The sequence below is a fragment of the Carassius carassius genome, chromosome 20, assembly GCF_963082965.1.
Source record: "Carassius carassius chromosome 20, fCarCar2.1, whole genome shotgun sequence".
Taxonomy (NCBI): Eukaryota; Metazoa; Chordata; class Actinopteri; order Cypriniformes; family Cyprinidae; genus Carassius; species Carassius carassius.
The window spans coordinates 30,827,933-30,972,111 of record NC_081774.1 but is presented as its reverse complement, the minus strand read 5'-3'; the positions used below and the strand labels follow the sequence as shown (position 1 = coordinate 30,972,111).

The 144,179-nt window shown below is 37.2% G+C and overlaps 3 protein-coding genes across 3 annotated transcripts in view; 2 read left to right on the top strand and 1 right to left on the bottom strand.

Annotated features, from left to right (window-relative positions):
- Positions 1 to 13,183, top strand: part of tmie (transmembrane inner ear) — a 14,416-nt gene extending 1,233 nt beyond the window's left edge. Inside the window, exons 2-4 of the mRNA XM_059501018.1 lie at positions 7,505 to 7,622; positions 8,270 to 8,419; positions 13,071 to 13,183. Coding sequence (XP_059357001.1) covers positions 7,505 to 7,622; positions 8,270 to 8,419; positions 13,071 to 13,183 — 381 coding nt within the window. The remainder of the gene's footprint in view (positions 1 to 7,504; positions 7,623 to 8,269; positions 8,420 to 13,070) is intronic.
- Positions 13,184 to 33,036: 19,853 nt separating this feature from the next.
- pth1r (parathyroid hormone 1 receptor) lies at positions 33,037 to 112,841 on the bottom strand. Its single transcript, XM_059500986.1, has 13 exons — positions 112,135 to 112,841; positions 69,467 to 69,569; positions 57,835 to 57,945; positions 55,627 to 55,751; positions 50,178 to 50,272; positions 40,894 to 41,080; positions 37,177 to 37,330; positions 36,379 to 36,439; positions 36,060 to 36,126; positions 35,667 to 35,761; positions 34,899 to 35,040; positions 34,764 to 34,805; positions 33,037 to 34,187 (listed from the first exon to the last, which is right to left on the bottom strand). The coding sequence occupies exons 1-13, from the start codon at positions 112,207 to 112,209 to the stop codon at positions 33,834 to 33,836; spliced, it is 1,611 nt and encodes a 536-aa protein (XP_059356969.1). The 5' UTR covers positions 112,210 to 112,841; the 3' UTR covers positions 33,037 to 33,833.
- A 14,836-nt stretch (positions 112,842 to 127,677) lies between these two features.
- Positions 127,678 to 132,017, top strand: myl13 (myosin, light chain 13). Its single transcript, XM_059502511.1, has 7 exons — positions 127,678 to 127,856; positions 129,842 to 129,869; positions 130,818 to 130,967; positions 131,087 to 131,260; positions 131,527 to 131,604; positions 131,699 to 131,731; positions 131,923 to 132,017. Exons 1-6 carry the CDS (start codon positions 127,755 to 127,757, stop codon positions 131,725 to 131,727), a joined length of 561 nt encoding a protein of 186 aa, XP_059358494.1. The 5' UTR covers positions 127,678 to 127,754; the 3' UTR covers positions 131,728 to 131,731; positions 131,923 to 132,017.
- The last annotated feature ends 12,162 nt before the right edge of the window (positions 132,018 to 144,179 follow it).

The window sequence follows — 144,179 nt, the reverse complement described above, 5'->3', positions numbered from 1 at the left end:
GAAGACACCTGGTGCCACACTCTTATCAACTAATTAACTCAAAACACCTGCAGAGCCTTTAAATGGTCTCTCAGTCTAGTTCTGTAGGATACACAATCATGGGGAAGACTGCTGACTTGACAGTTGTCCAGAAGACAACCACTGGCACATTGCACAAGGAGGGCAAGACACAAAAGGTAATTGCAAAAGAGACTGGCTGTTCGGAGAGCTCTTGAGTCCAAGCACATTAATAGAGAGGTGAAGGGAAGGAAAAGATGTGGTAGAAACAAGTGTACAAGCAATAGGGATAACAACACCCTGGAGAGGATTGTGAAACAAAACCCATTTAAAAATGTGGGGGAGATTCACAAAGAGTGGACTGCAGCTGGAGTCAGTGCTTCAAGAACCACTACACACAGACGTATGCAAGACATGGGTTTCAGCTGTCGCATGCCTTGTGTCAAGCCATTCTTGAACAACAGACAGTGTCAGAAACGTCTCGCTTCATAAAGGACTGCACTGCTGCTGAGTGGTCCAAAGTTATTTTCTCTGATGAAAGTAAATTTTGCATTTCCTTTTGATATCAGGGTCCCAGAGTCTGGAGGAAGAGAGGAGAGGCACACAATCCACGTTGCTTGAGGTCCAGTGTAAAGTTTCCACAGTCAGTGATGGTTTGGGGTCCATGTCATCTGCTGGTGTTGGTCCACTGTGTTTTCTGAGGTCGAAGGTCAACACAGCCGTATACCAGGAAGTTTTAGAGCACTTCATGCTTCCTGCTGCTGACCAACTTTATGGAGATGCAGATTTCATTTTCCAACAGGACTTGGCACCTGCACACAGTGCCAAAGCTACCAGTACCTGGTTTAAGGACCATGGTATCCCTGTTCTTGATTGGCCAGCAAACTCGCCTGACCTTAATCCCACAGAAAATCTATGGGGTATTGGGAAGAGGAAGATGTGATATGCCAGACCCAAGAATGCAGAAGAGCTGAAGGCCACTATCAGAGCAACCTGGGCTCTCATAACACCTGAGCAGTGCCACAGACTGATCGACTCCATGCCACGCCGCATTGCTGCAGTAATTCAGGCAAAAGGAGCCCCAACTAAGTATTGAGTGCTTTACATGCTCATACTTTTCATGTTCATACTTTTCAGTTGGCCAAGATTTCTAAAAATCCTTTCTTTGTATTGGTCTTAAGTAATATTCTAATTTTCTGAGATACTGAATTTGGGATTTTCCTTAGTTGTCAGTTATAATAATCAAATTTAAAAGAAATAAACATTTTAAATATATCAGTCTGTATGTAATGAATGAATATAAAATACAAGTTCACTTTTTGAATGGAATTAGTGAAATAAATGAACTTTTTGATGATATTCTAATTATATGACCAGCACCTGTATATTAACTTTAAGTAACTTTACAACTCTGTCAACTAGCAGCCATTAGAGTGTTAATAAACTGTTATGGAAGGGTTAGTAGAATAAGTTCACATAAGTTACTTATAGTCAGTTGAATGTGTGTTGGGGAACATCAAAATAAAGTGTTAGCAGGGATGGACTGGGAGTGAAAAATGCCCCTGGATTTTCTCCCAAATAGGCCCACCAAAACTACAAACAGTCACTACTATCTCACAATATTACAGCTATTCTGTCACATTTATGGTGACCCTGCTGACAAAAACAACAGAAACCATCACAGAAATTTGAATGATCTCCACTATAAATACCACTACAAACCATCAACTTTTAACCATTAAAACAACATTTAGTGTGTTTTTTGGGACATATTAAATTATGATTTAATGGTTTTAACAAAAGCCACCAACAGAAGATGATCAATTAACAGTAGAGACCAACAGGCACCATTATAGTTTCCATTAAAACCAATACAATTCCATTATAACCATTACAAATTATGTTTTTTTTCTTCAGCAGGGGACTGAAATAAATGTATTATTGTATGAACTAAAATACTTTAAATCTATAGAAAAATAAAAAAGAGCAGAATGCAAAATGTATAATATGACAATAAGCATAACCTAGAATCAAGAAACCTGAAACAACAAAAATGTTCAGTTTGAGTATTTTCATCTCTCTCTCTCTCTCTCTCTCTCTCTCTGTAAGACTTATCATCTTAAAGGTGATTTAATTGACTCTTTTCTAACTCAATAGGCCAATCTCTCAGATGTAACTCATTGTAGAATCGCAGTTGACATCAATATCACCCCAACAAATAAACATCTCAATTTCGTTGTCTGTAAATTTGCAACAAACAAATGTACAGAGGTCCTATTTTTTATTACAGAACATTCTCAAAACAACACAAGAGTACAGTTATAAAGGGCTTATTAGAAATGAATGAATACATAAATAAATAGTTAGCTTTAAAGACCTTTTAAGTTCACATTTAGAAATATGTAGCAAAAATAGCAGACATGAAAAAGCAATTTCGTTCTCTGCCAGCAGGTGTCACTTTCGGAACTGCAGAAATATAGGCTAGCAGTTTCCCCGGTAACCGCAGAACAAAGCAGCGCTCCTGACTTTGAAACTTGTTTATTCAGTTTATTCAGTGAAATCATAGCATTTTGAAGTTTAATCTAAATAATAATCTATATTGTAATTTTTGTCTTGCTGTCTGTAATAATTAAGATTTTTGTATAATTGTAGAGTTTACATGGTCTTAAATTTAAACAATGTAACTGAAGACTTTTAAGGACCCGCAGAAACCCTAAGAACATAGTTAGTGTAAACATTTCTGTCATGCATTTGGCAAAAAGCTTTTGTTGACAATGAGTTTAACCTTTGAAATTTGAGGAAAAAGCAACTCTGGCATCTCTGTTGTCAAAAATAGATTGCATTAGCCCCTTTTGTTGGCCGTTTGTTCTCCAGAACATCCAGATGGCCAGTCCACTCCTGAGTGTTAGCAGACATTATTAAGTGCACGGTCTACTTTAACAGTACCTTGACAAGGCCTCTTAAAATGCCACTTCTTGTGTTAAACAACGTATAAACAAATGTGTCCATCTGACAAATATGTATAGACTAACAAATAGAAAACTGCAGGTGAACCACAAGACATGTTAACTGCCTCTGCCATTACAACATCATGCAAATACAACATCGGTTGTTCTTAAAGTTGCTGGTAAGCACTTAGGAGATATTTACATTCATAACTGATAATACTACAGGGTTCTTTTTAGTTGACTTTGACAGCAGGTGTCAGACGTACCGTTTTCCTACTCCACTGCTAATTAAACACTCATTAAAGGGTCAATTATCCAGGTGCTTCCAATTTTCTCTGCTGGTACACCGTTTAACTTCAACATAAAACAGCTTAAGGAATACAATTATCGTTCGGGTACATTTGATGTTCCGGTGGACTTAGCAGGCAATTGAGTCAAATTGAAAAACAGGATAACGTTCATTTATATTTATAGACACATAAAAAATGCCATGATCATAGAGATTTGTTCTCATCTGCAGCGAATATGTGTATTACCAGACACACAATTATATCAGTCATGTTGTGTTAGATCATGTCATGCTAGAAGAACAAGTGCTAAACATGAGAAAATAACAATGAATTCTCTGTTTTTATTGTCTTCATGCAATACACTATACATGAATCTAAGTGTAATGCATTGTATACAGTGCACATGATGGATGAGCAGACAGTGTTTGATATGTTCGGTTGCTGTTTGTCTATAGAGTTGTTAAGGATGGTACATCAAATATGAGTCAATGTTATTTCTCTAGAGGACAGAAGAGAAGGGACATGATGAAGTACATTACAAAGAAATATATCAATATGTGATCTACTGCCAGCTGAACTCTCAAAACAGTCTGTGCCACTCACAATAACGATTGCATCTCATGATTGATTGGCTGTCAGCAACACTGAAAAACCCCAACAAATCCTTACATCTAACAGGTCATGCTTTTCTGCCTAAATGCTGAAATTTTACAGTATTTTTTTGGTTGTTTTCAAAAACTATATTTATTTTTTTCACTTACAAACCAAAAACAGAAGGACTGTATATACCAGTTAAGATGAATTTTTTGCTTCACAAATAAAAACCCAAATTCACAATTACTGGCAAGTTTAGAGTAGATGCCAAATTAAACTACATAAATACTTGTTAGGATAAGATGTGTAAGATAGCAAATTGCTACTTCTCTTGAACACAGATGTAAAAAAAAAAAAAAAAACGAATAAAAAGGTTAATTTAAACAAATCTATTGAATAATTATATTCTTAATAATTCCAGGGTTTGAAATTATACTAAATTAGATTTCAGCCAAATCTTTATCATTCAACACAACATATATGATAGCTAACCACCAACGTTTAATGTAAATTCATAGTCTATAAATATTGTGACATCATTGCAATTAAAATACATGCATAGTTTACTGTGCAAGAGACTAAATTCTTTGTAAAAGAAAAACTGTGGAAACTTCTCCATTATATATATATATATAGAGAGAGAGAGAGAGAGAGAGAGAGAGAGAGAATATGTTACTGTAAAATACCTTTTCGATGTTTCTCGTTGACTGGAACTATGCTGTTTGGTTTTAGCTGAAAGTATTTAATACTGAATCAAAATAAAATGTACTAAATTTATCAATGTAGAGGCCATGAACCTCTGATTAACCGAAAGGACTTGGTTAGCCATATAGGGAGTAGTATAAGGCATTTCTAATTCTCAGCAGGAACGGGCTCAGTACAAATCCCTGAGGTACTCTGCTCTGCTGATATTACACAGTGTGTGAAATAAAAAGGATTTTCCCTCATTTTCTGGTTGAGATATTGATCTATCGATCAGACATTTAAATCTATGCTCCGGGGCTTATTCTTTGTACAGTATATACATGCACATTGTATCCACAAAGCATCTATTTAGCTTGCATACATGTGAAGTAAACTGGAGAAACACAGATGCCAAGCTATGAATATCTGAATGAACTTTCAGCACACTGGCTATTGATGTGCCATAGCAGGCGACCATGTTAAAATCTCAGGGTTTATTGAATAAGACTGAAACATCAATAGTAATTCACTTTTAGCTGAAGGGACATCTGCTATCTTCAGCCTCACTGATGGAAATGTTACCCTTTATCTAGCAAAAATATCAATGCTAATGCTAATCAGTCAATACTAAATACTAATGGTATAAGTCAATACTAATTAGTGTTTTTTTTTGTTTGTTTGTTTGTTTTCTTTTGCTAAGGCAAACATCACTACTGCTTTTGGTGACACACAGGGTTAGAGATTTGAACAAACACTTCACGCTACATTAAAAAAAATTGGCTTTATTGATTTCGTTCAGCAAGTAATCAGCCAGCAACGTTTTTGAAAAATGGAGCACAACAGAGCACAACAGTCGGGTGGCAGAAATGAAAAATGCTGCTTATTTTCTTCATAGGGAAATATATATTTAACAATAACTTTGTAAAACTTTAAAGACAGACCTATGCTGTGAGCTCTGAGGCTGTTAATAGATGATACATGCTTTTGTTGAAGCCACCAGTTTGCGTTATTTCAACTTATGTTTTAGTATAGGGACCCATTCTCACCATTAACTAGTTACTTATTAGTACGCCTATTATTAACATATTGGCTGATTATTAGCACTTATAAAGCACATGTTCTGCATGATCATGCTTTTTTGTGCATAAAATAAAAGTATATAATGATTTGATTCATCTTCTTGCTGTTTGGTTTTGATACATGACTTAATAACACTTTTTAAATATCCATTGAAAAAAAAACAAAAAAACACCAAAATTATGGAACCAGCAGGACTCAAAAAGTGAGCAGGCAGTCATTCTCTCTATAGAATTGTGTGTGCACTGTGCAAACGCTGGATACAATACAGGTGTCAGAACATTCACCATGTACATCACTATATTCATGTTATACTTTCCACCTTCTCAAACCTAAATCTGTTTATGGGTGCACTATACAGTACTTGTTATATGCATGTGTCAAAAGGGCATGAAACTCCTTGGCAGATTTGGTACATCTCAACATACAAGACCATCATCCAGCACCGATCATCATCTGCTTGTAACCACCAGAACTAGTAGGATCTGGTCTCCAAGATGTCTTGAGGTGACAGACTGGAAGATATATTTTAAATCACAAAGACAGCCATTGTATAACCAACCACATGAATTTTGAAGTGGACAATACAGTTCCCATGAAGACAATGCACCGCTTCCTTCAGTCAAAAGCTTTGTATTAAGGACCTTAGTTTTATCAACAGGGCAATTATGACCTTCAGGCCTGAGGACTGGGGACAAGTGAAATTACGTTTGTCTGCAGGTATAATAGTTTAGGAGTGCAGATTCAAATCAGATAAGGAGTGATAACCTGTGTGGAAGAACGTGGACAACACATCAACATGTCAAAACTGACCGAACCCTGAATCCAAACTTCCACCAATGCTTTGTACTGTGTGACATAAATACTGAATTATTTAAACGAAAGTAACACATTTTCATCTTAAAGCTACTGTCTGTCACACATGAAGCCTGCAGGTCTCCTGAACCTGTCAATGCTGGAGTTAAGTATTCAAAAGTTTAGAATGACTTATGTTTTTGTTTTTTTTAAAGGACCTGATAATGATAATGATCACATGATTGATCTGTAATCGATCAGTAAAACATTTCAAATGCTATAAATGCATGTTTTTGTTTACTGTTCTGCAAACTTGCAGCAAAGACAGCTGTGCAGACAGCAAGTTTGTTGAAATATTTCAAATTTTCTGATAATAAGAGAGATTTCCTGAGCACTTAATTTGCATAATGATTTTTAAGGATAATGAAACAGCATTTTCTGCTGGAATAATTTCAAGTGCATAGTGTATTTTTAGAAAAGCAAATGCTACATTTCTGAACAGAATAATAATCATAAATCCCCATTATCTTAGGGATTTCAAACTTGTTAAAAAAATAAAAATTGTTAGATTAAATCTTCAAGTTGTATATTTTTCAGTGCTCAGAATCTGACTGATTTACAATAAGATACATCCCATAAAACCTCGAGATATTCTTTCTGATATCTTATCCATAAAGACAAATATTCCACGAAACCCCATGATTAAATGATTAAAAAACAATATAAAACATATAAAAATGGAAAACAGATTAAAAAACACTTTGTCTTTTTTTTTTGACCTGAAACTACACACAAACAGGTTGCTACTGAAACATATCCAATGATCCTTCCAAATGCATCTGGATGCTAGCTTAGAATCTCTCTCCTTTTATTTTTATTTTGCCACTTGCTTCCACTTTCCCCATCTTTATGCCTAAAAATGTACTGCAAGCAATTTACAGTTTCAAACATTTCTTCCTCTCTCCTTTCCACTGTGATCATCATGTGAAAGTGGTAGTTTCAAATCTTACTGTGGTTCTTAATCACCGCTACTGTCGTCATTTCAGTGGTGCAATTACCTGGATATTGCAAGAGATGCAGAAATAAAAAACATAAACATTTTTTCTTTTATCCCTGTAGCTTCTGCCAACAGACCCTCCAAAAAAGCCAGATCCAGTCACTTCAGAAACTGTGGTGTTTTGGGGTCTTCGATTATGGCAGGTTGTAGGCATTTTCTCCATGTTCATCCTAGCAATTAGTAAGTGTCTAAAAGAAAAATCCATCATTTACTATAACTGTTTTTCACTCTATTATTTCCATATTCTTTCTTTCATGCTTGGAACACAAAAGGTATATTTAGCCACTATTTTTATTATAATAAAAGTGAGCACCTGGGCTGTGGAGCTCCAAAGTGACAAAAAGAGCACTTTAACTTCAGAAGACTTGGGATGTAGCACACAATTTTATAGACTATGTTTTAAAACTTTAATGAAACCTATGCAGTATTATTTCTGAAGCTCAAAAACTCCATTCACTGTAACTGCACGGAAAAGAGCAACCAGTATATTATTCAGAATCCCTCTTTTTGTGTTCCGCAGAAGAAATAGCTCACGTTATTTATAAAGATTATTATTGACATGAGTGTGAAAAAGTGAAGACTGAATTTTCCTTTGTGGGTGACCTCTTTAAAATGCTAAGCTATGCCTATATTTGCATTCAGAATTCACTTGAATAGATGTCAAAACAAACACTTAATTAGTTACACATAGTGAATAACATTAAGCTATTTAATGAAATTCCCCTAGAGCAAAATATCAATTACAGAACAAACAGATGTGAGATGCTGCCTGCTGTGGAGGACAACTCTCTTTCAAATATTTCACAGCTTTCTTCCTCATTTCACAGTAATAACACTGTGCTGCATCTTCAAATGTCGAATTCCACGAACGAAAAAAGAGATAGAGGCTCGGAACGTACAAAGACAAGCAGCGAAAACATATGCCAACACACTGGAGACGGTGCCCCCCCTCAACGAACTCACGGAGGTGCCGGGAGGTAAGTGATAAACAGCCTACTTTCAGATAATACAAATCTGATCATGTTATTGTCTGATTTGTGATCATCTTCTTTGATTTTGTCTGTTATTTTGGTCTTTTAAGTTCACATTATCCCATAGTGTAAAATTCCAAGTACAATAAACTATTTATTTTACGTAAATTAACTAATACAGACATGCAGTACACTGATGTGAATAGTTAATTAACATATACAGACAAATTAATATTCTAAAAAATTGCAAAAATGATTAAAGATTTTTGGAAGCTATTTTCAGCTAAATGGTTGAAAATTCATAAAAACAATTAATAGTAATAAGATCTAATGGTTGATTACTTTTGAACAATAGGTGGCGCTGTTATCAAATTTCTGTTGTGAGTCAATGTAAGTGACACATAAAGTTTGGTGTAAATATGTCAAAGCTTTGCAGAGATACAGCCTTAGATGTACTGTGGCATCGTGCCATCAGATTCGTTGGTGTGGTAACTGAAAACCGTTTTGCTTGGTCTGAAGATGATCTGGTTTGATTTTCACAAAAATTGGAGCAATGGTCTATGAGGATTTAAAAAAAAGTAGTTAAACATAATAACATCTAAATTGCAAGTTCAGCCAATTATGGCATAATTGTCATTGATGCTTTCAACATGACACAAAGAATCTATCAAGACTAGTTTCATGACAATAGGCAAAACTAATCAAAAGTGATTAGCATTTTTTAAAATGTCATTATAATTCTTGCCCCAAATGTTTTGAGTACCTTCAGCGTATTGTGCTAAATAGACATGCCGACTTTTGCAACAATGTGTTCATAAAATATAGCATTTCATAACAAAATTCAAAGTGGCTGATTCCCAAAATGGCCAATATTGGGGATCTTGGGTATGGATGACCTCTGTATGCTGCACTAAATCTAAAATGATCAGTTTTGATTTTTGGCCAAACTGTTCAGAAGTTATAATCAAAAATGTCAATTAAGGATATGCCGGTAGAAAATTTTCATGTTGTGATTAATTGCTAATGCTTTTATCATGGTAAACGGTATTATCATGATATTGAAATTTCATGAAAAAAAGTGTCGTCATAATACAGTTGTCAGACTCTGTGACCTATTTTTTGTCCTCATGTTGATTATTAATTTGATTCCAGGTGTTTCTCCTTAATCCCTCGTTATTAAAAGCCCTAGTCCTTTCAGTTAGTGTTTGTCCGGTATTAAATGTCAACCATTGTGTCTACATGTGTGATCTTGGCTGTGTTCCTCATTGTGTTATAAAATAAACCCCTTGATGTTAATCTTCCTGGTCTCTGCTACAGTAGGCCAGTCGTAATCTTTGTTAAAAATGCAAGTATTAGTTCATGTTCGCTCATTAAATAACAGTTGCAACTTTCGATTTTAACATTGTGTTATTAAATATTGGAATACCTAAGATTAATGAATGTTCAGAATATTTGGTTCATTGGCAGTTTATGTTAACTAATGAAGCCCTAATGTAGAGTGTGACCGAACAATAAAAAATCAAAACACTTTCAAACAATACCAAGGGCATGTTGTAGTCCAGATTAAAATGTTAAAAAGTTTGAAAATAAATATTAAAGTATTTGGTGCTGTGATGAACATCATATTCAAGTTTTATTTGTATAGCGCTTTTTACAATACAAATCGTTACAAAGCAACTTTACAGAAAATTATGTTTCTACAATATTTAGTAGTAGCTAGTAGTTTGTGCACGTTTGACAGGATTTTAGAAAAAGAAAAATAATAATAATAATACAAGACGTGGTCAGCTAGATGATGAACTATCAATATTATTAATTAATAGTAATTATATGATGCAGTCACACATGTAGCAATAATTGTTAGTTCTGTTTGTTGATTCAAGGTTAGGATCATCTGGGGTCCTCTGAGGGTCAGCATCATCTCTTCTCAGGTGTTCTGGATCCAGACTGGAGCTTGTGTAAATCCTAGTTACCACGGGATGTAAATCCTGTGGCAAAACATAGAAACAAAATAGAGACATCATTAGCATAGCTGCTGATCCAACAAAGTAAAATTAGTTTAACCCAAGCTAAAGAATAAAAATGCAGATGCAACTACACTCACAATTTAAGAGATACATTATTCGAATGCTTGGCGAAAGAGATGCGTTTTTAATCTAGATTTAAACAGAGAGTGTGTGTCTGAACCCCGAACATTATCAGGAAGGCTATTCCAGAGTTTGGGAGCCAAATGTGAAAAAGCTCTACCTCCTTTAGTGGACTTTGCAATCCTAGGAACTACCAAAAGTCCAGCGTTTTGTGACCTTAGGGAGCGTGATGGGTTGTAGCGTGGTAGAAGGCTAGTTAGGTACGCAGGAGCTAAACCATTTAGGGCCTTATAGGTAAGTAATGATAATTTGTAACTGATACGGAACTTAATAGGTAGCCAGTGCAGAGACTGTAAAATTGGGGTAATATGATCATATTTTCTTGACCTGGTAAGGACTCTAGCTTCTGCATTTTGGAGTACCTGTAGCTTGTTTATTGACGAAGCAGGACAACCACCTAGAAGTGCATTACAATAGTCCAGTCTAGAGGTCATGAAAGCATGAACTAGCTTTTCTGCATCAGAATCAGATAACATGTTTCGTAGCTTGGCAATGTTTCTAAGATGGAAGAATGCAGTTTTTGTAACATTGGAAATATGATTTTCAAAAGACAAATTGCTGTCCAATATAACACCCAGATTTCTGACTGTAGAGGAAGTAACAGTACATCCGTCTAGCTGCAGATTGTAATCTACAAGATTCTGTGTGGTGTTTTTTGGTCCAATAATTAATATCTCTGTCTTATCCGAATTTAATTGGAGAAAATTATTTGTCATCCAATCTTTTACATTTTTAACACACTCTGTTAGCTTAGATAATTGGGAAGTTTCATCTGGTCTCGTTGAGATATATAGCTGAGTATCATCAGCATAACAGTGGAAGCTAATTCCATATTTTCTAATAATATTACCAAGGGGCAACATGTATATTGAAAATAGAAGGGGACCTAGGACGGATCCTTGTGGCACTCCATATTTTACTGATGATAAATGAGATGACACCCCATTTAAGTAAACAAAATGGTAGCGATCGGACAGGTAGGATCTAAACCATCTTAGAGCCTGCCCTTGAATACCTGTATAGTTTTGTAATCGATCTATGAGTATGTCATGATCTATGGTGTCGAACGCAGCACTAAGATCAAGTAAGACTAGAAATGAGATGCAGCCTTGATCTGACGCAAGAAGCAGGTCATTTGTAATTTTAACAAGTGCAGTTTCTGTGCTATGGTGGGGCCTAAACCTGACTGAAATTCTTCATAGCAAATACAAATATCTGAATTGCTGTTTAAGTAAGTTAAACATTTTTCAGAAACCGAAAGTAGTGCAGTTGCTTTGTTTCCAGGGTTTCTGGGATAACGGCTGCATTTCTGCAGTTTGAGTGTGAAAGTGTCTCTCAAGCGCTCTGCCATGTGCTTGCATGCTTGTTTACATCAAAGTGTGCATGCGTCTATCACATTGCAAGCGGTGTTGTGCATTTTGACCAGTTGATGGGAAAATAATTCCTTAAAATGCATCCCAAATTCTGAATAATTTGAAATACAGTATATAATTAATCACGGTATTTAGAAGTGCACACGATAACAATATTGTGCATATTCATTACTGTGATATATCGTATTACAGAATACTGGTACATGTCTAATGTCAGTTTTTCCATATCACCCTACCACTAGGTGGCGCTGTGCCAAAACTGTGCAAGTTAGGTCATGGTTATTATGACGCAAACCAAGATTGGTCTGAATATGCTGAAGCAATGAGGAGATATAGCCTCACATCCGTTTTGGCAAGCTCTTCATCACATTTATTCATGTGTTTTGGTTTACACAAAAATTAGACAAACGCTTAGTTGAAGGTCAAAAATAAGTTTTTCATGATGGAAAATTACTTTCAGTGCTTTAAGAAAATTTGTCGTCGTAACATTTTATTAAAAAAAAAAAATGTCTAATTCTATGGAAAAAAATGACTGCCTTGTACGCACGTTCTGATTTTGCTGAGTTAGATGTGTTCCTAGGTCAACATATTTTGATATCCCTACACCTAAACCTAACCTTAACCATGAGTAATCCCTAAAATCAGAGGAAATGATAGATGAATGACACTGATGTACAAGCACCACACAGTGATTTTAAGCGTAAACTTCCCAAAATCTATAAACAGGTTCTTCAAATCTGATCGTTTAATCACAATGTTGTTCCAGTGACAACAAAGATGTTGTCCCAGGATCATGTCTCACTTGGTAAAATCAGGTTCTGCACCTTGTACTGACCCTTTGGTAGAAAAACAATAAAAACAAACATCTTGCTGGTGTATATTATAGTTGTCACAGTTGGATCACTGGCCAATCAACTCCTTATTTCAGAATACCTGAGCTGTTTTTTTTCTTTTGTTTTTTTCTATACAAGCTTCTCACATTCACTTTTTCTTCCATATTTTTCTGCATTTCATTTCAAATCCATTCTTTCAGCCTATGTATCTGATGTCATCTGCATTTTCCCAGTGCTAATTCTCTTTCCCTTTGCTCATCTGTATTATTTTCCCTCTTTTCACGTCTCTTGTGTGTTTGCTCAGCTCTTGAGGAAGCGTCTGCTCTGCAGACAGTCTCTGATCAGGTACAGCCTCGCGGTAGTGGACAACTTCCTGTGGTCAGGGAAGAAGATGAACCCAGCGGTCCAGTCACTTAGAGAGAAGCGCTCAAGCTCTCCTCTCCTCTTCTTTCTGCCTGCCTGTCCTCAGCTTGCACTCCTGGAGGCCTTAGTGTAGAAAAGACCCTCAAGACTATTTATGATCGACCTGGTGAAATATGCTGCTTGCAGTGTCTTTGAGTTTGTTTTGCCTGTGATTAGAATCTGTTGTCAGTAAGTGTAAGTGAAATATGCAATTGTTAATGTAAGCAAATCTTTACAAAATTAAGCATTAGGTGAATCTTAGAAAATATTAAGTAATCAATGCGTAAAAAGCACATATCTTTGCATTTTCCTACTCTGACTCTGTTTTTTTAAAGTCAACCTGGAATCAGAATTGAACCTATTTACTTTCCTAACACACATTGCTGTTTTATTGTGCATGATTCGTTGATGTACAGTTTGGGATGTTTGAGGACCATTCTCTCACAACTTAGATATTAGTCTGGCCCTGGAGAAGACAATGCAAAATTAACTTTGTTGGATATATCGCCAGTTTTGGGAAAGTTTGGCACAATCAAGTTATATCCAAAGTTCTGTCATAAAACTGTAGATGGCACAATCTGATAGGACTAACACAATCTGACATAATGACATCATCACCTGGCGTAGCTGATTGGTTCTTTTTGTATAAACACCCAATGAGCTTGCAGCTCAACATCCAAATACTTAACTAGAGTTTGCTGTAGCTGTTGCAGTGCACTTCAGAAACCCTTCACCTTCCCCAGCTCCACATGTATAGATCTGCAAACTTTATGTATGTTATATATGGGGGTTATTTCATATATGTTATATGTGCAGCAGCAGTATTTCTTACATACTCACATCTGCATTTTGTGGATGTACTGGCAGAAGCAAATCAATGTAGCAGATCTATTTCTCTCAGAACAATCACATTAGCATTGTGATTATCATACCAAACCCTCAGAGAGTTGTCATGATAGAATTTGTTCAAAGCAGCTTTACAGTAATAAATAGGAAATAAAATATATTTGTCAATGCTGTAAAGTTCAGCAATTATGAACTGATTTCAATTGTAAAGCAGAAAATAGTGTCATTGTTGCACACACAGAACAGGATGATTGTTTTCTGCTGGCACATTTTATTTTCTTGTCACTGCACTTAAATCTGCAGCAGATCACATATTGAGCTGTAATAAGAGAAGCAGTCCTTGACATTCTCTATACAGCCACTAAAGTGCAGCATAATAATACTTAAAGCATAACCCACTTATTAAAAAAAAGACAAATAAACTCATGAATTAACTTGACATTCAGAAAGTTAACATTTGAGGTATTATTGAGATACACTTTTGCAGACTGAAACCATATAAGAAAATAAGAGTTAGTCTTGCTTGTATCACTAGGCAGCTTTGTAACAGCTCATAATATCTGAGAACATCACCAGTAAATAATATTAATAAGTGTCAGTCCCGTTTTCAGCAAAAATTACACTATTAATCACAGTTTTAATTGCACTATATTTTGAATGACACACTTTTTCTGAAAATGCCTTTTGAGTCATTGTTTATAAAACAAGCACATATTGTTTTCCAGACACAGAAATGGGTTGTGAATTCTGTTTCATGTTGACTTTACATAATCCTGTGGGTCACACTTTATTTTAAGGTCCAATTCTCACTATTACTAACTATTAACCTTGACCTTTGCCTCCATAAACTCTTAATTTGCTGCTTATTAATAGTTAGTAAGGTGGTTGGTAGGTTTAGGTATTGGGTAGGGTTAAGAAGATATGGTCATGCAGAATATGTGCTCTGTACAGGTGCAGCTCAATAAATTAAAATGTCGTGGAACAGTTAATTTATTTCAGTAATTCAATTCAAATTGTGAAACTTGTGTATTAAATAAATTCAATGCACACAGATTGAAATAGTTTAAGTCTTGGGTTCTTTTAATTGTGATGATTTTGGCTCACATTTAACAAAAAGTCACCAATTCACTATCTCAACAAATAAGAATACTCCATAAGACCAAAAAATAAAAAAATAAAAATAAAAAAACATTTTTAGTGAATATTTGGCCTTCTGGAAAGTATGTTCATTTACTGTACATGTACTCAAGGGGCCTCCTTTTGCTTTAATTACTGCTTTAATTCAGCGTGGCATGGAGGTGATCAGTTTGTGACACTGCTGAGGTGTTATGGAAGCCCAGGTTTCTTTGACAGTGGCCTTCAGCTCATCTGCATTTTCTGGTCTCTTGTTTCTCATTTTCCTCTTGACAATAGTCCATCGATTCTCTCTGGGGTTCAGGTCTGGTGAGTTTGCTGGACAGTCAAGCACACCAACACCATGGTCATTTAACCAACTTTTGGTGCTTTTGGCAGTGTGGGCAGGTGTCAAATCCTGCTGGAAAATGAAATCAGCATCTTCAAAAAGCTGGTCAGCAGAAAGAAGCATGGAGTGCTCTAAGATTTCTTGGTAAACAGGTGCAGTGACTTTGGTTTTCAAAAAACACAATGGACCAACACCAGCAGATGACATTGCACATTGCATCACCGACTGTGGAAACTTAACACTGGACTTCAAGCAACTTGGGCCATGCGCTTCTACACCCTTCCTCCAGACTCTAGGACCTTGGTTTCCAAATGAAATACAAAACTTGCTCTCCTCTTAAAAGAGGACTTTGGACCACTGGTCAACAGTCCAGTTCTTCTTCTCCGTAGCCCAGGTAAGACACCTTGGACATTGTCTGTGGTTCAGGAGTGGCTTAATAAGAGGAATACGACAACTGTAGCCAAATTCCTTGACAAATCTGTGCCCCAACCTCAGTCCATTCCTTGTGAAGTTCACTCAAATTCTTGAATCAACTTTTCTTGACAATCCTCATAAGGCTGCAGTTCTCTTGGTTGTGCATCTTTTTCTTCCACACTTTTTCCTTCCACTCAACTTTCTGTTAACATGCTTGGATACAGCACTCTGTGAACAGCCAGCTTCTTTGACAATGTATGTTTGTGTCTTACCCTCCTTGTGAAGGGTGTCAATGATTGTCTTCTGAATCAGCAGTCTTTCCCATGATTGTGTAGCCTAGTGAACCAAACTGAGAGACCATGTTGAAGGCTCAGGAGACCTTTGCAGGTGTTTTGAGTTGATTAGCTGATTGGCATGTCAGCATATTCCAATTTGTTGAGATCTTGAATTGGTGGGTTCATAGGCGGAGCGTGTGTAAGCTTAGCCTTCCCCTGGCCACGGGGTCTTTGGGCAAAAATGCCAATAATTTGGACAAAAATGCCCCTGCACAAACAAATAAAAACTATTATGTCTGTTGCTAACAAATTGTTGCACCATGTTGCACCTTATTTAATTTTAGGTGTTTTTACGGTGTTGCACATTATAACCAATCACACATGATTCTGTTGAGCTTAGAGGTGCAATGGCCAATCAGATACGTTCAGATGAGTCATCGCTGAAACTCGTCTGCTTTGTTGAATGGGCGCACGTTCAATGACTGAGAATCAGTCTGAGAATTCTCTCATCATAAACAACGAAGCGCAGATGTAGGCCTACGTACAATGTAAGTAAGGGATTCATTTATCAGTGTATACAGTTTCAGTGATTATAACAATACTTTTTTTTGGCATGTGAGTGCGATAGATCAAGGTTAGTGATAATGTCATTTCTGTACATAATTTATTTGCCAATGGAATAACCTTGGAAAGAAAACGTCATCAATTTCTGATGTTTTAATTAAATTGTATCACATTAAATGCAAATTCAGTCCCATTAAACATATTTTATTAGCCTATACAAGACACCCATGTCTGGTTCTTGCCTAAAAAGACAGGTTTATGATGTTTGTAGTTAATAGATTTGGCTTCTTTTAGCCTTACCCTGGAGTTGGTTCACCCTCCACCTATGGGTGGGTTTTTTGTTAAATGTGAGCCAAAGTCATCACAATTAAAAGAACTAAAGACTTAAACTTCTTTCAGTCTGTGTGCATTGAATTGATTTAATACACAATTTTCACAATTTGAGTTGAATTACTGAAATAAATGAACTTTTCCATGACATTCTAATTTATTGAGATGCACCTGTAAATACCAATAAACAGGCAATATGCTAATAATATGAATGTTAATAAGAAACTTGTTGATAGTTAGAATTGGTCTCTTAACTTAACTGTTACTATTCTGTGTCTATCTATGCCTTTTTTCCTGAATAAATAATTTACCTCTATCTACTGTATCTTTCTGACAAAGTTGGTTTATAGTGAGTATTGAAGTCTCCTATTTAAAAATAAATAAATAAATACACAGTTATGCTTATTGAGATGTTCAGCTGTATGGCTCTATGCTGTGTGTATCATGAGAGCTCTGAATGATCTGTGAGACTAATTTTCCTTAAATTATTATGTGTTACAAACACGCCAGGTTCCACCTCCACTCATTCACAATGCACGCCCTCACCTGAGTACTGAGCACATCCACCTGACCCTCATCATTACCTTATCACCTCGGCACCATAAATACCACACACACGCACTCAATCAGCGTCCGGTTTCATTCGCGACAAGGTCTTACCTGTATGCTAACTCAAAGGACTAACTCTTCTTCTACTTACCTCTCTCCAGCGATTCTCCGAAGATCAAGATCCCCAGTGTGCGTGTGTGTGGTTCACCTCCCTCCTCTGACGTCTACACCCAGCTCTCACGGATCCACACATCACTCCCCCCAACACTACCTGCTCCTCTGCTTGTGTCTATTAATAAACCCTTCTGTCTGTTACTCCTCAGCCTCCTGAGTGATCTGTAACAGAAGACCGGACCAACACCGCTAGGCACAAGCATGAGCTTCACGGACCCCTTTCAAGATCTGGTCGATGCACTCCGAAGAACACTCATGGCTACACCAGCATCTCCAACAAATTTGTAATTTCTCAACTGCAAGGTAAAGCACTACTGTGGGCAAATTCAATATGGACTCAAAATAACCCAGTTATCCAGTCTTATTCCAGCTTCATCGACCATTTCCGAGAAGTTTTTGGCAGACCAGCTTGGGACTCTTCCATTGGTGAGAAGTTGTATAATCTCAAACAGGGAAAAATGTCTGTCAATAAATATGCCCTTCAGTTTAGAACTCTAACGGCCTCTAGTGGATGCAACGAACAGGCTTTACTGACTACCTACCGTCAGGGATTGGAACCTCGAGTGCGGTTGCATCTCGCTGCATACGAGGACATCATCGGGCTTGAACGATTCATCCAGCTGTCCATCCGCTTCGCCACCCGTATGCAGTCGTGCTTAGAAGAGCACCAGGGCCAGGCGTATTCCTCTATGCCACTCTGCCGACCAGAGGCCTTCAGCTCCCCAGAACCAGCCAGCGAACCCATGTTAGTGGACTCATATCGTCTCTCTATGGCTGAAAGACAAAGACGGCTGGCCCAGAATCTGTGCCTCTACTGTGCAGCCCTGGGGCATGCCATCGTTGTATGCCCCGTCCGTCCTCCTCGTCCCATGGTGAGTGCCATTCTCCCTTCAAGATACCAAATGAAACCACTCACCACTGTTGTGACACTTACTGCCGCTGACATATCTCTTCCAGTTTCCGCCCTCGATTCTGGGTCAGCCGGCAACTTAATCTCCGGTGCCCTCTGCCGTCAGCTCAAGCTCGCTACCATGGCAATGCCATCAGCCTACCAAGTACACACTATCACCGACAAACCGTTAAGCAGAAGATGCGTGCATCATAGTGTGGGTCCCATTTCCCTCCAAACCGGACTACTCCATCATGAGGAAATCCATCTGCTGGTTCTGGAGGAATCCACCGCTGACATAATTCTAGGGCGCCCGTGGTTGGAGCAGCACAATCCTGTAATCTCCTGGAAGACGGGTGAAGTCCTGAAGTGGGGCGACGCCTGTTTCAAGAGCTGCATCTCAGGTTGTCCAGTTCTGACCACACCTTCCCCTGAACCTCTTCCAGTTTGTTCCACTTCAATAGAGAGCTTCAATAGAGATTCCAAGCTGCCTCCACACCGGCCGTGGGACTGTGCCATCGATCTGCTGCCGGGTGAACCAGTGCCTAAAGGAAGGATATACCCCCTATCCATTCCGGAGGAGAAGGCCATGGAGGAATACATCAAGGGTTATATTCGTCCATCTACCTCCCCTGCTGCTTCGAGTTTCTTCTTTGTGGACAAAAAGGACGGAGGTTTAAGACCATGCATTGATTATCGGGCTCTCAACAATATCACTGTCAAGTTCAGGTACCCACTTCCCCTCGTCCCAGCTGCCTTGGAACATCTCCGTGGTGCCACTGTTTTCACCAAGTTGGACCTCCGCAGGGCCTATAACCTCATCCGGATACGAGAGGGGGACGAGTGGAAGACAGCCTTCATAACCCCTACTGGCAACTATGAATACTGCGTGATGCCGTATGGAATTGTTAATGCCCCCTCCGTCTTCTAGGAATTCATCCACAAGGTGCTCCGGGAGTTCCTCCACAAGTTCGTCCTCGTCTACATAGATGATATCCTCATATACTCCCGGAGCCTGGCAGAACATCAACGCCACGTTGCGGAGGTCCTGCAACGTCTGAGGGCCTTTCAACTGTCAACCGAAAAGTGCTCTTTCCATCAGCCCTCAGTGCAGTTCCTTGGATACAACATCAGCAGCAGTGGCATCTGGATGGACGAGGGGAAGGTAAATGCCATCAGAGATTGGCCCACTCCTACCACCATCAAAGAGTTACAACGGTTCCTTGGCTTTGCCAACTTCTATAGACGGTTTATCCAAAACTTCAGTACCATCACCAGCCCTCTCACCAGTCTCCTCCGTAACAAACCCAAATCTCTCTCCTGGACTCCTGCCGCCACAGAGGCCTTCCACACCCTCAAAGAGGCCTTTACGACCGGCCCACTCCTGTTTCATCCCGACCCCGACCGACCCTTCGTCGTGGAAGTCGACGCCTCAACCCGCCGGAGTGGGAGCGATCCTTTCTCAGCAGCAGGGGAATCCCAGTCGCCTCCACCCATGCGCCTTCTTCTCCCGGAAACTCAACCCGGCGGAGGTCAACTATAATATCGGCAACCGGGAGTTGTTGGCCATCAAGTTGGCCTTAGAAGAATGGAGGCATTGGTTGGAGGGAGCCAAACACCCCTTTCTGGTCCTCACAGATCATAAAAACCTGGAGTATCTTCGAGTGGCCAAAAGATTAAATCCAAGACAAGCCCGCTGGGCGTTATTTATCACCCGCTTCCACTTTACCATCTCATATCGCCCAGGGGTGAAAAACGTAAAGGCTGACGCCCTGTCCTGGTGTCACGCCCCCGAAGAGAATCTCGAAGAACCAGAAACCATTCTTCCAGAAAGGGTCATCATCTCTCCTATTACCTGGTCCACTGAGACCCTTCCTCCTACCGATCCTACTACGAACACCCCGCTGGGTTGCCCACCGGGACATCAATATATTCCCAGGACACGGTGCACTCCACTCATTCACTCCTCACACATCTCTTGGCACTGGTCACCTGGGGGTCAATGAAACCCTCTCGTTGCTTAAGATCGCTTCTGGTGGCCCAACATGGCCTCGGATGTCAGGAGGTAGGTGAACGGATGCACAAGCTGTGCCATATCCAAGAGTCCTCGCCATCTTCCATCAGGCAAGCTCCATCCTCTGCCCGTTCCCAATCGCCCGTGGTGACACCTAGGGGTGGCTTTCATCACGATTTTCCTCCTTCAGATAATAATACCTGCATTCTTGTCATAGTGGATAGATTTTCTATATCCTGTCGTGTTCTCCCCCTGAAGGGTCTGCCCACGGCCATGAAAACGGCCGAGCTGTTATTTAACCAGGTCTTCAGGTACTTCGGCATCCCAGAGGATATCGTCTCGGACCGAGGTCCCCAGTTCATCTCCCGGGTATGGAAGGCTTTCCACTCACTCCTAGGTGTGGCCATCAGCCTGTCCTCCGGATACCATCTCCAGTCGAATGGGCAGACGGAGAGGAAGGTCCAGGAGATTGGACGTTTCCTCTGTACCTTCTGTCACGGCCACCAGAACTCCTGGAACCAGTTCCTTGGGTGGGCCGAACAAAATTCCCTTCGTCAACCTACCACCGGATTCACTCCATTCCAGTGTGTCCTCGGCTACCATCCTCCACTCTTCCCCTGGTCAGGTGAACCCTCGGATGTCCCAACTACTGGTTCCGGGAGAGCAAGAGGGTCTGGGACGTGGCACACCACCAACTCCAGCGGGCATTATGCAGACGCAGAACGACAGCCGACCTTCGCCTATCTGAGGCCCCAACGTACCAACCCAGTCAGAACACCCGGGACATCTGCCTGCGCCTGCCCTGCCGCAAGATTAATCCGGTCACTTACAAACTCTAATTACCCCCTGAGTACTGGATTCACCCCACCTTCCATGTGTCTCTCCTCAAACCTCACCATCCTTCTGTCTCTCCCTCCACAGAACCTGGCGAAACCGAAGCCCCCCCTCCACTCCTCCTAGACGACGGCACGGCCTGTGAAGTTAGTGACATCCTGGACTCCTGGCGGCGTGGTGGACAACTGGAATATCTAGTGGACTGGGAAGGATACGGTCCAGAGGAACGTTCCTGGGTCCCACGCAACGATATCCTGGATCCTAACTTACTCAACACCTTCCACTCCAATCATCCTGACCGACCAGCTCCCAGGGGAAGAGGACATCCACCACGTCGTCGGGGTCCTCGGCCCTCAGGAGCGGGCCGTGGGGAGGGGGGTACTGTTACAAACACGCCAGGTTCCACCTCCACTCATTCACAACGCACGCCCTCACCTGAGTACTGAGCACATCCACCTGACCCTCATCATTACCTTATCACCTCGGCACCATAAATACCACACACACGCACTCAATCAGCGTCCGGTCTCGTTCGCGACAAGGTCTTATCCGTATGCTAACTCAAAGGACTAACTCTTCCTCTACTTACCCCTCTCCAGCGATTTTCCGAAGATCAAGATCCCCAGTGTGCGTGTGTGTGGTTCACTTCCCTCCTCTGACGTCTTCACCCAGCTCTCACGGATCCACTCATCACTCCACCCAACACTACCTGCTCCTCTACTTGTGTCTATTAATAAACCCTTCTGTCTGTTACTCCTCAGCCTCCCGAGTGATCTGTAACATTATGTGCATATTATTATATGCAAATTCTGTATTTCTGGTGACTGAACCAGCAATGACAATCATTCATGAATTAATCATTCTTGTAATTTGGTTCTTTCTTTCCAGTGAATTGGCCAAACAGATTGCAAAACAGGATTATCTGAGGTGGTTCAGTGAGTAAAACTAATAGTGAACCAGCACTGGATGAAGTGGATATTTTACAAACTATTACAAACTGTACTGCTGTAGATGTGAATAAGTGATTTTGTAACCCCCTTTTTCCCCCCACTGTGAACATGCACTAGATGTACGTCTTTAATCATTTTGTTGCTTTTTGCCTTTTTTGAGTGGATACAATTTTTTGGATCAGACGCCAAACATTTTTTACATAAATGTGCATATGTGAATGCTTGGCTAATGCAATGCAACACATTTTATTTTCTTAGTACATACAATACTACTTAATATACTACAATAGCTAGCTATAAACTTGTCAACAGTTTAATATTCTCATCATGCTTATTCAACTTCTCTGCCATGAGAGAATGCTAATACTCTCTACAGTCCTTTGTTGAGTCCTTTGTTGAATGGAACATACTTGTACAAAAATTAACTTGTGCTGTTATGAATTATAAAGTTCTAAGTGCTAAAAGCCTATATATATACGTATTTGCTAAAAAATATTTTGAGTTTTTAGGATACTTAACTACAGACTTGGAAATCCACAAAACTTCAAATGGGGTCTTTCACATCTGAAGAAAAAATAAAATAAAAGCCCTCCTCAAACATAGCACACAATTTTTGCATTGGTCCACTGTGGTACTGTCACATTATGAATCGCCTTTCAAAAATAAGAATATTTGTAGCCTTATTATTTCAACAGGATCATAGTTGATAAAGCATTCTTTGACAGACTGTAAATACACAATGATTTTTAACAGCGCAACAGGTCTCCAAAAACTGCAATATGCATGAGATGGAACTCAACATTGACGTTCCATGTGCGCACATGAATGAGGTGTGGAGAACTGTACGCACACACAGTGCCAAGGATAACGCAGTATGCTTGAAACAAACAGACCCACTGAGCTTCGCACTTACCCACACGAACCCTGACTTAATTATATTCATCATTAAAGCTAAAGACATTCTAATGGAACTCTCCCAGATACCACGGAGACCATTTAGCACAGGAAGAGCACCTCATCAGGCGCCGTACGAATGCCTGCTCCTTATGTTCATGGATGGAATACATCACACAACTTGTGGCTTGGTACTGTGGACACGTGCATTTTTCACAGGCAGCTATGCAAATAATGTCAGTGGGTTTCCACTGCGGCTACATTTGGATTAATTAGGTCACCCATAAAAAATGTGATTTGAATATCATTCAGAGAGGAGTGTCCTGATTGTGCGGTTTGTGTTCAGAGTATGCCTTGGTGCTTATAATGCACAAGGGTATATGTGTGATCAAAACCTCCGTTTACACTCTTCACAGTTGTTTGTTTGTAAAAATCAAAACAACAACAATAGCAAACACATATTTACTGTTAATTAAATTTGTTGCTTGATAGTAAGTAAAGTAGTTGTTGTAGTTGTTTTTAGGTAATGTAGAGTTATGTAAATATGGTCATGCAGAATAAGGCATTAATGTGTGCTAATAAACAGCCAATATACTTGTTATATTCATGCTAATTAGCACCTAGTTAATAGTAAATAGTGTTCCCTAATCTAAAGTGTATTCACAGAGCATCATGAAAAAAGCCTCTCCTAATGCAAAAAATTTGGAGAAACCAAAAATTACATTTTTGAAATTTGGTTTAAATATTTCCACTAATTCGTTTAATTGATTAGGGACAATAGAATTAGCCTTGATTATATTCTATTTCCCTAAATGCGGTCTCCCTGCCTGGTTGGTCTTGTGCCCTTGTTTTGTCTGGTCCTGTGTAGTTCCCTGTTCTTGTCTCGCTCCTTGTTTTAGTAATTTGTTTGTTTTTGCCTTTTTGCTTTTTTTGTAAAATTTATTTAGTTTTCTAGTCCTGATTCTTGGTTTTGTTTGCTATTCTCTAAGTTGGTTAAATTGGTAATAATTCCTTGCTTATTTTGTTACTTTACTCTTTATTAGTTAATTGGTTATTTTCCCTTGTCTTGGGGTTAATTTGTGTTTTTGTGGAGTTTTGTCATGTCTAGTCTTGTGTTAGAGTTCCTGACCTGTCCCGGTGTGTCCTGCCCTGGTTCTACCTGCCTGGTACTTGGTCTGCTTCAGAGGTGGTGGTCTACAAGTGTCCGAGCTCTGCTCTATGGTGCCTTGTGTGGTCTTCTCCATCAGCCTGGTCTTGTCGCCCCCTTTCTGAGGAAATCCAAAACTCAAACCCTGAGGTAATCCTCAGTGCATCTTCTTGAGGTGAATTATGTCTTATTCCTCTCAGAGCAAAGCAAACTGTAAAATGAACAGTCTCACTGCTTTGTTTTCTGTATGAGCATTTACAAGCTGTGAGCTTCACGTGGAACATTATAATCTCAATAGCGCGTTCAGCATGTGGGCGTGGTTGCATTAGATATAATGAAGGGAGACGTGAAAAACGGACATCACATTGTTTTCATAAAAGTAGACATGTCAAGCTTTCTATAGATATATCTCTCATGTCTCTTCGTTGAGTATTCACTGAGTTACAGTTCATTTTAATGACGCGTTTCTAAATGAAGATCAGCGCAGACCAAGGCCGCAGACAGTGCACCTTGTTTCTTATCTTTATTTTATAAATGCACAAAGTTTTTTTGTTATTATGTCTGTATACAAATAAAAGTAGATCCTTTACAGATTTGATTGATGTATTGCTCTTATCTGTACGATCAAAATTGAAAGTGTAATTTAAGTTATTTTCAGGGTTATCAGGAGAAGATGCCTCAACATGCATATACGCGAGGATCGACTCCAGAGGCTTAAAGAAAATCTCGGTTACATACTTAACCCTCGTTCCCTGATGGAAGGAATGGAGATGTTATGTCGATGATTAGGTTAATACTCTGGTGAGGGTACCCTCCGGTGTCCATCGGAGAGAGTCACAGAGGTCTTATTCATGACAGAGCCCCATCCCCTGCGAAGGGCTCCGGATGCGAGGGGCAGTCCGACGGCGCGGCCTTCCACGAGGACGAGGTGCGGGTTGAGTTGGATGAGCTTGATGAAACTCAAGAGTGAGTGTGGGCCCCAGGATATCATGGGCGTTCACTCAGGACCGTTCCTCTGGGCCATATCCTTCCCAATCGACCAGATACTACAGCTCTCGTCCTCTGCGTTGGGAATTCAGAATCTCTTTGACCGGGTACACCTCATCGCCATCCACGGTTAGGCAGAAGCACTTGGACACCAGCTGGATTGAAACTGTGATCCCGGGGTGCCCTGAGCTTGGGGAATTGTGTACCAGATGCAACACCAATTGTCGAAGATCAGCTTGCATGTAATTTTGGTCGTTGGGGCAGTTTGGCAGTGGTTGATAGTTGACCTGAGCTTCAGTGATCCCGGTGATAATGTCCCATTGAACTGGTGCAACATTCAGAGTTGGCGTGATAACGGCTTTGTCGGTGCTTCTCAGAGAAGGTGACGAGTCAAGCAATCGGGATAATGCATCCACTTTACAGTTCTTGGACCCTGGTCGGTAGGTGACTTTAAAGTTGAAGCGTGAAAAGAATAGTGACCATCAGGCTTGCCTTGGGTTAAGTCGTTTGGCAGAGCGAATATATTCCAGGTTGCGGTGATCGTTGAGTACAAGGAAAGGAACTTTAGTGCCTTCTAGCCAATGCCTCCATTCCTCAAAGGTCGTTTTCATTGCCAGCAATTCTCGATAACCCACGTCATAGTTTCTTTCGGCTGCGTTCAGTTTACGTGAATAATAGGCAAAGGGGAATAGCTTGGGAGGATTGCCCTGACATTGTGACAAGATGGCTCCGATCCCAAAATGGATAAAGCACCTGTAGAAATTGGCAAAGCCCAGAAACCATTGCAATTCCTTTACAGTCTTTGGTTGTGGCCAGTTTAATACAGCCTGAACCTTGTTATCATCCATGGCAGCCCCCTCAGCACTGATGATGTAGCCCAGGAAGGACACTTGTGTCTGATGGAACTCACATTTCTCCATTTTTGCATACAGCCGGTGCTCCATTTGACGTTGCAGGACTGCTCGAACATGTTGAACATGCGTTTCTAGGGAATCATACCTGGGGGTATGGACAGACAGACGAGGTGAGAGAAAAGAAGATGGAAGGATGAGGAGAGACAGAAACTAGAGAGGGAAAGAAAAATATATATATTGTTCCAGTTCCCAGACACACTGCCACTCTTCCCTCCACAAGCTGGGTCAATTTCTACGGTGCCTGGCGGTGGCACTGGATAGCGCTGGCGCCAGATTGCTCCACCATGCTCGATGGCACCGCAGATTCTTCTGGAGCATGTCCCTCCTTTCTCCCGGGTCTCGGCACCAATGTAACACTGTAATGTTTGTAGTCTTGGAATAAAGGAGGCCGGAACCGGCAAACATTTAAATAAAAGTTTAATAAATAGATCGCGCATAAATAGAACCAAAACACAAAATAATATCCAGACCTGGTCCTCTCTCGTCCAACACTGGTGACACTCTTCCTTTTATCCTTCTGGAGCTCCTCCGTGGGACTCGAGACCGGTGTCGCCCATTCTCATTAACTCCACCGGCCTTGCGCCATTCTCGTCACAGTAACTATATCCAACTAAATTATTATTATTTTTATTATTAATTTGATATAATAATCATTACATGATCCAAAAACTTCAGACTACTTCATAACTGTGGAGTTTTTGAAAGTCAACACTGTTTGGATTTGTGTTTACATTTAGAATGAAAAAAAATGTAATAGTTCAGTAGTAAAAATGTTTTATTTTAGTTGGTGTTTCTCACTTGTCAGGCTTGTTCTTGGTATCTAGGCAGTAGATGGTTGTCACGAAACTGTGCATTAATATCAGTTCGAAAACATCTAAGCTTGCAGGACTGTTTGCAAAAGTATTTCATTATCCATGTTTACCTTCCACACTTTTAATGAATTACCCAGAGCATGACCGGTTTCAGGCCCAGAACCGCTGTAAGAACTAAGAAGCAGAGACAAAGAGTCGTCTCAGTAATTCTACAAGACCGGCCTCACTCACACTCCTTACTAACCCTGAGATTCAATCTCTGACCTCTCAGCTCCGATGCCAAATCATTAACCTCACAGATGTCTGCCCCACGCAGGTTAGACGTTATTTTATAGTAAATGGAAGATATAGGAGCCATGGAATCCATTTAGGTTGTGCAAAATGTTTTCAACAGAAAAACTGTGGTTGTATGAAAATGTGTTAAGAGTAAGCATGTAAGAACCATTATTATATTATTGGACACCTGCACTTTTTTTTACTAAAATGTTTTCCCAAATCATTTATATGCCCCTTGGTAAGTAAAGTATAAAATAATAAATTGTGAATGTTCAGCAAAACTTGCAGTAAAGTGAACATCCTTAGCTATGAATATTAGAAGATAACAGCAGCCGTACTGAAAGGTCTTGGTGCGTTTTGAAGAATAAAGTACATAATGATAAACAAGACTACACTTTAATCACTAAAAATGAATAACATTTCTCCAATCGTTTGACAATTACTTATCATGTAATATTTACTTTGTTTGCAGTGAGACACAAAAGTTTTTTCTGACATGCTGTGACTGACAATAGAACCATAAAATACACCAAAAACTCAACACAATTACTAAAACAATACATTTTATTTGTGTGCTGTAATCCAAATCTTCAGAATCCATACTAACAAACCCAAATCCAAGCCTTTATTCAATGAGACCAGGCTGGTAGGACAGCATAGGGATATGAATAGACAAACATTTCTTGCTCTTATGCCTTCTACAGATGATATAAATACATTTAGATCACTTAACTTAATGATTGCTACGGATGTGAAGCGACTTAACCAGTATAAGAACAAATGTTTTGAACCAATCCCTGCCTTTAATTATATCTAACAATGTGCAATTTTTGGAGAAGAACAATGACACTTTAAGATGACTTCGGTTTTTAGCTGTGATGAGTAAAGTACTCATTACACAGAATTTGACACTGCTGCATTTTTACCTGTTCTAGTACAACACAAGCAAACCACATAGTTTTTCTGTTATGACCATAGTTACATGTTATTACCTCGTTCACTTCGTTCAGGCCTGTTTCTTTTCTATTGATCCAATCGTGGTTTCCATGTCCATAAATGCCGAAACAAACTGAAGAAAGAAAACACCATCTTCTGAAACAAACGCTCCAAACAGACCAGGCGTGAAAAAGACTTCCCGTTCACTTTGAAACAGAACCCCTCTGTTATTCTTTAGGACCGAAAAGATGACCTCAGGTGTACAACATCTGTTAATTTATACAAAAACAAATAATACAGTACTTTTTCCACCACTGCCATTTCTTTTTTTTTTTGACATTTTAGTTTTAGCTGAAATCATATTTAATTTTCATGAAAATAACAATGACAACAATAAAAATAAAATATGGTCTTCTCCCCACAATGTGGTGTAAATAATTAAGAATCATCAGGAATAAATTATGCAAATAACACTGTCTACACAGTATAGAGCTGTAATATTTTCCATTCTTTTCAATGTGCTTTCATGCTCAGATATGTTTTATCTTTTAAGACATGAACTGTGGGATTTATTGTTTTGTTCTGGGTGACTGTTGTGCTAATAGCTGCTGAATGAATGGAAAATCCCTCTCAACTGCAAATGACACAGTTTTCATATGCGATGACACGTCGCATTGCATTTCTACACCTTCGTGACAGACAGAATGGACATTTTAAAAACGAATGTAAGCTTTCAAATGGCTGTTGCACTGTGTTTGGAAATATATGAAAAATTTTTTAGAAACACTTTGAAACCAACATGTTTAAATGTGATAAACTCCTGCATATAAACTGCATATTAAAATGTACAGTATTTCACTCATTTGTTGAGTTACTTTAGCTCAAGTTTTGGCATGGACATCCTTTTATTGTCTAACATGTGGATTCTATCATGTTTGGTCCAATTATAAATGCATGCTATTAAACATTACAAAAATATTATTCTTTTGAAAGCAGCATGTGTGTCTCACAGAGCTCGTACACGTCCTGATATCAATCATCTGGTAAGAATGGCCCCTCGGAGCAGGAATGCGCTGGGATTGTGTGCATAGCGTGAACGTGCGGGAGGGAAAATATTACAGTTGGAACATTTCCCCATAAAAATGGTTGATGGAATTCAGAGCAGCTACAGAATGATTCATACAATCTCAAGCCTCTCAAACCAAATCTCTGTAGGCGAGAAAAAGGCTTTGTTAAAATCTGAAAATGCACTTACGGAATCATCACACTTTTGTAATATAGATCAATGTTAGCAGATAGTATAAAAGGCTGAAGAAAGCTAATTGTATGTTTTGAAAATGATGTAAGTGCTATAAAATCATCCTTTTGTTGCTCTGGGTTTCACTTGTGTATTTCTGATAAGGCCAGAAACACAATCTATTTATGCACTTTAAAAGAAAAACATACCGTTGTCACAGTGTCTGGGTTGTGTCCCTGGGTTTCCACTAGATGTCCCCCTTTCTCACGGTGTCTGTCACCTTATCACTTCCTGTTCCCTTATTTGGTCACCTTCCTCCTTGTTAGTAATTGATTGTTCCCCACCTGTCTCCTGTTCCCTCATTATCCTTCTGTGTATTTATACCCGGTCTGTCTGAGTCTGTGTTACGGAGTCCTTGTTTAATGTAATGTTAATTCATGTCCGTCAGTTCTTGCCCTTGCCCTTGCCCTTGCCCTTGCCCTTGCCCTTGCCCTTGCCCTTGCCCTTGCCCTTGCCCTTGCCCTTGCCCTTGCCCTCGCCCTTGCCCTCTTGTTTGGTTTCTGTTACGTCTGGTGATACAAGAAACACGTAGAGATCCAAGTGCAGGTATGTGACTTTATTAAAGGGCAAATCCAAAGGGTAAACAGTCCAGGCATGAGTCGAAACCAAAAACATCCATCCAAACATAGGGCAAGGGCAAGGGCAAGGGCAAGGGCAAGGGCAAGGGCAAGGGCAAGAACTGACGGACATGAATTAACATTACATTAAACAAGGACTCCGTAACACAGACTCAGACAGACCGGGTATAAATACACAGAAGGATAATGAGGGAACAGGAGACAGGTGGGGAACAATCAATTACTAACAAGGAGGAAGGTGACCAAATAAGGGAACAGGAAGTGATAAGGTGACAGACACCGTGAGAAAGGGGGACATCTAGTGGAAACCCAGGGACACAACCCAGACACTGTGACAACCGTAGGTAAACCTCCTATTAAAAAAAAATTATATATATATCTTTTTTTTAGCTAATTTATATTCAAAATAAAAATGGCAAACCTCTTCCAAGTTGTATCAGAAAAATGTGACTGGTATACAGTAGTGTAACATTGCTTCACTCACAAGTAATGTAAGATTTTTACATTGTAGGACAATAAAGGTCAGTTCTCATCATTAACTATGACTTTTGCCTCATTGAACTCCTAATTTGCTGCTTTTTAGTTAGTAATTAGTAATGCAGTTGTTAAATGTAGATATGGGGTGGGTAAAGGGAAATTAGTACTTATAGTCAATATAACATGCATGCTAATAAGCAACTAGTTAATAGTGAGAACTGGTCGTTAAACTAAAGCGTTCCCATATTTCATGAGATATACCAGTACTGTTGACAGAATCCTGATCTTTCTTTCTGTCTTCTTTGGGTTAGCGGCTAAGGTTGAGGAGAAGGAGGAGGTGCCAACCGTTGCGGGCAAGGTTGATGCTGAGAAGGGAAAGAAGAAAGAAAAAGAAGGCAAAAAGGAAGGCAAGGGTGCAAAAGAAGGAAAAGAAGGGAAAGGAGAAGAGGAGGAAACCACAAAGAAGAAAGGAGAAAAGGGGGAGAAAGGAGCAGCGAAGAAAGAGGTATCGGATGGAGGGAAAGGTAAAAAGGGAGGTGGAGAGAAAGGAGGAGAAAAAGGAGAAGAAAAAGGAGGGAAAGGAGGCGGAGCCAAGGGCGGTGCCAAGAAGCCTGTAAAGAAGTGAACGTTTAGTCACCTCAACGGTGTGTGCTAAACGTTCATTAGCCATTTTTTATTTTTTTTTAAGAAAATTTATAAAAGCACATTTACAGCATATTTATTTTATTGTAAATTGTAAATATTGACAATAAATGATTATCTCTTAATTATACATTTTCATTTATTATTCACACGATACACATGATCAACACTAAAATATACAACACTGGTGTACATAGAAAAGTTAGTTTGCATTAACGTGACAAACATCGACAACAACAGAAATTTACATTTTTGCAGAAAGAATATACATTTTTGGGTAAAATATTTTTTGTTGCAATGTGTCAAAAAAAGGACATGAAGAATGATGGGATGCAATAAAAATATGCACACGAGTAAAGCAGAGATATTCAAAGCAGTAAAATAAGGTCAATTTCTTGATCTGTCATGAATCCTCAATATCATTCAAGCAGTTCTTTTCAAATCAATCCCTGTTAATATCTGAAACCAACAGTCTCAAATGTTATTGAGTAGCAAGGCATAAAAAGTGCAAAAATAGATGCCATTTTATAAATAATACAACTGAAAATAATAGATTACATTTAATGGTAAAACATGTTGTCATTTTAATCTGTCCTCAAATTCAAGTTCAGATGGTTGTTACGTAAAGAAAAGCAGAATGTATATATTTTATTAAAGTTTATTTTGTTGAGTAATGGTTTGAATTTATTGAATAGCAAACATTAATTGCTTGAAATATGAAAAAAAAATGTATATATCAGCATATAAAATCATAACCTGCATTACATTTCTGTCTTTCCATATCAGTATTACATTCTAAAACATATGCAGAAGAACGTTTAGCTCGTAACTGTGTGGACATTTTCGTGTAGTCTGTAAACACAATATTGACATATATACATGGAGTAACAAAAAGCAGCATTATATTACACATAACAGACCATGAGCCTCTAAACCTACAATGCTGACTTCAGTTTGTTCTTCCTTATGGCTTTAAAAAAATGATTTCCAGCTTCTCATTTACAGTAATGCATGAAACATGTAATGTAATGTGAGGCAGTGGAGTGAAGCATGAGCAGGTTTAATTAAAGCCTTTTCAGGATGGAGTGTAGATGTGAAAAATATGACAGCCATTCATTATACGATAATGAGGATAATGTATATGTATAGGGGTTATCAGTGAACTGCTCTTATGATGCCTTTAATGGAGATTCACAGTTCCCTGAAAACTCTTACAGTACAGAGCATAATGATGCTGTTAATTGATTTAGACAGAATGAGAGGCGTATTTCATTCACTTGAAATATGTAATCTATAAAGGAAATGAAAGGTATACTGGCTGCTACCAAAGGATATTTTGTAAGGCAGTATAATCATTTTCTTTAATACGTTATTTAAAACAACATCGGTATGAAAATATTTGAATCATTCCTGTTGAATGTGTTATATAATGCAATAGTGCTGTTACTGTAGGGTTAAACATGTGAATGCACACTTCACTTTAAGTACTAAAGGTCTGCTGATGAATAACTCATCCTGCACTGTCTGTGCGTCAGATATGAATGACGTCTCATATCACCTTGTTATTAAGAATAATGGCTCATGCATGATCAGACAATGTGAATGGTCTCAGTGATAAAATGGAAACAGTATTATAAACTATGCTAAACCGCAATGGTTAAGGCAGCCAAAAACGATCCTGAAAAGAAAAAAACGTGGACAGAATTTTTCTTTAATGCCTAGTATAGTATGTGTTGGTCCTAATAACAAAAATCTTGGACGTTTCACCACTGGCAACAATCACGTCATCATCACTGGCAATAATGCAAGCTTGTACTGTAGAAGTCTACACAGATTCTGAGGGAATTCACTCATGAAGAAAAAAGACAGTCTGGCAAGATTTGGCAAATCTACTGATTAAACACATGGATAAACAAGACACAGCCGCTCAAGACTTAAAGACATATAAATATGACATTCTACCAACACAAACCTGCTATCATAATACAAAGAGTGTCCCTACTGGCAGTCGCATCTGTAAGTAACATTATAATAGTGCTGATCAAAAACATCTTTGAAATATGAGTCTCTTATTTACAATTCACGGTCCACAGTGCCATATATTTCATATGACTTGACCCTGAAGCAAACTCACTGTTGCACAATGCATTCACCACAATTTTTGAAGCCAAAATCTGTTCTCATTCTCCGAATGCTGCTGGTGAAGGTGGCCTGGTGCCTGTTGTAGCTTCCAGTCTTGCAAGAACATTGTGGCTCATTTTAAAGACACGGATCATATCTGGTCCATTCGGCTCGACTGTACATCTTAAATGGACTCACAACCCTAATTGTGAGGAAATCCTGAGAAACAAAGGACTATCTAATCCTTCGACATTTTTCTTGGTCTTTATTAAGGTTTGTGAAGTCACATGACTGTTTCTCTTTCCTCCTCCACCACCGGGATGGTTTTTTCCACTTGGAAGCTCTTTGAAGGTTCTTCCTCTTGTGTATGGAGCTCGTGTCCCGAGGACGGGATTGAGTTCTCAGAGACCGAGCCGTTCTTCACGTATCCCGGGAGGTTTCGGTGGCCGTTGAGGGAGACGGGCCCCAGGCGGGTGGTGAGGTGCAGGGCCAGAGGGCCCCGTGCGGTCACATTAGTGACACTGGTGTGAGACACCATGGGTCCATAGCTGTACGTGTTACTGCCACTCCGGGCTTTTCTCTTGAAGTCCAGAGCGAGCGTCCTCCGACTCCAGGACTTCTTGATTTCTGCTTGGACCTAAAGTGTGATAAGAATGAGAGCATTTGTGACGCTGGAGCACAAAACTAGCCATTAAGATATATAAATGAATGAATAAATAAGCTTTCCATTGCTGTATGGTTTGTTATGATTATTTGACCGCGATACAACTATTTGAAAATCTGGAATCTGAGGGAGCAAAAAAAATCGAAATACTGAGAAAATCATTTTTTAAAGTTGTCCAAATGAATTCTTAGCAATGCATACTACTAATCAAAAATTAAGTTTTCATATATTTATGATAGGAAATGTATAAAATATCTTCATGGAACATGATCTTTTGGAATAAAAGAAAAATGGATAATTTCGAGCCATACAATGTATTGTGGTCTATTGTTACAAATACTGTATACCCCAGAGACTTCAGACTGGTTTGGTGCTCCAGGCTCACATGTGTGAATAAAACAAGCAGCTGGGAAGTAACTGATTACATGTAATCTGGATTATGCAAACAGATACTAAAAATAATTAGATTCCATTTTAAAATACTCAGAATCAGATTACAGTTGCTTTTTATTGATTACATATTCACACAATTGCAATAAATTCTCTTACCTCTCCATTGCAGAAGCAATATATAATTGCAACGAAGAATCCCTGGAAAATAGTGCATACAGTAATTATACAAGTAATAATCAAATATTTTGGTGTCTTTTGTACAATTTTAATTGTCTTTTTTTGAAATATTACCTGGAATGAGTTAAAGAGCATTTCATAATGCATCTGGATTTGCCACGGCACCCCAGACACTTCTGTGTAGGGCATTGCCATGAACACAATGTAGTGAACCCCAAACAGCGGCATGAGGACCAGCGTCGATTTTAACAGCTTTCTGTGGCATAAGGCAAAAGAAAACAAAAAGATGAACAACCAAAGGATTTGTTTGGCGTCAATAGGATTATTTTATATTATTTAATTTTTTTTAAGTGTTTGACACTTTTATTTAAGTGAGGATCATTAATCTGTTAAAAAAAGAAAAGATTTATATATCAAATTTACATTTACATTACATTCAGTCAAATGAGGACAGTGGAAGCAATCAAAATCAACAAAAGAGCAATGATACCCAAGTAGTATAACAAGTCTCAGTTAGCTTAAACACAGTACATGTAGCAAGGACTTTTAAATAATAAAATAAATAAAAAGAACACAGATAGAATAGAAAATGAAATAAAGGTTATTCTTCAGCGAATCTTGAGGGGGAAAAAAGGTTATGGTTTCCACTTCAGCAAATTACATTGATTTCTTAAGGATCATTTAACATTGATATCATTATTTACTTTTAAATATAAGACAATAAATTAAAAAATATATACAATAAATAAAAAATAATTTGAACAGAAATCAGCCATTTTAAATAGTAATATTACTACTCTATACTGTATTACATACTGTATTTTTGAACAAATAAAAGCAGCCATGATAAACAACAACAAAAACAAAATAAATAATTCTTACCTATACTGTTGTCTGGTGTCACATCTTCCTGCGTTTGTTTCTCTAAGTTTTGTTGCCAAGACTCTAATTATATTCAGGAACAACAAAAAATTGACCTTTGGGGGGAAAAGTATATACACTAATTTAATAGATCATAATTGAGACATATAACTAACAGACACATGAAATAACTGCATTCACAATAAAAGACCTGATAGACAAATAAATATAATATTTGCAATTTACTTGAGACACATGTGAAAGCTCAACAGAACTTTGTCAAATGTGTACACAGATGACAGAGTTTACACTTCTCATGACTTTAAAATATAAAAACATTTTTCATAAATAGAATTATGCCTAAATAATGCTTACTTATGAATTTCTTTTTCATTTTTATTTATGGAAACTTACAACAATTGCTGTCAGAATAGGAATCTGCACTATCCATTTCAGGTTTCCTGCGCTTAAATCCCAGCATCTGTAGATAATAAACCAGATCAGTCACTTTTAGAAAGCTCAAACCAGACATCCTATTAATATGTAATAGATAGTGTACAAAAGATACTGTGTTTTACTTAGAGTCTAGAGTCTTATGCAAAAGTCCTGCACATGCATATATTATTTACCACATAGAGAATATTTGATTTGTTCAACAAGCTGAATTAATATTGCATTCCTGTATAAATGTACACATGCTAATATTGGCAAACGATTTCAAACAAACACTTACTCAGTGTCAGCAAGAGTGGCTCTCACGCTAGCCCAGATGGTCACAAACATCGCAGGAACACCTGTTTAATGAAACCGGTTTAGTAAAACCTTTAGTCACCTTTACTTTCAAACTGCTACTTACAGAAGAACCCTCAGGGCTTTTTTTCTGTATAATCTTCTGTGATTATTGCAAGTAATTAAACTAATAAATCATTTTATTTGTTATTGTATTGTAAACAACAACAACAAAAATAATAATAATATTTTTTTATAATATTGTATTGCATTGTTGGGTTGGTGGTGGTGAAAATTCTGGCAAACCATTTACATACATCTGAAGTACTGTCCATGCAGAAAAAAAGGTCTATAGTTGAGCCTTTGCTCTGCAACACTGGTATTAGCAACAGAGAAGTGGCTTAGCTCCACAGCATCCACATTGTATGCGCTGTGCATGTCCAACTTTTCCGCACAGTGTGTACAATGCAGGAGCAGTGGAGTCCAAAGTATATCCACAAAAGCAGACACATTTGCTGCTGTCTCCAAAAGATATAGCACATGCCACTGTGCTGCACTGGAAACAGTTAGCAATACCTCAAAATGACTGTTGCTGTTCTTCAAGAGTAAAATGAAAAATCTGTTTGTTACACAAATTGATAGCCCAGTTGATAGCCTATTTCAAATCAACTGGAGAAGATGTCAGGAGAAAGCTTGAATGAAATCTTTTGGATGATTTGGTGTCTGTAGACAGAAGCAGAATAGTTATGCCCTAGTGAGGTGTATTGGACATGAGTCTACATGAAGAAGACTGTTTACTCACCCCAGCCAATCAGAGTAAAGCCCCAAAGGTACTTCCTGTCTGAGAAGAAGGTCATGAAGATAAGGCTGTGCAGGTACAGGCCTTCCACCAGAATCCAGTAATAATTAGTCGCCAAGAAGTACAAGAAGAGAGTCACAGCCACCTTACAGCCAATCTTGAAGGATAAAGTAAAATCGATTCAGCACATATTGATTAAAAGCATGTGTTCCTATTTCACCTTCATTTGGTTTTGAGATACAATCTATGTGTAACTCGACTCCTTTAAAAGTTGAAATGCACAAGGATAATGTGCAGGATGAAGGATCATTTAAAACAAGTTTCGAAAGATAATGTGAGGGGTTACCTGTGAGATGAGGAAACAAGATGTGGTGTTATGGGAAACTACCTTTCTCCAAAAATCCTGCAGCCTTATTGAATCACACCAGTGTCTTGGACTGGCCAGTGGCATTCAAGCATGCCAAATGGAAGCAGCTCTCACCCTATATAAAGCTGCCCAAAATCCTCAGAATTGACTGAGGAATAACTGGCAGGTTACATTTACACTACTAGGCATCACCAGGAAAGCAAAGAGAAAGGCAAAGTCACAAAAAGCACCTAAATGGCTTTGTATCAATGGTGCAGAAATGTAGGCAATGTTGCTGGGACACAGTGCGGGGTCTCGGCCGGGTCGTCTGGGCAAGGTTGCATGATGTTAAAAACCCGAAACACCCAGTGACCCCAAGGTACATTACTGATGATGTGTCCCAGCACATTTGCATGATGTATCTTTCACCAGTGCTTATTAATATTATACAAAGCAACATTAGATTACTGGTGCCAAATAAGCACCACATAAGGCAATGAAAGTAGCCTGTTGCACAATGCAACACCTAACTGTTGAGGCAGATCAGATTGCATTATAAACCCATTGCCTGTTGGGAAAGTGCTATAATAGGCCTCACACAGGGAACAAAAATGTTAATGAGTTTATGTCGCACTTTAGTTAAGGTGAGTGTGTCAGATACCCTTTACCTTGAAGAAACAGCAAAGGAATTTCACCTTAAAAGAACAATAAGAAATCCATGACATGCTGTGTGAGTTTGTGTAAGTGTAAGAAGAGGAGGAATGCCCTTTTTGGTTTTTTATTGCACATGGACAATCCTGAAGAGTCATAACACATCAGTCTACCTCGCCATTCTGAAATGAGGAGGGATAAGAAAACGCAAGCCCTGAACATTTAAGAGCCGGCTCATGCAGAACATCGACAAGAACAACTCCTCTTAGCACACCAGGTGAGAAGCAGTACTGTTTATCAGGTTTTTCAATTGGACAGAGTCCACACATCTTTGGATAAGATAGACAGCTGGCTCAGGCTCTTTTTGAAAGTCTGGGGCAAAGCTAACAGATGTCTTTGCTGGTTGGTGAGAACACAAAGAGTCTGATCGAGGTGAGAGGTCAAGCTGTATTCCTTTGGTATAACATGCCACATTGCAAAGTTTTTTTGCTGCTGGGAATCTCTGTGTAAATCCTGCTATAGTCACTGATCACATTTAGGAGCATTTAAAAGCACAGCTTTCACAGTCTTTTAAATTTAACCACAGATAGCAGTCAGAGAAAATGAGTCTCCTCATTGTGTGGCCGATAGGCTCCGTTGTCATCTTTGTCACCTGCAACACTAATGCTCCGGTTTGTAGTCATTCTTGTCCATGTCTTTTGTCATATCCCAGCAGACAGCGCCGTCCAACATTGTAAAAGCAGGACACAAATCCAATACAGCTTTTTGTCAGCTCTTTGTGCACCTACAGGGAGAATGGAGCAGGTCTCTGTGAGGTGGCTTTGTGGTGGTGGCCAGACCATAGATGGCTATGAACAGATTCGGCCTGAACAGAGCACTCAAGGCCAAGCTTGTCGATTTTTGTGTCGGATTCTTGACCCCTCCAGTTCACTCTGATAAGGAAGGGGGGATTCCTCTGCCATGCTGGACAATCTTTCTTTGTCAGGTTGCCAGTGACATGACATCCTCCCCTATCACCCAATCTGCCAAATGTGACCAAATCACAATCTCCTAAGCAGGGGTGGAGATCAGCTCGAGTGAAAATAATTGGGTAGGATGCAAAATTCAGGAGTAAGGAGCACAAGATACCTGAGCTGATGTGAGCTCTTCACTTAAACCCTCTTGCTCTACTTCATGGCTCGACTGCTCTTCCTCCGCAGTTCACGAAAACAGGAAAATGAAGGCAGTGGGACAACCTATGAAGGCAGTGGGACAACCTATGAAGCATCTTTCATAACAAGAGCAAGCTTAGAGAGCAGCATCCTGAGAATCATTTTCCTTACAGTGAGGGCAGCCTGTCACATCAAAAGTGGCTTCAGTGTGGAATCTCCCAGGGGAGAAAAGACAGCTCTCATGCCCTTACATTAGGGCCACTCAAGGATAGACATTTGAAACAATGCATCCACGAGTGAATGTATCTGTACTCTTCCTCAATGGATCACAGAAGGATAATGACTGGATCACTGGAATTTTGTTTCCTGCAGAAGGTGTATATATTCCAGGGCTTCTTGTCTTCCGGTTGAACAATGTCAGAATGAGAAAGATGCTGAGGTTTTGGTGTTAGTACCGCTTTATATTCAAGATAAGAGAGCTTTTTTATATAAAGTATAAAAGTATAAGTACTCTTTAAGTATAAAGAGGCGAAGAAATGCTATTTCTCTAAAGCCCCTGGTGCAACATTTCCAATGGACACAACATAGTGAGATATATCAAAGTAAAAAGTACTAAAACAAATTGTAAACAATTAATGGTCACACTTTAGTTTGGGGATCAGTTCTCACTATTAACAAATTATTAACTATGACATTTGCCTCATTAAACTCCTCATTCGCTGCTTATAAATAGTTTATGTACTACTGGGTAGGATTAAAGGATCTATAATATGATCATGCAGAATAAGGCATTAAAATGTGCTTTATTTGTTCCTGTAGCTCAATTGATAGGTAAAAATTGATAGCCTGAAAGCACTGTAAGTCGCTGCTAAATGCATAAATTTAATTTAATTTAAATTTAATTAGTACTAATAAACAACGATATGCTAGCAATATGCATGCTATAAGAGACTGAATAATAGTGAGAACTGGAACCTAAACTAGTTTTACCCAATTCTAAGTTTTACCCAATTAACATGAGTAAAATAAAATATCAAGCCAACCATTGATGTGCAAGATAGCATTAAAATATTTATTAAAATATTTGGCACGCTCCAATCCCATAGGCCAGTGTGAGACATTGGTTTGGTTTAATAGGGCATCAGTATTTATGGAAAATTGTATTTCCCTATAGCATCAGCTACTGATACAGTGCTGTGTGAACCTCAATCAAAAAGGAACTGGGTTGCTGCTGGATGACTCTCTATTATATCGTAGTCTCTTTATTTGGCTTGGGAACCATATTCATGCCAAATGAGAATATCCACAATCTTTCCTGTTACTAGGTATTGAGTAACTATCATAGTTACTATAATAGTCTTAATTATAATGTTTAATTAAAAAGGAAGTTAATTTAATTCACATAAAACTTAATTGAAACCCCTGTTTCCTGGTTACGCACAAAATTACAGTCAACAACAAATGGCTTCAGAGGATAACGAGGCTCCCAAACTACTACTACTATGGCAACAACACAATGTGAGATTCCTCTGTTATGGACTTCACTGATAGATGTATGTGTGCTGCACTTACAAACTTGGTTTTGTTGGCAGGAGGTGCTTCTGTGATGGATTTGAGATCTTCCACAGTAATGCTCTCCATTTCCTGCAGAGCAGCACCAGAGTACAACACCACGTCTTTCACAAATATACTAATGGCCCTCAGCATGAACGATACAAACAGGTGCATGTGGATGTAGTTTCGGGTGCAGTGCAGCCGCCTGAAACATAAAAGATAAAAAGAGAAATCAGGTCAAACAAGGGTTATTTTGTAATTAGCTGTAAATAGTGTGAGGTATCAAGGTACATGAAATCACATACCAGAATGTTGCAGATTAATGTACCAGTAGAATAACAGATACTCGGAGCTATGTGTATGTGTGTGTATGTGTGTTTAGTTGCTCTCCAGTGCCCTTTCACAGAGGCTAGAAGAACAATACTAAACTTAATTAGAGCCAGATGAGTCTGCCGCTGAATGTAACACATTCTTTGGATTTAAAAGGTTCAGAAAGCACAAATGTTGAAAATGTAGGACTCAAAACGTAAGCTATAAAAACAAAATTGCAAGCATGTGTTTCCCAAATTCCCTTCGGTTTGTCTAGATTCTCTCAAACTAGTTTGACCGGAGCAAGTCTATTAAGTAAAATATCCTCCAGATTTGATGCAGTCCTCTGAAAGAAATTAGGTTGAATCCCGATCTCATGAAAAATCATAAATATTTGTGAGTAATATTTACTTTACAAGTAAATCTTCACCAAATGTAAATATATTTGTGCATGCATATTATATAGTTTGCCACTCCACCTCTCCACAGCACTCCACCTCTGGCTAAAGCTAACCACATAACAATAATATAAAAAGTTATAATATAATGCACAGTTCACATATAATGTAAATATGCACAGTGACAAATGTTTTAGATATATTATACTACTCTATGGATATTCCCAACTCAATTCAGTATTTGATCCTGTATGTTTCAATGCTTATGCTAAATGCATATTGTATGTTTATTCATGTCATGCCATCGGAGCTAATGTCATAAGGCACTTTTTTCTCAAAAGGATACAGTATTGATGTCAACTAAAAGACTACATGTCTGCATTAAAATGCCCCTTTCATTCCACACCGATAGCAAACAAGATCCATTCATGCGAATCACTGATCAATTTGTGCTGTAAGAGAACAATTTCAAAAATGGTCAAAAATAATTGTGGGTGTTTGCTTTGGTCCAACATCAGACAATCACCACAGATTGTGTGTGATAATTTAAAGATAGCATGGAATCAAAATGAATTGTCTATATTATTATGATTGTTGGTATGATTTACTGAGTAGTTGCTAGTTGTTGAAATATACTGTATTGATGATAACAATGATATTTACATATTCATATCATGCTAACACTACAGATATGACAATTTTGTAAACAATCAATATTTTTTTAACAGGATGTCCAGATCAAAAGTAAGTGCAAAATCATGAAATACTAAAAGCTAAATTGAAATGACAAAAGTGTCTGGTGTCATAGGGCACACATTACACATTACAATGTTCAGGACATTTCCATGTCTTTTTAGGATTTAGCTTACATGGCTTTTGAAATCAAATGTTTGAAATCAAATGATTTGACAAGGTTTTCAACTCTGTACTAGAGTGTATTTAGGTGGTTTGGTAACTCTTTAGATTACAACTATTAACCTGTTGCTTATTAGCATCCAAATTACTAGCATATATTGGCTGTTTATTAGTACTTATAGCACTTTTTAATGTGTTATTCTACATGATCCCTTAAATCTAGCCCATACCTAAACACATCTATAACAACATATACCTTATTTATTAGCAATAAACAGGAAATTAGGAGTTTATTGAGGGAAAATACAGCTAATAGTGAATATGTGCTCCCTGATCTTAAGTGTTACTGAGAGTTCTAAAGGATAAATTAGATTAATAAAACTTGGTTTCAAATTAGGGATAGTAAAAAATAAAATAAAAAAAAAGGCCAGACAAAAAAAAAAAAGCCCCAAAAAAAGTAAACCAAGGCCACAACCATGTCCAATTTGTTTGATAAAATCTGTTATTTGAATGCCCAGTGTGTAGACAATGCTAAAAGCTTCTTATCTCATCATATTCAGATAGGAACTACACAAATCACGTTGATACCATATTTTCCATATTTTCAATTCAAAGCGTTGAATAGTGCGCATCACACGATTTTACTGACAGTTGTCAGTTTTTTGTCATAAAACAGTTGTCAAACATTAGATGTTTTACTACTTCCATCTTCCCTCAAATTCTTTCACACTTAAAACTGGCACTTTGCTCCGGAAGTCGCGCTCTGCTTCTGTGAAACGTAAACCCGACTACTTTAATTTGAGTGGCCATCCTAATCACTTTGACATTGATGAGCATTTTTAAATCAAATTGTTAAAGTTAAATAAAAGTTAAATAAAATGGAACTTTTAAACCTTTTTGTCATCGTAACTGAACTATATAAGTGTCATTTTCTTTTGTGATCAGTAGCCATTCCTTTTTTTTTTTTTTTTGTTTATAATAATAATAATAATAATAATAAAGTGACAAAAATCTACAAATGTGCAAAATGCACACTTCAGGTGTGCAGTCCGGTCTCTGTTTCTGTTTTTTTTTTCAGGCAGGCATGCTGAAATATGCAACCTTTGGGGTTTATTTTTGTTATTCCTCTCACTCCTCTGGAGAGGTTTAGAGCAGCTGTGTGGAATCGCTTGCCTCTTCATCAGTAGACTAACTGCTGTTTAACCACCGTCCCATTGGGAACTATTGATCGGGAAGCTCCGGAGAGCTGATCCGTGTAGATCCTGGCTTCTCGAAGCGTGCCTCAAACACTGGAGCTAATGTTTGAGAGTCCCCGTGCTGCATGGCTGATGTCCTGGAGCCCAAGCACCTGAGACCATACTACTGACACTGTGAGCGCAGAGCATGGAAACGCTGGCAGCCGATCAGCAGCGGCCCAGACGAGCCCTTATTAAAGTCATTTTCCTGACCTGCATTTCCTGGTGCCCAGGCAATGGGCTGGCTCTTAAAAACACAGAGCACTGGAGCCGAGTCAAGCTAATATGGTACCTGTCAGCAGCTCGTTCGGCACACGACCCGACCCTTTATTTGAATAAGCCCGCTGGATAAATAACGAAGGGAACCTCTTTGCATTAATTAGCAATGAAAATGGAACGATTGAACGCAAAAGTAATAAATGCACTCATATGTCTTAATATTGAAAAAGAGCCAGTACACATGCTGGGCGAACTATTAGAGAAGCATTCATTTGATGGCGTTCATTTGGACAACCGATCGCTTCAGTCAAGTCAAAACACAACGTTTTAATGAAATTTCTAAATGTAAAAACTTTCAGCACACTTGCAAAAACATTAACTCCTGAACCATTGTGCCATTCAAAGCCATGCATAGATCAGATGTGACAGTTTAGGTAAAATTTGGTATACAGCAAATAAAGTATAAATTTGCAAACTATATATATATTAAAAAAAAAAAAATATATATATATATATATATTCTTCTAAAATTAGCATTTTTCTCTATGTTTAGGTTCAGTTTTTTCACTTTAATGGAAATGCAAATAACCTATTCATTGCCATTAAAAAAGTAAAATTACTGACCCTGCACAACGCTCATTTTAGAAGAAAATTTCAAAGGGCTCTTAGAGGCTTTTGCATCTGAACTCTTCTTATACTTTGTATTAATGCCATTAGCAATTAATGTCTGACAACTGTTTTACTACTGGTTTACTTCTGTGTGTCAGTTACATTGACAACTCATTATTTGTACATACTGTAACATAAATGTATTAACAATGTAGGGACAAAAATAATAAACTATGAATTAACTGTAATAAACTAGTAGCTTTCTAATGATTTAGAAGTGCTTTGTTACTATAAACCTATTAAGTATTACTAAAATGGGGGTTACAAATGATTTACACTTGTTCTGCTCATGTCTCATGACCATAAAAGCACACATCAACTCAACATAAAATAAAAAGAAAAGAAAAAAGACTCAAAGTCATTTAGTTTATTGTAAATCATTTCTCCATCAAACCAGCATGTAAACATCAGCTGCTAGCAGACATTCAGCTGGAGTCTGTGATAAATGCATCTACATGAACAAAGTCTGCATGTGTATATCATAAAACTTGCATCAAGTAAATAAATCTAGTCAACAAAATGGGGCATGTATATTGTATTTAGTTTGTAGCCTAAGAACCCTGATTAAGACCAATTTCACACTTCTATTGTGTTTAAGCAATTTCTTTGTATTTATTGACAGAGTGCAATGTTTATGCAGCAAATGCTTTGGAGGAAAAGCAACTGCAAAATGCATTTTGGTGCTGGACTTTGGTGCTGGAATTTGCAAGACAAAAGTGAAAACAGCAGGATTTAAACTTGCAACTGCAAGTAAAAACGTCTTGGTTACGTATGTAACCCTCGTTCCCTGAAGGAGGGAACGGAGACGTTACGAATGGGATCTCGCCCGAGAGCCCAATCACCTTTGAGTGGTACAAAACGAGCCAATGGTACACAAAGTACCTTGGTCTGCGGGATTTGCATCGCGAGCTCCGCCCCGCAGAGCGGGTATATAAGGAGCAACGCGAGCAACTCGCATTCAAGTCTCCGCTGAGGAGCCGAGCCAGTGACCCGGCCGTTCAGCGGAACAGCAATGTGGCAAGGGGATGTAACGTCTCTGTTTCCTCCTTCAGGGAACAAGGGTTACATACGTAACCAAGACGTTCCCTTTCAGTCGGTCACGTTCGACGTTACGAATGGTGTCCCTTACAAAATGCCACATGGCTTTCTTCCAGCGACCCGTGTGAGTGTTAGCACCCTGTCATGAGGCCAGCACGAGTGAGGGCCCATAACTTAAACAGAATACACTGGGTAGCATATTCCAGCTGGACGTATGCTAGCAGGCTGCCTGCCCGTCGGAGGACTTACAGAAGGCAGGTATCCCGCAGGGTGGAAGTTTCAACGACAGAGCTGGCAAGGGGCTTGCCAAGGGAAAGACACATGCTGTGGAGAGACTTAATGTGGACATACACACGTGGGATTGCCCAGAAAGGGGAATCACAACACATGGAGGCACCTAGTCCCACACCGGGCTGACCCTGGAGGAACCCAGGGTTCTGACTGAGGTACTCACCTGAGGGGAATAGCGCAAGCATCCAGTCCGGGGAGTGGAATGGCGCAGCAAGCGGATTGACACCGAGCAGGTCCTTACTGGCCCGAAGGGGCGAGTACCCGGGAGGACACGGGCTCTACACAGAGATTATAAAATCTTGCGAATGTGTTACGTGTCGCCCAGCCCGCAGCTCTACAGATGTCTGTTAGCGTGGCGCCATGCGCCAGCGCCCAGGAGGAAGCTACACTCCTAGTTGAGTGAGCTCTCACCCCTGGGGGGCATGGCAGGTCTTGACCCTGATAAGCCAGGACAATAGCATCCACTATCCAGTGGGATAACCTCTGCTTGGAGACAGCCTTTCCCTTCTGCAGGCCTCCGTAACAGACAAAGAGCTGGTCTGAGGTCCTAAGGCACTGAGTTCTGTCCACGTAGTTGCTGAGCGCACGTACTGGACAGAGCAGCGCCAGGGCTGGGTCTGCCTCCTCCAGGGGCAGCGCTTGCAAGTTCACCACCTGACCCCTAAAAGGAGTGGTGGGGACTTTGGGCATGTACCCAGGCCGGGGTCTCAAGATAACGTGAGAGTTAGCCGGCCAGAATTCCAGGCACGCTTCGTCAACTGAAAATGCCTGCAGGTCCCCGACCCTCTTCACCGAAGCCAAAGCCGTCAGGAGCGCAGTTTTCAAAGATAAAAACTTTAGCTCAACTGAGAGCATGGGTTCGAAGGGAGCCCTCTGCAGTGCCGATAGATCCACTGCGAGGTCCCAAGAGGGGACTTGCTGAGGGCGAGGCGGATTGAGCCTCCTTGCTCCTCTCAGGAACCTGATGATCAGATCGTGCCTCCCCAGAGACTTACCTTCAACAGGGTCATGGTGAGCCGAAATGGCGGCCACATAGACCTTGAGGGTGGAAGGAGACAGCCTTCGTTCCAACCCCTCCTGAAGAAAGGAAAGCACTGTCCCAATCGGACATTCCCAGGGGTCCTCACGCCGTGAAGAACACCAAGTGATGAAGAGGTTCCACTTCAAAGCATAGGCGTGTCTGGTGGACATGGCTCTAGCTGAAGTGATGGTAGCTACCACCTGTGGTGGCAAGGTACCTAAACCTTCCGTGACCCGTCCAGGACCCACACATGTAGGTTCCACAGATCAGGACGTGGGTGCCAGAGGGTGCCCCGTCTCTGAGAAAGAAGGTCGTTTCTCAGAGGAATTGGCCAGGGAGGGGCTGTCGCAAGGAGTACAAGTTCGGGGAACCAGGTCCGGCCGGGCCAAAAAGGCGCAACCATGAGGACCTGCTTCTCGTCCTCCCTGATCTTGCACAACGTCAGTGCAAGAAGGCTCACTGGGGGAAACGCATACTTGCGCAGGCCAGCTGTGTGCCAGGGCCTCCGTGCCGAGAGTGCCCTCAGTCAGGGAGAAAAAGCCGCGCGAACATGGCGGCCGAGTCTATTTCCATACTGAGAAAAGAGATCCTCTGCACAGGGGAGAGCTTGCTCTTTTCCCAGTTGACCTGAAGACCCAGTCGGGCAAGGTGTCTGAGCACCAGATCCCTGTGCTCGCACAACCACTCTCGAGAGTGAGCTAGGATCAGCCAGTCGTCGAGGTAGTTGAGAATACGGACACCTTGTTCCCTGAGAGGAGCCAGGGCTCCCTCCGCGACCTTCGTAAAGACGCAGGGAGACAGGGCCAAACCGAATGGGAGAACCTTGTACTGATATGCCTGCCCCTCGAAAGCAAACCGAAGAAACAGTCTGTGTCGAGGAAGAATGGAGACATGAAAGTACGCTTCCTTCAGGTCGATCACTGCAAACCAATCCATCGGACAAATGCATGCAAAAATGCGCTTGGGCGTTAGCATCTTGAACGGGAGTCTGTGCAGAGCTCGGTTCAAGGCACGCAATTCCAGGATTGGCCGTAACCCACCTGTCTTCTTGGGTACTATGAAGTAAGGGCTGTAAAAGCCGGACTTCATGTCAGCTGGAGGCACCGGCTCTATCGCGCCCTTTGCCAGCAGGCCTTGACAGGGGCATCTTTGCCCACCATCGTCGCATGGACACCCCGAAACCTGGGGGGACGCCAGACGAACTGAATCGCGTAGCTGAGCCTGAGTGTCCGGATGAGCCAGCGGGAAGGCCTGGGGAGCTCTAGCCAGGCTCCCAGGAACAGAACCAGCGGGGTCAAGGGGACTACAGGCGTACCCACAGTGGGGCAGCGTGGTGGAGCAGACAGCCCCGGCATGGGAGGCATAGCGTCCCTTAGCGGGGGCGGAGTGCGGGCACTCGTCTGACTCCAAGTAGCAAAGAGGGCATGAGAAGGCGAAGCGTTCTTGAGGCCGGCTTTGCATGGAAACTGGCAAGGGGAGAGGAGAACAAGAGCGGCGAGGAAGCACGTCGCCATCTGTCGTTCGTGGCCTCTTGGGACACGGATGTAGATGAAACATCTCTTTTAGTGAAGGTTTGGGTACCACCGGCCGCAGGGCCAGTGGCAGAACAAAAAGAAAATGAGAACAAAGGATTCTCCCCCGGCCCTCCTCCGGGGGAAGGAGTGGTCCTGCTACCATCTCCTGATGAGCTGACGTCTCCAACTCCGGGTCGCCTGTCTCAGGAATGCCACTTGGCCTGGTGTTTGGCAGGCTTAGGGGCAGAGACGGGTTGCGCCGCCCTTCTGCGGCCATCTCCTCGCTGCGGCCGGTGTGAAGGCTGCTGCTGTGGACGAGCGGGAGTGGACTCAGACTGCTTCTGGGCAGCAGAGAACTGCTGGGCAAAGCTCTCTACCGTGTCGCCGAAGAGGCCATCCTGGGAGACCGGGGAGTTGAGGAGCTGAGCCCGATCAGACTCCCTCATGTCTGCCAGGTTCAGCCATAGGTGGCACTCCTGGACCACCAAAGTGGACATCACCTGACCCAAGGAGCGCGCAGTGACCTTCGTCGCCCGGAGAGCGAAGTCGGTAGCAGTGCGCGCCTCTTGCAAAACCCCTGGGTCAGCACTGCCCTCGTGCAGCTGCTGGAGCAGCTTGGCCTTATAGACCTGAAGTGAGGCCATGGCATGCAGGGCAGAAGCGGCCTGGCCCCCAGCTCTGTAAGCCTTGGCCACAAGCGTGGATGAGAACTTACAGGCCTTGGAGGGCAGCTTGGGACCGCCACGCCAAGCGTGGCCGTCACGAGGAGCGATGTATCGACGGCACCCAGAAACACACAGGCGAAATGACATCTTTAAAAAGATGCAAATCGGCCCGTATCTCTTTTGTGAAAGAAATTTGCTCTTTCAGAGGTGTTGAAGCACTCAGGGGAATGCTGGAGCTGTCCCAGGAAACCCAGACGAACCGCTGAATCGTGCCGTCACACCAACACCAGTGACTCTGGTGCTTGTAGCACTCCGGTGAAAGCAGCACACGATGTGCTCGGCTCCAAAGCGAAAGCTTGAATACGAGTTGCTCGCGTTGCTCCTTATATACCCGCTCTGCGGGGCGGAGCTCGCGATGCAAATCCCGTAGACCAAGGTACTTTGTGTACCATTGGCTCGTTTTGTACCACTCGAAGGTGATTGGGCTCTCGGGCGAGATCCCATTCGTAATGTTGAAAGTGACCGAGTGAAAGGGAAGTCTGAATTTTGGGGGTATACAATCAAAGCTGTGAGAATAATTATGGAATACAAACTTACAATTACGAGAAACATAGTCAGAATTGCAAGATGTAAATGCTAAATTTTGACTTTTTCTCACTATTTTGAGTTTATATCTTGTGTTTCTGACTTTTGTCATGCATTTGCGAGTTTATATATCGCAATTCTGATTTTGTCTATGGCTAACTGTTTAACAAACTGACAAGAATTTCTGCAAAATAGTTCTGTTGTTCAGCAGGAACAATAATAGTGTTAAAGCTGCGAAAGCTGACATGCTGTTTGCTAATTTTATGCAAGAACTATGTGAATCTAAGAGAGAGAGAAAAAAAATGTAAAACATCGAGTAAAAGGCAGTGCCAGAATATTTGATGCATAGACGTCGTTTGATGTGCCATTTTTGTCCAAACAATACAATTTTTGCACAACTCCCAGACTGAGGAAAATGCCCTTAAAATTGCTTTTTTCAATTCTTCATTGTGAAGGGCTTTGTCAATTCTTTCTGCGAAAACAAGAAGGAGGCCTTTTCTTACCGAAAGTATCCTAGGATGACTGTTGCCACCATAAGTGATCCCAGAGAGATGGAGTAGCCCACGGTATAGATCAGGTAAAGTCTGTCAAAAACCTCCTGAGAATAAAGACAAAAATAAGAAAGTGAGAACAAGAGCTAGCAAATAACAGAATGGAAAACAGCTGAAGGTCTTGGTGTTCAAGCAAGAATATCAGAATTGGCATATAAAACAGACAATCATAGTATAAACAAATCATATATTGAACATGTATTAGGTTAAATAACAACAAACAAAATTGCTGCAGTTAGCATTTACATTTAGTCATTTAGCAGATGCTTTTACCCAAAGCGAATTATAAATGAGGACAAAGCACTCAAAAAAAAAAGAGAAGAAAAATTGCAATGATATGAAAGTGCTATGAAAACGCATTACATGTAGCAAGTTTTTTGTAATTATTTTTTATATAATTCCTTTTTTTTGCTTTTGTTAATTGTATAATTAATAAAAAACAAAACAGAGAATACAAAAAGATTAGAAAAGCAAGTGTTAGTTTATATGTATATATATATATATATATATATATATATATATATATATATATATACAGTATATATATATATATATATATATATATATATATACATATATACATATATACATATATATATATATATGTAAGAGAACCTTTTAATTAATTCTTAATCTCAATACAATATATTATGACCTTGTCTGAAACAATCCCAGTTACTTTATGCTTCCTGCTATTTACACCACATGTTTCTGTTTGGGCTTAAACTCAAAGCTGAAGCATTTGCATCTTTTGGCGTGCAAACACAAGCAGAGCTGCTGAAGGAATTACCTATCCAATCTCTGCCTTTGGCGTTTTTTTTTTTTTTTGCCAGAAGTGCAACTGTTTATTTGGAGAGCAAGCTGACACCCGGTGGCCTCTTGCAAAAACTGTTTGTCTGGAAGTTCAGAGACTCGACAAAAGCTGAGCGGTGAGCGGCCATGCTTTCAACTGCGATTACTTCAGGCTGTAGGCAGCCGAGCAAGTTCACATCGCAACCGCACTAAGTGAGCGAGCTGGATCAGTGGTGTGCATTAGAGGAGAGCAATCTGGAGCTGATAGAACAAGAGATTTGCCAGCTGTTAACATTTAGCATGAGATGCGATGGCCAAACCCAGCGCTTAGTTAGTGCTGTTGAGTCGTTGCACTCCAAAGCATTTCATTTGCTCGGATGAATTTCTCATTAACTGCAGAAGTGGCTCTTGAGACTTGGGAAGCAAAAAGGCATGACCTCAAAATATAGATTCCTACATTCACCCAACCATGTTACAGATCAAAGGAAAGTATCTTCCAAAAAAGTGGCAAATAAAAAACTGGAAACCACAATTGATTATTTGAACAAATAAATTTTGTGCGCAGAGCAATCACGGATCTGGAAATCGAATCTGGAAAGCCTTTGTGACAGAATTGTGAATAAATTGATCCAGAACTAATGATCGTAAAGGGACAGCTTGCTCAGACCTGAATGATGGATGAATAAATGAGATGTTAGCAATGATGCGTAACAGTAAATGTCAGAACTGAATTAGAGCAAATTACCTTAATGATCCACTTAATCAGGAAATTCACATAATACAGAGAAATTACTCATTTTGATCTATTCATGTCAAATTGTGGAACTAAAGATGAGTGGTATGACCATAAAATATGCAATATTTTAGACTTCATTACCCTGTGGTGGATATATCAGAGCTATCACAGAGTAAATCAGTCATTAATCTAAAATTAACTGTGAGAGCAAAATGAAATATACAATACAGACCATGATGTGACCCAAACCAGACAAAACATATATATATATATATATATATATATATATAATATAAAATATATTTCAAAATTTAATTGCAAAAAAGGCACAAAATGTCCTCTGAATGGGTTTTTGTCTTACCTTTATATAATGTGATTTAACAAAATAATTTTTCCTGAAAGAATCAGCCATTTGAATGAATTAGTTGAATGAATGGCTCACTCAATACTGCCGTCACTTACAGGTGGTATTAATTTCATATCTAGAGTATCATTTACATTTAGCAGTGTAAATGCATTCATGCCACCTCTGAGTCTGAAGGGCCTGTGCAAACATACCTAATGCAACTTCAGATGCAGCTTCTGAAAACAATATTATAGCCACATTGCAGCCTTAAAGGTTTGTCTGATGTAACATCTGTTCAGTGAATTTAACATGTTGCCATAACAGAACGTAACCCATAGGATGCTGCATAATAATGCAACAGGAACATGTCAGTGGCCACAACGTCAGAAGCCCTAGAGAATCACACTGATTCATTAGCTGATGGTGTTGAAGAGACACCATAACAAGACATTTATGAAGTTAAATCCTGTCAGATTTTCTGCTTTACACAGTACATGAAGCCAAGCAGCTACAGAAAGTATCTACACAGTAATCCAGACGTTTTCTATTACAAGTTTTTGGTGAACTACATTGATTATCCTGATTCCATTGATTAAATTCAGCCTTGTGAAGTGGAATAGTTTTTCACTGAGGCTTTAGCTGATGTGCATTCCTCATCTAAATGATAAATAGTTCAGTTCAGCCCACAGCTCAGCCTTTTGCCCGTTGACACCAAAATGAAAAGCACACAGATGACAGAAACAAATCTAAACAAAACTAAACAAACAAAAACTTTAGTGTTAACATTGATGACTAATGAATTGTGTTCATAATGTGGTTTGTCTTTTAAAGGAATATGAAAGAAAGTCTTCTCATGTTGTTCCAAGTCTGCATGTCTTCTGATGACACGACAGCTTTGAGTAAGGACCAAATCAAAATTTAAACACTGATGGGGGAATTTATTAATCAGTTGCTACTCTTTTTCACATGAATGCCAACAGGAATACCTGCATCGTATTCACAAAACACTTGCAGTCCAGTTTAGCATGCACAATGCTGAAAATCTACTGCGTCTCAGTTTTTAAATGAAGTCACTGATATTCTACTGCGTGCACACACACGTTCTATGTAAATTATGTTAATTTAGCATTGTTTCTTACAGTGTTGAGTACTCGAGACTCAGACTTGGTCTTGAACTCGGTCTCGAGACCGTATTTTAATGGTCTTGGTCTTGTCATGGACTTGTGTGCATTTTGACTCGGTTTTGACTCGGACTCGAACATATTAGGAATCTGACTTATTCCCGAGTCCACTAGAGTCTCAATCAAAATATTTCATGATTATTACTGTATGTTAATATTTCTTTAAATTGATGAATGATTGACACGTTCAATGATTGGTGATTTTCTTGTGGCATGAGATGTTAGTGTAATGTTAGTGCAGAGGCAGCAGGACTCATGAACTTAACACATTATCTTTTTAAAACGTCTGTTACATCTATTATTCAGTTTGCATATAAGAGCCACAAAGAATTTGTGTGCAGTAAGACTCTAAAAAAGAAACATTCTGTGATATGTGGCCTTTTTACACTTAACTGATAATATTTTAAACCTATCTACAGTGTAGATGCCATGTTATATTTGATATACTGTTTGAGTATGGTGCCAATTGTATTGTTTCCACCAAACATTTGACATACTCTTGAAGATTTCTTTAGGTCTTGTCTCAGACCCAATCTCTCTGGTCTCGGTCTTGACTTGGACTCGAATGAGCTGGTCTCGTCTACAACACTGGTTTCTTATTTACAAAAATAATCTGGCACAATTTGCATTGTGCAGTTATTGCTTAAAGAGGCTGTAGGTTATACATTAAAAAAATATGTTTGCTGCTTGTTCAATGTACTTAATTAAAATGAGCTAAAGCAACACAATTGCTGAACGTTTGTCAACTTAATTGTATTGCGTTAAATCCATGTACAATATATGTGAAACTCAAGTTTACTTCATCCACTTATGCTGTGACTATGACTCATTTTTGCTGCATTAACAGAAACTGGAAATTAGATGTTTAGTTTACAGTAGTTTACTCTTTTTACATCATTAAACATTAAACACTACATGCTTCTCAGTTTATGCAAAAATATCAACTTGAATATACCAGAAACTATAGTGAAGGAATATAACATTTTTACATAAAGGCATTGTGCTACAAATATACTATTATTTAGTAGAATGTATGTGATACTGCTACTACTTTTGAAAAAACTAATAAAACTTTTTAAAGAAATAAATCACAATATTTCTTTCATGTTTTAATTTTAATAGCAAATCCCCTTTATTTACCAAAAAATAAAATGTGTTTAAATTTCATTAATTAAAAGACAAATTAAATTTGGGTGAAACTTGTTTACAGTTTTTTATAATTATATAACTTGTAGAAAAACTTTAAACACAATTGTAAATAAGAATAAAGAATGGCATTGGTTTTATTTTTAGTGATAAAAAGTGTCTGTATTATTACAAGTTTTGCTTTGGTACCGAAATTGGTACCGAGAACTGTGGATCTTCACTGGAATCGGTACCGAATACTGAAATTTTTGTACCATGACAACACTAATCCTTAATATGGAACTGTAACTACTTATTAAATAATCAATATGATTAATTAAACATGTGACCACAAAACCAGTCATAAGGGTCAATTTTTCAAAATTGAGATGTATACATATTATTTCATTGCTGTATGGTTTGTTAGGATAGGACAATATTTGGCCGAGATACAACTATTTGAAAATCTGGAATCTGAGGGTACAAAAAAATCGAAATATCGAGAAAATCACATTTAAAGTTGTCCAGATTAAGTTCTAAGTGATGCATATTACAGATCAAAAATTATGTTTTAATTTTTATATTTATAGTAGGACACTTAAAAAATATCTTCATGGAACATGATCTTTACCTAATATCCTAATGATTTCTGGCATAAAAGAAAAATCAATAATTTTGACACATTCAATGTATTTTGGCTATTTCTACAAATATACCCCAGAGACTTAAGACTGCGTTTGTGCTCCAGGGTCACATATTATTATTACTGTATCAGCTCAAGTAAATTTCCTAGATTCCAGTTTATTTAAGTCTATATATGAAGTGAAGTAAGAAGTTATTTGTCACTGCAGTAATATTAGCACAGCTACTCTTTATTGAGTGAAACAACACAAGTAATGGTAGCCCAGTGTTGTAGAGAAAGGATATTTCAAACACACATCAATTTAGTTATTGTCCAGGTACATTTCTATGCACTGCATCCATTTATATGTTTGAAGTTGCCTTCATAATTCCTTAGTGAATCGGGCACAAAACCAGTTCAGTCAGAATGTGCAAGAAAACACTTAGTAGACACCATGAGAAATACAATGAGGCATGTTCTGAATGAATCAGCAAACAATCAGAATATTCAGTTTTGGATGATGGTATCGAATTTACATATTCAAAATGCTTGTGGGTGACTTCCGTTGATAACAGCAACTGTAAGGTGTAAGGTCTTACCCTCTCATCGTCCGGGTCATAATGGGAGAGGAATTTGGCGCACTCGCTGTAATTAGCCCAGGTTTTGTTGTTATTTGATGCCATCTCCCAGGTCCCATTGATGTCACAGCGCCGGTACGCATGTCCTGTGGATACAGCACAACACATACATTAACAAAAGCATCCTTCATTTAGGAAATCCATGTATTGATTTCTCAATCAGACTGACAGCATTGAGCCACAGCGTATGAAATTATCAATGTATACCACTATTAGCATCAAACAGTGCTACAAATATGGATTGAATTATTGATAAAAAAATATTGAAAAAACACCACTGAGGACAGATTTGAGTAAGATGCCCAAGTTAGTGTTTTCATGTGTAGGTCTCTAGTGTAATTAATGGATCTCTAAAGCTCTGTTGCAAACACTGTTTAACAAGGAAGCTTGCTGTTTGGAAGCAATTTGATTCATCTGTTAGAGAACCTCACCTATTGCAATAGAGTGTTACATTATTGTGTTAATTCAAGAATTAACAAAATACAACATAAAACATATAAATGTAAACATTAGAAAACATACAGTAACACTTTATATAAGGACCAATTCTCCCTATTAACTAGATGATTATTAGCATGCATATTACTAGCATATTGGCTGTTTATAAGTACTTGTAAAATACATATTAATGCCTTATTCTGCATGACCATATTTTAGATCCCTTAATCCACCCCATAACTAAGTTTAACAACTACTTTAATAACTGACAATAAGCAGCAAATTAGCAGTTTATTAGGTGTATTATGCTATAGTGAGAATTGGTCCCTGAATTCTACCCATATCTTATACTGCAATTGTGAAAATATCAAAGTGATGAATATGAGTGTTGTAAATAAATGTTCAAATCAGATTCTGAATCATTCTTCAGATTTTGGATATGACTCCAATAGGAAAATAGGAAATAGGAAAAACATAGTTTATCAGAAAATAAATGAGCGAGTGGGTGAACTTACCCACAGCTCTATTGTTTCTTTCCAGATAGCTGTCTGATTGCATAACATCCATTATATGTAATGTGTTTCTTCCAACACTGATTACTGCTGTGGAATAGCACCACCCTACGCAGTTACAATCTGTAAAGCTACAGTAGCACTGTTTGTATCTACCCAGGCTCATTGTAAATACATGCCTCTACCTACATTTCTGTGAATCTCAAAAACTTACCTGTACATACTAACTTTTGTAGTTTCCAGCTGAAGTGAACACTGGAGGCAGTAAAACTCCAACCACTTTTATTTCTTTTTACTCAAAGTATGTTTTACAGGGCCAGAATATTGAATAAGTTTACCTAATTTGCACAATTCCTTGCACAATATTTTGCTATGACTTCAAAACAATTTTAACAGGCTGTGAGATTTGAAAATTAATCGTTTTAGAAGGTAGCATCACATATACAGCTTTATATACAGTATATGCATTTTCTAATGCAGTATGTTTCAATGGTAGCTCATGTGATACAGTGTGGCACTTGTGAGGTCAAGCGCTTTGAACCCTGTTAAATGATGGTTCGACAAAACAGCTCAAATGTGCATATAAGGAATTAAAATGACAGGGTTGCATCAGCAAAATGTATGCCTGTACCAATGCAACAAATTGAAAAAATTCAAATTCAAAAATTCAAATTGAATACGCGTTTTAGCACCACTCACTGGACATTTAAATTTTAATTTGCTGCTAAACATGCAGTAAGGTACAAACCCTCTGTGTTGCAGAAACGTTGCCTAAAGTACGTATTTCCAATGAGCCTGGGTTGGTTTGTATTGTTTTCTCCCTTGGATTATTTGCTCATGGTTACATGTCACTTTGGCATCTGCTGAATGAATAAATGTAAATGTAATGAAGTTAGGAACAGCACTGCTAGTGCTCAGTTCACTGTCCAGGTCCACAATACATCTGCTTTGTGGAAACACACCCTGTTTTTGTTATGAATACAAGTCAAGCATGTAAAAATGTATGGAAATATTCCAAAATGTTTGTCTGAAAGATGAGACAACAACTTGGAGCGCCAACAATGATGAACTGAGGAGAAAAGCACCGATTTTGGAGGTGGCAATAAACTGTTGTTTATACCAAATATGTGCAGGCTGGAAGTTGTCCATTATTGTCAAGAGAGCGCCGTGTGCATTAGACACGTACCAGTTAGCCACAGGTCAGTGGCTGCAAGCTCACCTTTGTGGTTGAAGTCATATATGTACTCTGGGCAGGCAGTGGACACCATCCTTCCAGGAAGTCCCTCGGGCCAGCAAACGATGCCATCCCACTCCGGCATGCAGTAACCCTCTATAACACAAAGCAGGATTGACATTTAGATAGAGCAAACACTACCACTCCAGAACCTAAACCACCCACCCACTCCAGCAAAACATGAATACCCTCCTCTACAATCTGTGGACAGAGTCAGAGGATACAGTGTAGTTGACAGAAGGCTTTTCTGTCACTTGGACACATTTAGCTGAGTGACAGTGCTACAATCTCTACTGGTCTATCGGCTCGATATACTCAGACAGAACAGAAATTGACAATCACTAGCTTTCACAGCATTTTGTTTGCCTTTTACATGCATGTTTCTATTGTAGTTGAAAGCCAACATGAAATAGCATTAATAAACATTGTTACAGTTATAACATTTTACGGCAAAAGGACATATTTTTATGAAATGTTTTAATTGTGCACAAACACAAACAAAAAGGGCTTTGTGTTGACTTTAAAGACAGCGTCAACAGAATTTTCAATAATCCAATTACAAGTCAAGATGCACACTGTTTCCACCTTGCATTTCAAATGCATCTCCTGTGACTTCTGTTTGTATCCTTGAGACACTCCAGTCTAATTCAGTCAGACCTGACATTACTTTTTCAAGTAAGGAGAGTTTGACACACAAATACTATGGAGTGTACAAACCCATGTTACATTGATCATGAGTCATTAGAAAATGAATGAATGGAAATGAATGCAGGGGTAACCAGTGTATTTCTGCTTGTTCAAAAGTGCCACCTACTGTCAGAGCAGTGGGTCTTTACGTTGAAGTTTTAAAGGAGATCCATCCATTTAAACTGTTCAAATCTGAGGACTAAAAACAGGGTAGAAAATGACATTTATTTCTATGATGGCAGTTTTTAATGTACAGTGCAAGCATTATACGTGCTCCTCAAAAAACATAAAAATACAGCTCATGGACCTTTTAAATATCTTTTTTTTTTTTACTCAGAAATATTACAAATTCAAAGTAAAAGCCTACAGTTCTATGTTGGACAACTAATTCAAGTTAATAATATTAACTTTGAGTTAGCACTGTAAAATTAATGACAGATTGTGCATGATTACATATAAAGTCTTCAGCCTTATTTCGACACCCCTTACAATTATTTATTTCTATACTTTATGTAATTATAATTTTATTGGATTGCACTTTAGTGTGACAATAATTTCTATTACACGTGTGACACCATCTTTAAAACTTCAGCGTATGCAGCAAAATCTCTTTCAATTGCTTAAACAACTAAAACACATTGCAAACATTTATCATACCTTTTATTTATTTGTTTCATGACGTACTATAACTTGTTATAACACCAAAAGCACAAAGCAGATTATATTCCTGCACTAGTAACAATGGTTCATGTCATTCAACACTCTGAAAATGAAATAGTGTAGGAACAAAAGAATGAAGCTAAGATTTAGGCCACCTACATTATATTAAAGTCTTTTCTTGAATATAAGTATGAATAATGGCCACTTTTGATTTAAAAAAGTCTAAATAAAGATCTGGAAATACATTAATGACAATATACAATATCTCAAAGTTTTGAATGAGTCTGAATAAAGGTCTCAATGATTGTAGCTAACACATTTATATGCACTTCTAAATGATTTTCGATATTAGCTGTTCTCTGCTGAGCGAATCATCAGTACAACCCTCCCTTCTATTCAAGAACTGTACTTATCCAGAGTGAGCAAAAGGGCTGTTAAAATCACTCTGGACCCCTCACACCAAGCACACTCCCTCTTTGAACTGTTGCCATCTGGTCGACGCTACAGAGCACTGAGCACCAGAACGACCAGACACAGGAACAGTTTCTTGCCTCAGGCAATTCATCTAATGAACACTTGATAATAACTGTGGAACATGCTACACTATTTATATTTATATACACATACACTTATTTATCTAACACACATACTTAGTTTACACTTACATTTTTGCAAATAATATACCTGTACATACATAACTGCTTATTGTAATATACCTGACTTACAATTGACAATTTGTATATTGTCATTCCTTACCTACTTATTTTTTTATTTTTTATTCTTTTATTATGTGTTTTTTTGTTCTGTCGCTGTCATTCTGTTGCACTGTGGAGCTCCTGTCACGAAAACAAATTCCTCGTATGTGTAAACATACTGGCAATAAAGCTACTTCTGATTTTTTTTGTGCGCAGGCTCCTCTTGTCTGGCCTCCTTGTTTCCCTTTGCCATGCCCATTTGTTTAGTACTTATCTAGTCCTCATTTGGTTAATTTTCACCTGTTCCTTGTGTTATTTCCTTCCTATACATTATTTTCCTGATTGTTTATTGCCACACATTTTGTGTTGCATCCTTTGTGTCCCTTACCGTACTCTATTGCTTTTTAGTTGTCTAGCTTTGTCCAGTTATTGTGACCTCTCGCTGTTTGTGTTCTAGCCATCAACTGAGTTAGCCCAGTGGATTCTGCCAGCTTGTTTATCCCAGCCTTTGGGGTGCTCCACAGGTTCTGACCCCTGGATTTGCTTGTATGGATTGGCTACTTATTTACGACCCCTCTCTGTCATTGACAAGTCCTGCTTCCGTCCCTAAAGTTTCCTCACCACCTGACTTTCAACTGCTCTGCCTGCCTGATTATCGACCTGTCTGATGTCAACAGTTCTCTGTCTGGACTTATCACCTGGTTTCGATTCTCATTTGGCTCTCACTCTCGTACAGTTATTTATTTTATGACATCTTTCTGAATAGTTCAGTGTTGTAATGAGTCTGCCAATATTAATGCATTTGATCTTGGCATAATATATTTGTTTTGCATGCTACTGCTGCAGCTGATTATTGCGGTTGCAGAGCACGTTTTGAGACTTGCTAATGCCGATACATACATTCTCCTGTGAGCATATAATACATTTAATATCCTGTAGCACATCTAGATAAGTGGAGCTGGGGGAGGGATTATGTTTCAGAAAACACAGAATCAAACCATTTAACTGTTCAGTAGCAATTGCTGCAGATGCAACTACGAATATAAACAGGCAGAACATATCCAGTCAAAATTCTGGATACTTTCTGAAATTTTCCGAAGATTTCTACATTTTTCCTAAAGTTTCTACAAATTCCTGGCAATTTTCCAGAAATGTACTAGAAATCTTTCCCTTTGCAACAATAGATTCAACAGATACCAATCAGCTCATGCCATGTATTAAATTATGTGACAGCTATCAGATTACGTGTTAAAGACTTATCAGTCTGTGCAATCTAGAGTTTCAAGACTGTTATAGATAATACTAATACTAATAATAGAGAATTTAATACATACTGTATTAGCTTTTTCATAACTTACATGAAATCATCATTAGCACATCTACACAGGTGGAGCTGGGGGAGGTGGAGGGATTTTGATGCAGAAAACATTGAATCAAAACATTTAATTGCTGAGCAGGAAGGTCATTGGCTGCAGATGCAACAGACCCCAATCAGCTGGTGCCATGTAGTAAATGATGTGATAGCTATCATATAGCATGTAAAGCACCTATCAGCCTGCTCCATCTGGAGTTGGTGGCAGAGGAGGGTTTCTGATAGTGTGCTGCAATACTTGCTTATAGCAAACACGAAACCAAACCATTTAGCTGTTGTGCATCATGCTCATTGGCTGCAGATGCAACAGAGACCAATTATCTTGTGCCATGTAGTAAATGAGAGCTAGTAGGCTCTAAAGAATGTAAAGGATCACCCTGCACTATCTAGAGTTTAATGACTCAACTAGATAGTTCTATCATGACAGCTATAATGGATGTGACGATGGTAACGTATCTGCTTGTGGAGGTATAGAATATTGATGCTACTTTTGTAAGTACAAAGACTTACCAATAAAAACAAGCAGATCAACTGCCAAGACATATCTACAGCCATTGCTCTGACAAGCAATGAGAACGGCATACACGCTAGATATGTGTGATTCGTAGCATGGTTTAATGATACACTCATTGAAAACAAACAAAAAAAATTGTACAAATCTGTTTTTGGGTGAACAATCCCTTTAAGGACCTTACAGCCTACGCCATCTCATTGCTCTGTTTCATGCACTGTACAGTTTCATGACAGAACTAGTTATTTATACCAAGTAAAGTTTGGTTGAGAATTATCTCACTCTTTGGTCCTCTCTCCCCACAGAAATGCCTTTTTGTTTTTTTCCACATTTTCTTGGCAACGCAAGTATTTCTGGCTTTGCTTTCCATCGCTGTTATTGAAACCAGCTGCCCCTAACTTGCCACAAATAACTAGTTAAGGATAAATCTCGGCGTATGGCTTTCCTGCAGATTCATTATTTTCCTATGCCTGTAATTAAAGACTTTGAGAGGGAAAATCAAAGCATATGATGGAGCTCTTTTCATATGCCCGGAGACCAGCTTGTCAGTTTTTTGCGAATGTAATTAAAGGAGAGTTTCAGACAACAGGCCTGTTTCGAAGGACGCTTGTCCTGGAGGGAGTGTGCCATGTGTGTTTCACATTCCCAAAATAACAATAGCCAAAAAAATAAGTTTGTATCTTATATATAGAGCATTAAGCCGCAGACCGCCTCCAATAGCCCAGTGGTTTCAGATATAACTCCACACAGAAACATCACATATACAATTTCCCGAAATCCAAGGTTACGATGAAGCTATCATCGTATCTGATGAGGCTGTGGTTATTGATGATGTCATTTGGGGTTTCTGAATAATATTTGTCTTCTCGCCCCCTTCTCGCATGAGATTTGGGCCTGGCCCGAATTGTGCCGGCGTTTTGATATATGAAAGCTTTTATAGCAATCTGGTGGTGTTATTTTACACCCAACCGCAAAGTTTGAGCGTCAGGCTATTTTCAAACACAGGCCAGAGAGTCTCAGGGCTTGTGGAAGCCACATCCCTGCACTGTGCGACCCATGCTGAAACCTCAGTGTCTCACTCAATGAGAACCTTGTTCATGCCCCGCCATGGAGACTTGGTCTTAACCGAAGCACAAATGTGCAATAATAACAAATAAGAGCTGTGCAGTGCAGCGAACTCTGAGGCCAGGCCTTGACTTGAGGTTGAGCTCTGCCACCTCCAGCCTGGACTAGAATAGATAAACCGACTCAGCTAACTATTTGCTGAGCAAACTATTTCAGATACGCACAACGATGCGATGGTTTAATAATAGTTGGCTCGAAGGTTAGTGGAGAATGCCACATGAATTGCACATAAAGCATCAAGGGTGGTCTCACAAAGACATGGTCAGGGGCAAGGCAAAGCTATTGCTGAATCAATCCTCATGGCTTTTCCTCGCTCAGCAAGACAGAGGGATGTAGCGGGCTAGCCATTTCCTTTTGATGACGAACTCTTGAAAATAGACTTGTTTTTACTGCCACTCCTGTAGGAAATCTCCTTAATGTGCTATGACATGCAATTATTGTACTTGGGCCAGAAACGTCTTTGGCAATTCCTCACAAAAGCAAGAGAACACTGAGCATTGCTGTGATGGCGGTGACAGTGACGAGTGCTTAGTGCATCATTTGAGAAAACATGGGAAGGGAAATTCAATTCTGTTCTCCGTGCTAAACGCTGTTACAATCCCAGATGCTACAAGAATTTATAACACTGTTTGGAAAATAAAACGCACACAATGATATGACCTGCTTTAAAAGACCTTAGGAGGAAAATGGGTAACACTTTAGTATATGGACCAATTCTCACTATTAACTAGTTGCTTATTATCATGTCTATTATTATTTCCATATTGGCTGGTTATTATTACTTATAAATAACATACACATATAGTGCATGACCATATTCTTCATCCCTAATCCTTAAAATCCCTAAAACTTTGCATAATAAATTTTAGACCATGCGCCAGGTGCGCTGAGCATTTTCGCCACAATTCTTTATTTTATATTTGCAATTAATAATATATATATATATATATATATATATATATATATATATATATATATATATATATATATATATATATATATATAAACATACTTATAAATAAAAAAATACTTTTGGTAGCCAGTTTTAGGTTTTTCACTCAACCTCAAAAACAAGTGTCATATAATTCTCTGGACTCACTAGGTCAATATTGTTTAAAATGTTGAACTTTATTATTTGGATGGCTATAACAGGGTCTTTTAAAAATAAATCAAATATGGGTGTGACCAAGTTTACCCAAATGCCTATAATTCTTAAATTGTTAAATAATACATAGTATCTTTTTAAACATCATAAAGCATCTTAACTCTGCCAATCGCTGCTTGCTTCTTCTTTCTTTAATTTTTAGAAATTAAATTAATCGATCCAGATACAAAGAAAACTAAAAGTGTTACATAATCGGCCCAAATACAAAATGCATTGCAACCATTAGCAGTCACATCTGGTCTCAGTACTTCAGAAACAGCAAAATGACATCAGGCACGCTCTGTCTCAGAGGTTACACGCTTAGCCTAATTTCAATAGACGTTCTATGATCAGAAAGACGTGTGCACCCTTCCAAAAGGGGTCAGAAAACAGCCACCAGAAAGAGCGCAGAGTCATCAGGTAAAGCGGTCAGATCTGACTCAGCCACCCAACACAGGGCCGAGAGCAAAGACCAGATCACAGGAAATCTCACCCAAGATCCCGCACAGATAACATCCCTTCACATTACTGGGGTGCTTTGAACAGATTTGATAAAACATCATTTTCTTTTTTTTCATGATGATTTTTACATGTATTTGTAGTATTCTGAAGATGTCAATGGTGACAACAACCACAACAATAACCATTTACTATTTACAACTTAACTTTATAAATACATAAATTACATCATAAAATATCATCTATTTTCTTTTCTTTATCATTGACATTTATTTATTCATTAATTTATTCTTATTTTATATGTTCTATATATGTACACATTATATATTGTTAACTGTATATATATGTAGAATATCTCACAAGTATTAAAAGACTGCGAAACATCTTTGCACGACATATTTTCTGTTTCTTCGTAGGTTTATTTTTGAATTTGGTGTTTCCTTGTTTCCTTTTGTTGTCTTCAGTCATGTTTTTTTCTCTTTGTTTTAATTATATATATATATATATATATATATATATATATATATATATATATATATATATACCATGATTTAAAATTTGACATATGCTTTTACTTTGCTGCATGAAACTTAAAGGAATGTGTAAAGGAATTTGTTTCTACATTCTCTGGGTCTGAACACAGTTATTGAATATCCTGACCAAACAAAAGTATTTCTAAGAAAATATGTAAAAAAAAAAAAAAAAAAAAAAAAAACGAAAAACAATACACATTTATTTGTATTAATCCAAATGAATCCAATATTTCAGATTCTACAATTTTGTTTATATATACCCTAATTCACACATTTGTTTACAGCTGCATTACATGTATTCCAAATAAAACTTGATCATATGATAAAATGATCCTATAATATTTTACTCCTTCGCTCATGCACCTCTAAGATGTTCATTCACTTCAGTATAGACTGTCCTCAAGTAAACTATTTAATAATCTCCAATGGAGTCTGAGATTAGATTCAAAATCTAACGGGCATAACCAGAATATTTTAGATCTTTGAAGAGTATAAAACAGAATCGTTATGACTGAATTACAGTAAACAGGAGCTGTTTAAGCCCATTTCTTAATACAAATGCAATATATGCTAGTGGTCTCGGACTTCTGGACCCCACTGTTTATTATAATTATCCCTGTCTGTTATTCATCATTTCATATTTCTGAACGAATCCTCAAACCAAAGTAAATGAGACTTTGGAAATGAGTGTAAAGCACAGCTGTCCATCTGTCGGGAGGCATTAGGTGTGACCGAGCTCAGACGAGCTAACATTGACTGCGTCTGAGTGAGACCAGATCTCTGCTCAACATCAGCATCCAGCTGCACTGAGATGAGTGGCTGCTTATAGGAGACATAAGAGCATCTCATCATAACCTTCTGCTGCTGGATTAACTCAAGACTAAGATCTGTTGAGAACAACACTGAGCTGGACTGCTGTTACTGCATAAACACAGTCGTGGCCAAATCAATCTTCACTTCCATTTCTTTTTCATTGAAATGAACCAGCTACTAACATGTGTCTGAATTTAAACCAGGTTCTCACATTTTTGACTAATGAATTTGATTTTTGAATTAGTGGTGAATACTGGTTAAGTAGCAGTGTGGAGTGCAATGCATTCCAGTTATTTAATTACTTTTCCCTTGAAACAGTAAACTAAGGTATTACTTTTTATTATTCTGTAATTTAATCAGTTACTTCTGATGTAATTGCATTAACGAACTGTATAGACTATAACATTTGTATATAAAACAATAATGGATTTAACATCAAAATGTAATCAAAATCTAATGTGAATGTTTGTCTTTAAGTAACTTTTGCCCATTAAATACTCTGGTCAGTTTAATTAAGTATTTATGCAATTTATATTAATAATTTGAAATAATTAAAAGAGCAGTTTTGTTGATATGGGGTTTAGAACGAAACTGGTAATAAGTAATGCAAAACTTTTTTAGAGAAAGTAATTTTCTTTTTTGTAACTTAAGAGTGTAAGTGAGAGAGCTTACACAAATAATTAAACAATATCCAGCTGATGATGAAATGTTTTACCAAAATGTTCAGTGACACTTTATTCTAAGGACCAGTTCTCATTATTAACAAGTTGTTTATTGGCATATTGTCTGTTTATTAGTACTTATGAAGCACATATTATTGCTTTAATTTGCATGACCATATTCTAGATCACTTAATACTACACCAAGCTTAACATCTACCTTGCTAACTATTAATAAGCAGCACATTTATATTGATGCAAATGTTGTTAATAGTGAGAACTGGATGAATTAAATCACTTGGTAAACTTTGCAATAAGGTCTCAATTGTAATTATTAGTAACTCTCTAACAGCACTGATTAATCTTTGTTAAGGTTAGTTATTAAAAAAGTGCTTATGTTCATGTCAGTTCTCTGTTAACAAATACAACTTTTGATCTTAAAAATGTATTAATGCTAATCTTAACATTACCTAAGAATAACAAATGCTGTAGGTTTTAGTAAATAATGTTAAGAAATTGAACTGCAAACATTAAACATGATTCATTAGTAAATTAGTGATTTTTTTAAATTATCATTTTTATCATCCAAGCTGATTTGCGATGGGAAAAAAGAAAGCCCTGTAGTCTGCAGCATGTCCTCATAGCATCTGCTCACAATAATTTAATCTGTCTAGGACAAACACAAAAGCCTAAAAATAAAATAATGGCTAGTAGTTACAGTCTGGCAAAAAACATTATTACTTTTGAAAAAAACTGAAATCGTAAGCATATGTTAAACCATTTTATATAAATATGAAAACATGAAATGCAGAAGGTGATACTCTAATTTGAATTCGAAATCCTTAAACACGCATAATTATTTTAAGCACAGGATGTCTTGCAAATGTCTTGGAAACGTCCTCTTTCTGTGTGACTAATGTGCCGCAGCTTATGTCATGTTATGTCATGAAAACTCAAACACATATTCCCATTGTGTGAGAACCGACTCCTGAGAGTCTGACATCCAGACTCCTCAGCATTCACTCCAGTTCGGACATAAACATCCTTAACTGTTTCATGCTGTGAGACAGAAGTGACTTAACACGAGTAAAATAAGCCTGTGATGAGAAGAAAATAATACAGCAGTCTGGCTTTGACAATAGGCCGCCAAAACGTTATTTCAAATGTGTTTGAGACGGGGCACCACAGTGAAAGGAAACTGAGGTTACCATAAAAATGAAAGCCTTTCACACTCTCTATTCCCAGATCTCTATTTAGCATGGCAAATCACATAAAAGGGATTACACACAACTGCGCTATGCTATTTTCCAGGCTACATTTAGCAGTTCTTTTCTAATGTCGCAATACCAACATATCTTTCAGACACCACGACATCAGGTCATTAAGTAGGGATATGACACACAAAAACACTTTGATTAAATTATATATATAAATGTATCACTGGTAACAGTTTCTGATCTTTTTTTATAAATCATTAACAAACATTGTTTAATATGTTTGTAGATGTTCACTAATGAACATATTAAACATTATATAAAGAAGAAAGAATATAAATGCTCTTAACTTATGCTCTACTCAAATAATTAAATAATTAAAGTACTAAATAATTAACAGCAAACGTCTATAAACTATGAATAGATTTGACTAGACTGGGGACTGCAAAAGCCTGAACAGATAATTAATAAATGATTTGTAAAGTAGTAGAAAAATGCAAATTTGTCAACTTTACAGACTCTGGTTATGAGATAATGAATCATATCAGTGTTTAAAATGGACAAGATTTTCACAACAAAATGTGCATTAGATGATATATAAATTATTTTTTAATAAGTTTAAACCACTGGTTTAATGGCGTTTTAATGTGTGCAAATGCACGTTAATAAAGAAGCTGTTAATACATCTGTTAAAATTATTTGTAGATTTTTAAAAACCGTATGATCATAAATTGAATTTTAAAAGCATTTTAATTTCCATTAACTAATGATCTGTTATTCATTATGTTCAGCGTGTTCATTAGTAAACATTTACAAGCATATTATTTCACAGTTGTGGCTATTTAAATATATATAGATCTATTCATCTATCAAATATAGTTTCTTAATAATTTCTATTTTAAAAGGGCATACTAATTTATGAATTAAACGTTTAACAAAAAGATTATTAACAATTTACATTTACATGAACTAATGATTTGTTAATATCAAGCACAATATCTCATATTTGTAGTTAACTGAATATCAACTAATGTAAATTTAGTTTGAGAAATAGTTTATTATTATATTATGTAATATCACCACTATATAAGCTATTTGATTTTGTAAGGGAAGTGAACAAGAAGGAAAAAAACATGAAGCTGCATTAAGCAAAGCACTTATTTTTTCTTGGACATCACATCATTTAACACGTCACTTTTGGTTAGGAAGACTCGAGGATGGCAAATTCCCAGTGAACTTATGTTTTTGTTCTTGCAGCACAATGGCAATAAAGATTTTGAAGTGAAACTGAAATAGTTTTGACAGGTTTTGGTACAGAATACTTTTCTGTGTGAATTTTTAAAGCAGGACGTTGACAGACAGCTGCCTATCTTGGTAAACATCTTAAAAAGCGGCGTGTCAGGTCAGTGTAATAGAAACTAATGAATTCTGTTGGCTTTGGCTCTGTCTGATGAAGTGTTGCTCAGAGATACAATTCAATCAATGCAAGTTCATTTTAGCATCATCCTGACTGTGTGTGTCTCGACGTCGGCAGCCTGACCCCAGATCACATCCCTACAGACACACATTTATCGACTGCTGCGTTTATCAAATATGTCAGTTCAGCTTTGCTAAACTGACCTGAGGGTGAGTATAACTGCACTATATATAGTGCTCAGTGACAGCAGATATCTACGTTTGCCGTCCTGGAGATATGTTACTCTCAGTTTTGTTTATTTTTTAATAATAAGATATTTCTGACTTACCAGTGATTTTATGTTTGGACTTGATGGCTCGTTCACATTTTCGTTTTGCGTTGAACAGAAGATTGATTTGTTCTTCTTTAGTGAGGACATCATCAGCATCAACCTGTACAGACACACAAAATATATCATTTAATATATTTCAGAGTTGATTATCATGCGTATAATTTACCCTTATGTGGGAATATTGGCTAATATTTACCTTAAAACACTCAATGTAATAATTCATTGACAAATGCTCTGAATAATTACAGTTTATGAACTATCAAAATAACTCATCCTTATTTCTAACTCATATTTTATGTGAGGTTATAAAAAAAATCATTTGAAATTATGTAGATTAACTAGAATATTTGGTAACAATTTACTTAAAGTCAATATGAATAATGCATTTTAAAGGTGTGTGATGTAATGCATTACATCATTTCATACATAACTGTGACCAAAGGCATTAGAATATTTGAAAGTTTGTTAGTCATGTGTTTCAATGCATCATACTTCCTAAAAGTGTAAAAATAAACAGAGAAGTATAATAATTGTGTATAATTCACGAGATCATAAAATGCATTATAAGATTTATAAATAAACAGAAAAACATTGTTAAAGGGATTTTTTTTATTGTCTTAGCTCTACACTGAAGCTGAATATATATACTTAAGATTTACTTAAGTTTTAACTGCAATTTCTGAATGCCTGACTGGAAATGTGCTGGGGATATTTGTGGACACTTGATGGATAGCTGGGAAGTGTGTGTCACCATACTCTTAAAATGAATTATAATTTCAATAACTGCATCAGAAACTTCAGAATGATACGGAAAAAATCAGTTTGGACCATGATGGATACAGCAGCCCCCCAAAACGTATTTGGACACCTAAGGCAGGCTTAAAAATGTATGAATATCCTCGCATTAGATAACAAATAGAAAGATAGCACAAGCACATTTTTCAAGAATTGATATATTATCTAAAATAAAGATAAATGTATTGTGATGCTTTGCGGTTGTCTGATGCTAGCGGAAAATGTCAAAGTGATATATTACGGTAAACCTGTTCAATCTCTGCTAGGACTTTTGTGTGAACTTAAGGGTAACTGACTACACACACTCAAAAAAATAAAAATTCACTGTTACATTAGTTGATTAATAAAAGTAATTGAAGAATTATAAAAGAATTATTTTTAAATGTATAATAGTTTAAAATTCTTAGCGTCCCCGTGACTCTGTAAAGGTTTAGAAAACGGATGGATGGATTATTAAGTCCGGTTTCATAGCAGATGCTTTCTGAGGTCACTCTATGCACTTATTTGTAGTGTACATTTTCTGAGAGATGTGAAAGATATTTTGTTCTCTGTGATGAACAAATCCCACAGCAGTCTTATACAAAATAAATCCAGCTATTTTGATCTTTTTTTAATATCAGTGCACAGTCCTTGCTAACAAAAGCTTTGCCAAGTAAACAAAAAGAACAATGCACAACATCTCTATAGTTTATGCACTTCATATCCCAGTTGGGATTTGGTAACAGAATGTGCTATAATATATTCTTACATCCACTCTGTCACAAAAGTGCAAAGTTCACTTTTAAAAATTAAAGTTGGTGATTATTAGAATTATATTAGATCCTTTACTGAGTGCCTAGACAAGAGCTAAATAAGATTTACAGTGGTGTTTGAGGTGAGTAGCAGACATGATTCATCCGCACTGAGATGTGATGCCAGCACAGGTGTGACTTGAATTTGGCTTATTTTCTCTAAAATGTCTTCTACTGTTACAGCATGCAATTCAGTGGGAAAACTGGAATTATCAAAGATACCCCAGTTGGTGGAAAGTAACTAGATGGAAGTTATTGATTTTTGATTTTCCGCTGCATTACAGTAATATTTAGACGTTGACCATCAGAGCTTATAGAAAACTAATGCTACACTAATGACTCCACATTTCACAAAGTGAACTTAAAAGCAGCCTGTCTGTACCAATAAATGGCCAAAAATTAAAACAGATTTGCTTAAGGGCGTTTTTTATTTTTTTTTATTTTTATTATTTATTTATTTTTTTTTACAGATTTTTGTTTTACATTTTTGTTTGGATTCCCTAGACACAGACACGTGGATTTTGGTAAATCTGTAAAAGTCATTTTGTAGACTTTTGGACTGATTAACATAGCCCCGCATGTGAACTGTAGAAAAATATATGTATCGTTGCCACAAATTATTAAGATGAATTCCCTGAAATCCATGTCAACATTGTATATATTTGCTTTAATTACCTCAAAACAAGGGAACAAATGAGTAAAACATGGCTACAATTGACTTAAACGATTAAGCAAATTATTATTCTTAATGTGTAGCCAAAAACTGTGAAATTAATTAAATAAATTACAAACCCGATTCTAAAAAAGTTGGGACACTGTACAAATTGTGAATAAAAACAGAATGCAATGATGTGAAAGTTTCAAATTTCAATATTTTATTCAGAATACAACATACAGTAGATGACATATAAAATGTTTAAACTGAGAAAATTTTAAATTTCGTGGCATCAACACATCTCAAAAAAGTTGGGACAAGGCCATGTTTACCACTGTGTGGCATCCCCTCTTCTTTTTATAACAGTCTGCAAACGTCTGGGGACTGAGGAGACGAGGTGCTCAAGTTTAGGAATAGGAATGTTGTCCCATTCTTGTCTAATACAGGCTTCTAGTTGCTCAGCTGTCTTAGGTCTTCTTTGTCACATCTTCCTCTTTATGATGAGACAAATGTTTTCTATGGGTGAAAGATCTGGACTTCAGACTGGCCATTTCATGACCCGGATCCTTCTTCTACGCAGCCATGATGTTGTAATTGATGCAGTATGTGGTCAGGCATTGTCATGTTGGAAAATGCAAGGTCTTCCTTGAAAGAGACGATGTCTGGATGGGAGCATGTGTTGTTCTAGAACTTGGATTTACCTTTCAGCATTGATGGTGTCTTTCCAGATGTGTAAGCTGCCCATGCCACACGCACTCATGCAACCCCATACCTTTAGAGATGCAGGCTTCTGAACTGAGCGCTGATAACAACTTGGGTTGTCCTTGTCCTCTTTAGTCCGGATGACATGGCGTCCCAGTTTTCCAAAAAGAACTTCACAATTTGATTCGTCTGTCCACAGAACAGTTTGCCACAGTCCATTTTATAAATGAGCCTTGGCTTCTTTTATTGACCTATAGAGTTTTAGCCGGCTACGGCGAATGGCACGGTGGATTGTGTTCACCGACAATGTTTTCTGGAAGTATTCCTGAGCCCATGTTGTGATTTCCATTACAGTATCATTCCTGTATTTGATGCAGTGCCGTCTAAGAGCCGAAGATCACCGGCATCCAGTATGGTTTTCCAGCCTTGACCCTTACGCACAGAGATTGTTCCAGATTCTCTGAATCTTTGGATGATATTATGCACTGTAGATGATGATAACTTCAAACTCTTTGCAATTTTTCTCTGAGAAACTCCTTTCTGATATTGCTCCACTATTTTTCGCTGCAGCATTGGGGGAATTGGTGATCCTCTGCCCATCTTGACTTCTGAGAGACACTGCCACTGCTCTTTTTATACCCAATCATGTTGCCAATTGACCTAATAAGTAGCAAATTGGTCCTCCAGCTGTTCCTTATATGTACATTTAACTTATCCGGCCTCTTATTGCTATCTATCCCAACTTTTTTGGAATGTGTAGCTCTCGTGAAATCCAAAATCAGCCAATATTTGGCATGACATTTTAAAATGTCTCACTTTCAACATTTTATATGTTATCTATATTCTATTGTGAATAAAATTTAAAGAAAGAAAAAAAATAAAGTTTATGAGATTTGTAAACTATTACATTCCTTTTTTACTCACAATTTGTACAGTGTCCCAACTTTTTTGGAATAGGGTTTGTAAAACTTAGAAGCACTATTCATTTTATACCTACAATAATAGCGGATCTTAATTATCAAATGCAAACATATTATGGTAATGCTTTTATAGATGTGAAAATAGATTTTGAATACAGCTTCCAAAGCTAAAATAAATATTGGTAATGCTTTAGATTAGGGAACACATATTCACTATAAGCGCGGAGGAGTTTTTTCCCTCAAACTCCTAATCTCCTGTTTATTGATAGTACTTTATTGTATTGATAGGTACTCATGCAAAATAAGATATTTATGAAATAATGTGTGGTTTGCAAACAATAATAAACAGCCAATATGCTTGTAATATGCATGCTAATATGCAACTTGTTAATAGTAGGGCAGTCAGTAAATAAATGTTTTTACCAAATTATTTACATGGTGCAGTGATTAATTAATCGAAATTAATCGCAAGCTAAATTTGGCTGTGAAAATACCAACAAAAGATTATTTAAAAATATAATTGTTAAATGAGAAAGTATCTAGTAAAAATTACAAATATTAACTTTAGAAATAAATATTTAATTTGATTCAACATAAAATGTTTTATACATAAATGTTTAGTCTACAACGGCATAACAGACTATAGAACATAAAAAATAAATATATTCTCAGTATTTTCTCACTTCTCATTCTCAGTTTTTGCAATGCAATTAAAGTCACTGGTAACCAAAACACATTTGTTGGAATTCTTCAAAATACCTTCTTTAATGTTGCGCAAAAGTAAGTCGCGTTAACTTAAACTGACAGCCCTAGTTAATAGTGAAAGGTGTTTAGCGTGAATAGCCTATTATTTTTGTCTTTTTAAAGCTGCATTTAAACTCCATTTGGCTCAAATACATGAGTGGGACCGTCTGTTTGAACAGAATGACGCCTCTGAACATTTCCAATCAAGATCTGAGCTGAGAGACTTCACCACAGCCATAATTAGACGATGTTTTTCCTGAACAAGCTACGATTATGGGAGAACCACCTATTTAAAATCATCATCATTTACCCAAACCAAAAAAATGTGCTATTTATAGATGACAAATGGCCACATCAGGCCCTTAGATATTATAGTATGCTGCTTTGCAAAGCTTGTTAATAATGTCAGTCAACGCTTGTAAGATCAAATGAATATTTCTTATGTTGACACTGAGAAAATGAACCCTGCATTTGATTGTCAACACTGATTACGTCCAGCTGAGCTCCAGTTACTGTTTAGATTGCAGTACATTGATTTCCTTTGAGGGAAAGTGTCAGTGCCTGCACTGCCTTGATAGACCTGCATGGCTGGAGTTTCTTTCTTTGCATGTTTTCACTGGTTCTGTTTAACATAGCATTCTACACAGTACATGTGACGTGTGCACAGTATGCTAATTTTCTGCATGCACAGAATGAATGGATAACTTTCTCAGTTTGCTGTAATGTGGAATATGGAATAAACGTTTTATTAAAGCAATAAGCCACGTGAAACCGTGATTTACATTGAATTTATAACAGCTAAGGGTATAAGAGCTAATACTTCAAAGGTATGGTATATCATTTTTTGGATGATACAGTATTTTCTTTTATATACACATACAGTTTGAGTGGAGAAGCAAGTCATTCTTTGGCTGATTTCTCCTGAAAAAAGTCTAAACACTGAGGCTTTGTGGAGCTATCAAAACATTGATGTACCCGACACAGCGAAACTGCCTCAACCAACGCTGTTTATTCAGTGAATTGTAACTGCTACTTCATTGCATTGCAAGCATTCGTATATGTAGTTATTTTTGCCATTCCAAAATACAAAAATTACGCACATTTAAAAAAAAAAAAATTTTTATCAGTAATGTCAGACCATGATTACTGTCTGTATCCGGATCAATATTTAGATTGCAGTTTGAAGAAATCCAAATGTTGCTCTTATTTGCTCTGTGTATCCTGAATTGGGGCATTATTTGCACATGATGTTTGATATTCATTAAGAAATATAGTTAGAAGGTGCATGAGTGACATTCTTACATGTCTTTAAGACATTAATCATGGTGGATAAATATGAAAATCTGAAAGTTTGAGATGCATGCAGTAGCACTAATTTAGGCCTTAGGTCAACATTTTCTTTTTTTGTCTGAAAACATTTACCTTTCACAGTACACGACAGTCAACATTTTATACTTATATAAGCACAGTAGCCAGACAGGGTTTCATTAAATTAAATCACAATATTTTCCAAATGGCCAGGCCAAAATCCCAAATTAATGACATGAATATCATGTCTTTTATCTTATGACGGAATGGTTGAGTGACTCTCGACTCTACTGTGCACTGTTTGGATATTATAATGAGACCACCGTCTACCAGGTTTTTTATTTAATTTTTTTATTTAAAAAAGGTAGAAAAATCAGAGAAGATCATTTTTTTTTATCTGTATCCTTGGATAAGAAAAGAGGACAGGGATGGAATGTTTTTAAATTTCTGAAGGTCCATTTTCATAAAATGTCATAGACTGAGGGTTAAAACAAGATTAGACTGGGCAATATTGGTATTGTATGGCCATTAAAGGAATAGTTTTGCCAAAAAGGAAAATTATGTCATTTATTACCCTAGTAAAAAATAAATATACTCAAATGTACAGTATTTAAAATACAATTATTTCATGCTAATTATACTACAAATGAATTTATGTACTTTAAAAAATACAAGGGAATTGTACTTTTAGTATACTAAACTGGTATACAGTACTAAAAGAGTGCTATATTGGAACAGCCAATTTTGTGCTTAATGCACTTTACTTGTATAGAAGTCATGCTGAATCCAAGATATACTGAAGTGAAACTACTGCAAGTATACTTCAGGTACACTTTAATCATCTTGTATTTAAAGATTGATATTATTCAAAGATCATACAATCCTCATCAATAGTGACATTAAAACACATTTAAGGCTTAATATTAAGAAATGCATTGCATTGTGCACAAGTACTCCAAATAGATTAATTATAATTTTTATATCAGTAAGTCTTGAGCGATATGTAAGTAAATATGATAATAGTTTTGAACTATATTTAGTATGAAATTAATGTATTTTAAATGTTTTACTTTTTTAATAGGGTAACCCTCATGTTGTTCCAAACCAGAGGTGGGTAGTAACGAGTTACATTTACTTCGTTACATTTACTTGAGTAATTTTTTGGGGTAACGAATACTTTTCGGAGTATATTTAAAGATGGGTACTTTATACTCTTACTTGAGTAAATTTTGGGGGAAAAATCTGTACTTTTACTTCGTTACTGTGGGCGACGCTCCTCTTGTAAATTTATCTTAATGCAATAAATGTTATAAATGCTTCAGTTTATTCCAAACACGCCGTCTACTTTTCTCTGGGCAATGAGCGATGCCCATTCGCGAATGATTCATTCTTTTGAGTCAATTCTGTTCAAAGGCTTGATCAAACCAATTGGCAAATGAGTGAATTGGTTCATGAATCAGTTTGAATGAGTCGTTCAGTTCCCTGCTGCACCGTACGCGCTGAGCATCTGAAGTGGTTCACTCAGAGTTGTAACGTTTAAGAGCAGAAAGAGCGTTGAAAACGTGGCTGGAACTGCACTGAATTGAAATCTGCGAGTCATATTATCAGCTGCTAAATTCAGATCTGTGATTGCTTGCTGGCGCTGAGCATGAGATAGATGTGTTTTTACAGCGCTGTGCATTATAACAAATCACACATGATTCTTTTGAGCTTATTAAAGCATTGGCCAATCAGAGGTGTTCCGATGAGTCATCGCTAAAATGCCGGTGCTTCCTTCACTCGCTGTAATGTAAGCGAGATGAAATGTAATTTTAAAAGTATTTCAGGGGAGAATGTAGTTGTTTAAAACTCAAATCTGTGGTTTATTTATAAAGACAGCGCCTATTTAAAAATGTGTTTCGCCGATCTCAGAGACGGTGAACTCCACGCGAACAGCGGGACCTCAGTGATCATCTATCCGCCGAGAAGCAGCCTCTCCTCGGCTAGACCTTCTGATGTGTGCCGCTGGCTCTGATGTCTCTTTAGTGGTTAAACATAACATATAATTCATTTTGGGTAAATCTAACAGGTTATCTTTGGTCTGTATTCACTTTTTAGTAGTTTTAATAGTTGTTTAATGATTTTAATGGAACCGGAACCAGAACCAGAACCAGAACCGTTAGGCAGAAACGGAACAGGAAAATTTCTAACAATACCCAACCTTACTAGTTGTAATCTACCTTACTGGTAAATCTATTAGAGAACTAGTAAAATATGAAGAGGTCTATTAAAATATGTCTAGATATCTCATTATAACAGCAGAAAGAGCTGTCCAAGCTGAATGCAAAAGAAAAAAACATCACATGATGTTCTAAAGAAGGGTAGGAAAATCTAGGTTCATCAAAAATGTTAAATTGCTTCAATAACCTTAAAGGGTCTTATTATGCTTTTTCACCTTTTCAACTTCCATGAATGTGTAATGTTGCTGTTTGAGCATAAAAAAGATCTGCAAGGTAACAAAGCTCAAGATCCACTCTAAAACAAGATTTTCTCTTTAAGAGAAAACTCTTTTCAAGAATTACAACAAACAGCGGTGTCTCAATCACAAAACACATGGTCAGCTAACCACTTCACTTCATCATAACGGTAACTAAACAGTGTGTTTGAGACAGACTGGGAAGTGAGGTGCTGCAACAATGTCAAACATGTAAAATTAGATTTTGGAAAAATTCAAGAATGCAAACGCAGTACGAGTGAATTATCGATAGACCTATTCTAGTGCAACCCAAGAAACATATCAAGGCTTTGAAATAGGGTGTTATAAGACACCTTTAAAGAAAAAATATATAGCCCATAATGTTATCTATTTCTAAAAAAAACAGGACATTTATCTGCAAGAAAACAAATTCGGAGCAGGACTTGATTATATTCATCAAGGAACTGATTGGATTGAAAAAAAAAAGTGGGCGTCACATATCAGAACAGAGCCAGATGTTTTGAAGAAGGTCTTGTAAATGCTCAAAGTAGGCCATCGCCCCTACTGGTGGATGCTGTAACTACACCATCACCAGACAACAGACAGTCGACAGTAAGGGGATCAGTAAAGAAACCATCGTCCAACAGTAGTTTCACCAGCTTCCTCCTTTCTCCTTAAGTAGCACAGACAGACTAGACATGCATGTGAATCATCCAAAATAAATAGTAGTCAGCCAACCAAAATTGTCTGCTTCACAGTGGCAATCATAGTCTCTTTCACAGCATCCACATTCACATTTTTCCAGGCTGGGGATTTATGACGCCTAAATCTCTGACCCCATTGAGTGGCAGCATCTGTAACCGTAATATTCTATCCATCAATATTTTCTCTTTTCTCAAGTATGGAGGTAAAGGGAAGTCATATTTTGGGCCCTGAAAGAGTGTACAGAGGAAAGACATGTATGGCTATGCACAGTAAACAACCACAAATGGAACAACATTTTGCCACAAGCAAACACGGATAGACACAACTTGTTTGGTGTTCTAGATGGGGGAATATAGAATATTCCAGAATCCAATCCAAACAGCTGAGGATAGAAGACCAAGATATAAATTTGCTCAGTATTGACATAACGTTATGCAGAAGTTAGTGAGAAACTGGATAAAACTAACTCTTAATAGCAACTGAATGATTTTATTCAATCACAGGTTTTAATGAATAGTGAAGATACCTGAAATGTAGATCTAACTTTTTTTTATTATTGAATATTTTGAATTATTGAATATTTTATTACATTTAGAAAATAATATCACTAGTAACAAATTATTATTTTTTTACTCCACAAATCTAAAACATTGATGTGTCTACAGATCCCTCTAACAAGTACACACATAATATATATATATATATATATAAAATAAATGACATTTTGGGGGAGTAAGAATAAAACTTTTGAAAAGAGGTTTCAAATCTTAGAAAATTGTACATTATATGGATGTTATCATATCTGTGTAAATAAAAGAAAAAAAAACATGAATTTGTGAAAAGAGTGACGCTGTGTGCATACATTTTACTTGTTCAGTCCACAGGTATGTGCACAGGTAAATAGTGTTTCAGTAAAATTTAGTATAGGGTCCAATTCACACTAATAAGTAGTTGCTTATTAGCATGTCTATTATTAACATATTGGCTGTTTATTAGTGCTTATAAAGTACATATAATGCATGACATCCATAATCCTACCCAATACCCTAAACTTAAGAATTACCTTATAAACTATTAATAAACAGCAAATAATGAGTTAATTGAGGCGAAAGTCATAGTTAGTGGTTAGTTAATAGTGAGAATTGGACCCTAAAATAAAGTGTGACCAGTATTTCTTTACAAAATGGCATCGCCACCTATGGACCTGGCATAATACTGCGTTTTTGGTTGTTTTCACAGATCTGTATGAATGAGGATCATTTTGATAAAGATGTCGCCTGTGCATGAAACTTTTCAAAAACGCAAAGGAAAAACATTTTCCATTTTCAGTACTGTACATTGTTGTTGTGGAAACATACCTTAAATCTCACAAATTAGTTGTTGACAGTATGTTGTGTCATCTATTATCAAGAGAAAAAATTAAGGTTTCTTTCCTATCTTACCTTAATCATAGACATAATATTGATTTTGAAACAAGTCACTATATATATATATATATATATATATATATATATATATATTAAGCAAGCTAAAATGCCATGGTTGCTTAAGCAAATGTGGTTTTATCTCGAATGTGGTTTATTTTATCAACTAACATCTTTATATGTTGTTTATCAGTACTTATAATGCACATATTCTGCATGACCATATTCTACATCTCTAATCCTACCCAATAATTAAACTTAACAACTACCATACTAACTATTACTAAGCAGCAAATAAAGAGTTTCTTGTGGTAAAAGTCATAGTTAATGGTTTGTTAATTTTGAGAATTGCACCTTAAAAACATTCCTAACTTGCTGCATATTAATAGTTAGTAAGGTAGCTGTTAAGTTTAGGTTTGGGATGGATTAGGGGTTCTAATAAAACTGTAAAGCTGTTTTGATATAATCTCCATTGTAAAAAGCGCTATATAAATGATGACTTGACTGGATCTAGAAAATGTTCATAGGGCATTAATATGTGCTTTATAATTACCAAATAACAGTAAGCCACTAATATACATGCTAATAACTACCCGATCTCATGGCAGAAACATAACTGGGGGCACTTTTTTTGATATTCGAAATATGTACCAATAAGTACATGTACACAAAATGAATGAATACCAGAATTAGTAAAACTCGGACACCTTTTATTCCTTTTTACACAAATTTAAAGAGTTTTGATTAATAAAGAGTAATTTTGGCACAATTACTTGAATGATATCATGTTATGAATTCAAAACAATATTGATATGCTGGAAGATTAGAAAACTGATGCTTCTGAATGTTAGCATCGCACATATCCAGCTACACAAGTATGGGTTATTATGACAGTAGGTTTGTTCGGTAGCTCACGGAGTATGGAGACGTTCTTGAGAAGTGGGGAGCTCCGGTTCAATTCATGTGAAACTACGGTTCGACAAAACAGTTCAAATCTACAAATGCATTTTTATGTCAGGTTTGCATTTGTTAACACTATCAGACAGATGTAGGGTTGGGTTTGGTGTAGGGCATATATCCAACATGATAGAGAATTAACTTCTAACGACACAATACGTACCTGAAGCAACGTGATAAAACACAGCAATATGTACTTATATCAACCTAATAAAAACGTGCCAGGGTTTTACAAATTGAACCCGTGATTTAGCGCCACTCACAGTGGACATTTCTCTTTGAAACTGTGGCGAAACATGCAGTAAGGTACGTAAAAACTGTGTTGCAGAAAAGTACCCAGAGGTACGTATTTATGAGACCAGGTTGACTAATAAGTAAGTAGTTAATAGTGAGAATTGGTCTTTTAAATAAACTAATAAAACATTACCAGATTCACGGTCATGAAACATGTAAGAATCCATATAATATCACTTCACAGAAATGTTACCACAGGCCCATTTTTCCTAATGTTCTGCTCTTGTTTCCCAATTACTAAATGTCAAAATTATAGTTTGTGAATTCACCCCTTATCTGTCTCCTAGATTTTATATTTTGAAGGAGTCATTACAAATTTCATTGGGTGTATCAGGGTGTGACTGGTCACCTGGGTTTGCCTGTCAAAACAAAAAGGCCAGAGCTAATGAAAACAAGATACTCTGTCGAGATACACGGTTTCTGTGAGTGGCTTTATGTTACGGTATCCCTCGAGTCTGACCTCATTTACTACATGTACACTGCTGCTTCCTCAAGAGAGTAACAAGCAGTCAGCAGACTCGTCTCGTCGATGGCATTCCTGAGCTTAATTCAATCGGATGTATATCATCCTGGTGCCATTCAAATCTGGCTTACATTACTCAAATAATATTAAATTGAAACAGAACACAATGCGGGTCCTGCAGAGATACAGAAATAAGCCATTGGCTGCGAGGTGTTCCTCAATTACATTAAACAGACCTCTGATTGTGAGGCCAACAAGGCTGGCAAACAACACACAATAACTGGCAGGATGCTGATCGTCTTTACCACTCTATCAAGATACTGAGCATAATTCAGGATTAAGCTTTCCCCAGAGGCGGATCACAAGTAATTAGACTGCGCCTCACAATTATTTCTGAAAACTGTTCCCTCTCCACTGGCTTGACTCCCAGCCACCAAAGTAAACATTAGAGTCAAGGGGGAAGCTAAGATATTCCAATTTATAGCTTTTCATTCAAAACAGTCTTCTTTTTGTTAAACAGCGCTGGAGGCAGTCCAGGAAGAAAACGAGAAAAATACACAGGGTATAAATACATGAGGTTTTTGCACACCCTGTGTTTGAATGACACTGTGCATTTCTGTCTCAAAAACAAATGTGTCTTTTCAAGGAAATACCTCAACTAATATTGAGTTTACTGTATTTAGGCTTAAGAGAGTAGAGGATCCAGCTTGGCACTGTGTCACTTTATGATTTTATGAATAGGCTGCTGGCTCCGCTTGACTCGTTAATACGAACACAAATATAGTTTCTGCAGATCTGTATGCTGCCATACCTCATTAAGTTAATATTTATAGCAGTATTTACTCAGTGATATCATAAAAATAATAATGTGATGGTAACGTGTCGTTGAGGTATAGTTGAGGTGTGGCTCTAAATGCAACTTGTTTATTAATGGAAATCAAATCCAGAAGGTCCAGAACCAAAAGCCAAAGCATCAATGTATACTAGTCAAATTAAACATACAAGACACAAATTAAACGTAAACACAGGCTATAGCCTAATATTAACAGTAAGGGAGGAAGTAAACAAGACACAGGTGAACATAACCAAGGAAACTGATCAAACACTCCTTACCAATACAACCATGGAACAAAATGTGAATTAAGAGTTCTCCAAAATTTAAGCATAAGAGTTCTTGGGAAACACAGGAACACAAGAAACTTGACAGTAATCACTTTAAATGTTTTAAACATATTTTACTGAATATATGTTTCATTCGAAATATTAAATATGTATCTACGTATTGAACTTTTAACAAGCTATGAAAACCAATGTACAATTCTAACTCTTGGAAATATGTATAAAAAGAGTAAAAATCCTTTAAACAATCATGTTTGGATTTAAAATTTTTGCCAAAAATTCACATTTTTAGTGGGAAGCATCCAACAGACTCAATGAAAAACATTTTACTGTTTTGTTGAAAAGTTTGAGGAAAATTGTCTTGCAATGTGATATGCTACACTCCATCTAAAAATATTTTAAGCATTGTGCAACAATTACTATTCATAATTACTATGCATGTCATTTCTTTAAAATCTGGATTAGTTGTACTTTTAAAAAATAATTTGTCACTCCACAGGATATCTGACATGAACTAGTGAGGGGACAAAAAGGATGAAAAATGCAAACTGTAACTATTTATTTTTATCTAAATAAACTTGTAATTTGCTGCTTATTGATAGTAAAACAGTTGTTGTAGTTGTTAAGCTTAGGGAATGGGGTAGGGTTAAATGATCTAGAATATGGTCATGCAAAATAAGGCATTAAGTCAAAAGTCAATGTCTGCTTTATTAATGCTTTACAATTACTAATAAACAGCCAATATGCTAGTAATATGCAAATACTGTAGTGACTAGTATTCCCTAGTCTAAAGTGTTACTGTATTTCCCTATTTACTGTTTGTCCATATACATATTCTTATATGTATTAGGCTAAAAGTGATACTGATAAAAAAAAAGAAAGAAAACAAGTCAACGGACATGTTATGTGTCAACTAACCACATGCTGATTTATATTAGGTTATCCTCACAAAAATGTATCATGGTAACCACACTTTCCATCAAACTAATATAACTGATACAGCAATTGTTACTACAGCAAAACTGTGGTAACTGTGGTAAGAAATAAATAAATAAATAAAATAATAAAAAATACTTATTATGGTTTTATAATAGTTTCATGTTCCTGATGGAAATATGAGGGTACTTGAACAAGCTACACCTATTCTGTTTGTGTAGGAACTGTTTATGCATGTATGATGTTTAAGCATCCGAGCATCAAATTTTAAATAAAAATACATAATTCCAGGATCTGGAAATCATAATATTTTAATGCTGGAGGTGCCGCACATTACAGTAAATTTCCCAGTGTCAGTAACCATTTCTGTGCAGCTTAGATGGTTTTTGGCTATAGCTCTTTGTAACAGAACATGGCAGCACTGTTCATGTTAGCCACACCAAACCAAGCAGTGGTCAAGCTTTTGCATCACCACTACGCGCAAACACAGTTAGGTTCCAAGATGTTTTGTTTGTCATCATTTCTGAGAAACAAACTATGTACACAATATTTGCAGCCTTCAGTTTTTGGCAGTTATAAAGCAGATATTTGCTGCTGAGTTGACTTTACTGTGGTCATTGGCACTTTTTGTCCAAGCTTTCCCAGAACAATGGAAAGAAACAATCAGCCAGAGAGTCATGAGACATATTATTTTATGTTCTGAACTGAAAATTCCTTACACAATAAAAGTGGTACTTGAGGTCCACTCAGTGAAACCATGCATCAGTGTGTACCTAATCTTCGGACCAAGTCAGCAAAAATTCAAGCAAGTTATCTGCTTTAAACTCAGTTTGAAATTATAAAACAAACTCTATTCTCTATAATATAAATAACTCATAACTTACAGTTATTAGTGCCTTTCGCACCACTTTTGTTCCAGTTCTAAATATACAATACTAAAGTACTTGGAAGATTTTGCGAAAACTATTTCCCAGTACCATTTAAAGGGTTGCATTTGCACCGACAGTGTGTCGACAGCGACATCATTTGTGCACGGCGTTCAACAACAAAAACAAAGAAGAGCAACGTTAACAACAGGAGGATGGAGGACGTTGTGATCGGAGCTGTGTTTTAGTTGTGTCTCGCGGGTTTCATAATAATGGACATGGAATGTTGACGTATACATAAAGCGATTAAAAGAATGGAAAGAGGACTAAGAATCTCCAACAACAACTAGCCATGCTACAGTTGCTACAAGTGCCTGAACTTCAGCATCCATCCATCTATTACTGTTCTCTATACTTGCGAAATGAGTTGACACAATGTTTTTAAATCATAGTGGTTGAGGGCTTTTTCGTATTCAATTTGGCCAATCAGTGTCTACTTATGTCATGGGTAGTACCAGTAGTGCTGGTTAGACCCTGCTCCGGAGTAGGAGCTAATTTGGTTCTCGAAAAAGGCAGTATGGTACCTAAATCGCACCCAGTTCCGACATTTCGAAAAAGCCAAAAAGTGGGTAGTTCCACAATTAGTTCTGGTAGCATGAAAAGGTTCCTGTAGTGCAGAGGCCCTATTGTGTTTCATGTGCAAAAATGCTAATTTGTTCATTTAGAAATTTTGAGTTTGAGTTTTACGAATAGGCTTCAGGTTGGCTTTCTTGGAACGGACCACACACTGGACACAGAATAAGAAAAAAAAAGTGAAAATTAGAGGCGGGTAAGACAAAGAGGAGCTGGAAAAGTGAAGAACAAAAGTGTTGGCTATGAGGTCAACCATAATTTGAGTTTTTAAGGAGACTGAGCACAGAATCCAGCTTAACCTAAACTGCTACACTAGTCAATGTCATCTCAAAATGAGATCGGCTGAAATGAGCGATATACCAACCTGGTAAACCATACAACCTGGTATACAGTACTGCAGCACTAACAGCACTGCTGTAACTTTTCATTCCATACTGAAAGAAATCTTGCACCCTAACCATTCATTATGTTTTTGCAGAATTGCTAGATGATCCTTCACTTTAGGAAGAAAACAGTTGTTCACAGCAGAGCAGGAGCAACACATGGTAAATATGGTCATGGCAAACAACAGCATGACAACTGCATCCACAAATCATCACTGACAACACAACAGAAGGGTGGACTAAATCCGTCCAGGTGTGTTGCTATCTGGGACAATGGAAGTTTCCACCGGACTGCTCTGGTTTGATTAAATTGCTAAATTGATATGCAATCACACCACTATTTAGCTGAAAAAAACAAAAAAAACAAATCAATTCCAACCTGTCATAAAACTAAGAATTTACCAAAAATACAGGCTGCAGAACAGGACGTATGAAATTATTTATAATTAATTATAAGCTGTGAACAGACAGTCAGAAGAAAAAAAAATTATGTGGGAGTGGGATCAGTGTTACCAACTAAATTTCAGGGGAAGTTGCTAAAAGCAGATCGATTTGTTGCTAAAAGTTGCTAAATGATGTTGTGATGTCATTGCATGATGATGACATTGCATTACACAAAACAGCGTTTGTACATAGAATACTTAGAATACTACAATTACTCAAATTTCAGCAAAAAAAAAAATATATATATATATATATTTTTAAATGTTGTTAGTTCATAAAAATATTATAAACATAAAATATTTTAATTTGTAAAAGTAACATAAGTACAGTAGCACATCTTTATGATATGAATTTTTACTACATTTAATTATTGAACAGTTTAGGTATTTTCTTATCAAATAGTAAAACTGCACATTCTGAACAATAATATTTTAAGCAGTGTACTGGTACTTAGTGTGCTACACAAAAGTCTATAAAAATAAGACACAATGTACTGTTTATTTTTCACAGGTGTTTTACCTATGTGTTAAATTCCACATTGCATGCTGTGTTTTAAGGTTACAGGGTTACAACTTGGATAAAATCCTGGCAAAAAATGACTAGTACCTTTTCAGTTTTTCCACATATTTTTTCTTACAGAGTACCTACCAACAACTATTTTATATACACGCTAATAACATGCTGAATCATAAATGTGCATTTTTTAGTGACCAATTGGAACTAGAAACTTAATGCACATTTGATGTTTGTACTGTTTGTACTGTATCTCCAGCTCTCTTCAGGTTGATGTGCTGCTTGGCTGGCTAGCTGCTCAATGGTTTCCTCTTTTTGTGTAATTTAGATAAAAATATGTGTCTTTTTTGTAATTTGTGTCACTTTACAAAAGTTGCTAAAAGTTGCCAAAGACATTTTAAAAATATCTAACTTCGTTGCTAGGTGCTTTTTGAAAAAAATAAGTTACTAGGGTAGTTTGAAAATTTGCTAAATCTAGCAACAAATTTGGTATAGAAGTGGTATAGAAAAAAAAGCAGTACTGTGCAGACCTTTGTAGAAAGTCTACATGAAGTGCATAAACGGTCATATTAGGTTCAGTGCCATTAGCTAAAAAAAAGGGTTCATTTCCTCTGGCAATAATGTAGTGATGCATGAAGGACTGTTCACAAAGATGTCACTTTCAAAAGGAAGCGGTACAAATATGACAGATAAAGTCAAAGCAAAACTCCTGAGCCAGTAAAAATGACAGTATCGCATCCTGTGATCATTGTACAACTTGAGAACTCACCATAAAAAGATCAACAGTGTGTGGATATAAGTCCTGTGTCCCCCTGCAAAGAACTATGTCCCCTTGACTGACCCTTGAATGAAAGAAAATGTTGTCATCATACTCTCAGTTCTGTATTATTTTCATTCTTCTATGAACCACAAAAGGAGGTGTTAGGCAGAAAGTTTTGCTCTTTTCAAAAACAACGGAAAAAAAGGAATAGTGATCTACACTGCCAAGCTGCAAAAAAGAAAAAACTTATGATGACCTATTTTAAGACATTTGCATGCAGTGCTATGTGATGTGTATATTTGTGCAAAGACTGTAGCATGCTGTAAGTTCAGGAATAAATTCAAAATTGCTATTAGATCACTTAACTTTAAGTTTATTGATATATTATTAAATCCATTTTTTTATTGACACTGTAATAGATACTTACATTTTGGTTCCTCACTTGTCTGCCTTTAGATTATCAATCACACTGAATACTTCATGGTACCCTTTTATTCCATTTGGAGTTTTGTAGTATAAATCACTTACAGTATGTAATATATAGTAGAATCCCGCATCTCTGACATTCTGCAAAACATCTCCTCGTGTTTCACAGAAGAAAGAAAATAGCACAGAATGCAGACTTGTAATGGACAAACTATTGTACATTTTGTCACAAAGTGGTACAGTGAGGAGAGTATCTAATTGCAAGTAGTGCTTTATTAACAACAACAAATCTCTGAAATACAGGAATCCACAGCAAAAAAAGAAAAAACACTGTATTGGACCTAAGAGAACTGAAACATAATGTTATTAATATTCTGAAGAGAACTAAACAAAAAACAAACTTCTCTACTGGAAATACTCACAGAAAGTGGGAACAGAAACAATGGAAAAGCGAAGAGTTCTAGAAGACTTCATCTTAAGAGTCCTTTAGAAAATAGGTATAATATGTGATATTTGGAAGACCAAGGCAGAACTGAAGGAGATGGAGACTAAGAGAGAGCCAGAGGAGAACAGGATCAAGGTGTTCCCAAATGATCAAATGATCAAGTTAGAGCCAGTGCCAGGGAACCATGGAGTCATCCATGTCAAGCAGAACCTATGGTAGAAGAAGGGCCAAGGAACTGGGCAGATACTATGTAGTAAATTAAACAGCAGTAAACATTTACACATCTTACTATAAAGGGAACTTATTATGGAAACAATAGTGTTTATATATATATATATATATATATATATATATATATATATATATATATATATTTTTTTTTTTTTTTTTTTTTTTTTTTTTTTTTCTTATTTCATGTGCTTCTGTATTTTCTTTCTTTACACCATGGCTAATTTTTCCTTCTTTGTTGTTGGTGCGCCTTAAAAAAAATATATTATCTCTTTTTTTTAAAGTGGACAAAAGGGCAATGATGGAGCTGGAAGAACGGAGGACCAAGGTGGATCCTGGGGGTCAGAATACTGGAGTAGATTTGGTAGAATCAAAAGGATGGAGGACCCCAGTGGAGCCAAAGAGGTAAAGTGCCAAGGTGCATCTAAAGGCCCATTAGTCCACGCTGAAGCCATGGTGAGACTGGAAGGAGTGAGTGATTATGGTAGTACTGAAATGATGGAGGACCACAGTGGAGCCAAGGGATCATAGGGCCCAAGGTTAAGGTCGAGTCAGATGGTCAGAAGTTCCAGGCTTGGGCATTGACTCAAAAGACCACGGTAAATGTTGGTTGTACCAGTGAATCTGGAGGATGGGGGAGAGCCACTGGAGCAGAAAGAAGAAGTCAGGGAATCCTGGTGGACTCAGTGGAGGAAGACGGGATATGGACCTAGTTGGGAGTCATCCATGTCAAGTGGAAACAGTGGAAGAAAAAGGTCCAGGAAATTACAGTCAGTGAGGTAAGGATCTAATCACAAGCAGTGCTGTAGAGAGAGACTGTTTTCTTAAACCCGCACCCGCCCGCTCCCGCTGAATGTTTGACCAGGCACTCGCTCCCGCAACCTATGTGTTCCACTCCCGCCCACTCCCGCTGACTTTATCTCAGAGCTTGTGAAACATTTACACAAATAGGTCCTCAGATTAAATATTTGCTCAAGTTATATATATATATAAACAATTAGGCCTACTAGATAAATTTTATGTCGAAATTCTTGGATAATTGTCTAAAATAATGCATGCTGATAAATAGCAATTTTTCAAAACGAAATTCTTACATTCTTCTTAATTTCATTAAATGTATTAGGCTAATTGTTTCCCATTGTTGTGCAATAAAACAGGTTCATTAAAACACAAATGCACACACACGAGTTGAAATGTGCATAGATCTTTACAAAATACAACTGGATTAAAAGCCTGTGAAAAGCACACACAAGATAAAGTGCACTTAAAGAACGCTTAGATTATGGACTGGGTTGAGCGAGCGGAGCGGAATCTTCAGAAAGGCGCTCAGCGATTTTAAGGAAATATTACCACTCCGCTCCCCGCTAACATGCTCTGGCAGGAATGCTCAAAATAAAACGCATTTTTTCCTGTAACAAATGAGAATTGTTTCCAGATGTCTGACTTGCCTTACTTCGCTTTTGTCAAGTAAACAGCATCTTTAATTTTCTTCCCAACTTCTTGTGTTGACTCCATTTCTACTACATACCACCATTCCCCGCGGGTCTCCCGTGAGATGTTCTGACCACCCACACCCGCCCACAGCATAGGTAAAACCGCTCGCTCCCGTGAGATTTGCGTTGGGTTGAGCCCAAACCCAATGCAGCCCTCTACAGTGCTGTATTAACAAAACCACAGCACAACAGCAACTCAAAAAATAAAAAAATAAAACACATCAAGACAATACTAGACTAAAGCCAACTGAAACAAAGGGCTATTAATATATGGAATAGTGAAAACTAAACAAGAAACAGGTGTGCACAATTGGTAACTACAGAAGCAGTGGAAACTCAGCCACTTGAAATACACACAATAAGATGAAAATGGAAAAAATTGGGAAACACAAACACAGATAATATGTGACACATTTTTAGATTAACTAATCTAAAGTGAAGAGAACCAAATCATTTCTCTGTGAAACATGAAAAGATAAAACACCTAAATACCCTGGTGGTAAATGAAACAGCAGTAAATATTGACACATCTTACTATAAAATGAGCTTATTATGGAAATTCTAGTGTATATTTGTTTTCTCTAATATATATTTGTTTTGGTATTTTGTACTTCTTTACACCCTGGCCTAACTTTTCCTTCCTTGTTGTTGGCATTCTTTCAAAATATCCCTTTTTTAAAGGAGAAAAAAGACAGAGGGCAGTGATCATGCAAATTATAGCCTTGCCATCGTGTTTTTAATGGCACGTCCACAATCTGGAAAAGACATGAATATGTTGCTTCTGACATATTGCACCACATGAATGTTCGAGCCGCGCGGCTTCCTGGACCTTATGAAGCCTGTGAGTCAGTGCCACTCCTCCTCAACTGTGCAATTTGCATTTGATGATAAAAACCACAGGCCACAAGACTGGTTGTCCCTTGGAAATGCTTGCAAAACCACATTCTGACTTAGTGCAGCATTTAGTTCCCTAATTACAGTCTTGCCTTGGCCAGATACGACTCAAGAACGGCAGCTGAATTTGGTATGGAAACATTGTGAGTTGTGCACTCGTGGGCCAGAAGTGGCCTCTCCCTCCATTTTTTTTTACTTGTAACTGAATTTTTTTGTGTGTGTGTGTGTGTGTTTTTTTATCTATTATATAAGATCCGTTAATATACAGTATGTTTTCCTGTTGAACACTGCCAACAACACTGCATTTTAATTTTCATCTAAAGCTTAAAAACTGGTTACGAAAAGTGCAGAGTGGACACTAGGAGTTTTGCAATACCTTAAAGGATATTTACACCATGTCATTCATTTGTAACTGCCCAGACAGGGGGTGGATGTTTGTATGTAACGGAGGCCGAATGGTTGTCTGTGTGCCACCAGCACAATCATTTGCACACAGCTGTTAACCTGTATGTGGGCTCATTATAGAAATCTAAATGCAATGACAGAATAACCCAGTCTAGATTATGGATTAGAAGACATGTTTTTAATTCCCTTAAGTGCTGTCTATTTTTGGATACTACAGATGTTACGCTCTTAACTAAGATGCTAACAATGCGTTAACATAAGATAATGTTTGAGGGACTTTTATGGATGCACATGCGCACACACACACACATTTTGCATGGTTTACATTCATGCACAGATGGTTTTAATTTCTTTGCATGTTACACTGTCTCCAAGCATGCCTGCCCAGCATATCAATATAAACATATATGAATTCTGTAAGGATCTCATTGCTTTTTGTTTTTGTACTGTTGACATATAAAGCAATTTCGTTGCTGGATGCTCTGATAATTATGACACGTAGTCTGAAACTGCACCAGTTTTAGTTGACCGTAAAGGTGTCTTGATGCCAACAACAACAGTTTTTCCTCCACTGTTATCTTCAATATTATTTACTGAATCATGGCTTCTTGCTTTCTACAGCTAGTAAAACTGATGCTTTCTGTCTATGCATCACTTTTCAAGTAAAGAAGAGTTGAGCAGGAGAGCATGGAGCAAGACATCAGAGCATTTACTCTGAAATATTATAGGTGCATTGTAATAAGTTCATTACATTTTCAAAGGCCTGAGGCAGGGGAGTGAACAGACAAATTAAAGGACTTCATGAAATAAATATGACTAAGGATAAGTCTGAAAGCCTTACAAAGAGATATATCCTGCAATTAATAGCATAAATGGATGATGACAAGTCTGGAGAGAAAAAAAGAGACCACCAAAAGGTCTGTAGCTTTAGCCAAAGGTTCAGTTTATGCAATGTGACATTCAAATGGTAACACACACACACAATAGTGGAAAGGTAAAATGTTTTATATGTATAAGCAGGTTTTGAACAATTACTTGGAATACGGAATAATGTGCATCAGTTAATCACTCACAATAAGACCAAATACCATATCAGCCAAGAGGCTAGTGTTATTAGCATAAGTTAACATCTTCATTATCACATTTGAAGATGTTACTAGTTTTTGCAACCAGCTTCATTAATGCCCTAACAACTAATTTAAGCCCAGAAGGCATGTTTTCCTGTGTTTCTCATTTGAAAATGAGTGCCAATGTAATTAGCCGTAATATAAACATACCCTAAGACCAAAATAAAGCTCACTTCTGCACACCACTGTAGGATTTTGATGTCATTTGAAGGTCCCTAGCTGCAAACATATCTAAAATGCAGTGTGAAATTACACCAAGGCTTTGCTGTCACATCTTTTTAGTTGCACCTCTGGCATTCTAACAAATAGCCCGTGCCAAATGACATGAAGGCTGAAACTAGTAGAAAATACCGCCTGATATCATTATGCAGCAGGAGAATGTCAAGAAAGCGTCAACCTAATAATGCTGTTATCGAGGGATCTCCACTGCCCTTTGGTCGCTCTATGGCCGCTGTCAGACTGCTGCCTACTCGTGAGTGTCAGAACTAAATGTGGCTGCTTCCTAACACCGTGCTCGTGAAAAGCTTTTCAGTGTAAAATGTGATAAGAAGTGTTCTGAGGAGTGACTCTTTGCCACAGCTTGCCTATAGCCAGATAACGACGACACCTTGGTAGACTTTATCCTGTTCAGTGTGTAGTCTAAATGGGACGGAAAGCTCTGTGTGCAAAACATTGAAAAAAGTATAAAAAAAGATTATAACTCAAAGCTAATATTTTAAGCAATCTATTCTAATCCTAATTTTAAAGTTGTAATTACAATCTCATTTAAAGCTCACGTCCAATTTTTAAGGGGTCATATGATTACATTATTTGGTGTAATTAAATGTAAGGCTAAGGTTAAAAAAACACATTATAATCCACATAATGTTCATGCTTCTCCTCTATGCCCCGCCTTCTGAAACTTGTCGATTTTTACAAGGCTCATCGCTTTTCAAAGCTAACTCTGATTGGCCAGTTATCCAGTTCGTTGTGACTGTGATATCTCTTTGGATTTGAGACTTTAATCTTTACAACTTTACAGATCTTCTTTATGCACCAAGAGCTTGTAACACTCCATAGAGAAAGCTAAGCTGAGAAAGATTAACTTCTATCTATGTCATTCTTAAGAGCAAGTTTCATAATATTTGCATTAAATAAATAATTATTTTAAGCAAAACATAAAGCAAGGAAAACATTTTATGCTGTCATATGGTCATGCTACAATATGCTCTACCTGGGGGGCATATTGTCACATTTTACATTCCATTTTTTGAAAAACATACATACTGTAATTATGAAACAAAACGATATTTGTACTAGATAAGTGTGAAATTACTGTGGATAAAAAATATACTCTGAACCCCCTGGATTACACAATAACTGTTCAGTTATGTTTCAGTTATAAGTCGATAAAGTGCACTTAAAATAACTTAATTGGTTAAAAATTCACCCAAAAAGTAAAATTCTGTCATCATTTACTCAACCTCAAGTTGTTCTAAATCTGTATGATTTTCTCTCTTGTGTTCAACATAAAAGTTGATATTTTTACTTCCATATTATGAAAAAAAAAGGTAGTCAATGGCTACCAGCAACTATTAGTTTGCCCACATTCTTGGTTTGGAACAAGTGGAGACTGTCCCTTTAAGAAAACATCAGCGCTAAGCTGACTCCGTTTTCAGCTGGTCTTTTAACAAGTGCTGCAACACTCTGTCCAAAGGTGCAGCCTGCTGTGATCTGGCAGAGGTCAGAAGAAACAAGGAGATGTTCTGCAAAAGTGTCTGATTGGAGCAGAGGCACATGAGCGGAAGGACAGAGAGAGCACTCAGAGGTTAATAGATGGCATCCCAATTGGAGTTAATCAGAGATTTCTTAATTATCAGGAGGTGTCTCTCATTTTTTTCAGAACATCCCACCCGTTGATTAGCCAGTTAAATGGCCTATTGTAAGTGAACCTTGATGGCAAGGTCGAATGTATTTCTGTGTAGTTCTCAGATATCCAGTCAATTTTGTTTTTTTTCTGTACCTTTACAGAAGAAAACATGAAACATTTCTGGAAAAAGAAAGAAAAAAAATTACTCCCTAGTGCCACTTTTGATTCCCCTTTTGAGTTAAGATGAGCTCCCCTTCTTTGACAACTGCCTACTAGCTTATCATTTAAGCAGCATTTCTGATTTGCATAAGTCATTTTTGTTTATGTCATTACTCCAGTAGTGCAACTTATCTGTCTAGTAATATATTTTGGATAAACGTAGTAAAATGGGTAAGTTTCAAGGACTATTATGTAGTAGGACTTTAAGTTTCATGTTCAAATGATAAATATTGACATCAGTGGAATGCAAAATTAAATTAGTTAAAAAAAATGGTTTTGTTTTCAGTATTTAGTATCTCATTCAGATGCTTATTGTTTAATGCACCTTGCTAATGAACTGTCCTGTCAAAACATTACAGGCCTTTCCATCAGTAAACAATGCAATGTGTGAAGTGATGTCAAACAGCTTTGAAAATCCTCAGCAAGTCATGCAGTGATGAATCATAAATCAACAATACAATTTTATTTTTAGACAAATTGTTAATTAAAGCGAGAAAAGATGATAATCTGTTGCTTTGATTAGCATGTTGTTAGGTTCTGTGAAATTGCACCTTATTCTGTCTGTACAGAAAGAACTGGGTGAACTAATTAGTATTCACACTGAGATATCTGTAGATAATCTTAACGTTTTTGCATGTTGTGGAGGATACACATACACACACACACGCACATATATATATGTCTGTGTGTGTGACCCTGGAGCACAAAAGCAGTCTTAAGTCGCTGGGGTATATTTGTAGCAATAGCCAACAATACACTGTATGGGTCAAAATTATAGATTTTTATTTGATGTTTCGTGAGGATATTTAGTAAATTTCCTACCGTAAATATATCAAAACCAAATTTTTCTTTAATAATATGCATTGCTAAGAATTTTTGTTTCTCAGTATTTAGATTTTTTGCACCCTCAGATTCCAGATAATCAAATAGTTGTCTCTCAAACAAATATTGTCCTCCTAACCCCCTTTTGCCTTCGGAACTGCCTTAATTCTTTGTGGCATAGATTCAACAAGGTGTCGGAAACATTCCTCAGAGATTTTGTTTCATATTGACATGATATCATCACGCAGTTGCTGCAGATTTGTCAGCTGCACATCCATGATGTAAATCTCCCGTTCCCCCACATCCTAAAGCTGCTCTACTGGATTGAGATCTGGTGACTGTGGAGGCCATTTGAGTAAAGTGAACTCATTTTCATGTACAAGAAACCAGTCTGAGATGATTTTGGCTTTGTGACATGGTGCATTTTCCTGCTGGAAGTAGCCATCAGAAGATACACTGTAGGTACACTGTAGTTATAAAGGGATGGACATGGTCAGCAACAATGCTCAGGTAGGCTGTGGCGTTTAAACGATGCTCAGTTGGTACTAAGGGCCCAAAGTGTGCCAAGAAAATATCCTCCACACAATTACACCACCACCAGCCTGAACCGTTGAGACAAGGCAGGATGGATCCATGCTTTCATGTCCTTTACACCAAATTCTGACCCTACCATCTGAATGTTGCAGCAGAATCGAGACTCATCAGACCAGGCAAGTTCTTCTAATCTTCTATTGACTATTTTGGTGAGCCTGTGTGAATTGTAGCCTCCGTTTCCGGTTCTTAGCCTACAGGAGCTTCAACCGGTGTGGTCTTCTGCTGCTGTAGCTCATCTGCTTCAGGGTTAAACGTGTTGTGTGTTCAGAGATGGTATTCTGCATACCTTGGTTGTAATGAATGGTTATTTGAGTTACCATTGTCTTTCTATCATCTCTAACCAGTCTGCCCATTCTCCTCCGACCTCTGACATCAACAAGGCATTTTCATCCACACAACTGCTGCTCACTGGATATTTTTTCTTTTTTAGACCATTCTCTGTAAACCTTAGAGATGTTTGTGCGTGAAAATCCCAGTAGATCAGCAGTGTTTGAAATACACCAACAACCATTCCACGTTCAAAGTCACTTAAATCCCCTTTCTTCCCCATTCTGATGCTCAGGTTGAACTAAATGCACTGAGTTGCTGCCATGCTGATAAGCAATTTTTGTTACCAAGTAATTAAGTGTAAAGTGGCTGGTAAGAGTGTGTGTGTGTGCTTTATATAATTATAAACTAATTTTATTTCAACTAGTTCTCCAAATCCTACATTTTTATCATACATGCCCCAGGTCAATACAATATCTGCGAGACTAGATCAACACAGATAAATGTTGTCTGTTTTAATAGCAATTTATAAATAATTTCTATATGAGGCAAAAGTAATTCTACAGTAAAGTAAGTCTAAAGTCACTAAAAGTAAAGTAATATGCAGTCACTACAATCACATATCAATCAACCTCAACAAATATGAATTAAATACAATGAATGTTGAACAGTGTGAGACAAAAAACCATTATAATATCAAATTAGTTGAACTTTGTAGGAGGGGGGGGTGTGATACAATTAGTTTATTGCATGATTTCATGGAACACGCTGGCATTAAACATTTTGTAGAGAAAGTTTGTAGAGAAAGTTTCTTAAGCTTATCAAGGCTGCATTTATTTTTTTTGTAAAAAAAAACAAACAAAAAAAAAAAACATTAATGATGTGAAATATTATAACAATTTAAAATAATGTTTGTTTGTTTTAATATACTGTAAATATAATGTATTTATTCAAATGAGAAATATTTTCTAATGGTATATGTCTTTATTACTTTTTACCAATTTGACCCAATGTATTTCTTAAAAAAATTCTACCCCCAAACTTTTAAATGGTATTGTATATTGCAAACAAAGGATTTCTATTTTAAATTAATGCTAGGCACTTTTTTTTTGTAGCTTGTATATGTGTCTCTGAAATGTTCTGACCTGCCCTGAAAGTAACATTAAAATACATTGCTTCCATAACATAGCATGTTTCAGAGTGAGAGGAAATCTTGGGTGGGAGTCTTTTTCAATTGATTGGATCACAAATAAAAGTGTTTGCTACAAACTACGATGTGGCCAAATGTTTGGAAGCACTGAAAAATAAGAGGGATCTCTTACTTTGTTTGTCTTTGACTTCATGAGGAAAAGCAGATTGTGTGTGTCAGTGAGAAGCCGTGTGGAGGAATGCAGGTTGTGGCACTGATTGTGCAGCATTTACAGCACATGGTCTCTGCATATATTAGCCAGCAGTCACAAGGGCGTGGGGCACTGGATAAATGAACCCCAGTGTTTCACTACATCGTCAGCAGAGCTCGCGCTCACACTTATCCAAATCACAAACCTTCACTCACAGAGAGCAGTGCAAACCCAAACACACTGGGCTACGATAATAATTATTTATGATCTCTCAGAGAAAGAATGGGTGGGCTATCGACCTGCATCACAAAACCCACTGCACAGGTCTACCTTCCCTGGGAAAGAATAGGCCTCCTACATCACAAAACTTGCTACTTTCCACAAGCACAAAAGCTAGAAAGAAGCAAGGGTAAATAACTTGAGAAGTAATCTGTGCTGGTGTCAAGCTAAGAGCGTTTTATAGTTATAAAGCATGCTGCCCAGGGTTTGCATCGGGGCCTTGCTGCTATATGAATACTGGATCACTTAGCATTTCTCCCCAGCGGTATTGAATCTCCCGGCTGGAAAATCTAGAGCAATGAACTGAATACTTACAAACTCCCATAAGCCTCTGAGGTTTGCAATGAAACTAATAAAGATCCTTTTAAGAATCCCCCACCCAAGCCCCTCAGCACCCCCTTCACAGCCAGCTCTGCCAAGAGTTTGGTGCCGTCTGGTGAAGAGGCTGTATACCTCCAGCACCTCAGATCCACGATGCCTGATAGGTATTCTTTGACTCGAATGCTTCTCGCCATTAGAGTGGAGAAGCAAAAAGTTCATGACTGCAAATTTTCACATGGTAACACTACTCTGTCAACCTGGGAGTTGTGGAATGCAGAGCTGCCTGGAATCCAGGGGCCGGGACTTCGATGATAGGCAAACTCGGGAAAGAAGACAACATTCACAGGAGATTGAGTCAAAATTATGCCATTCCTTCTGAACTATCAAATGCATGGTCTACTGAATAGATGGATGGTGTAGAGATAACTACATCAGTGTTTTAGCACATGGGTACCAACAGATTAGCCTGGATGGTGCTGTTCCACAGTAATTCTCATTCACATGGCTGTGTGCTGTTTATGCTTTTTAAGGTGCTGGTTTTGAGTTGCACTATTATGCCTAGGGCCTAAAATTAACACTCGCCAAGAACCAAATGTGAGTAAAATCAGTGTTGGTAAGTATGTGAAACATGAGAACAGTGTTCTCATCTCGTTCAGCATCTCGTTCGCAGTCAATGCTGCTGCACATGAACTCTCTGAATCTCTGAAAGCGCTGTGAGTTTGACTCGCTTATAACAGTTTTGAATGAGAATGGTTTATAAATGTTTGTCAGCTGAATGAAAGAAATTCAAAAGAGACGTTTCCCTGCTGCTTTCTGCCAAAGTAATAGCGTTTAATGTTTGAAAGCAAAGAAAAAACAACCATAAATATTTGTATTGTAGTTGCACTGTTGTTATAAAAAAGTGTTAATTCATTAATTAACATGAACAAACAATGAACAGCACATTTATTACTGTATTTATTCATCTTTGTAAATGTTAGTTAATTAAAATACAGTTATTCATGTTGTTAGTTCATGCTAATTTACAGTGTATTAACTAATGTTAACAAGCACAATTTGTGATTTGAATAATGCATTTGTAAATGTTGAAATTAACATCACCTAAGATTAATAAATTCTGTAGAAGGATTGTTCTTGTTTAGCTCATGTTAACTAATGCAGTTAACTAATGGACCATTATTCTAAAGTGTTACCTTAATAATTAATAATAATAATAATACAAATTCAAATTAGATGTGTTTCTCCAGTTGTTTTACCTGTAATTTCTTTTTTTATGTTTTATAAAATAATGCACAAACAGTCAGTAAAAAATAGATATTAACAGCTGGTTAATTTCCCCAAATCTAAAAACAGAAACTACACTGGAGAAAGACTATATAACATTTGTAATTGTATTAAAAGACCATTATTTTCCACAACTCAAGCTCAGCTGGAACAGTACCATTGAGTAATGTGTGTGTTTGTGTGTGTATTTGTGTGTACATATCTTTAAGCATCTGATAAAATGTAATTACAATATCATAAATTCAGGTGTCATATAAAATGTTTGAGATAGTACACAAGGCAGCGATGAGCTAGAATAGGTTTATCAACTCATATTGACATGTTTCCCTAGTATCTAAAATGACTATCCTCTTCACACAATCCTTCTGTACATCTCCCTTTGAAAGCCAGTTTAACTGCATTATTGAAGTATTTGTAGTAGAGCTGTCAGGTGATTTAATTTTTTGTCTAATTAATAACATGATGTGCCGATTAATGAATCAAATTAATCACAAATTACAGTAATTGCACATTAATTTAGGCTAAAAAAGTCATTATTATTATTATAATGTTAAATGAGAAAAACACTGAATAGACGTAAAAAAAAAAAAACATGAAAAATAAACTTTTTGATTCAACAAATAATTTATTACACATAAATTCTTAAGGCAACAATGTGGCCATAACATTGTTTTCAGAGTCTGCATACAGTCACATCACTAGAATAGTAAGCACACCATCTGATTTTTGTAATAGGTTGCACATATGCACTGACTTGGTTTTGCACTAATCAGTTGATCCACAAGGTGGCAACACTTGCTTTAAAATAGTGCAAAGACACTTTTATCAGTCATAACTTCTGGAGAAAATAGACCCAAAGATGAAGCTTTCTATAGCACATGTGTAGACTGTTTGCAGTCGCATACAACTTGGACTATACCTTGAAATTAGGGGTGTAACGATTCACTCGTTTTCTCGATGCATCGATTACAAACCCTGTCGATTCACATGCATCGATCTTGAAACATGATTTTTGAATCGTGAATTGCCGATCTCGGACAGTAATCGATTCAAAATGCTAAGAATCGAATGAATCGTGATTTCTATAGCGATTCAATGCTTTCAAAATTTATACACATTAAATTACTACACGCACGAATTAATGGAGACCTTGAAGAGTGTTCGTGAATCGTGCCTCTTATCTGTCCTTCACGCGCTCCACTGTTTACCGACTGACTGTCACAGGATTGCGCTCGCGCTCCGTTCGTCTCTGACGCAGCTGACGTGTGATCTATAGGACTCGTGGCCAGTAATGCTAACGTGAAGTAGCTTTACTTTTCTGTAGTTTGTCAATGGCTCTCTGCATCTTACCGACGGAGTTACCGGAGCCGTCGACAGCTGTGTTTATTGCATGGACGGAGCAGAAATGTAAGTGTCTAAATCATACGCACAGATCCATTGAATGATAAATGTTTTTAAACAATGCGGATGAACTGAATATACGAAGGAAACTTTTAAAATTAACCACAGCATTAACAACGACCTTGAAATAAGAGCGCGAGATTTATCTGATAATATGCATGAAAGTAGCCTAGCGTTTGTTTCATTAGCAAACAGACATCTGGCACGTTTTCTCTCAGAATCATTCGCTGATGGAGAGGAAAAGTTAAAGGAGTCATGACCCACAATTTTCACTTTTCCACGAGAATCAATGTATGTTATGATTGCCTAACGATTATACACTGGCCGGGAAGCCGATATTTAAAAGTGAAGCGTTTGTTTACCTCAGGGTTTGTAAAATAGCCCACGTGCACGCGCACTCAAATACGAGATTTTGATTTCTGGATATACCATGCAGGATGCAGGATATACCATATATGGACACCGCAGCAGGAAGCTCGCCCCTTCCCCTCTCCCCCTCATATTCAGTCGAGAAAGATGCTGGAGTAGTGCACACGTGAGTTGCTCTGTGGTTGACTGCCAGAATCAACATGTAAATGTGTTTTCTCTACCAAGAACGGACCTAGCTATCAGAGACCAGTGGATTAAATTCATTTTTAATGACGCGGTTCCTTCAACCCTTCCACTGGCTTATCGTTAACGTTACGTGTTTGTGCTAAACATTGTACGCCGAAATCCTTCACAAATTTGGGGCAATATCAGGCGAAGTTGGCATCGAAGCTCGGGAAAAGCGGTAAGACTGTTTTTATTGCTCTACTGTGTGTAACAAACAGCATAACTGCTAATGCGGCTATTGTATGCTATTGCGTCTGTCACTAGACAAATAAACGAAAGACTGGAGGTGAAGTAATTATTTATGTTCCCTGTAAACGGACTGCAAAAACGGACTTTTGACTGCATTATAATGATTTCTTAATTCAGAATATGATCAAGATTGCGTAGGTTGATGTGTTCGGGGAATTTGCCAGTTAATAGTAACATTTAAAGCCCCTTAAATGAACGAAATGACTCGAAAAAAGATTTGTTCATTTTGATGAACGACTTTGAACAAGAGAGTCTGGCGTTGCCAGATTGGGTGGTTTACGGTGTGTTTTAGGTGGGTTTTCGCCTGGAAGGCTTTATAGAAATCTGGCATCCTACTGAACGAAGTTAAACTGAGAGAGCGTGGCGTTCACAGACACCAGAATGAACGACTTCACAGTAACGTTCATCGGGCAGTAATGAGGTACGTTCAGTTCAGTCCAAAACATGAACGAGTTCATGAACTATCGTTCAATGAACGCGTCCAGGCACAACTCTGGCGGGAGTATTAGCTTCGAGGTATGGGGAATGGCTGCTAACGTACTTTGCAAAAAACAAATGACTGAGATCATCATGAATTCGGTTATTGTTTATTTATTGCCTAACGTTTACATGAGGCCCCGTCTAGTTTGTGTGTGTGTGCTGTGCTCGTCTTATATTTGTGTGTGTGTGCTGTGCTCACGTCTCATATGAGTAACTTTATGTGCGTAGATAGTTCATATACATGTATGTGTGACTAGTACTTAGTATATATGCAAGCGTGTTTCATATGTGTGCGTGAATGAAGTTTGATTTAAGCCCTAAACGGCGCTGGCCGGGAAGCCAGTCGCGTTCATTCACAACTTGCGCCATGATGTCAGTTTGTAATGATATGCTAAAGCGTTACCTGCGGGGTCAACCCCCCTCCTTCCTGCAACCAATCAACGTGCCCCTCATTTGCATTATTATAATGACCGTCCACGACAGCCAAAATATCGCATCAGATCTCGCGAGACAATAATGCCTACAGAGATAAGGGTCTGAGGAGCTCTGTGTTAATTTTTTTTTCCAATTTTCTTTTTTAGAAGGGCCTGAAAGACTATAATACAGCAGTAGGTATCCAAGGTAATACGAGGGTATGACTCCTTTAAATAGAGATGAAGACGTTTTCACACTGAAAGAGAAGCGATCTCGCTCTCATAGACGTGCCAGGCTATATCTGCAGCTAAACTGAATAAAAGCAGAATGAACTGATGAAACTAAAAAAAACCCACAAAAAAATTTATGAATGATGCAGTGCTAATTGACATTTATTACAGTACAGAAACTATAAAGTATATTTTCTACCTTATTCTGTGCAGAAAAATTTAATAATTGCTAATTAAATGTAGCCTAGTATATAAAACAATCATAAAATTGCCATTAGGAAAAAAATATCGATTACAAATGATTTATTATTGTCCAGCAGTGTATTTGATTTATTACAGTTAATTAAAAGTAATTAAAAAAGATAATTCCTTCTAAAAAAAAAAAAAATAATAATAATAATAATAATAATAATTATTATTATTATATAGGCTACATAAATAAAATGATTGTATTTGACATTTCTGTCACTTCTGAAATTATGGCTATGCCCCTGGTGTGACAAAATGTTAGCTTATACATAATACTCTTTAAGCTCTTTTTTAAAAACTTGGCTTACATACATTTTTACGTATGCCATGTCGCATCATTAAACTAGCATTTAACAATGGACAAAAGTTTTTTTTGTTTTTTTTCTAACCTATGGTTCTCTAACCATAAATGCTACTGTAATTTGCCCCCTGACTAAGTATTTAAAGAATTTAGTAGAAGCATTTAAATAATCCCGTGAATGCACTTAAAGAATGCAGAATCGAATCGAATCGAATTTAATTGTGAATCGAATCAAATTGAATCATTCTAAATTTGCAAAAATCGTTCTTGAATCGAATCGAAAACCTATGAATCGTAATCGAATCGAATCGCTGCCTTCCCAAAGATTCACAGCCCTACTTGAAATCCTATGCACAATTGGTAGCATCTGCGTAAAGAAAAACACAACTTTGGCCCTTTAAGTGGTGTATATTTACAAAGATTATTCAAAGGTGGCATGAATGCATTTACACTGAAATTAGAATTGCAAAAAACAATGTAATAAATTAGATTTTTTGTTTTGTTTAGTGACTCTACATTTGGAAACTTAAAGCACTGGTAGATGGCAGCAAATCACTGTCTTAAAGAGTTAGAGTGTCATTCCATCATTCATTCCACCTACATGTTTTAATGGCTGGTTCATTTATAAATGAACCAAGTGACTGTCTTTATGAATCACTGACTCACTCAATTCATTCAGTATTTAAACACCAGTGTTAGTTGCTTGGAAAGGCACAATGCGCCTGCTGTGGCTGAAACTAGTCTCATTGGCAAAACTGAGCAAAAACAGATAATATTGTGTCCAAAATGTAACATATTATTAACACTCAATGTTTACTAAACTTTGAGATTTTGCAAAAAAAAAGAGAAACACTCATGCTAGTGTGATATTGCTAAACTATATCATATGATATTAATATGAAACATTAAAATTAAAAGTTTACTTCCGTACACTCTCAGAAAAAAGGTACAAAAGCTGTCACTGAGGCGGCATCTTTTCAAAAGGTACACTTTTGTACCTATACTTTAGGTACTAATATGTTCACTTTAGGTACTAATATGTACTTTTAAGGTACCAATAAGGACTCTTTAGGTACAAAGGTCTGCCTTTTAGAAAGGTACCGCCCCAGTGACAACTTTTGTACCTTTTATTTTCTGAGAGTGTATGCCAATATGGATTTCACTCATATTCACTTTAACTACAGATGAACACAAATAAATCGTATCCTAACCCACCTTTTAAAGCAGATCGCCAAGATCTGAAAACCTCTTTCACACGAACTGACATCAAATGGACTTGGGTTCACACCAATGAGTGAAAGTGCCTGAGAAAACATTCAGCCAAGGTATCAGTCTACAATAATTTCCCTAAATATTTTTGATATGTTTCCTTTATTTACGACAAACTGGATGCCCAAAAAAATATATAATGCATAAAAGAAATGCATGAGTGACTTTACTCATGGCTCGGCACTTCATGGACTCCGTCCAAAAATCTGACAGGCAAAATGCTTCTCGTTGAAATATTTGTGCTAGCTGTGTCACCTATTTGGTTTGCTGTAAAACTGGCATTGAGTTACTCACACTCCAACATTCTTTGAGTGGAAAAGGTGGGGGGAAAATCCTGGCAAAGGTCAAGGGAAGTCAAGTAAACAACATTTTCCCGAGTCAAATACTGCCATCATATTGCCTTGCCACGCTAGTGAAACTGAGGCCTTAACTATTAACACGAGCTCTGAGTCATGAACTGCTGCCAATAGATGCTGTACATCAGTCCAGAGACCGGCTGCAAATTTGGAATATTTCTCTAATTGTTTCTATCATACAGGAAGAAAGATAGCACTTTTAATTGAGGCATATTTCTTTCCAGTTACTTTTATCCTTAGCAAGAAGTATTGAGCTCTCATAGAGGAATGTTGACTCCTTAGTGGGTGTAAGCTTTAAGCACACAGCTATCCGTCTGCTTGTTTTAATGTGTAGAAGGCAGAGATGATGGCAACCTTCAAAACTCTTTCCACACAATGGTAGCATGCAGTGACCCTCAATCATAGACAGTGCTTTCTTTGCCCTGATGCATATCCATTCACAGAACTGTATACTCTTTGGTGAAAGCTGATTGTGACACAACAATGTAATCAAACATTTATTAAGGTTTACGTGAATGCTTGTTTGAAAGTTCAACATTTCCGAATCATGTTTGGATGAGTTGAGTACAAAGCCTAATTCAATCTGGAAATTCATTGGATTATGTAATATATAGAAACAATCTCAAAAACACTGTTATAACTATGACCTTACAGTAATTAACAGTACAAGGATTTAACTAGACATGCCTACAGGGACAATATGCAATTAAAACCACATATTATGGAAAACACTATTACTTTACAACGGACACACTGGTTTCTCTCATCAAGTGCTCGCACTGCAAGGTTACAAGGCATTAATTCAGGAAAAAAAAAACGTCTGATTGCAATCATGACGGTTTGTACCTAGTAATAGACGCACAAATGGAAGGGCCAATCAGTGGGAATTATTCCTGAAGGTCAAAGGCGTCATAGTAACTGTAATAACACTGCTGATAAAGTAAAGAGATTTGGACTGTCAATTTTCAGTCCCAAATCCATCTGAAGCACATGCACAACACTGTAAGAACAGATCAGACTCCAATGTTTGTTTGGTGTGAAGAGCTGGGGGAAGAAATATGGCGGGGTTGAAAGCCAAAGCGGATCAATTTGTTCATTCTCTTTTTGTGTAGCCGCAACGATTCATGTTGTAAAATTGGATGTTCGGTTCACTTAAACTCACCAGTTTTTTAGACCATATGTCTGGAAAAGATAGCAATGGTATTGGGGGGGGGGGGGGGGTTGAAACATTGTTCTGCATACTGTATAAAATGCTTATGAGTAAGAAGACTACAGAAGAAGCATAAAAACAAAGAGAAACATCTGACTGCAATGATAATCCAATTCAAAGATAATGTATTCATTCAAATAGTGTTCATGTAAAGGTGCAGATTTCAGCAAAAACATATATTAGACATGCATGAGTAACACTCAATTATTTTAAAGAACCTGCAGTATGTAAACAAACAACTGCATACAGTAGATATGGTCTATAATATGTGTCATAATCTTTTCGATTTTTTCTGCTTTGTTGAACGAGGGTTCCAAACCAACACTACATCAAGACTTATACTCTTCATTTGTAAAAGAAGCAAATTTACTAAGCCATTTCACTACTGATGTATCCAAGAATATGCTTCAGTTTTAAAATGTTCCTTGTTGCATTTATCTCAAAAACCCTCTTTTGAAGAAGAAAGTACAAATCAATCAATCGTTTGTTCAAAGAACTTCTAGAAACGTAATTATAAAATGAGAAATAGTTCTTAGGGTAATAACAACAAACTCTCTGCACATGTGCTTCAGTGGTAAAGGCAAAAATAACAGGAATGATTAAGTGTGTGTAGTGAGGCCAGTATCTGCATCTGTTGCATTGGCAAAATTTGTTCAAATTATGTAAAAATCCATTTTAAATGTATTTCTGGGTAGCACTTTACAATAAGGTTTCATTTGTTAACATTGGTTAACTATATTAGTTAACATGAACAATGCCTACAGAATTTATTAATCTCAGTTAGCTCAACATTTACTAATACTGTACATTAAAATCAAAAATTGTATTTGTTAACATTAGATAATGCACTGTGAACTAACTCAAACATTTCACAAAGGTTAATAAATGCTGTAAAAAATATGTGACCCTGGACCACAAAACCGAAGACTTCGGCTTCAGTCACATTCCTAGATTTATCTGCCAGCATGACTAATTGACTAATTTAACTCAATAATAAATAATTAAGTTTAGTTAGGTCAAAAGAATCTAAGATAGAATCCAATCTAATATTAATTATAGAATGATTTTGGAATGATTATAAATAAAAAGACAATGCATGTTGACCCCTGAACCTTTTCCAAACCAGCTGTACTTTCTTACTTTCAGAGCAAATATTCATACATAACTCACACAAGGGTTGTACGGTAGCCCGATATTATAATCACATAAACATATATTTCATGTAAACATGCAGTGCCACAGTATTTTTAATATGGTAGTTTATCAAAGTTGGCATGAAATGAAAATTCACGCTATATACTTTTAAATACATGTTATTGATTTTAATTTAAAAGATTCATTCATGCAATTGTTGCATTACTTATTTTAATTTTGAGATGTCAGACTCCTCTTTTTTCGGTGATGTCAATCAACAACTATTTTTTCTTTCCTTTTTTCTGAAAATCTGTCACACTTTGAACACTTTCCACAATACGGAAGAAAGGATCTGCTGTTACTTTCATCGCAACTTGCACCTCAATTACCGTTCAAAAGTTTGGGGTCAGTAAATTAACTAAGAAAAAATTTAAAACAAAACATGAAGCAGCACATTTGTTTCCAACACTGATAATAAATCAGAATCTTAGAATGATTTCTGAAGGATCATGTGACACTGAAAACTGGAGTAATGATGCTGAAAATTCAGCTTTGATCGTAGAAATAAATTACATTTTAAAGTATATTAAAACAGAAATCCAATCTTAGAAACTGAAATAATATCTCACAATATTAGTTTTTTTTTCTGTATTTTTGATCAAATAAATAAAGCCTTGATGAGCATTAAAAATCTTTCTGATCCCAAACTTTTGAACGGCAGACAGTGTATATATATATTTGTGTGTGTGTGTGTGTGTGTGTGATTTTTCTTCTCCTAAATAGCTTGACCATTAATTTATCGTTACTTTGAGATTCACAGCTAAACAGAATAACTTAGTGATTTGTGAATTCTGTGATTGGCCCCTGAAGCACCCACATATTCAGTGATTGACTAGTGCCCTGATCTAACTCTTGCAGTGAGTAAGACCTGCAACTTGACCTTTTTTTATTGTCATTTTGGCTAAATGTGAAGCCTGGGTGATATAGGTCACAACATTTGTCTCCAATGACAAGAGAAAATAGTGTCCTCACTGTTATTCTGTGGACAAATATACATGCAGCTGAGCAGCAAAGTGACAACTTAGTCATACGCCGGGCATTAGTTGCATGCCGTGGCTCCTGAGAAGTTGCATTTCCTCTTTAATAAATGCAGGAGATAGTGAGTCACTTTGTCCAGACAACATTTTCTGTAACAATGCATGCTGGGTGACCCACTGAGAATCGTATTGTATCTGATTATAACTGAGTGGTTCACCTTCAGTGTATCCACAACTACATCTTTGCCCTTTAAAAATGGGCTGCATGAGAAGTCAAAATTGTGCACTTGGATGTTTTTATATTCCACACAAAAGGGGGAAGGCATGCAATAAAGGTTTTTAACAAAATATGTAAGGTTATTGTCAAATATCAGAAGTGCTGGTCATCACTCTTACTTTTCCTGTGAGGCTGATTGTTAGCAGTACTGTTTTATTTCAGTTATGCTCTGAATACAGGTTGTGCAAGAATGGTGTCTACAATCATTAATTTAATCAGCCAGTGTATTAAATTAATTCAACCATTGTGTGTCGCATCTAGTGACCAATTAACTAAACAATGTCCTAAATATCACTCATACCACTTTATAAAACAGCAAAGAAATAGCCAAACAAGCACCTTAAAACAAGCTCCACTCACGTTTTCTACAGAAAGGTAGGGTAGGATATTTTAGGAAAGTTAAGGTGCTTTTAGAAACTTTTCAAAAAAGCTCTATCACATACAGCATCTAATGCAGTTAGGAGCAGCTCTGAAGCGGCACCTTATTATGGCCTGGTTTCATTGACAGGGTTTAGCCTAAACCAGGATTAGGGCATAAGTTAATTAGGACATGTAAGTAATTTTTATAAACATGTCTTAGAAAAAAGCATTACTGGTGTGCAGCTTAAGACAAAAAATCGGTCAGTGCAAGTTTCTTTCAGTTGAAGCAGCTCAGATTTACATTTTAGTCTAGGACTAAGCTTAAGCCTTGTCTGTGATCTAACATGGTCCAACATACTTAAACTGTGGGTTCCTTAAATGGCAGATCAGATGGTGGACCAGATTCTGTCTCCTTTGAAGATGAAAACATACTAGTGCAATTTTGGAAAATGTGTTCGATATTAAATGCACAATCCACACGACTGTACACATAAACCATTCTCACTCCCAAGACGTCAAAACGCGGAGCAGTCAAGCAACTTTAGTGTCATTATAAAGATGCTAAAGTTACCCCTAGCCAGCAATATATTGACAAACTAGGATTTGCTTTAAATTAGAACTTGGAAAATGTATCTAAATTATTATTTGAGTACAATTTTGTCATTAAGACATTTTTCAATATATAACAAATCATAAAACACGTATAACTATAGTCAATTAAAAATAATTATATTCCAAGACTTCAGAGGCCAAATGATTGCTTTGTGTGAGAAACCAGAGTCAAATCTGATGATCACCGTCTCCTTTCGCCATAAAGTCCATATTACAAACACATTCAAAAATTGCCGCCTGAAGAAGTATTGCATCAGCTTTGATTGTGAAACGCCATTGGCTCTCGTGTCGCATGACTCATTACATCATGCTAAATTTCAGATTTATCTTTTGAATGAGATGTGGCTTCACTCAGTTCCTCACAAAGATATTTCATGGCTCCAGAAGACTTGGAATGCATCCTGACTCATTTACTTTTGGTCCGTTTTTGCATTAAATAACAGTGACTCTACCTTTATCTGCCTGTTATGTGTTTAGGTTTTGGGGTAAGCAGAGCCAGCCCATCCTACAGGAAATACAGACCCTCGCCTGGGGCCCCAAACATGCCTGGAGAGCCCCGCAGGGAGATATACATTATGGTTTTAGTACAGTTACTGCCAAATAAACATTCTCTGTTCTCCATTGACAAAATGTGATCGGCACACCAGCACAAACAAGCAGATGTACAAGGACTTTTAAAACACTAACCACAATGACTGAAACAACAAAAAATAGTGTGAAGTATAAAACAATCTTTCAATCAGCAAATGAAAAATAACTGATAAATAAGTTAAATCACTAGTGACAATAAACACAGAATAAACAAGAACAGCAAACCACAAAATATAAAATGTATCGTAACCTGCAAAACTGCATTCATGTCACGTAGCATTGCCAGTTTATGGAATACCATCTTATTTTCCAATATTACAGACTTTCCTTAAAAGTGCCACAAATGCACAAATTGGCCCCCTAAAATGAGTACTTTGTGGCTATTTGAGATGCTTTCTGTGTTTAAAGCAGCGTTTGGATAGCAGAAGCAGCGCAAAGTCTCACTCTGTTTTGTCAAGAATAATCTGGGGAATGAATTCAAAGGCTGACAACACAAAGATGAAAAAAATCTGAATGAAAATGTGGCCTATTAATTAATACATGAACTAATCTGTCTATTAAAAACCTACTCTCTATGAGCTATAAAGAGTTTCATTACATTTATTAATTAGTTTACTCTTCACAGTTTTAACTTCTATTCACTTTTGCACATGGTTCTGTCCCACATGATTTTTATGTACATTCATTTTGCTGCACTAAATAAATGTTTATATAAAGTTACTTTATGTGAGTGGTTGACAAGGAATTTCAAACACTCAAGCGACACATTTAAAATGTAACCCTCAGTTATACAATACAGTTATTATACAACATTATACTATGACATTAATCTCTTTATGATCCATTTGTACTTTATTTATTTATTTTTTTTGTCACATCACTGATAAAAGATAAAAGGTGGTTAATAAATAGTGAAACACTTAATTAATGATGATCAGTCATACCACCTAAAATATACAATAAACCTATATAAGATTTGAATTGTATTTTTTTCAGTGCAGTTGTCATGTCAGTGGTTATTTAGTTTTAATATTATGTCAGTACTGGTGGAACCTATTGTCATGATCTTGCCGGGGACCACACAGGATAGGGTTAGGTTTAGGGTTAGGCGTTATCTATGAAAGTAATAATTAAAAAAACAAGCAACTGAAAGCAATGAGTTCCTAGTTTGTTAATGTAGTGATGTCTAAGGGTACTTTTAGCTTCTTAATAGTGACAAGGCACTTGACCATGCTTCGGTTTTTGAGAATAGTGATATATACAGAGTTGACTTGTTGTCATGTAACTGATCTTGCTTATAGTGAGAAACAAAGTGCAACCTTCTGTTCAAGCTGTGACAAATTGCATCTTTCACCATAGAGTGGCTTTAATTATACAGTGCACATCTGACTGTGTGAAGTTCGTAAAAACCAACATCCTTTACCTGCCACATCACTCAGAGTCAACATCCATCACCATTGTATCAGAAATCCCTTTTTTTATTTAATAAGGGTACTCTACCTAGGTATAAAGTGTCACTGCTGTGAATAAAGTATGCATAAAGCTTTATTTCTATACATATATTACATTTAGCTCTGCATCACATGAAATCTGAGGGCGAGTATCATTCAGGTTTTGCCAATGTATCATAAGATATGGATCACAGGATTCCATGATGAGTATCAAAGTGTTTTGCGCTCAGGTTTATAACAGTAAATTAGGTTTATATCGTATGGACTCTGTTTTAGGTTTGAGGTGGTTCATATGAATCGTGAGCATAACCAATTAGGATATGTTCAGCATACGTGCAATAGTGGAAAAAGTCTTAATGAGTTTAATGGGACATGCTGGTGGTAGCTACCCCTAAATGTTACTTAAAATAAATAAATAAATAAATTCACTGTCCTTGATTCTTGACAGTCATCAGTAATAATTGTTACTCTGGATAAGAAAGTCAAGCAGCCATATCAGTAAGCGTTTTGAAAGACCACGTAATAGAAAGAAAGAAAGAAAGAAAGAAAGAAAGAAAGAAAGAAAGAAAGAAAGAAAGAAAGAAACTTACCAGACCATAGACGAAACTCAGCAAGGTGCCGCAAAAGAGAAACCCTAAAGTGTGTACGATCAGCGTGGCTCCCATCCCGACAAGTTCACGCAAATTGATGTGAGTTTGAATGGGATTTCTCTGATGTTTGCGTCTGTTAAAGCGCAGTCAAAGAGCCAGTCATTTCTCTGCTGTCCGCTTCCCTCCCATTACATCGTTTGCTTGTAAAATTATGAATATTTTCTCACGGCTTTTCCTTGTCACAGATCTGCAGCTCGATTCAATCTGTTCCCAGTCTCTCTCTCCCGCTCGCGTTTTATTTCTCTGCATCTGTCTGCCTTTTTTCTGAAATTACATCCACATGTCAGAACTATTTATGTCCTGCTCCTTCTGCGGTAGGAAGTTCAAATGATTCTTTGTGGAGTAGAACCCGACGCTTTATTTTTAGGTCTTTAAATTTCCCTTCAACCTCGCTGTAAAAAAAAGCGACATAATAAAGCGGTGTCCCTCAGGCTCAACCTTCATTTTTCTCTCAGGACATCAAAAAACGGCAAAAGAAACGGTTTTAACGAAGACTGATGGAGCGACGTGGACCGAAATAAACACTGAAGCCACAATAAAGAAAATATTCGGGCTTTCGTTATTCGGTAGCTATAACTCAGACTTCAAGCGCAAATGCTGTCTTTAGTGAAACATGACACTTCTTGGTAATTAAAACATGATTCATTTTCAGTTTAACTGAAAGTTTAAAATCTACTACACTGATATTCGCAGTGAATCTGGCAGCTGTATTAATACAAGCGACGATACGAACGTTAGGTAACTGTGACAAAGTAGGTAAATGGGATTTTGTTTAAAGAAAGAATCCCACGTCTACTTCACATTTAACGTAAAGTCGCCGCTGAAGAAAATCAGTGTGGCTTTTAAGATTATTTTCACGCAAGTTTAGAGTTGTCCTCATTGACGGCACCCGTCGGTAACCCTCACTAAACCTCTGTAGTACATGTTGAAGAAGCGGATAGAAAGAGGCAGGTATCGCTGACAGGAGTGAAGGATTATGATTGGCTTACGGGGAAATGGTGAGTGATTTGATTGGCTGACGGTCTCTAGGGTTTCATTACACATCGACTCAAGATGACACGTGTTTCCCGCCCCTTTTGCACAAGCTTCGCATTCAGTGCTGTACTTTATGTTGGCAGACGAGCGTTTCTAAGCGGTCCGCGTCGACACCGTGCAATGCAACCGATTAAATTATGCAAATACAATGCTGGGTAACATTTGGATTTAAATTTTCGCTGGCTTCTGAAATACATCTTTCAGCAAGGTTTTAATATTTGCTTTTTCATTCTTGAACAGTTAGTAGCTGCAGTCCACTTATGATAACATCATGGTTAACCCACTTGGCTTCATTTATATTATTCCTTTTAGTTATTATATATACTTTTACCTATATGACACACACACACACACACAAAAAAACACTTTTTATTGGATTAAAAGACAAGTTGTATTTCAAGTGCATCTGAGAATTAAAAGCTGCTGGTAATTGAAACTTTTTTAGTGTGGTACCATGACAGTGTGTTTTACATTATCTTGTCCAATTTTTAATTGAGTGTGGATGCTTAGAAAAGTTAATAATAGCATACTGTACTTCTCCTGCATAATTTCAATGCACTTGAAGTAGGCTGCCCTGGAAATGAGTTAAAGGTCATGTTTTTCGTGTTTTTTTTTTTTTAAGCTTTGATTGTGTTTACAGTGTGCAATATAACATGTGTTCATGTTTCTCTTGTAAAAAAAACACAGTATTTTTCACACAATTCACTTATCTGTATACCGCTGTTTTCACTGTCATAAAAACAGGCTGATGACTTCATTGTTCTATAAAGTCCCTCCTTCAGAAACACGTAACGAGTTCTGATTGTGCCAGCGGTTCCTTTGTTGTGATTCGACACCAGCTTAGAGCACGCTGCCCTCCTGGAAACCCGATTGGGATAGTTTTGGACTAGTTTTGAGAAGCAAGTGGGCAGGATATGTTTTGAAAACCTGGCAATCCTGATCTGAACGCACGTGCTGGAGATGTACTTCTAATCACAGAATGCCTTTACTGATGAGATGCGCATGAAAATTGCATTCGATTTTTTGCACAGCCCTACAATCTAGTTAACAAAGCTAAACAGCATTGCCTATGGAATGATATTGCGGACTTTATTCAAAAGGAATTGCAAATTGTATTTGCAATTGCGTTTTCAGTTTGTGGACGCACAAAATGTGACATAATCCAAACGCAAATGCAAATCGCGCATTACCGTTTTCATTTTCGATTAAATGAACGCACAGTGTCTGCCAAATTTAAAATGGAAATGCAAAGTCCATTTGCAATTGTGTTTCCCATATCTTACGAGCTATGAGCCTGTCATATTTAAATAGCAATATTAATTACCACATTTGCCTTTTCACTCTCTCTGCACTGTGCATGTAAACTGCCAAAACTCAAGTGGAATCGCAATTCCTTTTGCATTTGAATTTCCAACGTCTACACGGAAACCTGTCAATCAAGTGACAGGGGTGGGGCCATTTTTTTTGGGCTTGTTTGCATTGGGAAGTGATGTCACTCACAGTCGACGGTAATAAATAAATATTAATTAATTAGTGTGGACTCAATAAGGTTAAGGATGTGTCTTACAAATTACTCCATCTTTTCTATCCTGTGAAGCTTTACTTAAAAAAGATGTTTCCTGATATTGACACTTTATGTTCTTTTTGTGGTGCTAAACACAAATCCATTTCTTATCTCTTCTGGGAATGCACATATACAAGTCTGTAGTAGAATTTCTAGTAGAATTTTTGTATCTTCGATCGTACTAAAATGTACCATGTTTTTACTAGGGTAAATATGAGTTAACGATAGTGTTTATAATTAAACCACAGTAGCCACAAATGTACAGTTGTCTGAGACGTTATGAAATGTTCTTTAAACATAATAATAGCAGCAGAAATGTACTTAGTTCAGGGAAATGTGTATATATACAGTCATTACAAATGAAACTAAATATTATATCAATTGCCTCTTTTATTACCGTCGACTGTGAGTGACGTCACTTCCCAATGCAAACAAGCCCAATAAAATGGCCCCACCGTGTTTCCGTGTAGACGTTGGAAATTCAAATGCAAAAGGAATTGCGATTCCATTTGAGTTTTGGCAGTTTACATGCACAGTGCAGAGAGAGTGAAAAGGCAAATGTGGTAATTAATATTGCTATTTAAATATGACAGGCTCATAGCTCGTAAGATATGGGAAACACAATTGCAAAAGGACTTTGCATTTCCATTTTAAATTTGGGAGACACTGTGCGTTCGCTTAAACGAAAATGAAAACGGTAATGTGCGATTAGCATTTGCGTTTGGATTATGTCACATTTTATGCGTCCACAAATTGAAAACGCAATTGCAAATACAATTTGCAATTTTTTGGAAAAAATCATATATAGTATATAATACTGTATATAGTACTGCAAATACAATTTGCAATTCCTTTTTAATAAAGTCCGGAATATCATTCCATAGTTGCCCCTTGTGTAATAAGTTACAGAAACTGTTAAACGCACCAATTTAAATAATAAAATACAACACCTTCTCCAGACAAAGAGGGAACTGCTCCATCTTTCAAGAATAATCTTTGTGCGAATCCGGCATTAAACCGATTGAGATTGAGGAAGCTGTCCTCAGCTGTGCTGCACATAGTTTTACATGTGGATTATAATTTTCGGGAACCGAGTTAAACATAAAATGTAACCATTAATCTCTAAGTACAGCATCCCTGGGAAGCCCAAACAAAGGTGATTGGACTCTGAGATTAAAATAACAGCGTTTCGACGACATGGCGACAAACACACTCTTCAAACGCAACTCTTCCCTCTTCTCCGTGCGAGTGCAACAAGACCACGCCCCTTTTTTGTGTATTCCTGTGGGCGGAGGTTAGTCAGAAAACGGTTTTATTGACGTCATTACTGCAGGAACAAGAGGGATGTAGTCCAAACTGGTCGTTTGATGTAGGCAAATTCTGTTAAATAAAATATCAACTTTTGTATTCAAATTTGTTTTTTTTTTGTTTTTTTTTGAGTAGACTATCCATTTAAAAACTGTATATAAAAAACACTAATAGTACTGTTTCACTGTCAGAGTTTTAAAAGCTCTAAGGTGTTTTCTGTGCTATTATGTTCCAAGAGGAAAAATCTTATGATATCAATAGATTAATCTGAAGTCTATCACAGCACATATGAAATAACAATTTGATATTATTTGCATTTGACATTAAAAGATAACAGCTAGGTTATTTTCATCTAAATACTGAAGCCAAAGAGGGCTGTATTTTCAAAACTTGATAGCTGTCAAACACATTTAACTTCTTAGAGGAAGTATGCCAAGACTACTCCATGACAACACGTTCCATTTTTCCAACAGTTTCCATTTTTTAACAAAACTGTACCATTTCATTTTCTATGTAAAGTATAAAATATTTGACAAATTATGACATCATCACTCACATATATAGTAAGAACCGCATAACTTTACTAGAATAGATTATTCCCAATTGATTCCTCTGTACTATTCATTCGTTTATTCTGGCCACATCATAAACTCTTTATTCTCATTCGTAAAAAGTAACTTTGAGGTGCATGTTTGTCTTTTCAAATGTCTTTTCAAAACTGTGCTTTCATTTAATTTTAACACCATCAAAATTATAGCAGACAATGGGAGCTGCATTCAGAGGTTCTGTGTCATGTTTGAAGCTTATATATGGTTCTAAACTGGGAAGTTTTCATGTCAAATGAGCCATTATCGTTTTCCAGAAATGGTATCCTTGCAGGTCCAGTTTAAGAAGAAAGGGCATCATTCCACCACACGTTATTTAACACCTCCTCGTAATCCTCCACAGGGAGACTAAACCCCTGCAGTGATGATCTAAAGGCAGGGAACAATTTCCTATCATACACGCCACACACACGCGGAACACATTTCTAAGCCTGTATCTTTATAGTGGATATTATAGTCTCCATTAGTCGCTATATTGTCATTGAAACAGATAACCTCTGATCTCTGCCTGCCATCTGGAAACATTCAAATCCACCTACAGCACAAGTCCTGCTAAGCGCATAATAAACAGCGGCATGCTGCAGCAGAGAAGTGCAGATGAGTATTATGTGATGACAGTGTTAAGCCTCTTTAAGGTAGAGAGAGCTGTGCATTTCTGAAATGAGAGAGTCAGGCCTTGGTGGAAGTACAGAAGCTTTCCAAATGGGTCCTTTCTGTAATTTTTTTGAGAGGAATGTATTGCGTATAGATTATCCCTGTAATAATGTTTCATTGATTGTTGTTGAGATGGTTGAAGTTTGCCAAAGTGAGGCTTTATGTCACTCTGAAGTTCACTGTCATGATTTTGAACAAAAGCATCAGTTTGATAAACAGTAATTTTTCTTGTTTTTTTTGTTTTGTTTTTTTTTGCATTTTGAATTTTAAAAAGTAAGTTTTTGGGTGGTGGGCATATACAGTCACACAGTAAAATATAAAATAAAAAATGACATTTTCTTAAATTTTAAACATAGGCCTATCTGAGAGTACACATTCATTATTTTCTAATAATAATAATAATAAAAAAAATACTATTTAAAAAAAAAATCAATGATTAATATTTCATAAATATATATTTTTTAATGGTTGTACCACATTACATTTTACCGCCTAACATTTCCGTGTTATAAAAGACCAAGTTATCTAATATTTTAATTAACTCATGGTTTTTTGATTTGTTTTGTAGTATTCTAACAAATAAATAAATAATTTATAGAAATGAAATACTACCCCAAACTACTACTTTTTGTCATTGGAATATTTAGAAAGCTGTACAATATTTTTGCCCTCATGTCCAAAAAAAAATTATTAATTAAATTAATTTCAGAAATGAAATGCATGTTCATACCAAAAAGTATATTCAAGTCACTGTATTCATGAATTGCATTTTATATATATATATATATATAATTGCACTGGATGAGTTGCACACAGTAATGAATAGTTTTTAGGGTTTGTTTAAATATGGCAGAAATTTGGAATTTGATAAAAAAAAAATTAATAACCATTTCCTTTCATAGCTTAAAAGTAGTTTGTTTACTTAGAGTTCTTCTGCCTCATAAAAGAAGCAACAACAATTCGTTTAGAGATCAAATGATTATCACTCACAGTGATGTAATTAATTGTAATGAATTGATTTTTTTGAAGCAGTTTTGTGCAAGTAGCTTTATTTAATCAGCCATAGCTCACCCTGCACATTACCAATTAAAATTATTAGTCTTTGCCAATCAAATCCAGATCCTTTCGAACACTGATTTTAAAACCTCTTAGCCATCATATCATACATCCTTGTCTTAATCTACTTTATTGTGAGGTCAGGAGACCTCAGGAGACCATATACAGCCTAAGCACTGAATGCACACAGGGCCCTATTGATTTCATAAGTATTATTTATTTGTATTTTTTTCGTGGATTTTGTGGCTTCGAAAACTTGCAAATTTGAAAACGTCAGAATCATCAGCCATTAGCGTCAGGCTAGAGCCCCTTGAATGCAGTAAATTAACTTATTCACAAATCACAGATACACACAGAGCTTGCTAGCCACTGATTAGGCCTATGTGTGATCAAGATTATGTAATCAGATGCCAAAAAATGTAAGTACTTTATAAAATTTGATTAAATTAGGTTTAAAAATACTTGTAATTAGACTGCAGTTACTTTTTTATTGATTAAATGATTATATATTAACCACACAATAACAATAAACTAATCATAATTGTTTTTTTTTGTTAGCTTTTCAATTGACCTGCTGTACATGAAACAGCTTTGAAACTTAAAGAGCTGTAATTCCTTCACCTTTCCTCCAATTTTGATGAGTACCATTAAATTAAAGTGTGCACTTTAACTTGAATATGTTTTGGTCAAGAGCTAAAGTAACAAAAATTGTGCCTGTGTCCAAATATATATGGACCTAACATACTGTTCCAGTTTTGTGGACATTTACACAGAGAGCTGTCATTAGTCAGATGGATATACTGTAATTACACAGGAAATTGAGAGGCCACACTGCATTTGACCACTGGATTTACAAAAATAATTTCAGTTTTAAGCAGTGTTTTCTTAACATTTCAACATTGCATCAACTACTGATGAACACACTCATTTTTATTTTAATTATCTTGAGAGATTGATAAGAACGTGCTCTCTGCAAACAGTTTACTGCAAACCTGAATTTTTAGAACTTAAGATGAGATTTCACGAGTTTCATTGGGAACTATACTATGGCCAATTATAGAGAATTACAAAACAATTACTGTTCTATAACAGCTTTTTCATTCTCTTTTTTTTTTGTAATGTTTTCACAACAATGGTATCAGTTTTCTAAACTCTTAGAATAAAATCATCTAATAACACTTGTATCACCATTAGTCTTTCTTGCATATGACCTCACACTTTGACACACACATACATACATTTATTTGTGTGAGATAAACAAAGTTATGGATTGGGTCTGAAAGCTTAGACATAGCACATATGGGCCAGTAGGTGACACTCTTTCCTTCTGAAAGTGCTAATCTCTGTAACGTAACAACATCTCTGGAAAATGTCCCACCACCTCTTGTGCCAGGATCAGTGGCTTTACCCCATGCATTCTGAGCACAGAAGAGACCTAATCAGCACCAGAAACAACATTATCCCAGCACAGATGTGAGACAGACTGGGCAACCCACACAGAAAAATCTGACATACTGTGACCTTTAAAAAATGTCATCGCTTGAGCATTTTATTTCAAAAGTGTGCTCATTTCTCATAAATTGTTGTGATTTGGTGCTATACTAAGCTTGCATGCTTTAAATGTAAATAAATATTAAGTATTTATTTAAGTGTTTGGCACTGTTGAATAAACATAATAATGAAAACAACAACAAAAAATGCATCTTTCGTTTCCAAGAAGTAGATCATTTGCCAGATTACATTACATTTAGTCATTAAGCAGACACTTTTTTTCGAGGACAAATGAGGACAATGGAAGCAAGCAAAATCAACAAAAATGCAATATGCAATACAGTTTTTCTCAGTTGATTTGGTACATTTCTCGAATCAAACTCACAATTTGCAAAACAGTAAGTGCATTTCTCGAAACAACTCGTACAAATAGCAAAACACCATGGATTACATGCAAAAGTCAGTCTCTTGCTCAAAATCCTTAGTTCATCTCTCAAAAATTAATATCTGTGTCAATGAACATGTCAGTGCCATCGAATGACAATTCCTTGTGTCATTACGGATAAGACAGTCAAATCACTTAGTCATGTTGTCAATATAGCAGTGTACTCTGGAGGGATGTTCTGATGTAAACTATGGCAACATTTTGGATGACAGTTACTGTATTGAACAGTATGCAATATGCTTATGTATGCCATATATCCATTTCAAAAGTACAAATTTACACATTACTGTATGTGGGATATTGATTGAAAGAGACTGGATAGAATTCCCAGTTACACTTTTACTAGTGGTCTGGCCAAAAAAAAAAAAAACCTTTACAATGTCATTGTGATATAAAAAAGGAAAAAGAAATATGGGCACAAAGATGAAAATAAGTCAATTGTCAGAATGTGTAACTCTTGTGTTGTCCTCTGTCTATACAGTATAAGCTTTCCAACTGAAGATTCATGAGATGAACCTTTGAGCTATTTCAGAGAAATGGTTTATCATTGGTTTATCATCTACATTCTCCTCATTAGTAAATATTCACTTGCACAATTCATGCCAAATTGACAAAAAGTCTAATAATAATGTGTAAAAAAAAAAGTGTTCTTGGCAGTTTATGACAACTAGATTAACCATTTTGCATTTAATGACTTTATACGATGAACTAAAGACCCGATGTTTTGGGGGGTAAGACTATTGCACAGAAAACTATATAATAAATTTTGAGCAACATGACATTAGCAACAGATAATGTAGGAAACAACAAAGAATTGTACATAATCATTTGCATGGATGTACCAAAGCATTTGCAACTTGTTCAAAGAAATGAGAAACTGCTTTATTGATGTGCACAAGTGACACAATGATGTGAGAATTGAACAGGTAGTTTTGAGAATTTCAATTCTGATCTGAGAAATGTACCAAAGTGAATGAGAAAAACTGTAATATAATTAGAATATAGAGTTAGAATGTCAAATAAAAATTTAACATTTGTGTTTTTAGCAAATTCTTGAAGATGGATAAGGACTCAACAGCTCGGATTGAGTTGGGCAGGTCATTCCACCAGGAGGGAACATTTAATGTAAAAGTCTGTGAAAAACATTTTGTGCCTCTTTGGGTATCGTTCACTTGCAGAATGTAGCTTCTAGAGGGCACATAAGTCTGAAGTTATGAATTTAAGTAAAGGGGTGCAGAGCCAGTGGTGGTTTTGCATTAATGCCTTGCAATAGAGCAACAGAGCATTGAAATAGTCCAACCTGGACAGAACAAGAGCTTAAACAAGGAGCTGTGCAGCATGTTCCAAAAGAAAGGACCTGATCTTCTTGATATTGAATAAAGCAAATCTGCAGGATCCAACAGTTTTAGCAATGTGGTCTGAGAAAGTCAGCTGATCATTGATCATAACTCCAAGGCTTCTAGCTGTTTTTGAAAGAGTTATGGTTGATGTGCCTAACTGGATGGTGAAATTGTGATGAAACGATGGGTTTGCTGGAATCACAAGCAGTTCTGTCTTGGCAAGGTTGAGTTGAAGGTGATGGTCCTTCATCCAGCAAGAAATGTCTGTTAGACAAGCTGAGATGCGAGTAGCTACCGTCGGATCATCAGGATGGAATGAGAGGTAGAGTTGAGTGTCATCAGCATAGCAGTGGTATGAAAAGCCATGTTTCTGAATGACAGAACCTAATGATGCCATGTAGACAGAGAAGAGAAGTGGTCCAAGAACTGAGCCCTGAGGCACCCCAGTAGTTAGATGTTGCGAACTGGACACCTCACCTCTCCAAGATACTTTGAAAGACCTACAGTATATGAGAGGTAAGACTCAAACCACTGGAGGGAGGTTCCTGAGATGCCCTTTGCCAATAAGGCTAACAGGAGGATCCGGTGGTTAACTGTGTCAAAAGCAGCGGACAGATCCAGCAAGATAATTAATGAAGATGTTGAAGCCTCTCTTGCCAGTCTTAGGGCTTCAACAACTGAAAGCAAGGCAGTCTCGGTTGTATGTCCACTTCTGAAACCAGACTGGTTGCTGTCCAGGAGGTTGTTTTGTGTGAGAAAGGCAGAGACATTTAAATGTAAGCACTGGGTTTCAACTCCCACTAATATCTGAGATAATGAGGCAGAGAGACAGATAGACAGACAGACAGACAGACAGACAGACAGACAGACAGACAGATAGATAGATAGATAGATAGATAGATAGATAGATAGATAGATAGATAGATAGATAGATAGATAGATATTATTATTGTTATTATTATTAGGGAATTTGCTAGGTGACAATGGTAATCCTCCATATAGGCTTGACCAGGGAGGACCATTATTTAATAATGCTCAGTTCGATCTGGCCTTCGAAGGATGCCGCCTCTGGGTTGGGAAACTGCTTGTTTTTCTAAAGACTTTTAGTTTATATAATGTTCCCATTTCTTCCGTTTTCACTTCCTGTGTGTTCTGTTACTAACTAGTCTCACCTGTCACTGCCACTCGCTTCCATTTGTATATATAGCTATTTGTTCTAGTATTCCTTTGTCTTGTGCTGGTTTTACTATATCCTAGGGTTAATGTCTACAGTAAACTTTGATGCTGTGGTATTTGTATTGGATTCCTGTATTCCTGATCTTTGGTTTGCTTGAATAAAAAAAAAAAAAAAAATCTTATATAAATGTCACAATGCCCCAAAAAAATAAAAATAATTCTAATCCAATGTAATGCATATCTATAGTAAAACTGTGTGATATTTCTCGATACAATTTTTTACATTGTTTTGTTTTTGTATTTATATCTGTTTAATCTATACCTATTAGATAGATAGAAAGACAGACAGACAAACAGACACAGACAGACAGATAGATAGATAGATAGATAGATAGATAGATAGATAGATAGATAGACAGACAGACAGATTGATCTGATCACTCTAATCACTTCTGAGTTGTCCTCTGCTTGCATGCTGCTTTTCGCTCTCTTTGCATAACTGCCTTTGTAAATTGTTTGCTGATCCCAAGCAGCTGCTTTTAGATATGAAGGTCACTTCAGAGAGGATCGGATGACAATTGTCATTGTAATTCAGCTGCACTCCACCCAGGGTTCATACCAAGTGAACAACAGGTTGTTGCCAAAATAACTTTCTAAACAGATCTTGCATGGGTTACAAGCTTGTCTTCTGTGGTCTCATGGCAGGCATGTTTAAAATACATTCAGCCCTGTTCACCTGATATAGTCTTTACACAGCCTGTGTTGTTATGCAAAACTGGAGCCATTTATACCCACGACCAGCACACAGTTCTTTCCTTCTGTGGCAGGTTGACACAAATGTCAAAAATGGCTATTCTGTGTAATTTAATTGGAGGTTCTGAGAATCAGTTTATTAAGTTGGCTTCTACAGAGGCAATTACTGGCAGAAAAAAAAGTACAGTTCAGTGGACACACTTGAATATTATATATGAATATTATAATTGTGTTTACATTTTGATTGTACAGTAGGTGGTAGGTTTCTCGAAGCGTCTTGGAGATGTGGCCACAGTTCTTCTGGATTGAGTCTGTGTTAGTTTCTTCAGTTTTTTCATGATTTTTTCACTCCATACAGACTGATGATGATGATTAGATCAGATCTCTGTGTTGAGCACTGGCTGTTGTCAGACAAAAATCTCGCTGGATTATTACAGTTAATGGCAAAATGTAGGTTTGGCATTAATTAAATGCAAACTAATATTTCCTACTGACACACTACAGCAAAAGATAGAAGTATCTGACATTTTTTTACCTGGTGAAAATAATTTTGGCCACCACTGTATATACATATATATATATATATATATATACCTCAGCTCTAACTAACATATAATCTGATGAATAATTTTAACCACAATTATAATACATTATAATACTTACCTATTTGTTGTTACACCTTTAGAAAGCATAATGCAATAAAAACATGATAAACAAACCTTCATGTAATATAATGCATTTTAACATTGGTTAGAATTATTTATATATATATATATATTAAATTATGTGTGATAGTGTACATTATGAATGACTTTATAATGCATTATGCAAAAAGGCTTTATGTAAAGTGTAACCGTTATTGCTATATTTTCTGCATTGTTGCCATATTGCATTTACTTAAAATGGCAAAAAAAAAAGCAGTGCAAATTGTTTCGTACAAAATGAAACACTTCAGGTTCACTTTGTAGAAACAACAACAAATCAGTTAACAGCTGATCTTGTTTGTCAAACTATCATCAAAGCCTTGAGTTGAATCAGCTGTGATTCCTCACATTTGCAGCACTTAAGATCAGTTGGTGGTCTTTTGGCTGATGAAATGCACATTTGTAAGTCATCAGGAGGGAACCAAAAAAACAAAAACAAACAAAAATAAAAAAAAAATAAAAACATAAATTTGAAAGATGTCACAAACACACTGAGTTCATCTAAAGCAGCTTTTTAAACCTACTGAGACCCCGCTTCCTTATGAGGACATTATATTTTAGTGAATTTCTCTGAGACTATACATACCAAAGTTTTAATTCTGGATGTCCTGTACAGAGCACATCCAAGGCTTTTCAGAGATACTAAATATTTGGATGTTTTACCATGCCCACTCATTCTCCTTGGTCTTCGAAAATGTCTGATATTAATTTAATGACACTCTTATGGAAATATAATATTTTGTAATTATCATTTAAATATGACAAATTTTTAAACCGTGTGTCAGAAATCAACATCTCAGGAAAATGGACTAAAAGCATGTTTGAAAAAGAAATAGTATATCAAGTAATTATATTATAAAATAGTTGAGAATTATCTTTATACAAAGTTTGGTAAAAAAAAAAAAAAAAAAAAAAAAATATATATATATATATATATATATATATATATATATATATATATATATATATCCCTAAAACTAAAACTGTATTGGTGATTTTTTTTAAAACATCTATTATTTTTGCCTATGCAAAAAGTCCTGATGTCCTCTACCAAGGATGTAGCATAACTTATGAATGAAATATCATTTTATTTTTATACATTTTTTATTGATTTATTTATTTATTTTGTTGATTTTTTTTCTAATGCTCTAAACAATGTAATGACTTGAAAAAATACTTTTTTCCCCTAAAATGTTTTGCCGGGTCTCAAATGAATGAATGAATGAACCAGAAGTATCTCTTTAACAACTTGAATTATTTTCCTAGATATAAATGGTTACATGAACACCAACTTGAGACTTTTGTCTCAGTTTCCTGCTTCTCATATTTGCTTTCTAAAATAAATAAATGAATAAAAACTCTAACCCCTCACATTTGTCTCCTCTTAAGTTTCATAAATGATCTCAACAAATCAAATTAATTCCTGGCTGGTGGAATGATCTTCCCACCCCTATCTGGAATTCTGAATCCCTGACCATTTTCAAGTAATAGCTGAAAACTCACCTCTTTCGATGCTACTTGACATGAAAAATTGTCTTTCTCTTTATTCCTTCACTTTCTAGCTTGTACTTATTTTAACAAAGCTTGAGACTTGGTATTACAAGCACTTCCTGTGTCTGTTTGCCTCTTTATGAATTCCCAAATTGTATCTGACTGCCTTCAAGAACATATGATAGCATTTTCTTGTGTAAAAAATTAAGCATAAATCTAATCCTAGTTCCTAATTATTTCTCTCTTAATATAGACATCAATTCTGAATTTCATGATCAGTGTTTTTGATTTACTCTCATCCATTTCACTTTCACTCATCTCTACAATCAAACAGACTGCATTTAATCATTTCTTTGTAATGTGTGCTGCAAGATAAATATATGATGATTTTCATCTACTAACATAGAGATCATCTGAAATGCACAATATTATTTAAAGGACAGTTTCCATTTTTATAATATTGGTGGGGGTGGCGGGGTAATGGGTTAATAATAAATAAATAAAATTTCAGGGAAAATATTCGAAGACAAAATTGATACTTAAATGTGACATACAAGACAATCGCTCATGTTCCTCAAACTGATTTCTTAGTTTTGACTCTTGAATGTGTTTTATCAGAAGCTTCAGAGGCACTGTTGATACTAAAATGGGAAAAAATCGGAGAATATTCTAAAATTAGGAAAAGCAACCTACAAGCAACCATTTTTTCCTCTGGGATAACCTCAATAAATAAATAAATAAATAATATTTTAGGACCATTAAAATGTAATATATTGTATTATTATTATTACCCTCTTCAATAGGAGCTTAATTTCATTATTGGTATACAAAAATATTACTCATGTTCAAAATGTTCGAAGAAAGTCTTTAATCAAAATAACTTGAATGTCAATTTACAGGGGAAAAAAGATCACACCGCAAAGACTTCTGGTCTCAAAGTGGGATTATTTTTAATTATTTAATTATTTTTCTGTTTTCTTCTTTAATCAGTTTTCTTTAGCTGACTTAGATTTAACTGTTATAGATGTTACAAAAATATCTAGTTAATAACATTTACCTTTGGCAAGACCCAGGAAATTATTTATTTATTTTCACACACTTTACCTTGGTTTTAATTAGTGTTCTGCTCCATTTACTATAGAAATTAGTTTTTTTTATTATTATTATTATTACTTTGTGATTGGCAGAAAATCCCTCAGAGCTTCTTTATCTTGTAGATGAATACTGATGGGTAATAATCTGCCACTTATAGCACCATATATTGTTTATTTACATTCAGCTATGAAATGAAATAAAAAATTAATGTTAGAGATAAAAGAATGTGTAGAACCTAATTTCATAGAAGATTTTCAGAGTTCCTTAATGAACAGAAATGTATTGGTTGTTGTTAATGTAAAGAACATTTTAATCTCATGTATATATTCTATGACATTAGGAGCCTCATACATATTTTAATGATTAGGCTTTTAAATAGAAATAGGCATGATTGAATTGAATCATTTGGAATAACACTCTGATGTTCCAATTTATCCTTGAAGAGGTTGAAGAATGGAATTGGAGGAGATGCATGGATTATAAAGAATACAAGCCTGACTCTGAATGACAGGAAGTGACCTCATGTATCTTTCACTGTAGCTGTAAAGATGACCAAAATCCAAGGTTTCTAGCTAAATGAACAAACTCTTTCGCTCCTATGGCCAGTACAGATGGCAGAGAGCGTCTGTTGTGAGAGGACAAATGTGTCTCAAATAGAAGCCATTGGCCATGTCCTTTTACGGTGTTCCTCTTTGTATTTGGCACCTTTCTGGGACAAAAGGGGGCAGGACATACCTGTCAGCCCGAGGATAAAGTGCCCTCTGGCAGCATGGAGTCCTGTACCCAGAGCGTGTCTGACCCTGTGCTGTCTCCGTCCCTCTGTGTAGCATCGTAACCATCATCATGGCCCCCAAGAAGAAGGAAGAGCCCAAACCAGCAGCTGCACCCAAGCCCCCAGAGCCAGAGCCCCCCAAGGAGCCAGAGTTTAACCCAGCTGAAGTCAAGGTACTAACATCTAAGTTGTTGAGATCCACTGCAAGAGATGGACTTAGTCAGGGACATCTGCAACCCATCAGTGGCTTGCATGCCAACGAATTGAAATAGAACTTACAATTTAAATATTGTGAACATTTTAGACTTAAAACTGTTCAGGTGCATTTCTGTCAAATTGAATATGGTGTCTAGTCTGACTAATGTCAATGTTGCCACTGGTCCGTTTGGTTTACACTGAGCAATATGTCTTCGGTTTCCCTATTAATTATGATGAAGACCAAGAGAAAAGGAAAATGTAGTTAGCTATCATTCCTGCTACTTCTGATCAAAGACTTCAAGGCACTTTCTTGCAATCGATTGGCCTCTGTTTGTTTTATTAATTCTAGATTACAAAGTTCTTTATTGGCATTGATGGTTCCATAAAGAACCTTTAAGATGCAAGGAATCTTTATATTGAATAAAAGGTTCTTTAGAATATTAAAATGTGCTTCAAGCTTTTAGCTCACTAAAAGGTTCTTTTAGCAAACAAATGTGGTTCTTTTATGGCATCACTGCAAAAACACTGTTTTAAAGAATGTATAGTATCTTGATTTCAGTCTATTATATCTACTGACAAATGTTACCTTCTCACAGACAACTGCTAGGCTCTTGTTGCTTTCATCGATGTCCATGAGCTATTTTAAGCAACTTTAGAGACACCATTTAATGTAGAGGGTGTAATGCACCCAAAAGAACAACCTGCAGAATCATTGGCTAAGCATCTACAAATGCAATCTTCCACCGTCACTGTTTGGCAGTGTGTTGTGCACATATTTTTTTAATCTGCAGAGCTCATAATTGATTTGAAAAGCTATTTACTTGAACTAAACAACTGTCAGTGTTTGTTTGGCTATTGTCTGAGAATTCTGTATTCTGTCTTTCCCAAATCCAAATGTTTTAGCAACTCGCAGAAGTTCCATGTATTTAAACGCAAAACATATAAATACAACATAATTCCCAGTGGCGTATCACTTTCAAAACCTTTACGTTTTTTTTGCAGGTCAAGAAATATTTGGATTTCCTAGTGTAATGGTGGAAAACTGACAAGAAAGCTCAAGTTTCAGAGGAGATATTTTAGTGGTCAACATTGCCACTCTACACCCCATTTCCATAGTCTAAAAATGTTGAGGTTAGGAGAGGCCATAATACACGTTCCTAACCATTGAGGTTTAGGCCACACACAATGGGATTTTGATTATGTGCTCCAGAATGGACCACCCAAACTTATGGAATTGTTCATTCGGAAGCCTTCACAGATTCACGATTTCTACAGATTTCATTGAAGACATGGCATTCAGCTAGAATAGATGCAGCATTTCTAATGAGCTCTGATTACTGAGAATCATCATTTATGGTAACTCTATAATTTCCTGCGTCCAGTGGCATTGTTTTCGTGATGTTTCAATAGGCAATATACATTAACAATATACATGAAAAATCTGCATTAACGATTCAGTATCCATGGACAAAATTTAAGGTTATGTCTTTGAAAATGTAGTTGCATTGTCATGTTGCACAGTTACAGTTTCATTATTTGGCATGTTTCCATTTCCTAAGGCCATAAAGAGCATCTTGTCAGTGACATGCATTTGTAGCCTTCAATTACTGTCAAAGTCTGCTAACCCTGACTGATAACTTTGCGCTATAATGACAAAAGTGGTATTAGGTTTACACCCACAGGGCCACATGCACCCTCTGGATCAAGGTTGCTCATAAATTCTTTTGGACAATGAGTCACAGGATTGAGTTTGTGTAACCAGAGCTGGATGAGTGTACGGACATGTGTCCGAAGGATGGGTCAGGCCCTGAAGGACAAATAGCACCTAAATATTAATATCACATTTTCAACATGCAATCCAATTGTAGTCTTGTATGTGATTTATTTAACTTCAGTGTTTTGCATGATTATTTATTATTGATTTTTTTTTTATTATTATAATTTGATTATCTCTTGGCAGGTCGAATTCACTGCTGAGCAAATTGAGGGTAAGTGATTTCAAAATTACTTTATCTTGAAAAGGAGATTTACAGCAAATAACACTGTAATTACACTGCTGATGTACAATATGATAAACAAATTAATAAATACATAAAATATGATTCAGCCTTTTTGTTATGTTATTATTTTACTTGCAGTAAAAATTCCTAAACAATTAATAAAGAAAAATTTAAATTACTAAAAAGAAACTTTTTAGATGTTAGATTTGTGCTTGATACAAGAAACAACAAAACTATTTCAGGAAATTTAATTCAGATTATTTTTTCAAAATAAGTCAATGTCATGCAATTTGCTTTTACATCATTTTCATGGTTATTTTTTAAATTGTCATAGCCAAAATAATACTATAAAACAAAAACCAATGCATAAAAATGTCTTTGCATGAGTTAGCACCGATAAATATATAATTTCAAAGCAACTTTGTAGAAAATTAATGTTTATACATTACAATTATGAGTGATATGTTATCAGAGGTGTCAAAGTAATGTCCATATGGCAGAAATATATAGTTTTAAGATTATACTAATCATGCCGTTAGTTTTGAAGAATGTTGGTAACCAAGAAGTTGCCAGTAGACATTGACTTCCACAGTATATATATATATATATATATATTTTTTTTTTTTTTCACTCAATAGCTACCGTCAACTGTTCGGTTTCCAACATTCTTCCAAATGTCCTCCTTTGTGTTGAACAGAAGAAAGAAACTCATACAGGGGTCACCACAGCAGATCATTCACATAGTTTTGATTTTGGCCAAAAGTGAGGGAATGGAATATAAAAAAGTAAAAGAAAAAAAAGACTCAACACCGTATTTCCAGGACAGAGATCTAACAGAGACTTCAAACTGTCAGTGCTCTAAAGCATGGGCATCGTAAAGGTTTAATGTCTGTTGGAGAGTGAGAAACTCAAGTCTGACTGTCTTTTTCTCTGCAGATTTCAAGGATGCGTTCCAACTGTTCGACAGGACGCCAACCAACGAGATGAAAATCACCTACGCTCAGTGTGGTGATCTGATCCGGGCTTTGGGTCAGAACCCCACCAACGCTGAAGTTATGCACGTGTTAGGCAAACCCAAAGCTGAAGGTGAGAACAGAATCCGTCCCTTGGACCTCCACGGTCCATTAATCAAAAATGAACTTACTCTCTCAAGCTGTTCAGCCCGAACATGCCACACAGATTCATCTCGCTTCTTTTGTTGGCAGAAATGCAAGTGAAGATGCTGGACTTTGAACAGTTCCTGCCCTTGCATCAACACATCTGCAAGGCCAAAGACCGCGGCACCTTTGAAGACTTCGTTGAGGGCCTGAGAGTGTTTGACAAAGAGGGCAACGGGACAGTGATGGGTGCTGAACTCAGACACGTCCTGGCTACCCTGGGTAAGCTTCAGCATCTAAAATAATGATCATAAACTAATTTAATATTCTTTTGCATTTTGCAAATTCCTGTGGTGAATTTTTGGAAGTACTTTTTTAGCATTATGATTGGGTTCTGTCACTGTAAAATCAAGAGACCATCTTAGTTTTGAATACATTAGCATCAGACTAGCAACTGACACTTTATAATCACACCGAATGGTCACAAGAAAGCAATCCAGCACACATGTAGAGCACTGTGAAACTTGTGAAACGGGTCTTCTCTGCAGGTGAGAAGATGAAGGAAGATGAGGTCGAGCAGCTGATGGCTGGACAGGAGGATGCCAACGGCTGTATAAACTACGAAGGTGAGTTTGTACACACTTTAAAAATTGTTTTTATAAACTAGATATGCATTAGCATGGAATATTGATTTTTATTTTCATTTTTTTCCCCCCGCAGCTTTTGTAAAACACATCATGGCTGGCTGAACAGGTACAACAAACCTCTCTTCTCCAACTTCGTCTTCAATGCATTATGGATTAATCTGTTTATTTATATTCTGAAATATTGTTTCAGTGTGCATTCATCACTAGGTGTTTATTTCAAATCATTTCACTTATATAAAGCACTTTGTTTCTTATTTTGATGCATGTGCACTGTACATTTTTCTTTTATTTCTTCAGATAATCAAGACAATTCAATTGAGGATACAACATAATGTCAATTTTATTCATCGTTGTGCTTTTTTAATTAAAACCAACACAGGTGTTTCCTGCCATTGGTCCAGTGTCCTCACTGTCTCCGACTCTCTCTCAAACGTTCCAACATCAAGAACTGTGTTTATGAACCACTTTGCTCTAAACATTGGCAAAGTATTAATCTTTTGTACAATCACATTTGATTTCAACTCTAGACTTGATCAAAGTTTTAAACAGTTAACCTTCATGGTCATTCCAAACAGTCAATGATGCCCGGTCAGTTTTAGAGAAATCAAAAGATATTCTCTAAAAGACATCTCAGTCTATGAAGATCACAGAAATATGTAATACAGTGTCTGATACATTTCCAAGTTTACACATTTAATTGATTCTTCGATCAAACAACAAAGATTTACAAAGTTGAATAGATTAACAAACACATCAGACAAACACTCTTTTCATTTAGATGTCCTTAAACATCTTTTCAGGGCAATATCTTAGTGAACAAAAAATGTAGCTAATGAACAATTTAGCAATGCATTGTATATCTCCTGATCACTTTGGCATTGATATCTATAAAACTCGTATCTATCCTTCCTATGAAAACCTTTGACTTCACACATAAAACCTTCTGATCGTTTACTGACACCCAAAAGATTTATGTCACTTTTTTAATGAACTGAGTGATTCCGTTTTTTTTTTTTTTTGCATTAAATCCACTACTTAGGCTAGGAAAGTTAATTTATATACCACATTTTATACACAATGGTAATTTTATTTTAAGTGCTTGACATAAAATAATAATTAAAATAATCAACAAAAAAAAATCACAATAGTAAAATTAAGGAATTTAAAAACTTTTAAAATTATTTCCAGTTTGATTTAAAATGAATTAAAACAGTTACGAATAGGAAATTATTATATATAAAATACAGTGCAACCAGTTCGGACATAGCAAGGTGCTCATTCAGATGTGACTAGTGTTTTAGCACATCTGATCTCTTCTGGGAGCTGATTCCAACAGCGGGTGGTTTATAACTAAAAGCAAACTCCCCTTGTTTTGTGTGAACCCTTGGTATTTCTAACTGACTCAATCCTAATGATCTGAGTGGTCTGTTAGGTTTATATTCAGTGAACATATCTGCAATGTCTTATAAACGAGTAAAAGGACTTTAAAATCAAACCTAAATGTAACTGGAGGCCAGTGTAAGGACTTGAGGACTGGTGTGATATGCTCAGATTTCTGGCAGCAGTGTTCTGGAAGAGCTGCAGCTGTCTAATGGTCTTCTTGTGAGAAGTTACAGTGGTAGCAAGTCTTGTCTGAAAACAAAACATTTTTTCAATGTTTTTTAGATGATAGTATGCTGATTTATTTTGTGTTCCAGGCAGATTTTTGAGCCCGTAAGTCATGACTTCAAACCACGACTCACGACTTTGTAGCATTCCAGGCAAGTCAAGCAAAACTGCCTGAGTGCAAGGAATCGTGGTAGCTAGATTTTTAATTTGATTGCAACGTTGTATTGTCCTAAAGTCTATTTATCACCATGTACCATTTGCATAAACGTCATATGTGACGTCAGAGCGTGGAACTGGGAGTACATCGACCTAGTACGAGTTCACGGATGGGAAGTCATGGGTCTGAGTGCTGTTCTGGTGCACTTTCACTGGAAGAAGGTTGGAAAAACACGGGTTACGGGTTGCCTGGAATGAGGCAAGAGTTACTACTTTGACATGACTACTGAAACTAAGGTCTGTCTCCAGAATCTCCAGAATCACACCAAGATTCCTGACTTGATTTTTAGTTGTTAGACCCCTGGAGTCAAGGTATGCATTCACCTTGAGAACTCATTTTTGTTTCCAAATGCAATGACTTCAGTTTTCTCCTTGTTTAACTTAAGAATGTTTTGGTACACATACCCCGCACACACTGTTTATTAGTTTGGAAGCATTGTGCTGTACACAGTAATGTATGAAGCTCATTTGAATGAGAAAGAGAATGAGAGAGTCTGTATTGTCTAATATAGCCACTAGATGGCAGACATGCAACATATACAAATTAGACTCAAGAAATGCAGGTTTCATTAAATGATTTTTGCAAAAGAAAAGAAAATGCTTAACACAAGACATCCGTGAAAACAGAATTGTATGTACCATTCGGAACTTCAAATATGTTTAACATTAATTTAAATTGTATTGTCAGAAAAAAAATGTAATTGTCAAATACTCAACTTGAAACGTGATTTCCCCAGCATTAAGTAATAAAAGTAATGGTGGCCCCCAGATACATTTCCCCATGGTTATACCTTTTTATGCATTCAAAATCAAGTTGAAATAAAACAAGATCATAGAATAAAACAACCATAGAAGATTGATCATAATAGATTAACGCTCACGATTACATCCTTTATGGGTCAGAAATGGGTCAGGGTTTGAGCAACGACTGCCTGGTGTTCAGCTTTTACAGATTTTACAGCTAGAATCCACTGCCAAGATGCTCTGGAAAGGACTAACAATGTGCTTTTACAAACAGTGACAAACATCAAAATGTAGATGTGTAAGCATTAGTGAGTTCTGTGTAAGAGAGCTGTGTTGAATCAAACACAGAAAAGTGTGCTGTCCTTCTGACTCATTCCTGCGATTTCACAGCATAGTTTCCATTATGTCAGACCTCAGGCTGCTCCTCTGTGATCAAGGGCACTAGCATTTTCACTCAAAGTCAGCACATCATGTTCAAAGCACATGGAAGTGTCCTTCACGCTCTGGTCTTTCGGCTGATAGCCAGTCTAATAAGGCATATGAACATGCTATTAAATGAACAAAGGACTGGATTTGTAACTTGTTGTTGCAGTTAAAACAATGTGGCAATGCTTGTGGACTGTGTATTTGAGGCCTACAGCTTGGGCATTATTAGCAGCACAGATTTATACCACAGTTTTCAATTCTCTGCTTTAGTAGATATAAAAGCATGTCTAAAATGCAGTCTGGCTTTTAGCCCTTATTTCCTTTTGTGTGTTTGTCAGTGGAAGATGTGCATCAGGGAAAAACAGATCATGTACAGACAAACTGTATGTGTTTCCAGGTAACATATTTAAAAATGTACCATTTTGACTCATAATTTCAATGACAGGCCTTGTCTGGTCAACTAAATTTTCTTGATCAGTTTCACCTCAAATTGCAAAATTTATTTGAATTAAAATCATAAAAACAATGCAAACAATATAAATGTACCTAACATTGTTTACAGGCAATTAATATACTCCTTGACAATAGGTCACTGGAAATCAAATACAGTGTTCAAAATGTCCACTGCAGGAAAGGGCCATGATGCTGGTCACATGGTTTTAATTTTTGTAGACATGAGTAAAACAAAATATTTTTAATTCAAAATCAATTAAATTTAAAAAATCTATTTTTCTGAAGTATTTTGATTTGAAGAAACAACTTTAATATAGATCATCTTAACATTTTTATTCAATATTTAAAACTCAATGCAAAAAAGCAGACTTTGCAATAACTAATCTCAAGTCATTTTAAGGCAAATTCAAGTAAACTGAAATACAGTGTGTGCAAAACACATGTATACATTCACTTAATTAGTAAAAAAATGACATTTCTGAAGACAATTGTTAGAAAAAAATGTAACTATCGCCAGTGGGCAGGAAATGAAGACTAAATTATTAAAAGTAACTCATAACAAAACGATTGTCTGCATTGTCTGCATCTGGATGATTGTCTGCATTTATATATATATATATATATATTGTGGCAGGGGGGGGGCGTGGTTTAGCGAAGTCTGCAGCGGGAGAGAGAATCAGGAGACGAACGGTAAGTGAGTGGTTTGGGCGGAAACGTTCAACACCTGTCTCTTGTTTCAGTAATTGGCATGGAGAGAGTATAAAACGCCAGGAGAGACAGAAGCAGTCGAGAGAGAGACAGACTACTGACCATCGGAAGGAGTTAACCGGAAGTGTTTGCCGATAAAAGTCTGCGATTGTCAGAATAAAAGTCACCATTGTTGTTTATAACAATTACTTTATTTATTTTATTAAAAACGTTGTCAGCAGTCCATCCGACCCCTTGTCCTCTTCCTTTCCTCCTATGAACTCACTACACTGGTGCCGAAACCCGGGAAAAGAAGAAGGAGTGTCGCCGCCATGCAGAGCTCGTCCTCCACGCCATTTGCGGAAGTCATCTCATCCCTCGCGGCCCTGCACCAAGAGCAACATCAGGCCCTGCTGGACTTGAGAGCTGATCAGGAGCGACGGTTCCTCGCCATCCTACAAGTCCAGCAGGAGGGCCGCGAGAGGTTCCGGAGCTGGATCGATCGGGAGGTTCGCGCCGAGGCCACGGGACCGCCCGCGGTTCCCATTCATCTACCCCTCCACAAAATGGGACCGCAGGACGACCCGGAAGTGTTCCTGGAACTTTTTGAGAAGTCAAAAAGTCCCCAAAAGCGCCTTTGCGCCCCCTTCCCTTAATGAAGGTCCCCTTTGAGAGAATTGGTGTGGACCTCATCGGGCCATTAGAGCGATCTGCACGGGGACATTGCTTTGCATTAGTCATAGTTGACTATGCAACACGATATCCTGAAGCAGTGGCCCTCCGAAACTTTTCCGCTAAGAGTGTTGCAGATGCCCTGTTTCGTCTAATCTCCCGGGTGGGGGTTCCGAAAGAGATCCTCACCGATCAGGGCACGGCGTTTATGTCACGTACGCTACGCGAACTGTACGGATTATTGGGCATTAAATCGATTCGAACTAGCGTCAATCACCCACAAACCGATGGCCTGGTCGAACGATTTAATCACACACTTAAATCCATGATCCGGAAATTCGTTCAAGAAGATGCCAAGAATTGGGATAAGTGGCTAGAGCCCTTGTTATTCGCTGTGCGAGAGGTCCCACAAGCATCCACGGGGTTTTCCCACTTTGAGCTTCTCTACGGACGCCAGCCTCGAGGGGTGCTGGATGTTCTGAGAGAAACTTGGGAGGAGGGGCCATCTCAGGGCAAAAACGAAATTCACTGATCTAACGAAATTACAGGCGGAGTTTGCCGACGTGTTCTCGCCCCTACCGGGCCATACCAACCTCATTCAGCACCATATCGAGACTGAGCCGGGCGTGGTAGTTCGCAGCCGGCCGTATCGCTTACCTGAGCACAAGAAAAAGGTAGTTCAGGCTGAATTAGGCGCAATGCTCGATATGGGGGTAATAGAAGAATCCAATAGTAACTGGGCCAGCCCGATAGTTTTAGTTCCGAAAACGGACGGCTCAGTCCGGTTCTGTGTGGATTACTGCAAGGTGAATGCTGTGTCGAAGTTCGACGCGTATCCAATGCCGCGGGTTGACGAGTTGCTTGATCGGCTAGGCTCGGTCGGGCGGTCGGGGTATGTGGCAGGGGGGCGTGGTTTAGCGAAGTCTGCAGCGGGAGAGAGAATCAGGAGACGAACGGTAAGTGAGTGGTTTGGGCGGAAACGATCAACACCTGTCTCTTGTTTCAGTAATTAGCGTGGAGAGAGTATAAAACGCCAGGAGAGACAGAAGCAGTCGAGAGAGAGACGGACTGCTGACCAGGGGCGGACTGGCCATCGGGAGCACCGGGACATTTCCCGGTGGCCTGACGGTCATTCTGGCCTGCCGGCTGCCACTGTGCAGTCGATCAGGCTGAGGTGCAATAGGCTGGTATGCAACTGAGAATTAATTGACGGTCTTATGAATCTATGAATCAGTAGATCGCGGAGTGAAAATGACACCACCACTTGACCAAACATCAGCGAAGCACTGCCTAATTGGCAGGCTTTATCTTAGAAAATCACGCAAAAAAATGGAGCGTAAACTCAAAGGAGGAGGAGACGCAACGTATAAAAAGAAGAAAAGCCCTGGTCACAGACGCAGCAAGTTCCTGCAAAATCCCAGCCATGTTCACCAGTAAGGGAGCAGGTCGGTCAGAATTACATTTATATTTACTATGGTTCACTGAAAACCCACGCGCTGGGACCGCTGTTCAATTTAAATCTTACAAAGCATCTGTAATATGGTTTACTTTAAAAAACACGTAAAACAAACAGAGTTCAAAGAATATATGTTTCTGTTGATGCATGCGCATTCTGGATTCCCAGACATTACAACAGCGATGAGAAAAACCTCTACAATTCATTCACTCTTGATCAATACTAATACGAACACTGTGTCACTGTGCATTCTCTTAAAGTGACAGTCTTTATATTAATCGAACAGCAACAACAAAGAAATCACTCACTGCTCTTGATTAAAAAGTTTTTTTACTTTAATAAAGAATAATATTTGATTTATAGCCCAAAATGCAATGCTGTTTTACATTTGATTACTTTATTTAATTTCTGTACTTAAAAACTAATGCAAGACCTACCTAAAAAACCCATAAACATAGCACATACAACGGTACCGAAACCGTGACTCTAAAACCGTGACACAAACCGAACTGTGAAAAAGTTGAACTGCTCCACCCTAATATTTACATAATCATTTGGCAGACGGACACTTTCATTCAAAGCGACTTACAATAGATCAAATCTATGTATATATATATATATATTTACAAATGTATATAATGATATATGTTTCAAAAGAGCATCTTAATGACAAACTAGCACACTCTTTTACATATGAAGATACAGTATTTTTTTAGTGCCAAAAAAAATTAATTGACCAGAATTTGATTTTCCATTTCTAGCCTACAATATGTAGCCTAGTGTACAATGTGTATTAATTTATTTTGAAGGTGATGAAGGAAGCCACAGTAGCACTAGTGCTGCTCCTGCTTCTGCTGTTGAACAAGAGAGGGTGGACAGTTCAGCTTTTGAGTCAGAGCAGGAACCTTCAGCTAAAGTTTAAGCTATTAGCAAAACTAAACATGGCTATGGCTATTTTTTTTTTTTTACGCACATAAAAATATGTGCTTTTATGATTTATAAGGTCATCAGTAGTAGGCCTGTGATCATTGGGACATACAATTGATGGCTGCATAATTAATATAGATTATTGAAAGTGCTTATTTCATATTGCAGAGAAACTCAATGTGCAGAGTGAGAGAGAGGGGGATTAAGGGAAAGATGATAGAGACAGTGAATGCCTTAATACTTCTTGACACTTCATTTGATTATTTTGCCCGTCCACAGTCTAAGGTTTTTGATTTATTTTTTTTAAGTATAACCCAATTAAAACAACTGAAAGAGCCAAAGAATTTAGCAGTCTGGTGGACACATGAATTGGGTGGTGGTGACTGCAGCAACAGAGGTGGCCTGGGGTGGAGTCAAATTCCCGGCCTGATTTACTGTCCCAGTCCGCCACTGCTGCTGACCATTGGAAGGAGTTAACCGGAAGTGTTTACCGATAAAAGTCTGTGAGTGTCAAAATAAAAGTCACCATTGGTGTTTATAACAATTACTTTATTTATTTTATTAAAAACGTTGTCAGCAGTCCATCTGACCCCTTGTCCTCTTCCTTTCCTCCTACGAACTCACTACATATATATATATATAATGACAGTTACAGGTAAATTAGTTCCACCAAAAAGTGAAAATTCTGTTGTCTTTTACTCATCTTCACGTCATGTTCATACTCTGTGCACTAAAATTCATCATGCCAAGTTTGACATCCAAGACACCAAATCTTATAACGAAACATGTCAAAATGTGAATATGTTGAAGTACATGTGATTGGATTAGAGAGATTATCTGTCTGCTTGCTGAAGTGTAAAAAACAAATCATAAATAAGCATAAAGGGACATTTGGGATTTTAGTCTATATGAGACTAAGCCTGTCTCTGTCTGTCATATTAACAAAACTGTACCCAGATGTCATTGATGTCATTGAGCTTTTGCTCTGCACTGCAGTCTGGGTCTCTTCAGTTAATCCACTAGAGTTTTTAATCTGTCCAGTTGGGTTTTTTCAGTATGTTTGGGTCACTGGGGATGAGTCTTTCTCCAGGCAATGCCGTGGGATTCTGCTACTAAAATAGCTTCAAACTCCAGGTGATACTGCTTACACACTCTCCAAAGAATGCTGCACAGGTGCATCTCAATAAATTATAATGTTGTGGAAAAGTTCATTTATTTCAGTAATTCAACTCAAATTGTGAAACTTGTGTATTAAATAAATTCAATGCACACAGACTGAGGTAGTTTAAGTCTTTGTTTATTTTAATTGTGATTATTTTGGCTCACATTTAACAAAAACCCACCAATTCACTATCTCAACAGATTAGAATACTTCATAAGACCAATAAAAAAATATATATTTATAAAACATTTTGTGAATTGTTGGCCTTCTGGAAAGTATGTTCATTTACTGTACATGTTCTCAATACTTGGTAGGGGTTCTTTTACTGTAATTACTGCTTTAATTCGGCGAGGCATGGAGGTGATCAGTTTGTGGCTCTGCTGAGGTGGTGTGGAAGCCCAGGTTTCTTTGACAGTAGCCTTCAGCTCATCTGCATTTTCTGGTCTCTTGTTTCTCATTTTCCTCTTGACAATAGCCCATAGATTCTCTCTGTGGTTCAGGTCTGGTGAGTTTGCTGGCCAGTCATTTAAACAACTTTTGGTGCTTTTGGCAGTGTGGGCAGGTGCCAAATCCTGCTGGAAAATGAAATCAGCATCTTCTGAAAGCTGGTCAGCAGAAGGAAGCATGAAGTGCTCCAAGCACCAACACCAGCAGATGACATTTTCATCACCGACTGTGGAAACTTAACACTGGACTTCAAGCAACTTGTGCTATGAGCTTCTCCACCCTTCCTCCAGACTTCCAAATGAAATACAAAACGTGCTCTCCTCTGAAAAGAGGTGCAGGTGTCACCTCATCTAGGAATTACATAACTTGACACTCCAGGTATACATAAGTGCCTAGCATCTGGATGAGATGTGTTTGTTATTTTATTAAATGTATTTTTACAAGCCTGTATTAATATCAATGTTGATACTGTTCAACTATCGTTGGAAGTGACACTGAAGGTCTGGAATTCACTGAAGCTTTCATTGGCCAAGGCCTGCCCATGAGGCCGTTTGACAAACATGTCAAACAACCAATCACAGTTTGTTTCGTTCATCGTCACATTTTGAGGCGTAGAAATGTCGCTGCAATAACAGACCGATGTGTAAAACTCTCAGACGTATTTTAAAGATTCTATGCAGCAAAATGTAAATATTTGACATACTTTTGAAAATCCAGTGTTTAGTTGATCCTGATAAGCGCTTGTCATCACAGTTGTAAACACGGTGGCTTTTCTTCTTTAAAGAATGTTAAAGAACACGACACACGTCTCGTGGAAATCCTGTAGAAGTCAACCAATCCAATGATGACTTCGACACTCCTGAAGTGTTTCCACTTTTGTGTCCCATATGCACCAGATAATATATATTTTTTCCCTTACCAAATGTCATATCTTGTCAGCAATACCCTGTCCATGGACTTTGGAGCGTCCATTTACACTAACTTCGCCCACCAAACGTAGATTGCAAAAGACGAGATTACAATAGACAATCCCTGACCCTCAGTTCCAGTGGAGCAGAAGATAAACTTTGTGTCATACATATTTTGGCGTGATTGACCCTGGTTCCAATCCGCCTTTTGGTAATTTTTTTTCTACCTTTTCAAATCACATCAGAAAAGCATTTATTTTCAATGAAAATGAAGTAAATAATCAAAAAGTTGAAAATAAAGTACTGGGTAGTGTAAGGGTAGGTGTAGGGGGGGCTTTATTGTCCCAATAAGGTGGCATCCATTTAATAAATAAATAGAATGACACTAAAGAGGTGAGACTTTGTGTAGATTTGAGAGAAGTGAACTAAGCAGTGGTAAGAGGAAGACACCGGTACCAACAAATAGACAGTATACTGCAAGTGATGCAGGGAGCAAAGGTGTTTGCAAAACTGGATGCCCACAAAGGCTTTTGGTAAATCGGTCTAGCACCTGAATCCAGACAAATTACACACAGAGGATGCTATTGTTTTAAGAAGGTTCCATTCCGATTTTCTAGTGCTCCTGAAGCATAACAGAAAAGCATGGATTCTATGTTATGGGATGCCAGGTGTGGTGTGCTTCATGGATTACATGGCCATATTTGCTGAAAAGGAAAAAGAGCTGGAACAAAGACTGCAAAGTGTTTTTCAGAGATTTCAAGAAAAGAGACTGACATTGAACAAGGAAAAAAAATACTGGAAATAAGCTGATTGAGATTTTAGTTCATGTTCATGAGAGACAGCGGGAGGTTGCCACTCGGTTGCAACCCCAAAATGTTCCAATTTTATGCTCCAATGTTTGTAATCAGTGATTTAAGTCCAGTCGTACTTGGAGCAGTTTTGCTTCAGACCCAAGAAGAAACCTGTGGCATATAAGCCACACTTTGACACAAACAGAATGGCTCAGATAGAATGGGAAGCCCAAGGGTGCGTATGGGAGGTATAACACTTCAGAGCATATTTGTGAGGAGGCAGATTTACCCTTTAAAAAGATCACTGGCCTCTCATTTATATGCTCAATCCAGAGAAGTCTAAGCTCTTGCCTCCAAGAATACAAAGACACAGACTGAGACTGTGTCAATATGAATACAAGATTTAACACATTGCAGGTAAAGCCAATGTTGAAGATTCACTTTCCAGACTTCCGTTACCAGAGACGGAGGACAACAGTTATGTGGACATGTATACTGTATGGACAGGGTGCTACTGTAAATATGATGGATGTTCAAACTTTGACTCTTGAGGAACTTAAAAGTGTGGAGAAAATAATGGAGACAGAACAGTGGCCTGCTGTTTTTTTTTTTTTTTTTTTGGCAGTGGCAAAGCACTTTTTGAGAAGAAAATTGTATTGGGCTAATATTGACATGGATGTTGAAAGAATGATAAAAAATTGTAATGTGTGTGTTCTGAAACAACCGTTGCATTGAGATAAACCTCTACATCTGTTAATCTGTTAGAGCATCTACTTAGGCCTTGGTCCAAGCTAGGTTTTGATTTGGTGAGTCCTATTGAGAATGTCTATATACTCACAGTTATAGACTACTACTCATCATACCCTGAAGCAATAGTTATAGATGACAAAACTTCTGAGACTGTTACCAATGAAATTATGAAAATCTTCGCCTGATTCGGGTATCCCTTGGAGGTAGTGACTGATAATGGCAAGCAGTTTGTAAGAAAAGTCTTTGAGGCATTCCTGAAAACTAGTGAAGTTAAGAACATCAAAGCTTCACCTTACTATTAGTGTTGTTTTTGGTGGCCTGTTTTGATTTTAGTTTTAGTCTAGTCTTTGTGTGAAGCTGTTGTTTTAGTTTTTATTAGTTTTAGTCACGTTCATACTCTTTTAAGTCTAGTCAAGTTTCAGTGACCTAAAAGTCTGAGCATTTTAGTCTTATTTTAGTCAGAATTATCTATGATTATCTATTTTTAGTCAATTAAAATTATATAGACTCTTATTTAGACTCTAAATATTATAGAATTATATAGACGCTAAATATACTTATTTAGACTCTTTTTAGTAATGAAATTCTATTTAACCCAGTCAATATTGTACAAGTAACCTAGTAGTATAGATGAAACCACATTTTTATTTTAGCCAAACCCATTTCAAACAAAGTTTTCTTCTTATATTATTATTACCTAATAGACTCAAGAATACATCTATCCCAGACACGGAAGACGCTCTGATTTGAATTTATAACATTTATTTTACCAACCAAACATGTTAGAAGTACACACATCGGTTTCACTGTGTCACTTTTAACTTTGTTAATAGACTATAGACTGTATAAAAACTGAGTGAGACACAGGAAACAGAAATACTAAAGAAAAATTATAATAACGCGACTAAACGAGACGAAATAATGGCATAACATTTCGTTTCGTCTCGTTTTTGTCAACAAAAATGAAAAGACATTTTAGCATAGTTTTTATTTTGTAAATCACATTTTGTCTCAACAATATTGCATTATACATTTAATTATAGTCATTGTCACATGCCCAGCATTTAAGTTGCGTCTCGTCTTGTTTTTGTCACGTAATAAAGGGTCGTTGACGACAATATTTAGTCATAATTTTCGTTGACGAAAGCAACACTACTTACTATCCCAAAAGTAATGTTAAAATAGAAAGATTTAATCGCTGTCTGCAGAACGCTTCAAAGCAGATAAAAGTTAAGGAAGGAATTGGAAAGAGGATCTGTCAAAGATTCTTTTGGCCTAACGATCTACATATTCAATTCTATATTTTT

What these genes read in the sequence shown, in the direction of transcription:
- pth1r (XM_059500986.1), bottom strand. Translation starts at nt 112,209, where the DNA reads ATGGGAGCCACGCTGATCGTACACACTTTAGGGTTTCTCTTTTGCGGC. An exon ending in TGAGTTTCGTCTATGGTCTG is followed by an intron (nt 69,570 to 112,134) that starts GTAAGTTTCTTT and finishes GTGTCTGTACAG; the next exon opens with GTTGATGCTGATGATGTCCT. An exon ending in GCCACTCTTGCTGACACTGA is followed by an intron (nt 36,127 to 36,378) that starts GTAAGTGTTTGT and finishes TATTATCTACAG; the next exon opens with ATGCTGGGATTTAAGCGCAG.
- myl13 (XM_059502511.1), top strand. Translation starts at nt 127,755, where the DNA reads ATGGCCCCCAAGAAGAAGGAAGAGCCCAAACCAGCAGCTGCACCCAAG. An exon ending in TTAACCCAGCTGAAGTCAAG is followed by an intron (nt 127,857 to 129,841) that starts GTACTAACATCT and finishes ATCTCTTGGCAG; the next exon opens with GTCGAATTCACTGCTGAGCA. An exon ending in AGGCAAACCCAAAGCTGAAG is followed by an intron (nt 130,968 to 131,086) that starts GTGAGAACAGAA and finishes TTTTGTTGGCAG; the next exon opens with AAATGCAAGTGAAGATGCTG.